Source organism: Cricetulus griseus, chromosome 4, assembly GCF_003668045.3.
Source record: "Cricetulus griseus strain 17A/GY chromosome 4, alternate assembly CriGri-PICRH-1.0, whole genome shotgun sequence".
Taxonomy (NCBI): domain Eukaryota; kingdom Metazoa; phylum Chordata; class Mammalia; order Rodentia; family Cricetidae; genus Cricetulus; species Cricetulus griseus.
In genome coordinates, this window is record NC_048597.1 from 170,021,536 (window position 1) to 170,143,431 (window position 121,896).

Here is a 121,896-nt window from a genome sequence, read left to right on the forward strand (position 1 = left end):
ATACTTGGTGAGTTCTAGGCCAATGAAGTGACCATGTCTCCAAAACTAAGGTTGATGGCACCTGAAGAATGATACTCAAGATTGGCCTCTGGCTTATGACCCTGTCCCCATCACCACACACACACTAAAGATGAAGTTCAATCCAACATCCTTACCACCACCTGGTGCTCTTTATTATCCTGCCAATGTTCCTTCTCGGGCTTCCTTTTCACTCATCTCCTTGAACTTAAACTTTGACCACGCTGTACTTCATTCAGGTTCTCAATATGCCAGGTTCTCTTTTATATGTGAACCTTTCCAGGTGCCCTTTCTGCCTGCCCCAAATAGTCTCATGTCCCCTGGCTTTTCTCATCGCTCCCCCTGCTCCTATACTTGCCTGGCTACCCACATCTCTTACTGATGTCATTTCCAATGGAAAGCCTGTCATGATGCCCTGGCTCATGTCCCTCCTTTCCTTGGGATTTCATTGCTCCCTGCACTTAGTGTCACAGTATCCAGCCATTGGCCTCTTTACCTATTTACTCCCCTCTCTCCAACATGCACACTTTTGGACTTCTCAAGTATTGAGGTAAATCACAAAAACTTTCCAATATTTGACAATGTTTGATCTATGAAATGGCCAATTTTATATGATTCAACTGAATACAAGGGCCATGAATACTTTGTTGCCTGTTAGAGTCCAGAATTCCCTGCAAAGTCCAAAGCACAGGGGTGGGCAGTAAGCATATATCATTTTTGGTGTGATGCCAACTTGAGGACTTTATACCTGGTGGCCAGAATCCACAGGAAACTCTTGAGTGCTAGAACTGGGGTATTCTGAGCAAGTGTCTCCCATGTCATCACACAAAGCTGCATCTACTTGGTGCTGACCACAAACACCAGAAGCCCTACTGTCTTCCTAGGCTGACTTAGTCTCCAGCTTTCATAAGCCAAAGATATACTCTAGGTCTGAGGCATGTTCCTAAACTGGGGGACTTAGGGTCAAACCTGAAGACCCCCTCTATGCAGGTAGGCCATCCGTGTGTCACCTCCTTTTTGCACCTACCCTTGCTAGAGCAACCCAACAGAGGAAGGGCACATAAGCAGAAAGAGGGGTGGTTTGCAGTGACAGCCCCAGGGAGAGAAAGAAAGAAGTGGTGTTTGAAAAAATATTTTTAGCAGGGCTGGAGAGATGGCTCAGAGATTAAGAGCACCGACTGCTCTTCCAGAGGTCCTGAGTTCAATTCCCAGCAACCACATAGTGGCTCACAACCATCCGTTATAAGATCTGGTGCCCTCTTCTGGTGTGCAGATATACATGGAAGCAGAATGTTGTATGCATAATAAATAAATAAAATCTTTAAAAAAATATTTTTGGCAGTATTGTCAAGTAAGAGAACAGAGCCACTTAGAAAGTTCTGTAGCAGCTTAAGACCAAGGTTGCTAGAAGTCTGGACTTGGTGACAGCCTTGACAGTGAACCAAAGAGAGAGTTTACTCAGACAGATGTATCAGATGATGGAGCTCAATTGGCTAAGACAGTCAGAGTTGGGGTGGGGAGGAGAGCCAAAATAGAACCTGGGAAAAGGGAGAAGTTGATGGCAGAATGGCAGGGATTTCATCAGTCCAGGAGGAAGATAAGAAAAAAGAAGAAGAAAGCTCATACCCAGAGATAAGAGGCAAATGGAGAAACGAGAGGCAGAGAAGCACAGACATGTAGCTGAGACCGTATATGAACCTGTTCTGTGGAGCATCTACTGGGCAGAAAACAGCCAGGACCCAGAAACCAAGCTGGTACTATGAGGATTTCTATTCCTGCTAGGTTTTTGGGAGAGCCTGGAGCCCTGAGGCATCTAATTTATTCCCAATGCTTATTCCTAGGTGGCTTGAGCCAGCCCCCAACCTGGGACTCATGACTTCAACCCTGATACTTTCTGGCCCCTTGCCAGCAGCATTCACCTGGATCCTCTCCATCGTCTAAAGAGGCTGGAGTCTGAACCTCAGATCGAATCTTCTAGAGGGACACTGCAGCCACAGGAAGTGAGCCAGGATGCAGCCCTGGGAGAGAAGCAAAATGCCCTCTCTCCACCAGCTATGGAAGGCCCTGGGGAGACTCCACTACCCCTCAGAGACAAAAATCTCTGCTCTTGGTCAACCACCCGATGTCCTGCAACACACGCTTCCCTTTCCCCTGTGCTGCCAGGGCAGGACAACCCTTCTTGTTGCTTTCCTTTGAGTGAAAAGCCTAGTAGCATGAACCACAAGCAGGTGGTACAGTTTTCAAACATAAAGGGAATATCTTTCCCTTCAAAACAAAGTACTTGAGACTGACTCCTGGCCCCTGCCACACACACACACACACACACACACACACACACACACACACACACACACACACGGACTGTTCATGAGCTGATAGAAAGGTGAGCCAGGAGAAGAGGGTCCTGGAGAGGGCTATAACCAAAAGAAAAGGGCCCTCTAAAGAGCCATCATCGTGGCATACCCCAGCCTCCCTGGGGAGAGGAGGCACCTGGCATACAATGCTCAGAGCAGCCTATGGCCTCCTGTTCCAGGTCTCACAGGCAACCTGGCTCCCACTCCAATGTCTACTAGAGGGATTCAACTCTTATCTTTTACATTGCCTGTCATGTGGATGGTGAAATCTAGGGAAACAGGAGATCCCATTAGAGCTCCATCTGAGGACCTACTATGGGGCAAGAGGGGGCTCCAAAAGGCTAGGAAAGTCCTGCCAAGCAGTCACACAGTCCTAGAGCCCCCACCCTCAGTTCACAGCCCCATAGCACAGGGCTCCCTATCTCTGCCCCATCTTATTAGTTCAGTTCCTTTTTAAAGCTCATAGTACACATGCGCTCAGAAGCAAACATGAGGCCAAAGACTCACACGCATAACCATGTTCATGTGTGTCTGCATACAGAGGCACACATGCAGGAGGCTTGAGCCAGGACTAAGTGGCCAGGAAGAGCTATTCATAATTTGTCAGTGGCCTTCTGGGTTAAACTTTAAGTCCAAAAACTAAGTGAATCATGTTGCTACAATGTTCTCTCTTGGAACTCCACTGTGGCTGTTAAATAAGGCCTGGATCCCTAGCATGAAATGCAGCATGGCAGGAAGTCATGTACCTTCTTCCTTCCATTGCCTGCCACTGGCTCTCTCCCTCCATGGGTCTCCCTTGCCACCCCGTGTTGTTGGGTTGCTGAATGAGAAGGGTGCCCCTTCTCAGTGAATAATCTATGATTCAGGAAGCATTTTTCAAACAGAGAAAAGTTGTTGTTCAAAGGTAAAGGAGGGTCAGGTGTAGCCACTGACCATCTGGGCTCAAGCATCAAATCCTGAAAGACCACTGACTGGGGTCAGGGGACACATAATACACCATGAGAAATCAGCCAGACATCAGAGCAGAGTGGGGTGCGTGTTTTTTACATTCCAAAGAATGGTCTACAGTGGCCATGTTTTGGGTTTTGAATGTGTGGATTTATTTAGTATATAGCAAGCAAAAGTGAAAGAATAACGAATAGCAGACAGAAGCAGCAAATACCAAAACATCATCAAACCAGCTACTAAAACATCCACAGAGACCAACTGAAGAAGTTGAGGCAGTCAATTCCCAGTTGAGCTTTCTTCCATGGATGAGCTTCCCGTTCCCCCTGTAGGCAGTTTAATACCATGGGATAAATAGTAAGCTCTGATGGAAATGTCTTATCTTCTAGCCCTTTTTAAGGACACAATGATTTTGCTCTTGGACTATTTTTCTGTTCTCTTCCTCCCTGTCCCAGAGTTAGTAGAACCAGCCCATCTCTAGATAAGGAGTCTTGGAGAACACTGAGGCTAACACACTTGGCTCTAAAATGGGGGACCCATCCTACTTCCAGAGCTACCTTCTCAGCGAACCTATACAATACACCACAGTTTAGCAACATAGTGTATATTACAGTGTGAGATCCAGAGAGGAAAAGGAAGACACAGCTGAACCACTGGTCCCTTATCTTAGAGCAGGCAGTTGCCAGCATCAGCATTGATATCTGGGCTACAGTCACCAGAGGAAACCTCAGGAGACAACTTAGGAGGGACAGCTCCAGGGAAAGGTAGATCAGTTATGACCCTTTGGGGCTGAAGGCTTGCTGTACTGCCAGTGATTTTTCCATCTTGGGCCTGAACTGCCAAGAAATGGTATTTGCTGTGCCTGAGTCCGGCTGGCCTGGCCACTAAGACGGAACAGACTCTTTCACAAGGTGGGGACAGGCACAAGCTCTAACAAGCAGGACCCCATGTCATGGTGTCCAGTCTATGGATGTGTCTCCCTTATCAGGGCCTGGACTTCCTCGTCCATCGTTAGTCCCAGGCGTTCCAGATCAGAGTTGGACATAGAGTGTCCCAGGAGCCCCCTAACCAGGGGCAGCTGAGTGGATGCTTCTCAGGGGCCTCTCTGCTCTACACTCACTTCACTAGATGCTCCCAAGGGTCCTGTTTCCTCCAGGATTTGGAAGGCATTGCCTTTTATGGTTCTTGTCCTGGAAAGTTATGGAAACCCAATTTGAATCAATTAGGTCCCCAAGGAATGTCAGTAGATCACAAAGCCAAATAGTGGAGAAGGCCAGGGGTAGTAAGTGAGATCAGAAGTGAGACTGTTAAGTCCCAAACCTCCCTTGATTTTTCTTGCTGAGTCCTTGAAGCTATTGGCTCCTTTATTCCTTATAGCTTCCTTACAGGTCAGCATGGAGGCTCCTGGCTACCACTGGACAACTTTTGTTCTGGATTGCCTGCACAGAAGGGGATGTTTCCTAGGTTCTCAAAGTTTCAGTCTCAGAAAGGATGTTAGCTGTGCAGGTTTGCAACACAACTAGCCTTCAAAAGGAAACTCCATTGCCAAAATGACAGAAGGGCTGGGCAAGTTCCTCATGCCACCTTCAGCACTCCCTCCCCGCAACCTGGCATGTGCACCTCTGGTCGTACAGGAGCTGAAGGTTGTAGCTGTATTGGTGAGGAAAGGGTCCAAGTGACATCCTGAAGCTGTCACTACTCCTGTTGTATCAGATCTACTCTCAGAGTTTCTCTGGCATTTAAGTCCTTCACAATTCCTTCCCCATACTGTTGCCACTCCAGCCACCTGCACCAAATCCTGGTTCCAGACAGGTAACTTCATGCAGAGCAGTAACAAGTGTGGTCTCCGGAGCTAGCTCACCTTGGGTTCAGATCCTAACCTCACCATTTATTCTGTGGGCTGGATGACCCTAGACTTTGGTTGTTTGACTTCCCTGAGCCTTGGTTGTTTTAAACAAATTCAGCTGTGTACATGCCCTGGATCAAAGCCTGGCTCCCCATTAAGTCCTCAGGAAATGTAAGCAGTTTTCCTGGCCTATACATTTGGATTGGCAGACTCTCATAGATATAATGCCGCCTTCTTGTCCAAATACTCCTCCTTCCCAGCTTTCCCCTTTCGATACTCCTCACCACCACACAGACTATCCTCTAGGCCCTGAAAATAGCCATCTAATTGCCCAATACCCCATAAGAGGAAATGTGCCCACCCATCTGGTCCAGAGCCCTGGTACTGACTTTCCATTGGCAAGTCCTGTCTCCGGAGCACTATGGCTAGGGTCTAGGCACACGGGGACATGCCTGACTCCTTTCTCAGCAAGTTAGGCAGGCCAGTGGCAGGAGGACACTGTCTCTGACACTGAAAAATAAGCACAGTCTGTCCCATGAGATGACAGGTGATGAGTGCTAGTCAGTATCTGCTGGCTGATTGACACCCGCCTTCTGACCTTGAGCAGGGGACATGCTCACCCATCTGCAGGAGTTTGAGGCTGGGAGGGACAGGAAAAGCAGAATGACAGACATAGGCAGAGTGCAGATTTCCCAGATTTAATTCTAGACATGTGTGTCTAATATATCATCTCCCTCTGGCCTTGGGACCGAGTCTCTAGGCCTGTCCCTGCTTTCCATCCTCCCTTCTTGAATCTGTCTTAGCTGAGGTAGTGCCCAAGGCTGCAGGTGGCTGAGCAGGCAGGAGTGAGAGTTATAGGAGTTTGAATAAGACAAACACAGATTAGTCAAGGTCTGCCAGACCCAATTACATCTCCATGGAGCCCATTGAGGCATTACTCAGTCCACAGGCCCCTCTGATTGAAGCATGCCAGGCTCTACTGTCTCCTGGCTTCTGGCCACAGAGGGAATTAAGAGTGTCCCTCCTAGTCATTGAGTAAACCTAGGGTCAGAGGTGGTACCCACAGTTCTTTGGGTTCAGCAAATAAGCATGGATAAAGGGGCTATCACTTTTCCCTCCTAACCTAGGATGGAGGAATAAAAAGGGACAAAGAGTAGACTGGGGTCATTCATGGTCCTTGGTCTAACTTTTTCCAGGAACTGGAAGGTTAGGAGAAGAGAGAAATCATCTGGGAAAACATCAGAACTGGTGTGGTGTGGTGTGGTGTGGTGTGGTGTGTGTGTGTGTGTGTGTGTGTGTGTGTGTGTGTGTGTGTGTGTGTGTGTGTGTGTACAGTGGAGAAGATTCCTGTAGGGGATACAGTGAAGGAGCCTCCTTGCTTACACATTCCTAAGCTAACCCTCCTCATCCTTCTATCTTGAGAATTCCTGACTATCCTAGCAAAGAATGAGGCCAGATAATTCCAAACATCAAGTCTATTTAACTTGGGGCCACATTACAGAATTATTTTTTCCATCAGGAAATTTGCTGAGGCAAAATGGTGTTTGGTGTTAGCAAATATTGAGCCAGTCAGCTTCCCCCGGGTTCCCACTGGTGGGAGGGTGCTGGGGAACTATGGCCTTGCATTGACAGGAAGAGCTCTGTTGTGACTGCCAATCTGAGAAGATCCTATACCTCTGCTTTGGCCTCGGCTAAGCCCTCTGCCTGGAATGTTCTAGAACCTGGTGAAGAACCACACCTGCCACTTTTGGCTTCATCACTCCTGGAATCTCTGTGCAGCAATGGTCCTGTTCCTTCCATACAATGCAGGTGTTTTCTACACAGAGGTTTGCTCAATCCTCCAGCCCCAGGATCTATGCCCCATTATTGTTGTTGCCTGTTTAATTAATGTACTTTTACCACCTACTGTGTGCCAGGCCACTTATGAGGAGTCCTTTTCACTCCTTAAATGGCTTACAGGATCAAACCCAAATTAAACTTCTGGTTTTTGAGATAATGCCTCCTGTAATCCCAGGCTGTCCTCAAACTTATTTAGCCAAAATTGACCTTGAACTTCCTTCCCATCCTCTGGCTTTTGCTTCCTGAGTGATGGGATTACAAGCAATGCCACCACTCCCAGTTTGTGCAGTGCTGGGTACCCAACTCAGGGCCTTGTGAATGCTAGGGAGGCACTCTACAGGGTGAGCTGCATTCTCGAGTGGCTTTTTGAACTTACAGAAATTATAACTCACACTGCTCAGGAAGGGAGGTAGACAATAGACTCTTGGCTGACACCAGAGCCCAAGGTGAAGTTATCTACGCAATGCAGGAAATGGGCAGGAGAACCATAATGTAAGCCACACCCTGGATGCTGGCTGCCTGAGTGCCCAGCTGTGCCCACACCACCCCCAGACACTCCCAGACAAGCTTGACTACACCATCCAGACTCAGGACAAAACAGCCCTGTAAGAATGAATCAATAGCCCTGAGCCACTACAGCTTGAATGCTGTCTCCCCACCCTCTTCCCTCCCCTGGGTTCCTAGCTCCTCTCCTTGATGCTGCTTCTTTTCTCTCCCTCCCTCACTCGCTCTTCTCTCTCCTTTTCTCTCTCTCCCACACAGCTGCCTCTTAAGAATGCCAGATGATGGTGCCTTGCTGCTCTGTAGTCCCAAAGCTCCAGAAGGCCATAGGGCTGCAGTTTTACTGCTCTTTTTCCATTAGTGAAAAAAAATCTTACTGGAAGTGGACAACCCTATTCAGGGTCCCCCAACCTCCAACTACAAGGACTGTGCCCTTCTCTTCAGCCGTTCACCTTCCCTGAAGGTTTAAATGCATAAGCATATATACAGGCATGCATACATGAATGCCCACATCCCTCTACTTCCTACCTGATTAGAACAGATAGATGGGCTTGCGGATGTGTGCAAGAGATGGGAAGGTGGGAGGCCCATTAGCAGACAAGGAGGGTAGCTCAGCAAATGAAGGATGGCAAGCTGGAGATGAATGGGAAGGAAAGATGGAAGCAAGTATTTACATTGTTGGTGTATAGAGATACCATTTGTGTGCCAGCTGCAGGTTGAGCCGATGATATCCTTAAGTGGTGGTTACGTTGCACAAGAGGTGTGTATAAATCTAGAGGTCTCCTAAATCTCTGGTTAAATTTGGGCAGCACCCATGGTCTGGGTGATCGGTGGACAGCCTCAAAGCTGGGGGGTGGCAGCCGTTCCCTAAAGGCATAAAGGGCACAGAAGATGAGGCACTGGCCTGAACCAGGGTCAGCAAAATCCTATAAAGGTCGGGGAAGTAAGAATTTTAGGTGTCCCAAGCTAAGGAGTCTGTGGCAATGACTCAGTTCTGCAATTGATTCATCAGTCTGCCAGAGATGATATATGATTGGGAGGATGTGCCTGCATACCATAAAACTTTATTTGGGGGCACTAGAATTTGAATGCCATAAAATTACCTTATGTCATGAAATATTATTCTTCTTTTGACTTTTCCTTCAATCATTTAAAACTGTAAAAACCATTCTTCATTCACAGGCTGTATAAAAATGGGCAGTGGGGACCATTGCTTGCTAATCCCTGAGCCAATGATGTTAGGAAGAACTGGGCCTCCACATGATATATAAGCTGTCAGATAGATAGCAAACTCCCTAGCCTCAACTCCTGCAAGGTGCCTTTTCTCTCTAGAGAGAGAAGCCAAAACTAGGAGTATACCAGCATCCAGGGCCCTCGGAAGTTCTAGTTCTTGCAAATCACTAACCCAGCATTTTGATGGTAATTCACTTCCCATGTAGCCTGCCTACTGGGAGAGATGCTGTTCTGCCAAGACAAACATCCGCTGCACTTGAGTAGCATCTTATTATAAATTAATAAATTGGCATCGGGTGCGTATATAAATATCAGTCCCCGTGAGCTCGGTACATGCGTCTGCCACAGGAAGATGAATCTGCTTAGCACCCAGCTCACACAGCAGCTTCCCAAGTCTTCCGAGTCTAGCAGTCAGGACTTCTGTATTTTCTCTCGGTAGATGCCGTCTTTAAAGGCCTCCAGGCTGCTTGCTGACTGCTGGCGAATCTCTCACTACCCCCACTGCCCAACTTGCTGTTATGTAGGGGTGGACTTGGTGCCTGGGTGTGGATGGAGGTATCAGGGGTGGTAGATAAATGAAGGCGTAGATCCATCAAAGGGAGATGGCAGGTATCAGGGATGGGTGAATATAATCAGTATGCCTGTGCCCATCAGAAAGAGTACCTTGCTGGACACAGCAGGTGACAAGAAAGCCACTATGCCCTGAGGAGGAAAGGAAGAGTTAAGAGCTAGCACGTTGGTAACTGCCCACTACATGCCAGCTGTAAGACATAGTGCCAGCTCTGACTAACCGTCCCCCTTTCTTCCTGCCCTCATGACCTTATGCTCATGAGCCTGACCCTCACAGGCCTGACTCAGGCCTCCCTGACTCAGTTATTAGTTAAAAGACAATCATCTATTCCCCAACCTTTCAGGAGCATCGGGGCACCCCTCCTCAAGTAAGGAAGTCCCCAGTCTTTATTTAGGACCAGTGCTGAGTGTTCTGCCCCGAATCCCACTTGCAGGGCCAGAGCTCTTCACAGCAGAGATTTCCTTCTAGTTTAGGCTTCCAGAATGGAGTCCCAGCCTATCTCTAACCTTCACCCCTCCCTTCTACTCTCCTAACAGTGCAGTATCCATCCCAGCCTTTCACCTAGTACAAGTCAGGCTGTCTGCTCCTGAAGCCCTCCCTGATGGCCAACAACCGAGACCACTTACCTATGGGATGTTATGGGTCTGCATGTACGGTTCATCATTTCATACAGAGATGTAGAAGTGTGTGTGTGTACTGTGTGTGTGTGTGTGTGTGTGTGTGTGTGTGTGTGTGTGTGTGTGTGTGTGTGTGTGTTGGGGGCTGTTCTGAGGCATCCCTACCTCCCTTCCCTCTCCTCTTGGAGCTGAGCCAAACTGAGCCTCTTATAGGTGCTGAGCAGAGACTAGCGGGGCTGATTGCTCCATCTTAAATGAGGATTCGCTTAATTTTCCCAGCACAGCTTCCACGGGCGGATGCGCTGAGGGAACGCGGCAGGCCCGTTGGAGGAGGCAAACCGCTAGAAAATAAACACCCAGCCCAGCTATTATTACTTTTTGTTGTTGTTCATTTATCCCCTGCTTGGCTTCTGATAGGCTCCGGGATGGCTAAATAAAGACAGGAATTGACTCTCCTCTCTTCAGCACGCCATCTTCAGCGAGGGAGAGCTCGGTCTGCGGCATAAATTAGCGGAAGCCGGAGTGTAAAAATATGATTCTGCGAACAAACAAAAGCCTCCAGTCATGAGACCCGCGGTGGCTGAGCCGTTCCCACTGCCGTCAGCTCTGTTTCCAAGCAATTAAAAGGCAGAGGGAGGAGAGAGATCCGCAGGCCTCTGGTAGGCAGGAGGGAGGTGGGTAGCAGCCCGCACATCCCCTTGGGTCCCACTGCCACCCTTCAGCCCCTCTAAGCTAGTGCCAGTAAGCTGACATGAGAGAGCTCTCTGTCTGCTCCCAAGGTGCTAGGGCACCTCCAGGCCTGGTTCTGTTCTTTTTGCCTCAGTTTCTTCATTTTTGGAATAAGCACAGTAACAGGATGCAGCAGCTCATGCCTGTCACTGCAGTTCAGGGAGAAGCAGAGGTGAGAGGGTTGCTTCATGATTAAGAACAGCCTGGTCTACATAGTGAGTACCAGGCTAGCTGGGACAGCACAGAGAGACCCTGTTTCAAAAAAAAAAACAAAACAAAGTACAATAACTCCTGGTGATTTCTTTCATGAATCTATCAAAAAGTTTAAAGTGGGGCAGGGAGAGATATGTTAAGGGAGATTCTCAGACTTATGATAAGGCAGGGCTAGCTAGAAAGTGTGTCCTAATTGAGACTCACCACTTTTTATGTCCAAATCTCTACACACACCTATTCTGCAGGTGTCAAAACTGAGGCTCAGGGCCCAAAGAGAGGGATGGCTCAATAGCTAAGAACAATTGCTGCTCTTGCAGAGGATTGATTCCCAGCACCCACATGGCAGCTCACAACTATCCTGGTTTCCCTCTGGTTTAGGCTTCCAGAATGGAGTCCCAGCCTATCTCTAACCTTCACCCCTCCCTTCTACTCTCCTAACAGTGCAGTCTCCATCCCAGCCTCTCACCTAGTACAAGTCAGGCTGCCTGCTCCTGAAGCCCTCCCTGATGGCCAACAACGGAGATCCTGGGGATCTGGTCTCTCTTCTGACTTACAAAAGCATCAGGCACAACATACACACATGCAGGTAAACACTCATATACATAAAATAAAAATAGCTAGCCCCAGTCCAAGACCATGGCAACAATTAAGCCCATATACAGACTAAGAAGTACAGCTACCCTGAACCACCTTCTATTCAGAAAGCTACTCAGTGAATGGGACCAGATGACTGAGACCCACTGAGCCATGGGCTGAGCAAGTACGTGGGCCAGTGTACTGCTGACCAGGGCCTGCTTTGGCCAGCCGATCTCCGTGACAGAGGCTCCTAGTCAAGCACCTGCCAGCATGGTTTGGGTTAACACGGCTCTCATCAGCTCTCTGGCTTTTTAAACAAAAGATTTAGGGTACACGGCGAATGCCCCTTGCCGGACACTGGAGACCCTGGCGGTGGATGGCAAGACATGACTCCAAAGGGTTGCAACCTGATGCTGGCAACACACTTATAGACAACCTTCAGGATTAGGTTTGGCTGACGGTATTTCTTTAGCCTGGAATCCCAGATGAGAAAGAACAGAGCTGGCCCTGACCATGCACCAGCCTGGCGGGCCATGCCCATTCTGTGCTACTGGTCCAGCTGGCTCTGAAGAGCCACATAACTGTGCCAGCAGACTGCAACAGAAGAAACTGGCTCCAGGTCCTCCTGCAGTGCACCAAGCCAGATGCAGTGTAACACGGTGCCTGTTGGGAAAAGCTCTGGAGAAGAAAGCTTAGGGGCACAGGGGTGATGGGGTGATGCGGGTGTTAAATCGAATAGTCTAGTTTTATGTTCAAATGCCCTTTGTGTGACAGTCAGGGACACTGAGATTCAAAAAGATTAAGCAACTTGTCCAGGGTCACACAATAAGGAAAGGAGGAGCTAAAATTTGAGCCAAGTTATTTTCGTGGGGGTGAGAGTGACTGCCATATCCACCAGGCAACTATTACTCCATGTTCAAGAGACAAAAATCAATCCAGGCAGGAGTCCCACAGGGAGGGCCAACAGACCACCTTTACCAGGGCAGTTAGGAAGGCTTTGTGTAGGAGGCAGCCATCCTGGGGGCTGCTAAGGGCAATGAGATTGACCCTGCCTCCTGCTTCCTCTCCACAGCCTGGAGGGAACATGCCATGTTCTCTGAGCCAATCCTTGCCTTCCAGCTGACAGATTGGAAGCCATAAAGGAATCAGGAGGCCCTTCCTATGTGCCAGACCCTCAGCCAGACCCACAGCCAGCCTGAATCTGGGGCCATTCCCACCTACCTGAGGAGCCTCTGGCTCCAAGTTTTGAGTATCAGCCTTTTGGCCCAGATGAAAGACTCCAGGGGTCAGGGAAAGAGTTTGGCTGAAGAAAATGGAGAGAGAGAGGATTGATTTTTTTTTCCAGTTACACAGTTGTAAACATAAACTGAAAGATGTGTTTCTTCCTTTATGGGAGACAACCAAAAACACAATGCAAGTTTATGGAGGGAATGTGTCTTTCTAGAGCAGGGTATTTCCCTCAAACACTAGACAGTCTGCAACAGCTTCATTCTGGAGATAAGTAAATGATTAAGTGGAAGAGACCCCAGGTGTCACCAGCTAGAGATCTTGCTCAGCCAGGAGACCTAGAGCTGTCTGAGGCTAGCCCAGAGCCCCACATTCAACCTTGGACTGCCAAGATCTGGGCTGGGTGGTCATCACATGCTAAGTGTTGCAGTGCAGTTTCCCTGGGTATGTGTGCCAGCTTCTGTGTTAGAGCCAAGGATACAGATGGATGGCACCTGATTGGCGGCCTTGAGGTGCCAGTCAGCCAGCAGAGAAGGAAGATGTCTGAGCATGTGGTACTACCCATGAGCCAAATGATGAGAGTGTAGGGATGCCTTCTCCTTCCTCTGCTGTGTCTTCTCTCTCAACTGGACTCCAGAGGACCCTGCCAGGATTGGTCCATGATGCTTGCCCACCAGGTCACTGAAGCAGGGCCTTCCATGGCATCAGCATGCCCAGAATTGGGCTGTGGGAACTGCATTTGGTGCTTGTCATGGTGGTGTGCCCCTGTAATCCCAGTACAAGGGAGGCTGAAGCAGAAGTTCCAGGACAACCTGGAGGCCACATCTCACTTGAGGAAGACAGGGAGAGAGGTTGTTGGGCTCCCTCTCCTAGGAACTGTCATTGCTGCTGTCTCCTCCCTGAACTGATTGAAGAAAAACACAGTGAGGCTTTGTGTCCTGATGGCCTTGGGGTAGAGCTCAGCCCACTACCACAGACATGACCCTGGATGAGTCAATCTCTCAGAACCCGTTTTCTTCACTCACATGGAGGAGCTGTGAGAATTAAATGAGGTCGTGTCTGGAAGGAGATCCAAGAAGAGAAACAGGAACCACTATTTCATATGAGTTTTTTTTCTTCTCTGTCTCTAAACAGACTGACGATTCCTTGAAGGCAAGGACCTTCTTTATTTTTTCCTGCTTCCCCCACAACACCAGCATGAATCTGGGGCCAGAGGAAGCTCTCCCTGGCAACTCCTTGGATGATGCCCTGGAGATTGGCCTGGGCTTAAATCAAAAAAGCTTTGAGTGGCTTGGTGATGGGAGTTTTCTCTGAATATACCATAGGCTGCAGAGAGCTGACCTGGTACCATGCGTCCTGGCCACACAAGCTTCCCAAGCCTGGGGGGTGGAGGGCAGGCCAGAACCCAGGAGATGGAGAGCATTATCTAAGAAGCTATTCCCACCTTCCTGAAAAATGTAGGGATGACAGTGTTAGGGGCGTCCACTAGCCCAGGGCTCTGTTTAAATAACGGGAAAATTTGGCTTCCTCTCTGAGCCCAACTGCATCTGGCATCTGGCAGCTCAAAGTGGAGTGACTCACGAGATCCTTAGATTCAAGGAAGTGGGGAAGAGGGAGAAGTCTTACAGAGGAAGGAGGGGGAGCAAGCGGGGGATGCAGCCACGTTGCTCAGACAAAGAGTCACAGCCAGAGCTGGGAGCTGGAGTAAGCCTGTGTCCAGGGACCAGGGTCAGTGAGTTACCCAGGCTTTGGCCTCAGTGACAAGACTCAGCCTAGAGAGAGTTGGGTTCTAGCAGCCCAGGCAGGAGCTGAGGTGAGCACCTTTGTCTCTTAGCAGTATCTCACCAACCCGCTCAAAGCTGTTCTGGACCGGATTGGAATCCAGACCTCTGGGGCTACCATAGAGCTGGCTGGTGATAGTTAGGGAGCCTTCCAGAGAGGAGCCAGGCAAGGAGGGGAACAGTCATTGTCCCTGGAGTGACAGCAACATCTAGGGAAGAAAGGGGTGTTCAACTGTGCTTCATTCCTAAAAGCCCTCTACGCCCAGAATGGTGACTGTGCCTGGCAGCCTACTAAATTCTGTTTAATACCCCAACTCTGGCTTCTGTTCACTCATTTGTTCAACAAAGGTTTAGCCAGGGAGTGCTCCCCCGGAAAGCTCATCCTCCCCAAGTTCTCCTGCTTCTCCAGTCCCTGACCCTGGCAGGCCCCTCTCCTGACTGCTCAGCAGCCACAGCCTCTGCCTCACCCTGACCCCAGTTCCTCCACCTGCCCTGCAACCCCAGCAGACTTTAAAGCTGTCCTGACCAGGCTTCTATTGTCACTAGCTGTCAGGCCTCACGTACTAGCGCCTATGGTGAGCCAGCTGTCTTAACCAAAAGTTTGCAAACGCATGTCTGGAGGAGGTAGGCAGACAGGGAGATACAGCAGGCTTTGCTCCCAGAAATTTGTATGGAGGCCTCACCCTAGCCAGTGGCTGGGCTAGGCTCTTACCACCTCTGCACAAGCTAACTATCCCTTCTTGATTCAAGTAATTGTTTGTCCTAGCCACATCTATATGTGACCCAGGCTAGCACTGGGCTAGTGGAAGGGGAAACTGAGGCCCAGATCAAGCCTTGTACCATGTGGGATCCTGCACAACTGGAAGTAGAATTCATGTTTAATGCAAGTAAGTGACATATGGAGGGCAAGGCTGAGCACAGCAAGTCTAGTTGAGGAAACCAGGACTGGGGGCAGTGTGGGCAAGAACAGTGACCTCTCCTGTGGTCTGATGGCTAACCAGGCTGCAGAGCCTCAGAGCAGTGCAGTTCCTCATTGCCCAAAACAGATGACGAGTTGGGAGGGGGGCAGCTGATCCAACCTAGGTTAGACAGCTTGGTTTCATTGGAGCTCTCCTAGACTTAGCATCACAAGCCCCGTGTCTCAGGAAATTCTTCAGTCCCTAGAAGACTGAACAGTTGCTCATCCTTCTTCCAACCATGCCATCGCCTCAGAGCTTCTCCAGGAGTCCAGGCCTCCTGAATAGGACTGAGGCTTTGTGGGAACTGCTTTGATCTCCTATAAGGGCTCCCAAGTGGCTCCTGGGGCCACTCTGGCCCCAATTCTAGGCAAAGGTTCTAATTGACCAAGGAGAACTTGAGGCACTGTTTTGTCAGGACCCTCTACTACTGTAATAAGACACTGACAGATGGTGCTGCTGCAGCCTTCCTGCCCAGGGAATAGGCTAGAGCCTGGGCCTCTGCCCCCTGGAAAGCAGAGGTACAACTCTAGGGGCTCCTAGGATCACTGACCAGGCTGCCTTCTGGTTCTCCCCTACTGGCTCAGCACCTCTAACTGGGTCACCCCCACCCTACCCCTACCCCAGGTCTCCATCAGAGATAGTGTTTCTGCTGCAATTAAGAATTTCAAGTGGCAATTAAAAATTAATTGGAAACTGTGGGTTGTTTATGTCTCCCTGACCTCTGTCACTGTGGGAGGAGAGGGGAGGGAAGGAGGACAGGTGACAAGAGAAAGAGGAGGAGTTTCAGAGTGATTGGCCATGGGAGGAGGGGCCCTTGGCAGCATCAGAGCAATTTCTCCTTGAGGCAAGAAGAAACTGTAGCAAGCCTCAGACTTCTGAAGCCTCAATTTCTGATACCCCTAATAGCCACAGCACCTGGGGATCTGACTAGGGGGTTAGGGAGGGTGGTAGAAGGCACACAGCCTTCAGAGAGGCAGGGCAGCATGGACAACTTCCACAGCCCCACAGACACACACTCATAAAGAGGCATGTGTGCAAACCACTTGTATCCAGGCCCCAGGAGTGGCCCTGAGCGCTCTGGTCTCAGATCCTATTGGGTAAGAGAAGATGGGGTTCTTCTGCTGTTCACAAGGGGAAAAGATTTTGAATTCATACTGTATCTCCTATTAGGGTTTAGTATGCTATGATCCCTATGTCTTCAGATGAGGCTGTACTCCTGTTCAGCCCCCTATGGGAGGCAAAGTCCCCTTGTCTCATCACCAACCCAGCCTCCAGATGCCCTTCCGGTCCATGCCTTCTCTCAAAGCTAGCTGTGCTAAGTGGGCACCTCTGGACTTATGACTCCTCCCACCTCCAGGGAGGCCCTTCCGTCCTACTGTCCATTTTCTCTCCGTGTCCATCTTCTTCTCTCTTCTCATCTGGACTCTGCCCAGCCCTTCCTAAAACCCAGAGAGGTGTCATCCATATTGATGACAAGCCAGTCTGTGGGAATCCAGTGTCCCCCAGGACTTGGCAAGGACACAGTCTGCTATCTTTTCTATTATGCAATGCAGAATTTTAATTTAACAGTAATAAAAGCAAAAGGCTGTCAATAAAACAGACACCACCTGTCAAGTCATGGGTTTGCTCCCAGAGGCCCCAAAGCAGTAAGCAACAGTGACCTAGGCCATGGGCTGCAGACTAAGGCAATGGTGTAATCTTGCTCAGAGATGGCTAGCCTTCTGCATACTAAATCACATGTAAAATAGTGTGCATGTGCAGTGTGTACATAGGGGTTCCAGACCCATACATTGGTTCCAGACCAATCTTTCACACCCTCAAAAGGTCAGGACACTTGCTAGGATTTGAGTACATTGGCTAGTGACAGAACCCAGCTGCAGTGACTTAATCATATAAAAATATTATTCTCTAAAAATAAAACAATCTCTACCAGACATAGTAGCTCATACCTTTAATCCCAGCACTTGGAAGGCAGAAGCAGTAAGATCTCTGAGTTCTGGGCTAGCCTGGTCTATATAGAGTGAGTTCCAAGACAGCTAGAACTTTAACAGAGAACCCCTGTTTCAAAAACAAAAACAAACAAAACAGATCTAGGGATCAGTAGTCCATTCTGCTTATCAGGAATTTAAGTTTCTTCTAAAGAGATATCTAGAATGATACCCCCATTTCTAGTAGACAACTTGCAACCTCACAGCTCCAAGATGTTTAAGTTCCAACCATCTTAATCATATTCAGGACAAGACACAGAAATAAAGCCATGAAAAGTAGTAATGTCATCTGCATATATTTCACTTGAGAGGAATCTCCCCGCCGCCCCCCACCCCAACACTCCCTCCAACATCTGTTTAAAAATCCACCTTACAATATCACTGGTGACATTTAGCTGGAAGGGACCCTGGGAAATGTACTCTTTTAACTGGCCGTTTTGCAATCTGAAAAACTAAGGGGGAATGCGGATATGGACATGGGGAGTGTAGTGTGAATTCCGCCAAGATGCCCAGTAAACCCTAAGACCTTGAGTTTGGGTGCATGAACCAACATAATCTCTTCCAGGAAGAAGAGGAGGGCCTCTTGCTATCTGTGGACAGGAGGAACAGCCCTGTGTGGAGCCCTCTCCTTCCTGGATGAGGTCATCTCCCATCAGCAGTTTCATTGTGCAACTAAATTGCAGGTCTCCAAATAACACTTCTAGGAGGCAGTCGGCACTGTGACCACCTCCTCCCTGAAATTCTCTTCTAATGAAACACCTTTGCCTGCCTCTGGCTCCTGCCAGGAGAGGCAAAGGATGCTTGCCTAGAGCCTGCAATCCACCCTGCTGTTTCAATTAGGAGAGATGCATCTTCGGAGAATGTCCATGGTGAAGCTGGTAATTAGGGAGCAAATTAACTGTCTGCTCCTTCCACGTGGTCTTGGGTATCATGGAAGGTGCTGCCTGACCAGCTACCAGGCCCTCCTGCTTCCCTCTTCACCAGCCCCATTTGGATCCTTCATTCTGCAGACTTGCTTCGAGGTCAGGCAAGGTCGTGGACAGGAAGGCAGGCTCCCTCCCAAGAAGTCATTATAAGGCCAGGTGGCAGGGACCAGCCTTTAAATTGGTAAAGATGGAAGAGGAAGGGGATGAGGGAGAAAAGGGGATGAAAAGGGGGAAGAGGAAAGGGGTGCAAGGAGGTGGAAAAGCAGAGGGGAGGAGAGGATGAAGAAGAGGAAGAAAAGGAGGGAGGGGAGGAGGGGGAGTGGAGAAGGGAATGGAGGAGAGAGACGAGGAGAAAGAGGGAGGAAAGGAGGATGAGGAGGAGGGAGGTGGGGGAGAATAGGGGCCCTAACCTCTCACCTATGGCCTAGATCAGGATGCAATGGGGCTCAGCCTCATGGACCAGAATGGAAGCCCATTCACTGAACCAACAATTACTGACCACATATGAGTCAGGCTGGGTCCTAAACTCTGAAGAGGCACCGTAGACACGGCAGAGGCCTGCCTGTGGGGGTGTTCTAGTTAGCTGGCTGTGTATGGTATCAGGAGGAGCAGTTAAAGCAGTCATTCTCAACCGTGGGTCACCACCCCTTTGGGGTCAAATGACCCTTTCATAGGGCTTTCATATCAGATATCCTGTATACCAGATATTCTTATTTTGCGATTCATAACAGTAGCAAAATCACAGTTATGAAGTAGCAACAAAAATAATTTTATGGTTGGGGAATCACAGAATTTGGAAGGTTGAGGACCTCCAAGTTAAAGCCAAGTGCTAAACTGCAGGAGTGAAGTGATGTGGGTATTGAAGGTGCCTTCCATGGGCCAGTAGTCAAATTTGTTTACAGAGGTGATAGAGCCATGATGGAGGGAGCCTTGAAAATGTGTTAGGCTTAGGGGCTGGATGAGCAGAAAGGACGGTGAGGCAAAGGCTTGGTGGCAGGAGTGTCATCAAGAAGCAGCGAGGAGGCTGGTGTGGCTGGCAGAGGATGAGGGAAGTGGAGAGTAACAAGAAGGGGGTCAGGTCATAGGGCCCTAAGAGGCCACATTGTCAAGGTCCTATTGATGTTTACAAAGTGGAGTCAGAGACAGGCTGATAAACGGTAGTTTATTGGGGAAAAGTACTCATGCAAGGGAGCCAGTGACCAGGTTTGCACCTGAGCAGGAAGGACCCTGAAATGCTTCCCAGTCAGCTCAGACAGGAGAAAGAGAGCCGCGTGTGTGCCTTTCTCCTTCTTAAATTCTTGTTATGTAACTCTGACTAGGCCCAAGCAGGTGTGGTCAGTTGTACCTGTAAACAGGGTTTCTCCCTACAAGGGCCCTGTGTCAAACAGGGGACTCACTGGCTGAGACAGTGTGAGGAAGTGAGGGTAGCAGTAGAGAGCTCAGAGGGAAGAACATTACAGTCACAGGAGGATGAGGCGGTTTAGGCCAAAACAGGTGCATTTGGTTAAAGAAAAACAACTAAACATCTAAGAACTGGGTGGGGAAACTGAACATGTTTCACAATCAGGACTGAGTCTCAGTGTAGCTGAATCAAGTGTTCAACTGGTATTGTCAGGATCCCTGTGCTTCCTTCTGGGCCCACTTGTCTGGGTCCACAGCAGCCCTCAGCACACATTCCCAGGCTTAGCAGGCCAGCAAAAGTCCCAGAGTGGGCTCTCATTGGCCTGGTTTGTAACATGTGAAAACCACTACAACTCTGGTTCAGTCTGGGTGATGTGCCCATTCTTGCAGCCATAAGGTGAGAACTATGACACCCAGACCTCTTGGGTTGACAAGAGAGACTAAGACAGATGTGGCTTCCAAAAGACAGAGAGAGAGAGAGAGAGAGAGAGAGAGAGAGAGAGAGAGAGAGAGAGAGACAGACAGAGAGACAGACAGAGAGACAGACAGAGAGACAGACAGAGAACTGATCCCAGAAAGGAAAACACAGAAGGCATGTTTTAGCAGGCATAGACAGAAGGGAACAGGCTAGTGCACAGCCATTGACCGCTCAGAGGAACAAAGGGAAAAGGGAGAAAGAGGAGTAGGGGTCAAACCTGCAAGAACTGAGGCCAGTGTAATGACTCAGCAGGTGAAGGCCCTTGCTGCTCAACCTGAAAACCTGAGTCCAATCCCAGGTACATGGTACAGGGAAAGACCTGACTTCTGAAAACTACTCTCTGAGCTCCACACATGCACTTTACACATGTATATACCCCCTCCCCACACACTAATAAATAAAGGTAAAAAGAGAAATTAAAAAAAAAAGATTTCAAGAACTTGTTCCTGGGGGACATGAAGAAGAAAAGAGCCATTGGCAAGAGCTTCCTGGAAGAAGGGAAACTGACTCAGAGACACATGGCCCTGGAAGGAGCAACTCTCATCATTGTGCTGAGTGCTGTAGGGCCTGGTGGGTCACTTGGGCAGGAAGAAGCAATTAAGGTGCCCACCCCATGCCCTTGGAATATGTGCTTCCAGCTGCCTCCCTGGCCACCTTTCTATTTGTGGAACCGTCATCACGCCCTGTGTTAGATACCGCTGCTGTTCCAAATGGATTACCGCAAATGATTTAATCACCTACATTAGCACTCCCTGGCTCCCATGTGTCTCTTCGCCCACCTCCACTCCACCATGGCCCCCAGCTTCTCCTCCCCCATCCACCCTGGCAGAATTTCTACAATTTATCCATGGAGAAAGAGGAACCCCTTGGGGTGGGGGAATACTAGAATTTTTGTTTGTATTTTATTCTTTTTCTTATCCGTACAATAATGCTTTTGTAGACATGGTTTCATGTATACAGTTTGCAAATTCATATCAACATGCTGATGTGCTTACATTTGAAATTGTATTAAATCATTATCTTATTAATGGGAATGAGAAATCAGAAATCTTTGGTGCACACTCCCAGAGATAAGAATAGTTAATAATTATGCACCTTCTCCCCTCCACCACCCCCATGCACACAACAGCCTATTTTTGCAGAGAAACAAACTGAGGCACAGACAGGTTAAAGAACTTGTCTGAGGCCACTCAGCTGGGATGTGCCTTCCATGACTTGGCTTGGAATCGTGATGCCTCTCTGCTATGACTGGCTCTGCTGCAATCACTGAGCTCATCCTTTGTTACTGACAGAATGACCTCTATGCCACCCAAGATTAGTGGCCTTGTCCTATCCCTGACACCCACGGCCCTTCTTTGGCAATCAGACCCTCCCCATTCTCATCTGTAGAGAACAGGTGCTCACCTTGTTGGATGGGGCAGGAAGGCCAGGTTGGCGCTTGGAATTCCATGCTCTTGAAAAAGCATGCAAATTATGAAGAGCTGCTGGCTAGAGGGTGCCAAAATCAATTACAGAATCCCAAAGCCTAGGACTTGAAGGGACCTCTGGGATAGCCTGACACCTGCCTCTGTAGAGTCAGGGCCTTAGAGCTGCAAAAGACAGTTAAATCTGAGTATGCTCCTCTTCTCCTAGCCTTCCTGCTTCCAGCTCAAGTCTCCTGAACACCAGCTAGGTACACCTCAGAGCTGGGGTTGAAGCCCAGCTTTTCACCTTTATATGCCTTTCCAACCTCCAGGCCTGCTGTGGTTTACACATGCATCTCCACAACCCGTGTTGGAAACTTAATCCTCAAGCAGCAATGCAGGGAGTGAGGCCTAATGGGGAATGGTAGGGAGATGGAAAGCTCTGCATACATGTAGGAATTAACCTCTGTCACCACAGCAGGGCTCCCAAGGGGAGAGATTCTTTTTAATTACTCTTTTCTTCTTTTTCCATTTTCCTCTGTGTGTGTGTGTGTGGGGGGTAATGTGTGTGCATGCGTGTGTGTATGTTTGTGTGTGTGTGTTTATATGTGTTTAAGTATGCATGTATGTGAGTACATGTGTAGGCCCAAAGTTGATGTTGGCAATCAATTTTTCATCGCTCTCCCATTTTATTCACTGAGGCAGGGTCTCTCAACCTAGAGCTCACCAATATGGCTAGTATCCAGCTTGCTCTGGGCTTTCTCTGTCTGCCTTCCAAAGCTGGAATTACAGGCAGCTGAGCCCCCATACCCACAAGGTGTGTTTATGTGTGTTTCAGGGGAACTCAGTTCCTCACTAACATACTCAGCGCTTTAAATGCTGAGCTGTCTTTCCAGCTCCTAGTATGTTCCTTTTGAAGAGACAAAACGGGGCCTAGAGTGATGGCTAAGGAGTTAAAAGCACTGGATACTCTTATAAAGGACCTGTGTTCTATTCCCAGCACCCATACAGTAGCTTTTAACAGTCTGTAACTAAAAACAGAGGATCCAACAGCTTCTTCTGGTCTCTTGGGGGTTCCAGAAATGCATAAGCACAGACATGTATGCAAGTAAAACACCCATATACATAAGATAATAATAAAGGAACAAAATGTGTCTCTGTCCTCTTCCTCTCTCCCTCTCACTTACTGAAATGGGGTATCAATGTAGCTGGAAAAGCCTTAGATACTAGACTCTCATATTTGGATATCACAGGCTCCCAAACTGTTCAGAATTTATCTTAGAGCAGCACAAAGCAGATCAAGTAAATACAAAACATTATCTTCACTTTCTGGTAAGCAACTCAAGGTGTGGACTAAGGCTCAGGACACTGCTTATGGTGAAAGCTGGCAAGTGTGAGCCAAGGTCAGTACCCTTTAATACAGTTCTTCATGTTGTGGTGACCCCCAACCATAAATTATTTCATTGCTACTTCATAACTGTAATTCTGCTGTTGTTATGAATTGTAATGTAAGTATCTGATATGTAGGATATCTGGCATATGACCTCAAAGGGGACACGACCCATAGGTTGAGAACCACCATTCTTGAGGATTATCTTTGCCATGCTCCAGCAGGCAGTGCTCAGAACCCTGTAAGCTGGCTTTAAGGAAAGTCAGTTCCCTGAAAATGTTGGCTGCTGGTGACAGCTGCGGACTGAACTATGATCACAGCGCCTGACTGCCTATCCTTGGTGCACACAGCCTTGACAATGGTCTCATAGCAATCTTTGAACCTGATCACACTCTAAGCCCTGATACAAGTCGCACACACTGAGTCCTGATCCTAGTCATAAACTGAGCTCTGGTTTCTTACTGAGCCCTAGTCATCCACTGAACCTGATCCTAGCCACATGTTCAACAAACTTGGTCACACCCTGAACTTGATCCTGCTCAGACACTTAGCCCTGACCCTAGTCACACACTGAGCCCTAATCTTGGCCATATCCTAAGCCCTGGCACTGGTCACAGTGAGTCCCAACTCCATCTATAGTCTGAACCCTGATAAAGTCTACATTCAAAATCAAGGCATTTCAATACTGCCGTTTGTTGACCAAACAGTTGTTGGCTTTCTGAGACAGGCTTAGACCATGACTTCTCCAGCAAAGACTTGGAAAGTTTAGGTCATTGAGAGATGCTGAGCAGGGGCCATTCAGAATTTGGATGGAGGCCCAGAATCCATAGGTGCCTCTTCTAGCAGCCAAGCTGGTACTGAGAATACAGGCCCTGGGACCCAAGAAGGCATAGCCAGGTTGAGGCTTTCAGTGAGGCTTTTGGCACAACACAGGAATAGGCAGGGAAAGCTGTATCTACCTGCCATTCTGCAGCCCACAAACTGGACACCCTATTGGATTAGCAGAAAGGCAGAGCTAACCCCAAGGATTCTTATCCTGGGAGTACAGGGCATAGGTGAGGAGTAGGAGGACTGTTCTACTAAATGCAGGGCTAAGCCCCTTTCCCAGGAGACTCTCAGTCACCTTCAGGAGGTGCTTGTTTTCTTCAGCCATGGCCTTCTTTGTCATCCCAAAGTAGGGGTTCTTGATGTGCATAGGTGACATCTTGGTTGTAGAGAGGGCAAGAGGCCCAGCCAAGGGTCCCTACATGCTTTTCCAGGAAGCATTCCTTGTTCCTTTGAGTCTCTGAGAGCCCTGTCTTCTTCCCCTGGCAGACAGGACTCTGTACTTCTCCATGAACCAGGCTGCATTCAGTCAGGGAAATAGAAGTGAGGAAGTGATGGTACAATGAATTAGCCAAAACAGTCACTCCTGGGTGGCTGGCTGGCTGCATGGATGGAGCTTACATCAGTGTATCAGGTCTATCTAAATGGCTTCTTCATGCTCCCCAGTGGCCTGGCCTCAATTGTCCTTTCCATATTCACTGAGGTAGTCAGGCTCAACTTACTGGACTATGTGGAGTTGTCCAACTACTGTGTGTCCTTAGGAAAGGCATGCCCATTTCTGTACAGGTCTCTCATGGGAAACTGGGGTATCTATAGTGTCTACCTCAACAGTTTGCCTCAAGGGTTCCAATGAAAAAATATCACATAAGTGAGGAGGTCCAGCGGAGGGCCTGTCACAATGCTTTACACTTAATAGACTGTCAACTCTGCAGAGACCTAGTTCTTGCATTCTACCTACCACCTTCTCTAGGCCCAGCTGGCAAGAGTTGGCTGCAGGAGCTGGCTCAGTAGGTAAAGTGCTTGTCGTACAAACTTGGCTACTTGAGTTCTAATCCCTGCATTCATGTAAATGCTGGGCAGGAACATTAACCCATCTATTTAAACCCGGTCCTCTGTGGGGTATTGGGAAGCAGACAGAGGCTCCCTGGAGCAAGATGGAAAGCTAGACTAGCCAAATCCGTAAGTTCTGGTTACAAATGAGAGACTTTGCCTCAATGTATGAGGTAGAAAATAATCAAGATACCTAACATCAACCTCTAGCTTCAACACACCTGCACCTGAACACACACTCACACACACACACACACACACACACACACACACACCAAACATACATACACACACACACGCACATGCACACCACATACACATGCAAAAATAAAATTTAAATATAAAAGAGTTGGGTGGAGCCATCCTTGCCTGGCCCAGAGGTCATCCTTAAAGCCCAATCCCTCATCCCAAATGAGTCTGGGACACGTCCCCTCCCCAGCTCTTCCCTTGCAAACTACTTCCATCGCTTTTCTGCTCTGCCTTCACTCTTAGTTTCTGGTTTAATGTGCACAATACAATTAAGGCAAAATGAGCTTCCCATCAAACCTCAATGACTTTCTTCTCCTCATCCTACCCCAGCATCACCAGCCAGGCAGTGTTCCCTCCTTCTCTTGGACTATGGAGACGAATTTCAGGACATGACTCCCTGAATAAGTCTCCTCCCTAGAACCTCTCACATAACCTAGAGACCCCTCAGAAGCCAGGATACACTTTTATGGGACAGGAGTCAGGTCAGAGCCCAGCAAGAAAGGAATTCTCCAGACAGGAGCCTACTTACCAGCTCAATGTCTTAACAAGGCTTTTCTTAGTCTAGACCAGGATGGAGTGGAAAATTCAAGAAGGAGCTGAGATGTCTGCAGCCTAGCAATTGGCCAAGGTGGGGTGGGAAATCCATTCAGAAGTCCTCTGAGGAGTTTTAGTTTTTAGGCAGGAAGAGAAGAAAAGGAGAAAGGGAGATGCACGTGACAGTGGGGGACAGGGTCTGAAGAAGAATTCCAGTCCCATCAGCCAAGCAACATGATTCCTTTTAAATGTTTCTGAGGGTATGGAAGGTCTCAAGGAAGCAAGCTTAGTTAATGTCTGTGCTATATGACAGAGGTAGGGGAGCAGGGTGTTTGTGACTGAGGCTACGCAAAGAGAGTCACTTTTTCTCTGGAGAGAGGCATGATGCTTGGGTAATGTGTGACTCATGTGGAGTTACAATAGTCAGGCTGCCACAGGGATGCTGGATGTGCCTCTGCTTGGAGTCAGACTGTCTACAGGGCTGGAGCTCTCTAACAGGAAGTGCACATGCTCTCTCCAATCCCGCCCACACACCCAAACACAGGAGGCTGTAGTGATGGCCCACAGTCATATCCTCCACCCAGACCCTACCTTCTTGGGGAGGGGGGCTGTCAAATGCAATGCTGGTGCCCTGCATAGCCAGGCTGCAATTATTTTTGAGTCAATGATTCCCTGACCCTGGACAAGGCCCTGAGGACTGAAGTCACCTGTCTTAAGGTGTGCTTGAGGAGATACTGCCAGCACAGATGCGGGAGTGAAGTCAGGTATGGAGGAGCTTTATGAAGCTGAGAGCTCAGGACACATATACTTCAGTGCTTCCCCCCTCCCCCTTGTTGGAGTGAAGACCACAGCCATTGGGACCACCCTTCTCAGTCAGCTGCTCATCCTTCAAACAGTTCTTGAAACATGCCGAGTGCCAGGCCCTATGCTGGGCATTGGCATTGTGAACCAGACGGGGACTGTCCCTCAAGCACTTTCCAGCCTAGGGAAGGAGGCAGGGCCACACCTGAGGGACACCATAGAGATTTGGACAGTGAGAACAGAGTGGAGTTTGGGGGCTTGGGGCCAACTTTATGTAGCAGACCTGATAGAAGCAATGTAAGCCCTGAAGGGTGAGTAGGAGTTCATTGAACTAAAACAGGGGTTGTTCAGATCAGGCATTAATACACCAGATATGAAATGGGTCTTCAGTAGGGGGTTTTTACAAGCCCAGAAATCCCAAACTCATGGTCACAGGGTGATGTAACCTGGTAGCCCCGAGTTTCAAGGCCTATGAGGTACAGCTGTAGCCCTGAGTACACACGTCTGAATTTGGAGCCTGGCAAGGCCTGGGGCAATTTGCTGTCCTTTCTGGCTCTTGTTTCTGCAGGCTGAACGATGGGGGTTGCAGGAAATAGCTATGGTGCTCAGTGCACACTCCAAACACTAGGACTGGGGAGGGGGCATGTTAATAGCAGCTATCACTGTCAAGTGAATTACCACTTCGATTCAGAAGGGACTGTCCAGTTCCACAGATCCCGAACAATGGAGGTCACTCAGCCAGGGGACCTGAAGAACTACAGGGGATCTGAGGTTGAGCTGGTGCTGGGTACGAGGAGGCTATGCTGCAAATTACCCTGGAGGTCTTAGCTCTGGCAAAAGGAGAAGCGGGGCAGGCTGGGCTGGGTTCCTATGTTGGCAATTTCCCCTTCAAAACCTCCCGAACTCGGTCTCCTTTCATTAGCATGAGAATAGCGCGCCGGCTGGGATCTGAGGGTCCAAAGGTATTTGTATTCGATAGAGCTTCCTTCGTTCTTGGCTCAAAGTCACTGCTTCCAGAGCTGGGAGGCTGGGCGGAGATCCAACAGACACTGCGGGCAGCCGGGGAGAGGGGAGCCCACTCCAAGTGGCCGCCCCGTGCCGAGGGGACCACACTCAGAAATGCAGCCTAGAATACCTTCCCCGACCCAGCCCACTGTGAGCCATGGTTATATGGGTGGGAGGCTTTCTCCAGTAAATTCTTGGATTTTTTTTCTCAACCCTTTATTTCTTTGACATTTTCAATCCTGTGCGGTAGAAGACAGGAGTTTGAGGCTTGTGTGCTTCTCGCGAAGGAACCTGAAATTTTCAAAGGTGGAGAAACACTGCCCAACGGGATTAATAATAATCACCATCATTATAACGAGCAGTTGGGAGTTCAGCCCCTTGCCAGGCACTATGATAGGCATTTTACATTCATTATCTTTCTCTCTGTCTCTCTTTTTAAAATTCATGCCACCATCCTGAGATAACTGTTTCAAGCCCCACTTTACCAATCAAGAAACTGTGACTTAGAAGATAAGAGTTAACTTGCCTAAGAATAAAAAAAAGAAAAAAATTCCTGGCTGGAAGCATGTGCTGCAGTGTTAAGTGTTCCACCACCTTTGCCCTTCCAGCTGCCCCTTTGGAAAAGAGCAGTATTCAGAGTGGGAAATTGTGATGAGGGCCAGGAAGAAGAACCATGCATCAGGCCCTTCTCCAGGGCCCTCAGAAAGATCCCCTGTGCCACCCTCAAGGAAGAACCCAGAATCCAGGATGGCTCCACAAAAATGTTCTTCAGTTGTCTTCCAACTTCTCCCCAGCCTCATCATTGTCAGGCATTTCCGTCTGTCCCCCGAATTCTCCTCATCCTTGCCAATAAGAATCCAAGTGGTTAACCCCAATGCTTAACCACTCCGTGAAATTCCCAAATCTGGCCATAATGTTGCTGGAAACTTTGGGGAGCCTCAGTTGGGTTACCAGGGAAATTGGAGTCCTCTCTCAGGATTCCTAATCTCATTAATAAAAGAATTTAGGAGCAGACTCAGGAGGAAGCTCCAGGGCAGTTTTATAAGAGCTTAAAAGAAAACACCAGGTCAAGCAAGCTGTGACTCTGCAACTGTGGAAGAAGCAAAGATGCCCTAACCCCAGTGATAAGCTTTGTTCCACCCCCTGCAGGAGCTCCTTTACAACCTCTCTTCTTAACTTCAGTTTCCAGGTCTCATACAATCCAGAAGCCCTGTTGTCTGCCTCTGTCTCCTCTCTTCCTGTCTCAGGACTCCAAGCTGCTGCAGAAGACCGACCATCCCTCTACACGAGGTGGGAGTACTTTGTGTAACCCAGACAGAGAGTGCCGACTCAGTCTCAGGCTTAGTGGCATCACTAAAGGGCCACAACTGCCTGGGAGTCCCTAAATTTGTTCACCCTAAATCCCCAGAGGGGTGGGCAGGCCAAATGCTTAGGGCTACAGGACGAGCTGCCTTGCCAAGCTTTCCATTGGCTCCTCATTATCCTCGCCCTCTGCCTGAGAAGGTAATTAAATCTGTCTCCCATCAAAAGCTGGGGCTGGCTTTACCCCAAGGCCTGGCTGGCATAGCAGAGAGATAATGAGCACTCTCACCGGGCCTGGAGGGGGTCGGGGCCTCTCTGGCTCCACCCTCACCCATCACACAAATCTGGGAGCTAACATTCATCTCTCCTAGGGCAGAGGACTCTGAGCCTTCCAGAGTATGCGGATGGTATCCTGGCTTGGGGGCTCAGGGGTTCAGAACCTGCAACAGGGAAGCTCAAAGGAAGAGTATTGCCATGAGCTCCTCTTTCAATTAATGGAACACAGGACTGGGGCCAGGTTCCTTCTCATCTTTATCTCACCAAAAGGGGGTGAAGATGGGGATGGAGGTTAAGGAGCTGACCCAGCTCTTGGTGACATGCCCCAGTTACAAATGAACACAAGGCTTCCTGGAAGGATGGCAGGAAGTCATAGGAGAGAGGAAACAGAAATAGAGTGGGAAACAGGGAGGGTGATATAGGAGGACGCAGCAGGGAGGCCTGCAGTGGGTCCTTGAGGTAGTGGGGGCTACTGAAAGCCCAAAGGTATCTGGAGCCCATGCTGTGGGGCTGGAGAGATGGCTCAGTGGTGCTTGTTGTTGCTACAGAGGACCAATATTATCAGTCCCCACACTGGGCAGCTCACAACCTCCTGAAACTCCAGCTCAAGATCCAATGCCCTCTTCAGACCCCTGCAGGAACTTGCAAGAATGGTAGAACAGAATGGAGAAAAGGGGGCTAGTATGCAGCCTGGCCTGATGCCCAGACCCCAAAGCCCTCATCCCTGGCTCTGCCTGACTCAATAAAGAAGGTGGTAACTGGAGCCTAGAAGAGGGACTCTGCCCAGAGTCACTTTGGCTATGGCACCTGACCTCAATAGGGTGCCCTGGCAGGGATTCAGGAATACCTCTGCGGGTGTCACTTTCTTCACCCGTGAGATGGCAATGATGAGGTTAGTGATGGTGACTTGTCCCTCACAGACCGGTGAGCATCAAGTGTCATGTCTGTGTCAGAAGAGACCTTCTCTTCTAGTCTCCACAGGTCTCCTCGAGCCACAGGATGCCTGGATGCTGTCCTGCCTTTTGATGGGAGCTCTCACGTCCCTGGCATGGTTGCATTTTAGTGGGCAGGTTTTGGGCCAACCTCCAACTTTCAAGTAGCCTGTGAGAGCCGCTACTCAATTACCCTTAATCTTCTTGATGAGGTGGATCTCAGCCAGCCATTGCAGGCCCAAACCAAGTCCCCAAGCCCTGGTCGCAGATTACTCTGCCCCAGCCTTCCCTGTGGTCATCTATCTCCAGATGGCTGGGTAGTGGTGTGGACATCCCAGGACAATGTGTCCTTCCTTCTCCACTGCCTCCTGGGGTAGGATTGGTGATCAGGTAGGGTGGAAGAGATATTCTGAATCTCAGAGACCTAGCTTGAAATTCCACCATTAACATTTGGCTGGAGGCCTGGAAGGCCCTTCTTAATCTGCACATCTTTTCTAGGTGCCCCTGTGAGTCAAGAGCACTTTCTGGAAGAGGGGTTTCTTTAGATCCAAAGGAGCCAGCAGATCTCTGGAAGGAGCAGATCTGCACAGAGGGATTGGAAGGCAGAAGGCACAGAGTGCTGCTAACTAAGCGGGTCGGGCAGTCATCCCAAAGCCAGTGGAGGGTGCTCTTCCCAGCTGGAGTTCAAGTTGAAACTTGAACTTGAGGTTCACTGTAGGAACATCAAGCAGAGGGTCCCTACGACAAGCCACACATGCATGGGCACACAGCATGGCACACACTGAAGCAAACAGGGGACCCTTCCTGGGTGCCACAATGCTACAGTCATCAAAAATAGAGAGACCAGGACAGACCTTGCCTGAATGTAGACTTTCTCCAGGTTTTCTTATGCCACATGATCACATATGTCCTCTTATCAGCTCCTGGAGCTGATAAGAGGACCAAGTGGGACTGAGCCCTAAGACTGGAAGGCAGATGTACAATCCCAGCCTTGGGATGATCTCTTACCACCTACACCAGTGCTGGAAAGCCAGCAGACAGGAAGGGTGCCTGAAGGCTGCCCTCTGTTGCAGGGAGATAGGTGTGGGCATGGTGGGAGGGAAGCAGTGTGTGTGTGTGTGTGTGTGTGTGTGTGTGTGTGTGTGTGTGTGTGTGTGTGTGTGTGTGTGTTTAATCCAAGCATTTTGGTTTCAAGCAGTTACTGCCACAAGGTGTCACTAAAGGCCCAGAAAGGTTGACTGACTTGCCCAAGGTCACACAGGTTTTCTGAAGTCCCATTCTTGAGCATTTCATACTGGACACAGAATGAATCTGCTGTGCTTCTGAAACTGGATGGGAGAGTCACAGGCAAGCTCAGCAGAACCTTGACAGCCTTGTTCAATGACAGGGTGGGAAGATAACCACAGGGGCCCAAGCCTGGAAGAGGAAGGGTGTGTCCAATGACATCAGTGAAGACAAAGAGGAAAGCTGAGTGGGGACAAGAGAGACAGTCATAGTTCCCAGACACTGTCCGGTTAACATTGCCCAGAAAGCAGCAGTTCACCCCACGTGCCCAAGGCCTTCCCAAGTGGCTGTGGGGTAACCCCTCTGCCCACAATTATCTGCACCCCTCCCTCCATCCCCTAGAGGCTGCTTCAGACATTGGTGTGACAAACTGGCCAGATCCTCCACTGACCCCAGTAACAGTCCTTTTCCACAAAGGCAAGCACAGCACTTGACACAGCCAGGCCTCACTGCCATATCCACCCAAGGGTCTCTCTCTCTGCTCTGCTCTCACTTTCCTCTGCTGGTCTCCAAGGCCCAGTCCAATAATATCTGTTCAATGTCAGTTGGAGAGAGGTGTTGGCAGCCTGGTAGCCCAACACTGCCCAGTCCTGAAGCAAGAGTTACACCGTTTACACATGAGTGGTGGGGGACTTCTCTAACACAGACAGAACTCAGAAATCATGTGGCCCTCTCCTCCCCTTCAGCCGTGCCTAACCTTCTGCCTAGCTCTGTGTACCATTCAAGACTCAACCCAGGAAGTCACTTCTACCTCTCACCCCATGCCCAGAATGGGTAGATATTTTCCCCTTGTGTGCCACATTACCCTTGACCATTTATACCATTGCTGATGACCAAAGATGTAGTGCCACCTATGTGTCCACCTCTGCCACAAGATGAGCTGGATATGATGGAGGGCTAGCATGTCATGATTGGTCCCCATGCCTTGCTCTGGGGGGTGTGAGGGATTCCCCAGACTTCCCAATTTGATGTAGAGTGGTGGGCCTACCTTGACTACCTTGACTAGTAGATCTTTAGAAACAGTCCCCAAAGAGCTGATCTTAGGGATGAGTTCTCTAGCCACATGTCTAGCACTACGCACCTTCACAGAGCAGGGGAAACAATGTGAGCCCGGAGGCAAGAAAGCTATGCAAGTTCTCATCCTTACAGTCTGTCTCCTTCCCACACCGGGTTTGGCCAATGGCCTGTGTCCAGATGGAGTTGGTGAAGGCTCCATGTTGCCTAGGCTTAGCAGCTGCAGAAGTAGTCATAAAGTTCATAGAGACCTCCTCCATGACTCAGATACGGGATCTGGAGACTAAGGGTGCAGCAAGAGTAGTATCTCTGGTTGTATCTGGTCAGAGGGCTTATCAACCAAGCTACCAACTCGTCTGGATGTGAAATTACTTAAGAGACACACCTCTGAGTGTGTCTGTGAAGGAATTTCCAGAGAGGTTTCATTGATGTAAGAAGACCTACCCTGAATGGGGTGGCACACTCCCATAGGTGGGGGTCCCAGACTGAATAAAGGCAGAAGAAAGAGAAAGCAAATAGAGTGCCAGTATCCATCCCTTTTCCCGCTGCTGCCTGTGGGTGCCCTGTGACCTGTGCCTCGAGTTCCTGTGACCCAACAAGAACACTTGCAGCACTCCTGCCCCTCAAATAATGAAACAGACAAGCTCTTTCTTCCTGAAGTTGATTCTGTCAGAGATGCTGAGCTCAGGAATGTGATTTGGCTGGCCTTGCCTACATACTGGCTGTCCGGGGTTGTCCAAACATGCCCCCACCACATTGTCCCAACATTGTCTATGTTGGGACCTGTAGACTTCATTCAAATCTCTTAGGCACTTTAGAAAGTTCAGGCCTTAAATTCAAAAGAATTTTAGTGAGCCCAGGCTTATATAGCAAAAATGCCATGGATCAAGTTTCCTAAACAAAGACAATAGGTATCTCCCAGTTTGGGAGCAGGGGAAGGGGGTCTGTTCTGCTATTCCTTGTTCATATAATGGATGTCTTTTCACCTGTGCTCACATTGCAAAAGGGTTGCAAAAGGGTCAAGAGAATTCTCTAAGAGTTTTGGTTATTTTTCACATTCAGTGTGTGTGTGTGTGTGTGTGTGTGTGTGTGTGTGTGTGTGTGTGTTCAGGTATTTGAACACATGCATGATACAGTACATGAGGTCAGAAGACAAATGGCAGGAGTTGGTTCTTACTTTCCACAATGTGGGACCCAGGAGGAATCAGGTCATCAGGCTCTGTGACAAGTACCTTCACCTACTGAGCCATCTTGCCAGCTCTGGGATTTCAAGTAGGAGTAGATCATATTCATTAAGACCCACGTGTAGAGCCAAGACCCAATCACCTTCCAAAGGCCCCACCTTCTGACACAATCACACTAGGGCTTAGCAAGTTTTAAATTTTTATTTTAATCATGTGTATGTGTATGTCTGCCTACAGGTTTATGCATGTGACTGTATGTGTTCTTTCAGAGGCCAGCAGAGAGCACAGGCTCTCCTGGAGCTGGAATTATAGGCAGTTGTGAACTACCTGATGAGGTAGAACTTGGGTCCTCTGGAAGAACAGTTCAGCTCTTAACCAGTAAGCTATATCTCCTAGGATTAGCATTTTAAAATATGAATTTTGTAAGGGACACAACTTCTAGTCTACAACAAATGAGGCACTGGCTTGCATCCTGGTCCTCTTCAACTCTAACAGCTAGAAGTGGCACTAGGTTCCCAAAAGCAGTGTGGGAGACCTGCTGTGTTCCAGGCACAGAGCAGCTGATTTGTCAACACTCAAAGTACAAATTACAAACCCAGGGTCTCCTCCCATGACCCTGCCAGGTAGGAACTGTTATTACTTTCCTAAGAGAAGGTAACTTACCAAACAGAAAGAAGAAATAGAAAACAGGAATTACCCCCCAAACTTGTAAACAGATTGAATTTGTGTTTTCCATTTATTTATTTATTACTATTATTATTGGTGGGGGTTTTTGGGGGGTTTTGTTGTTGTTGTTGTTGTTGTTGTTTTGAGACAGGGTTTCTCTGTGTAGACCTGACTGTCCTGGAACTCACACTGTAGACCAGGCTGGCCCCAAACTCAGAGAATCCTATGCTTCTGCCTCCAGAGCACTGTGATTAAAAGTATGTACCACCACACCCAGCTTCAGATTGAACTAATAAAAAGTTTGCTCTTAGAAAATACTCTAGGCCTAGAAGCTTTATCTGGCCAATTTTAGTTTACAAAAAAAAAGAAAGAAAGAAAGAAAGAAAGAAAGAAAGAAAGAAAGAAAGAAGAAAGAAAGGGATGAAAGAAATGTATGCTAGGAAGGGGGAAATTGTTCTAAGTCATTTTGTGAAGCCAGTAAAGTCTTAATCTTCACCTCTCACATCTTCACAGTGGGAAAAATAATAGGTTGGTTGGCAGGGTGGAGTTGGGGCCTTGTGTGAATGGCATTCAACATGACTCCTGTGTGTTCCACATGTGACAGTTGTTTCTACGGGGCCAAGCCAGGATTCAGGCTGAAGCCTCTGTCTCACTGAACCAGGCATCTAGAATGGCATTCCTAGGGCAAGGAAGAGGAAGAAAAAGTGAACTATGGTGCTTGAGTAGAGTCCCCAACTCCCACTGGCCACCTGGCAAACTGGATCTCATTGGACCCTCACAAAGCCCCTTCAAGGCAGCTGTACCCATGCAGTTTTGCAGACAGGAAAACCAAAGCTATGAGAACCTGGGACTGACTGTGTTAGGTCACAACCAGGACCATCAGAAAACAAAGCTCAAGGTTCTCTGCATTTTCTCATTAGGCAGGAACAAGAGCCAGCCAAGCCACAGCTATGGAATGCTTGACCTCAGACCAGGCTGTCTTTATTTTTTGTTTTCTTTTAAAAAATAATTCATGTATTTATTTTATAACCATAGCCTCCTCTCCCTCCCCTCCTCTCACTTCCTCCCCATTCCCTCCTCTCCCCCCAATCCACGCCTCCTCTGTATTAGCTCAGAAAGAGGCAGGCCTCCCATGGGCATCAGCAAAGCATGGCATATCCAGGTGCCATAAGACCAAGCACCTCCCCCTGTATCCAGGCTGGACAAGGTAATGCAACATGAGGAATAGGTTCCCAAGAGCCAGACAAAGCACCAGGGACAGCTCTGCTCCCATTGATATTAGTCCCACAAATAGATCAAGCTGCACAGCCGTCACATATATGCAGAGGGCCTAGATTGGTCCTGTGCAGGTTCCCTGGTTGTTGATTCAGACTCTGTGAGTTCCCATGAGCCAGGGTAGTAGTTTCTGTGGGGTTTCCTCTGATGTCTCTCACCCCACCTAGAGGGCTGCCCCTGCTAGAGGCAGAATTAGAACTCCAGGTGTCTCTCACTCATCTACCCCCAGACTCAACACTGCATCTCCTACCAGTGTGACCCCCAACCTGGTGGACCCCACCCTCCAGGCATACACCATGGGCTTCGGGCCCCTAGGATGTCTCTCTCTTATGCCCACTGCTCTATTCTGCTCTGATCTCCAGGAGTCTCAAGCATCATTCAAGGAACTGTCTTGTCTTCAAGTCCCAAGGAGGAAGGATCCAATTGATTGATCTGATTCATCACTGGGAGCTCACACCCAGCACAGGATCAGACACAAACACAGTTCAGTGTGGATGAGAACATTTGTGGAGGAATAGATGGAACGGGTAAGATGGAACGGGTAAGGGAGGAAAGAGAAAGAGGAAGGATTAGAAGCCCATACTCTCTTCCATTACTTCTCTCAACAGAGAAACAAGGCCCCAAGTATTTACCCCACACTGATTAACCTCAACCCCCACCACCACCGCTCTACCCGCTCCCCAGCTCCCCTGCCATATTTCCCACAGCATTCATGAACTGCCCTGCCACCCTCCATTCCACTAGGGTACAGAGCACTTGCCTTAGGCAAGTGACCAGGCCTTGACCACAAACCAGCAGAAAAGGGACTTGGAAGTCTGGCCTGGCCCTTCAAAGCTCTAGAGCAATTGTCACACTGCTTCATCAGTACCATCCCTTACTTGTTGGGAACTGGTGATGTCCGTGCTCCTTCCCTGAGGTGGGGAGGGGGCTGGGGGGACTCCCAGTGTTTGTCAGCAGAGTATGGTATTGGGGAGGACTGTGTTTCCATGGTTACTAGCCATGGGAGCTGCAGGGAGATGGGGCCATGGTGTACACAGACACAGATCCACACGGACCTGCAAGAAAAATAGCAACAGATTTGCTGAGTCATTGGCCCCACATATTTATAGTCTCTGGCGAAGGCAGACCTGCCTATCAGAGGCTAATAATACTGCAGCAGTGTGTTAATTGCAAAGACGGAGTCTTCAAGCATCCATTCAGACACCCGAGACTGCTCCTTGAATAAAGAGTGAGGCCTCACAATGAGCCAGGCTTCCTTCCTGCTTGGTGGTGTGTATAGTTAGGAGTGTGTGTGTGTGTGTGTGTGTGTGTGTGTGTGTGTGTGTGTGTGTGTATGTGTGTGCAGGTATAAGAAACCTGGCTCTAGCTTGGCAAAAAAGCAAGTGTTACATCAAGCAGACTGAAACCAGCCCACGGCATGGTGTGACAGCATACTCTTCAACCCCCCCACCCCCACAAGGGTGTCTAGGATTCACCCACTCTACAGATGGCCAGGGCATGGAAGGGTCCAAAACACAGGAGATGAGGCTGCCTGGCTACATCCCAGGGATGAGAGGACATGAAGCAGGATGTTAACAGCAACCCTGTCCCTGGGGACAGCTATTGTCCTCTATCTCTACACAGCCAGGTAATTCAGAGGAGAAAGTAAAGGATGTTTATCTTCCGGTAGGACAACCATGGGCCAGCTGACATAGCCAAGATCACACTAGAGCTGGAATATGAAAGGCTATGAGTCAAGTTCAATACATACTGAGAGCTGGGATGTCACCTTAAAGGAGTATGGGCCAAGTTCAGCCTTGGGGAAGAATCTCTGCTTCACCCTCATGTCTATCCAGACCCAGTGACTCTGCCCCAACACTGTCCTGTGGTGGCAGCAACTCTGTTTTGTCACTCAGGAGCTCCACATGTTCCCAGCACCTGGACAATAAGGCCTGAGTGGAGCTGTAAGTGAAATGGACGGACCTCCCACTCTCTGATGCCATTATTCTTGCCCACCCCCCCCCCGGAATCTTGTGACTGCTGGGCCAAGTATTTTCCTGGTTTGGGGTCAGTTCTCTTCAAAGGCCCTGTCCCACTCTGGACACATGCCTTCTTACACTAGGCCACACAGGAGAGTTTGGGAACTTACTTGGAGTGTGAGTTCTCTAAAGAACCCAGGCCCCTTTGATCCTCTGTCTGCCTGTGGCCCCTGAGCATACATCAGCTTTCTGGTTCAGGAGAGCAAGGATGGCTGACAACAGCCTTCTCTCAGCTTCAGTTGCAACATCACTTCCAGATCAGACCGTGACCTTCCTGCTCAACCTACAAAACAGACATGCTCCCCTCAGCTACAGATCTGACAACAGAAAGGAGGTGGCCTCCAAAGAAACCAGGGGAAAGCAACAGAGCAAACTCTACAGAAGGATGGTAGCCGGGCTGGCTGTCTCAGCTGGGCCTCCATCTCGCCCACACCAATCCCCCAAACAGCTCATGCTCTCGTGACTGAGTCCACAGTATACTGTGAAAAGAAGGGAGGAGGCATGGGAAGCGAGGGACATCTCTCAAGTTCTCACATCTTAAGAGAAGGTTGACTGGAGAGCTGTTATTAATAGTAAATTAAATAGTGTGGTTATTCTGAATAATAAAGAGCTCTTCTGTTCCGAGTTTCCACAGTCCTCTCTCCAGGGAAACACTTGTGATGGCCTGAGATGTGGCCTCCGTGATTGGCATTTGTAGGGCGAAGCAGGGATAAAAATGTAGCCCAGTAGAGTGTTTTCTTAATACATTGAAGCCCTAGGTTTGATCCACAGCACCATATAAACCAGGACAGTGAGTCATGCCTGTCACCCCAGCAATTGGAATGTGGAGGCATGAGGATCAGAAGTTCAAGGCCATCCTCAGCTATCAGTAAGTTTGAGGGCAGCCTGGGCAACACAAGATCCTTACAAAAATGAAGTTGATGTCCCACTCTACCCAGTCATAGGCTGCCAAGCACACCCCAAGAATGTCTCCTGTGACCCCGTTACCATTAGAAGGCTTGGGTGCTTGGCACTTGCTATGATCACATCACAGAGCCTGATCTGGGTATACCCAATGTTGGGAACCTTATCAGTGAGGCCCCTACCCACAATGGCCCTCACACTCGCTCATTGTGTGACCTTGGGAAAGCTATGGAGCTGCTCTAGTTCCTCATCTCTGAGACGGAATAATGAATGCATCTCCCTATGAGCTTGTCAGAAGAGTTAACATTAATACGGACTGAATGCTATTGATCATAAAAGTTCTTATATGTGAAGGGCATGTAACTGTGACTGGCACTGGACACAATGTAAAGGTTTGTTAGACAAATTAGCCATGGTTTGAATGTGCAGAAGATGAAGCTGGAGACCCAAAGTCATACATAGTAGGGGATTTGGGTCCAATGTTCTTATTCCAGTGGATTCCCTCTCTGACTTAGGGCCTCATCGGTGGAGGAAAGAACACGGCAGTTTCATCTCCTGCCTTTCTTCAGTGGCAAAGGAGGATGTGTGAGAAAATCAGCCTCCCTTGACCTTTATTATAAAAAATAACTAAAGTTTACTGAGCTCCTATCACACGTGAGGCCCATGTGTCACCCTGTCACTTCATGAAACCCTCACAACTCTAAAGGTGGGCTCTCTGTTCCACAGATGAAGAGACAAACTCAGGAAGGTGGAAAGAGAAACAAAAGTCCTGCCCTACATCACACAGCTAACGAGGGGTGAAGCTAGAATTTGAACTAAAGTCTGTCCACAACCAAAGCTGATGCCCTTGAAGCCGTCAAAGTAGGGGATGGAGTCAGCAAAGAAGAGGGTGATAGCCTGAGCTGTTAGCCACCAAACAGTCCTCCACTGGGGATCAGCTTGGCCCAAGAACTGAGAGAGCTCCAGCTCTCTGCTGAGTGATGGCAAAGACCAAAAAGTGATTGTGGAGGTAAGAAGACCCTGGAAGGACGTGGCAGGACACTAGCCTGAGACTGGATGGAGATAAAGACAAGAAACAGAGTGGATCAGACACCAGTCTCTAGAATGTACTGCAAACCTAAAGACTCAGACACAGCCACTCTACCCCCCTCCTTCTCCTCCTGACATGATCCAGAATCATCTGGTTCTTCCTGGGCCCACTTGCCCCCCTCTCCCTGCATCTCCAATGGCAGCAGCTTTGGGGGAACAGTCTCCCCTGGGGCCTGATGCTGTGCTCAGTTGCTGTTTATGAGGAGGAAACAAGGCCGGCTGCGTTTTCTAAAGAGGCTCCAGGGAGCTGCAGCTGCGTGCCAGGGTTTCAGGCCTCCCAGGATCCTCTGCTACTGGAGCTGAGACAGAGTGTGGCCAGTCACTGCCCTGTGTAGGGATACAAGCAATATGCGAACACTATTGGAAACAATGTGTTCCACTTGGGACTGGTTGAGCATTTGTCTTGGAGATGGCTCTGAGCTCACACACAGGACAGAGGGATCAGGCTGATCCTCTGTACCCTGGGATTCCTAAAATACAGGGCCCACCCTACCCAGGGAAGCAACAAAGAGGCCTGTGGCACAGGGACTTAGAGCCTCTAGGCTGGGGAGCCCCCTCCTTGCAGTGATAGTGAGGGGTGTGACCTGGGGAGGAAGGTGGGAGGGAGGGCATTCCAGCAGGGAAATATCTCTGTAAGAGGGTTAGAGCCTCTGGAGGAGGTTCAGGTTTGCCACCTGCCCAGAGTTCTGAACACTTAAGCCAGTAGACGATAGGGGTGAAAGGAGAAAAAAAGGCTAGCTATAAAGGGCTTAGTCAATGACCAAGAGACTGGGTTTTCAGCTAAAGGCAGCAAAGAGCCACTGAAGGAAGTTGCTTTGGCCTGGTAGGACTTTAGAAAGATCTCTGGGACTAACTCTCCCATGCAGCTCCCACTCCCTGAGCCCCAATTCAACCCCTTGGGCATCGAAGCATGCTTTTCTGAGTTTCCACTCCAGAACCAGGGAACAGTGCAGCCCCAGGGACTCAAGTATAGTACAGAGTCCACGTGAACTCCCTGCCCTGACCCTGGATCGATGTGCCTCCTCTCCATTCTACAGATATTGTGCCAGAAATGATGAGAAAGACATATCAGAAAACAGATCCCTATAATCAGTCTCATCAATTACCAGAAAGGGAAAGATTATGTGATCATCTTAACAGACACCAGAAATGAATGTAATAGAACTGGCCATCCACTCTGCTAAAACTCGATAAAATACAAATAAAAATTCCTTGACACAATGAAAAAAAATACCTCTGCAGCCAACATCAGCGTCATTTTTAGTAATAAAACACTATTGGGGGGCTTCATATTTAAGTCACAGTGGGACAAGGAAGCCTGCTATTACCATAATTATGTTATATTGTTCTGGAAGTTTAAGCCAATACATTATTACATTAAAAGAGAAAAAGAAGCGTAACATTTGAAAAGGAAGAGAAATTGCTATCATTATTTGTACATGATAGGATTGTTTATTCAGAAAACTCAAGAGAATCAACTGAAAAACTAATAACAGAGTAGGGACGAGGTCAGGAAGATGGCCAGTGTCAAAATAATACACTAGCAAAACCCAGTTGGAAAACGTTAAGACAAAGGGAAAAAAGAAGTTTCAGAATGAATGGAGAAGTGACTAAAGGACATTTAAGGCTCAAGAATAAGCCCTCTGGGCTGGGGTACAGCTCGGTGCTAGAGGCTGGTTATGGCCCAGTGGTGGAGGCTGGGGTATGGCCCAGTGGTGGAGGCAGGGGTATGGCCCATTGGTAGAGGCTGGGATATGACTCAGTGGTGGAGGCTGGAGTATGGCCCAGTGGTAGAGGCTGGGTACAAGCAAGGTCTTGTGTTCATCCCAGCACCAAAAGAGAAACAAAAAGAATGAAGACATGGCTCAGTTGGTAAGGTACTTGCCTAGCATCATGAAGCATCAAAAACCCACCACCCCATTAAACTGGCATGTTGACTGAGGAGATAGCTTAATCAATGAGGTGCTTGCCTTTTAAGTATGAGGACATGAATTTGATCCCTAGACCCAATGCTATGAGAGAGGGGGCTATGGTGCTCCATGTGCTTATAATCCCAGCAGTAGAGAACAGGCAGGTCCCTGGGAGTCACTGGTCAGCTGACCTAGCCTAGTTAGTAAGTTCCATTTAATGAAGAGACTCTGTTTCAAAAGAGAAAAAGGCAGATATCACCTGGGGAACACCACCAAAGATTGTCTTCTGACCTTCACGTGTAGGTGCGCACATAAACACATAGACACACAATGGGCATGGTGACACAAACTTGTAATCCCACTGCTCAGATGACAGAAGCAAGAGGAGCAAAAATTCATCCTTAGTTATATTGTGAGTTCAAGGTCAGCCTGGGCTATATATTACTTTGTCTAAAATCCAAAAAGGAATAAAAGAAAGGAGGGGAGGGCTGACTGAGGATGGGAAGGAAGAGGGTGTCTTGGACCATCTTCCCTGGCCTGGCCTGGTGCTGCCCTGAGGAGAGGACCCAGACCTGGTTCCTAGCAGCCCTGACAAACAACAAACAAACAACAAGAGTCATGGGCAGCAGTTCCAGATGGTCACCTGAGCCTGGAGTCACTGAGGGACAGTTTGTGCCTACCAGGGGCTCTGGGCTGTAGGTTTCAATGGTGACCTGTCATCCTTTGCACATCTCAGACCCCCTGGTAACTGAGGTTCCAGCTAAAAGAGCTGCGGATTTTCCCAAGAGGCCTTTTCCTCTGTAAAGAGACATTCAGCCAGCATCCAGGCTTCTCTGAGGGCAGACGCTCACTGCTTGCCTCCAGGTCTTGGCAGAGGACCCTGATTGGGCAGCATGCCTCTCCTGCCATCAGGGCTGCGAAGGAGCGGCTGCCCAATCCTCAGGGCCCAACTTAGAAAGTGAAGTTTACAGCGTGCAGAGCGTGGCCTGACATGAGCACACGGCTCCTCTCACAAGTCGATTAATCCTGGTTTCCATCCCTTACCCTCAGAGAGTCCACAGCCTAAGGCATTTCAGTATGAAAGCTAGAAATCACTGGGGAGCAGTAGAGGGCTTCAGACGGCTTCAGGAGGTCATGGCCACTGAGTGGTGTGGAGAAGGGGGAAGGAAAGAAGAGAGGGATATACCACATTGAGCACTGCCCAGAGGTTGCTTATCATGTCTCAGGTAACCCACAACCTCAGGCTGCAGGCAGTGTGCACATCTGGATCAAACCTTGTCCCAGGGATTCCACTGCTCATGTTCCCAAGCTGTTCTTTAGAAATCCCAGCCTGTGACAGCCAGTCCCAGCCCGACCAGACGCCAGCCTCCTTGTCTTTCACACTCCTTCTCTGCTGTCTCCTGCTAGCCTTTTTCTCATCTAAGATCCAGCCACTCACCTTTCTTCCTCTAGGAAACTGCCCTCTGTAGGTGTCCTGTGGCAGTCAGCTCTCCCTAGAAGGTGCCACACTCAGCTCCACGACACCACCACTAGGAGCCTTCTGAGAGCGTCAGATGGGCACAGTCACAGAAGTGGGCACAGGACTCTTCTGCAGGCCCTTCTTTGAGCCCCAGCCTAGCATGCTCCCAGGCCTATCCTTTTCCCTCAGGCTCCATGATTAGAGTCCTCCCCAATCCCAGTGTGTAGGATAACACTCTGAGGGCGGTAATTTGACCTATTTCACCAAGTCCCCCTGGATTCCTGGTCTTGTCACCATGGAAACTTTCTGAGGTCACTAGCACCATTAAAATGGGAGGGGGAAAAGTCTCTCCCCATCCCAAAATGAACCCCCACTTGGCTTCTGCATAGGAGCAGAGGGCAGACTGAGAGGGGAGGCTGAGTGCCATCTCTGGGCATGGAGTAGCCCCTTGATGCCTAGGATGGTGGCCACTCAGACACATGCCTTCCATATCCTGAACTTTTCCAGATGCCCTTGTCTGAGCAGAGAGTCCAATGGCTTTATGCACACGCACAGCAGGCTTCATGCTGTACCTGGGGATTCAGAGAAAGGGCTCTTCCCGGGCAATGCTATTAAGTGAAGAGATTTGGGGAACTGCTGAGAGGCAGGAGCAGGGGAAGAGAGAGGAAGCCAGAGTCTGGACCATTCATAAGCTCTGGTTCATAGCCACTTTTGTACTTCCACAGTATTCCAACACTACCCATGGGAAGTCTCCTGAACACCACTGTGTGATACCTATTTCCCCACCCCTTCCTCACTGCCATGGTGACCAGGCAGGCACCATACTTTCTACATCTTGTTTCTCAACTGTAGCTCATACCATGGCCAACAGTCCACTGCTGTGTCAACACCTCCATCTCTATTGCCACCACTGCCACCACTAGCAACTTCAACATCTCCATAATTAACCCTCACCAACATGGCTACACCATAACTGCTATCCTAACAGGACCAATACCTCCTCTCCTTTAGCAATGCCACATTCACTGTTACTATGACACCACTCAACCTCCATGACCACGATCATGCTCAACACCACTGCTACAATGACAATGTACTTGTGATTTCCATGGCTACCTTTTCCCATCTGCCACATAGGTGCCACCACTCTCACCGTTATGAATGCCACAACATCAAGATCACATGTCACCATCATCACTACCCCTGACTCACCCTGCCCCCAACATGGACACCATGCAAGAACCTAGTCTGGGAAGAGCAGCTGGGTCTTACGGCTCCCATTCCTGCTCCCTGAGATAAAGCTAGAGCACGCATGATAGAAACTGATGATAAGGGTATGAGTTGCCATGGACTTTCTGAAAAACTAACAATATGGCAAAGCCTCCAGAAAGTGTATTCTCAGAAACTGTACTTCTAAGAACCTACCCTGAGGAAATAATTAGATTAATGTGCAAAGATGATATGTGGGTGTTATAATAGCAATAATTGGAAACAGCCTAAGTGCATAGCAACAAACATTTAAAGATACCATATGGATTAATATGCAGCCATTAAAACAGAAAACATAGATCTATCTATTGACACAGAAATAGGCTAACTCTATAGTGCTAATGAACAAAGGTACATTTCCTTGTAGAACATCTATTCCTAAAAATACAGATACACTCACAAAACAAGGTTAAATATTTTATCTTAAGAGCTGGCATTAAAATTTCTGCTTCAACAGGAAACTCTTTGTGGAAAAAATAATTCTTGGGTCAACTGTTTAGAGATATGTCAGTATCAGAACTCGAAGCACAAGACAAGAGGGACTTCTCTTTGCTCCTGAGGAAGGTGGCAGAGAGGGGCAACACCATCAGAGAAGAGAGAAGAGGAGAAACCAAGATGGGGACAGATGCCAGGAAACTCCCAGTGGGATCTGGAAAAGCTCCAATCACTGGAATAGCTGCTGTTTCTCGAAAGCTGATTGTGGCCCAGCAGTGGTGGCTCACACCTTTAATCCCAGCACTCGGGAGGCAGAGGCAGAGGCAGGCAGATCTCTGTGAGTTCAAGATCAGCCTGATCTACATACCAAGCTCCATCAAGGCCAGTGTGGGCTACATAGTGAGACTCTGTCTTAAAAAAAGAAAAAGTTAGCCGGGCAGTGGTGGCGGCGCACGCCTTTAATCCCAGCACTCGGGAGGCAGAGGCAGAGGCAGGTGGATCTCAGTGAGTTCGAGACCAGCCTGGACTATAAGAGCTAGTTCCAGGACAGCCTCCAAAGCCACAGAGAAACACTGTCTCAAAAAACCAAAAAAAAAAAAAAAAAAAAAAGAAAAGAAAAAAAGAAAAAAGAAAAAGTTAATTGTGTAGCTGAGTATAGTCTAGCTCTTCCTCCAAACCAAATTCTAGGGCTATCAAATGCTGAGGTTTTTGTTTTTTTTTTTTGTTTTTTTTGTTTTTCTTTCCCTTTTTTGAGACAGGGTATAGCTAGCCTTCTCTTTCTGTAGCTAAGAATGATCTTGAATTTCTGGTCCTCCTGCTTTCATTCCATCAGTACCAGGGTCACAAGCATGTACCATCAGGCTCTGAGCTTCATGCATGCTAAGCAAGCAACTCTACCAACTAAGCTAAATCCCCAGCCCCAAGTTCATGAATAAATGATTCTCCTGTGGGAACTGAGGCATGGGTAGAGTTTCAGGTTTAATCCACCCTAAAGTTGGCTTTCCAATGGAGAAAATTATGGGTGGTTTAGATATATTTTGCATGATATATTAGTTTTATATATTTATTACATATATTAGTTTTACTTGTATTTTCTTATTTTCTAATCATAACACAAGAGGTAAAACCCAGGGCTACTACGTGGACCTTGGTCACAGCATCAGAATACAGAATCTGGGTTACAAAGCATGTCTTTCCCTCCTCCACAGACCCTGAAGTCTGCATATTGTAGGCACTTGCTTTGTTCCAACCACCCAGAAGTACCCAGATAGGTGTCTCAGTACCCTGAGAGGAATGTTCTGGAAAGACACAGGGAATGTCCCCACTCTGATACTTAACCATAGATCGGCCTCTGGCTTCTCTTCTTGGCATGGCAGCCCCAGGCCTCTCAGTGTGGATGAGTCCAGGAACAATATTCCCTTGAGACCTTTCACTCAGGACTTCCACATGCAAGTTCCCACTAGAGAATCATAAGCCAACACTGAAGGGATTGGATTCTCATCCATAGAAAAGAGGCATGAATGTCATAGTGGTGGTCATTGATGGGACACATTAGAACTAGTCATCACCCCAGGACCTCCACAATGAGTTACCTTGAGATGTTCCCAAAAGAATACAAAGAATAGGAAAGCAGGAAGGGACTGTTTGGTTCCATCTCCTGTCACATCCCCCATCCCACAACCCCTGCTTGGTTCATTCACTTGATGTTCAATGGAATAATGTAGTCAGTAATGAATTTGTTTTGCATTCAGTTGGATAACACTGTTAGTTATGAATTTATAATTTGCAGAGGGATAAGCTTTTTTTCTTCGAGGCGTCAGAGAAGCTGTTGCTTACAAACTCGTAATTCACCGCTGCAAATCCATCTGTAAATGACACTATTGCAAGCTAGAAAATCTCCCAGGCACAAGGACTACAGCCTCAGAATTAAATTGTGTGTTTGACAAGAACCTGATGTTCCATCCGGCAGCTCCTGCCCTTCCTCCCAGAGTTCATCTTCAGTCTCACACTTCCCCCCTTTCAATTCAACCACCGAAACCCTGGCTCCCTAGCAAGCTAGCCTGGAGCCCCTGTTCTTTCCCTTCTCAACCAGAAGGTACAAATGACCAGGCGGCCAAGCTCTCTGGGGAAGTACAGTCAGGCTCCGCCAGCACTGGAATAATTCAGACCTCGGTTATCACTTTGAACTCCTACTTGCCCTTTGTTTCCCCATCACAGCCTAGACTTCAACCCACTTGGGACCATTTCCTAGCTATGCAACTATGGTTTGAGTGGGAAATCTCTTTTTGTTAAGACAGAGTCTCATGTAGCCCAACTTGGCCTAAAGCTGGATATGTAGCAAAGGATGATCTTGAGCTTTTAATCCCCAGCCTCTACCTTTTCAGAGCTGGGATTAGGCCTGTTTGCCACACACACGGTTTATGCAGTGCTGGGGATCCGTCCCCAGCTTCTCCCACACCGGGAAAGCACTCTACCAACTGAGGTACTTCTCCACCTCTCTAAAGGAGGTGTTCTAAAGAGTGGGGTGGGGGTGCCCCTAACCAGGGTCCTGAAATAGGAAAGTAGCCAGAGCAAGAGTGGCTGAAGGACCAAAAGGCAGAACTGGGTAGGAAGGAGTAGTGACCATGATGGCAGAGCCAATCATCTTTGCCTCAATCATTTCTAGCCTCTCATATCTTTGTGTGTTTTTGTTTGTTTGTTTTGTTTTTATTTTTGTTTGTTTGTTTGTTTTGTTTTTGGCTTTTCAAGACAAGATTTCTCTGTGTAGCCCTGGCTGTCCTAGAACTCTATCTGTAGACCAGGCTGGACTTGAACTCAGAGAGCCGCCTGCTTCTGCCTCCCAAGTACTAGTAGTATTAACAGTGTGTGCCACCACCACCCAGCTTATTAGTATGATTCTTCCTAAGACTTTTGGTGGAATTAAAATTAAAAGGAGGCATAAACCATAGCTGACCTAAGGGATTTTATTGGTGTTTGGTAGGAAATTAGATTTGGAAAAGAAGTTGGTAGCCTCATTAACCAAAAGTTAATCAACACACACCCATAGACCTCCATCTCCATCCAATGAAGAACTCCAAAGTGGGACCAAAATAACGTATAAGACAGTATGGTCCTTGTCTTAACAGATTATGGCTTAGCAGGGAAGATGCATCATTGAACAGCCAGCTACAATAAGGTGTAATTACTGTTAATAAAGACACATGTATGTGTGTTTGGAGTGGCACCAAAATTAAAGGTATTTGAAATGAGCCTGCTACAGATGAACTGTGTGACCTCAAACAAAGTGCTTAATCATCCTGAACTTTATCAGTCAGTATCTGTGGGTTCATCAGGGAAGGCAATGTCCTTCATCACAACTAAGCCACATAAAGCTAAGAAGTGTCAAGACTGGGGATTTGGATTTGGAAGGAGCCACACTGGTGGGATCTGCTATCACCAAAGAAGAGGGTGGGGAGGGGAAAGAGAAAGATGAAGAGAAAAAAGATGCAGAGCTGGACCCTAAGCAACCCTAGAGTTCAAAGATGAGCAGGCAGAGAGCCAATTAGCTGTGGGCCTGGAGCCAGCAGAAACCCAGTAGGTCCAGGTGTCCTCCAGCAGTGGGAAAGGTGATGGATGACAAGAGCTGTATGGCTGAGTGTCCAAATGCAGCAGGAAGAAAAGTCATATGTTGGCTAAAAGGTGTCCTGTGGATGGAACATCTTGGAGGTCAATGTGACCTTCACTTTGAAGGTTTTTCAGGCAAGTGGTGGAGGTGAGTGGGGACTGCGGAAGGAAGAAAATGAGTATAGCAGGGACAGGAGAGGCAGAGATGTGATGACTCCTGGGCAATTCTGACTACACAGGAAACCAACAACCCTGAAGAGGCAGTGAGGCCTTAGCTCTAAGATGGAAGTGTCTGGAGAGCAGGCTCAAATGCAGATGGAAAAGAGCCAGGGCTGAGAGACAGACAGACAGAGGGGAAGATGTAATTGGTAGAAGAGTGAAGATGGTAAATAAAGCAGGGGTGATGGCCCAGAAAGCAGCGGGATGACAACTGCCCAGCTCACAGGGCTGCTGGAAGACTGATGGGGCAATGTGTGTGGCTGTGATCCACCAATACCGTCTTCCTGGAGTATCTGAAACATCCCATTCTCAGAGGAAGCTGAGGCACAGCAATGTGGAAGGGCTCAGAGCAGGGGTCCCCTGGGAAAGGATCAGAATTACAGACAGGGAAGAGGAGTTCCTCTGAACTATGTACCATGCTTCTGTCTCCTGGCTTTTCCCAACTTAGTTCATCTAAAAAAATATATTGTTTAATAAAGATTTAAAACAAACAAATGGGTTAGCGGTTCATTCAATATTCACAAAACATACCTTGAAACTGACAATAGCCAACTCAGATCAATTGAGCAACTTGTCTCTCAAATATATTGGGTGGAGGAGAAAGTTGTCTCTAGATATCTGTACGAAAACATATTAAAATCAAAAGCCAAAATGTTGTCACAGTTAACAGGAAATTGTTGTGAAATACTCAGTGAAGAGAATGATAGCATAGACTTCCCAGGTCCTCATGCCACCTAATTCAGCCAAATGTGAATCTAACACATGATGGTGAATTCTGAGAAAAAGTCCTCTAGGAGCATCTGAGGCGTGGGCACAAACACCAAGGGGTGACTTGAAAAGAAGTTGGGATCACCATGGCTAATCTGTGTGTTTTGGAGAAAGTGGTTGAACTATTCTTAACAGCATGAAGCAAAGCTGGGGTGGAACACTTACCAGCTCACTAACTGGTTGATGGATGACAATACCCAAACCCTGTATTTCCCTCTCTGGCACACAATGGCTAAAACAAGACTCACATATTGGCAATAGCCTGAGCCTACTTGACCAAGAAACAGTGGGTTGTGCACACCTTTAACCCAGCACTCAGGAGGCAGAAGCAGACTGATCTCTAAGAGATTGAGGTCAACCTGATCTATCTATCAAGTTCTAGATCAGGCAGAGCTACATAGTATCCTGTCTCAAACAAACAAAAAAGAAAAAAGAAAAAAAAAAAAAAGATCACGACATATTGGGTCACCACCACACACCTAGGAGAAGCCAAATTTCTAGGCATAGCAGCAGCCACATTCTCTGTGACTTTTTATAAACCAGAGGATAAAGCCACATTTCCAGGAAGTTTCTGATTTTTTTTTTCTAACAAAGATTTAACTTACAGCAACAGAATGTTCAATCAAAGACTGAACTGAAGGCCTTGGCTCATGGGGCAAATTGTTCAATGCACCTGCCAACTCTGCTGGCCTTTGGGGAACGGGCAAGTACAGTCCAGTACCTGCTCTCAGCAGCTTATGGTCTTGTGGACAAAGTGGATTCGCCATGCCAGTATGTGTCAAACACTGTACTTGTAGTTCCAGGAGGGCCTGTCATATGACCTGGAGAAGAGGATAGTATTTCAGGCAGAAAGTGAACAGAGAAGCTGCAGGTAGCTTAGTCCTCAGGAGCATGGAACAAAGGGTGACAAAGGGCAACAAGACTGGAGTGCCAGCCGCAGGGAAGCTCCTGCAGGCACAGTAGCATACACCTTAATCTCAACACTCAGGCGGAAGAAGCAGGCAGATCTCTGTGAGTTTGATGTCAGCCTGTTCCATATAGTAAGTTCCAGGCCAGGGGTACACATGCAGTCTTGTCTTTAAAAAAAATCAAATTCCTAGGCGGGTGTTGGTGGCACACACCTTTAATCCCAGCACTCGGGAGGCATAGGCAGGTGGATCTCTGTGAGTGCGAGGCCAGCCTGGTCTCCAGAGCAAGTGCCAGGATAGGCTCCAAAGCTACACAGAGAAACCCTGTCTCAAAAAACAAAGACAAAACAAAACAAAAAAAAATCAAACTCCTAAAAAGACATTGATGCCACACTAAAGAGATAAACTTACCTTGTATGGACAGGAAATGCCTGAGGTAATTACAATGAGCAGGCCAGGAAGCTGTTACTAGGAGACTGTAACTCAGCTAGTTCATTGCTTGCCTAACACGAATGAGCCCTGGATCCAACCCCTTATATTGCAGAAACCAGGGATGGTGGCACACACCTATGATCCCAGGACTAAGAAGGATAATACATTTAAGGTCATTGTTGGCTATATGGGGAGTTTGAGGATAGCCTGGAATATATGAGACTCTCAAGGGAGGGAAGGAAAAAGGGAAAGGAAAGTAATTACGAAAGAAAGATGGCTGACTCCAGCATGAGAGTTAGGGGTCTTTATGAGAGATAGTGAGGTTCCTCAGGGTAAATCTGAAAGTGAGAAGATCCAGTAGGAAGCCATGGGCTCACATAGGAGCTAATGGACTCAAGACCTGGTCTGCCATCCACACAGAGAAAATGAAAGTAATTTCCAATGGTAAGCAGTTGTAGTAACCACAATTACTAGAGTAGAAGTAACAGGATTGAGTGACTGTATGATAGGAGAAATTGAAGACTAGAAACATCCTAAGTTTGTGGCCTTCATGGAGAGGTAGCCATTCTCTTGGATGGTAAGACAGAAAGGGGCACATCTAGAAGAAAGATAATGGGTTCAGACATGGGCACATTGTGTTGCAAGTAGTGCAAGTCATTACCATGGAAATGACCAGTGGGAAGAGACAGCCTCGTTGAGAGATTGAAAATACAGTCTAAGTCCTAGCTTGGTAGTGCCCATCTTTAATACCAACACTTGGGAAGCAGAAGCAGGTGGATCTGTGAGTTCTAGGCCAGCTGGTCTATATAAAGAGTTCCAGGACAGTCAGGGCTACATAGAGAAACTAGGTCTCAAACAAACAAAAGGCAGTTAAGGGATTAGGAGGCATGGATGATGAAGCCTTGAGAAAGATGAGTGGCATGAGAAGAGGACTCAGTGAGAATCCAAAGACCGCCGACCTTTGGGCACTGGAGAAATAGAATGTATGCAGAAGTAGAGAGGCAGGATGGAAATCAAGAAGGTAGACTTGTGCCTCTTCCACCATAGACAGGGCTCAGGGAGCAATCAGAGTCCCCAGGCTCAGAAAACACAATGCCATCACCTTGGACAAAGAACGAAAACACCTGCTGGTCTTGGCAAGAGCAAGATTCTGCTGGGTGAGGTTGATTCCAATTCTGCAGTGCTGCAGATGGGTCAGAAGGGTCAGGAGTGAGTGGGAGGTACAGAGCCAGGGAAGTGGGGTAGGAACTCTTGAGAAGTTTCTTGGGGAGATTTTGAAGGGCAGAAAAATGGTGGGTATGTCCTGGGATGTGCATTTCCCCAGATGAGCCTCATAGTTGTCTAGCCAGAGGGCCAGATGGGATCCTGTCAGTCTGAAGGCTTTTTCTGAAGACTTAGATGTGCCCCTCTCTAAACCCTTTCTTTATTGGGAGACATTTCCTAGTAAGTTCGGTATATCCTTTCATTCCAACCATTGTTTTTCAGAAAATACAACTAATATTTATTGAATGCCTGCTTAGTGCAGTGCTGCATACTATACATGGATTGCTTTACTTAGTTCTCAAGTCATATCACCAAACTGTTGACAAAGAGGGAAACTGGGGCTTGGGAACTATGATTTGATCACATGGTTAATGGACACATGAACATTTGGAATGCCATCCACCTCATTAGGACTGGCCTGGCAATCACCAATTACATTAGGCTAGCTACCCAGGGGGCCTATCTCCACCACCCCAGCACTGGGATTACAAACACGAACCACCATGCCTTGCTTTCAGGTCCTCATGCTCACATGACAAGCATTTTCAGTACATTGAGCAATCTCCCCAACTCCACTTTGCCCATTTTATTGACAAAGAAACTCAAACAACCCAGATCACACAGCTAGCAAATGGAATACCTGGACCCAAACCCAAGGTGGCCTGATAAAAGAACTTCCCAAGCTCTCATGCTCCCCTCCATGGCCATAGGCAGCTGCTCTTAGCTCTTTGACCTCAGGAACTTTGGGCAATCCACTATGAGGAATTAATGGTAGGAGAAATTTTGTGGGAGGGTAAAATGTTGCAGTTTTCAGGAATTAATGAAAAGGGACAGGAGCCAAGGTCATGAGGACCATAGCTGGGACTGGATGCTGCCAATACCCTCTCTCTTGTTCTGCTTGGCTTCCTACACAAGGTAGGAAAGCTGCTCACAACATCTATCAGGCATCTAAACAAGAAGAAACATTCTTCCTCCCATCATTAACCCATACATCACAAGAAGGAGTCTGGCTAGTACTATGCCCACACCTTGGACCAATCACAGTGGCTGGAGGATGGGGGTCTATGGCTGGTGCCAGCTGAGTCACATGTCTACCTGATGGCAGTAGAGTAGGGGTGGATGAAAGGAATTGGTATTTTAACTGGCAACCCACCACGAATATGTGACAATAGACAGACATTTCCCAAAGGGGATGTCAGAAGTGAGATGATGGAAATCAGGGAAGAGAGTAAGAGTCACTAGCTGTCACTATCCACTACACCAGTCAATGTGAGAGACAGGGAGGACATACACAGACATCACTATATGGAGTTCGCAGCCTCCAAGAGAAATACATTTGCAGACATTAAGACATTAATAAGATCTGATAGCGTGTACCACCTATGAACACCTACAGGGGCCAAGCGCCATCCTGAAAAGTGGGTACTGTGGTCATCCCACTTTTTTTCTGAGTCTAAGAAACAATAATTTTAAAAAGTAGCAACAGTCTCCACTCTGTCCCTATAGCCAATTCATAAAAATATAAAAATGTTTATGGGTCCCTTATACCCACTCGCAGAGGTTAAATAACTTGTTCGAGGTCACACAAATAGTCAATACTTTCTGTAGACTAAAGGATTAGGGAACACTACCTGGGAATGGAGGAGGTAGTGGGCAGAGCAAAGTGAGCCTGGAGGATGGAACATCTGGGTGCATATACAGGACACTGAGGGCAGTGACCCCCAAACTCAGGGAAGTAAGTCTGAACACTCCCATATCTGTCTGATCTCTCCATTCTATGGCAGACCTTTCAAGATTTCCAATCAGAAACACCTCTAAGTCTGCTCTTCTCCAGTCTACCCCAGCAGACCCAACCATTCTCCACACGGTTTGTACACTGACCGCAACCCCCTCATCTTCTATCTTGTTGCCCTCCTGGATAGTCCAGCTATGGACAGGTCCTAGGCATAGTTTGAGCCACACAGAAGAGCAAAGAAATGTCACCTCCCCTTCCTAAACACTGAATTTCCTAATGGGCCCCAAGATCAGTTAGTATTAATCTGAAACCTCACAGGCTCCCAACACTCCCAGTTCAACTGAGTCACCCCGACTGTGTCTGATAGTAGATAGTTCCAGACCCAAGGTGATACATTCATTTACTGTTTCAGACTTAGTCCATGCTTGGTGCTGGCTGTCCCCCAGCATCATAGCTTCTGCAGAAGCAAGGCTGAGACTGTGTGTGTCTTCCACAAAATGTACCTAATGCCATAGACCTATGGACTCCAGATAAAATGGTATATGTGCTACTATGTGTATTTTATCACAAATTTAAGCCAAGTTATTGGTGGGATCTCTAGAGCCATCTCCTCAGATGAACCAGACCCCAAGCCCAGATAGCTAGATACCATCAAAAGGCAGCAGAGGAGAAACTTCCTGGTGGTGCTAGAAGACCCTGGGAACATAACCTCTGAGAGGACTCAGAGGCCAAGTTAACCTATTGATACCTACACCACCATTACTGTCCTGAATCCAATTCCACCCAGCTCCAAGTCCCCGGCCCTCCCTGCCTCTGTAGTTCAGGAGCTCGACTTTCTGTCTACCCAGCTTTTGAAATGTCTTCCTCACCAGCCATTCAGTCTTAAATCCCAACAATTTGGCTCTAGTCATTCCCTACTCATCCACCTACACACATAGCAAATTGTCCCTGCCAGTCACCAGTCACCTCCTGAGTGTGAAGGCCAGTGAGTGAGCACTTCACTTTCCCTCCCTCATGAGCAGCCTTTGACACCATTGGGTTGAGCCTCTCCATGCTGGGCCCACAACTCCACTCCCCGGACTCTGTTCCTAGCTCCCTGACTGCTACTTCCCATACCTCACTCCTGGACTCTTCCAAGCCACCAGCCTGGTTATTTCTGCACAGCTAACCTGCTTAATAACTCATCTTCTCTAAGGATAAGCCAAAATAACCACCACAAGCCAAGCACTGTCAAACCCTAGCCCTTCTATGAACAGAGATCTATTTCCTTTCTCTGCCAGTCCTAAACATCTGCTTTTCACCCCAGACCACTCAAATACCCACAAACATTTACTCAGCCTCACCTTAAACTGGGAGTACAGGACTCCCTGCTACTTCTCCAGGTTCGGAGTCTAAAAAATCACTAAATGATTTCACCAAGCAGAGCCCCTCCCCCCACACCTCTGCTGCTACTCTGACTGGCCTCCCACAGCTTAAGCGCAGCAAGAACCTTCTAATTGGGCAGCTAGCTGGCTGTGGCCTCCTCAAACCCACCACTGACTGTTGGGAGTGTGTGTGTGTGTGTGTGTGTAGTGGTGGGGAATTTCCTAAGAAAGCACCCCTCCCTGAGCCCACAGACCCCCGCCCCCCGCCACAGGAACAATTCCAAGCTTCTAACCATGGTCTCCTGTCTTCCTGATTCAGTCTTCCTCTGCCCCACTTCATACAGTCTTCCAATGGTATCAACCGGGGCCACTTTGACTGAAACTTGCTCTCCCTTAGGTTTGCTCCTGAGCCTTCTTCCCACCCACCTTCCCTCTTGGGGTGCTGATCTCCCCTCCCCCAGGCCACAGTCACCCCACCCAGTCTCCTACCTTTGTTAAGATTCAGCTCAAGGATTGCTTTCCTGGGAAGACCCTTCAGGGGTGGGGGCGCGGGTGCCTAACCTGCGCTTCCTCCTTGGCACCCCATACCTGCCACGTTACCAAAGCTTCTACAACTTGCCTGTGTTCTGCATGCACCACCCTTCGGTTTGCTCAAGAATGTCTTCGTAGGTTACTTTTCTTCCTCAACAGAACTAGCAGGGATCAAGGCCTTCTGGAGGCCCTGAAAGAAAAAACCAAACAAAACAAAATCAACGGAACAAAACAAACAAAAAACTGTTGAGAACTTGGATGATGAACAAGGAGAACCGAACCATCTGAAACACCCCAACTCACCAACCTCTCCCTCTCAACCAGAGCTTAGCACACACAATAGGCGTTCAGTAAAGGTTGCTTGGATTCTATTTACTGAACTGACACAAGATTTGGGGCAGTTTGAGGTATGATGGCAGAGGAGGGAAAGAGCCAGGAGGGGAAGCCCCGGGAGCACCGCAGTGGGGGAAGGAGGGCCAAGGGGTTGTGTGAAAGGAAGGTGAGGGAACTTGGAATCAAGTCCCGGTCTCTGTGCGCCCGGGACAGCGGCTGGCAGTCGAGCTAACCCTCCTTCAGCTCCACCAGCGCCCAGTCCTTCCGGCTCCCTAGGGTGGCGAGACCCCCCGGCTCGCTCGCTCGGCTCCGGGCGCTGGGAGGCGTGTGTGTCGCTTTAAAAGCTCCCTCCCGGCGCGCGGGGCCGGCCCCTTCCCTGCCAGCGCCGAGGCGAGCTGAGCCGCGCGAGCCCGGCGGCCTTTGAGGGAGCCAGCGCCCGCCCGGGCGGCCAGTCCGGCGGGGCGCGGCGGCGCTCGGGGGAAGCCGGCCAGGCCCGCGGAGCCGGGCGGGCAGCGCAGGGCAGGGTGAAGGCGAAGCAACCAGGGAGAGAGGCCCGAGCCGCCCCGGTGCCTCCTTTGCCCCATCGATAGCCACCCGGCGCCGGGCCGCGAGGCGCGGAGCCGTGAGCGAGCGCGCAGGAGGCGGTGGAGCCTAGCGGAGGCTGCGCGCCCCGTGTGCCCGGCCGGGCCCGCCGCGCCTCCTCCATCGCCTCCCTGGCGCCTCGCTGGCCCCCTCTGCCCTCTTTTGCTTCTTCTGCTCAGCCCCGCCGTGCCGAGGCCCCCAGACCTCGTGCGCTCTTCTCCGCTGTACTAGAAACCCGGTCCCCCAGGCCACCGTCGCCGCCCCTCCCCCGGGACTCGAAGGAATCCGGACTTTTCCCCACCGCGGATCGAGCCGATTGCCGAGCTGGGCTAAGCGGAATTTTCGGCCGCTCCGGACGCCGCCCGAGCCGGAGCGCGGACATTCTGGGTCCCGGCTGAGTGCACTCCGGACGCCTGGCAGTGCCAGCTCGGGAAGGGCAAGGCAAGCCAGGGGCAGGACAAGACTCCGGTGGGGCCCAGACCCGCCGAACTGGACTGGACGGAGAGGATCGCGAACCCTGCGGAGCCCGGGGAATGCCGGGCGTGGGCTGAGGGGATCCCGGTGCCCTCCCCAGCCCTCCGACTTTGGCTCAGTCGCCCGGACCGGACCGTCGTCGCCTCGGCCCGGGTCACCTGTGGCCTCAGGGGCCCCCGAGCCCTCCGGACCCTTGCGACCCGGAGCCTGGCAAACGTGGTGGGAGATTTTTCCTGCCCCCTTCCCCGGAGCGCGGAGGCCCCGCCCCCTCCCACCGCCCAGATGTCTCCGGTCACCGCACGGAGGACCTTCCTGAGGCCAGGAGCCGAAGGGTCCAGAGAGAGAAGCCCTCCCTAGGGGAGCCTTGGGGGCTCCCCCAACCTCGTCTTGGGGCTCGGCCCCCGACGCTGCTTGGAGGAAAGGCCGGTGCTCCCACCTTCTGTGAGTAGGGGAGTCCAGCTTTGGAGGGAAGGCGGGGCTGGGGAAGGAAGGGTCCGCTGGGGAAGAGGGCACCCTGTGGGCATTGGAGGAAGGATGGAGGACTGGAGAGGCCCTGTACTGAACCAGTCTGTCCAAGCTTGGGGGTGGGGGTGGGGGGGAAGCACGACCACAGCTAGAGTGCCCCAGAGGAGGCTGAGGACTTATGCCCCTAAACCAGGGGCTCCTCCACTATTCCTATAGAAGAGGGGTGTGCTGAAAACCATCTGCCTCCACCACCCCTCCCCAAAAACAAAAATAAATAAATAAATCTCCAGCGATGAAGGAGGGTGCAGGCAGGGAGAAGAGGGAGGCATCAGCAGCAGGCTGGTGCAGCAGCCTGGGAGGGCTGACGCCAGGCTCGCTCTTTCTGCAGGGGGCTGCCCTCCTCCAATCCAGGTCCCTCTACAGCGCTGTTCACATCTGGAGCCCCCTCCACATCCGGAAGACCCTGACCACCGTCCCTCTGCAGGTTCGGCTGCATCTAGAGACCTCTGCCTTTGTAACTGCCTAGGAGTTGAGAGGGGATTGCTGCCTTCCCCCATCCCAAGGGCATCTCTTACCCTTAGTCCTTGCAGAATCATCCCCCTGCCTCCACACCCAGATTCAGGCAAAGATCAGCTCTGTACACCACAGGCACTTCAAGTCCTGGAAGCTGTTCTTGGCCCTAAGGCCCCTCCCCTTGCCCTCCTGTGTCCTCACCTTGACCCCCCCCAAGACTCTGTCTCCCTCTGGGTGCTCCATCCCCCACCCAGAGGCAAAGTAGGTCGAGTAGCAGGCTGAAGGGACTGGGTGAGGGCCGCCCAAGGCCAGGGTAGGCTGGGGGGCTGTTAAAATGTGGAGCTCTGCCCGGCCGAGGGGGGCTCCGTGGAGGCAGGCAAAGCGTGTGCCCCGCTGGGGCGAGTATGGGCAAGCTTGCGGCCACGTGGTGAAGGATGAACATTCGGGGTGCCCCGGACCTCGGGCAGCCCAGTGACGACCCCAACAGTGGTGGAGAGAGAGAGCGGATTCGACAGCGCATGAAGATGGTCATCGGGCAACTTGAAGGCATCCTGAGGGAACTCAAAGAAGTGGCTAAGGAGCTGAGGGAGGTGAGTGAGAGGCGAGCAAGGGCCACACAGACCCAAAACCCTGCCTGACTGAGCTCAGCATCAAAACATTTATATGTGTTTGAGTGTGCACATGGCCCATTCCACAGAGGACCACCCTTCCCGTTCTCCTTTCCTCATGTCTGTTTTGCTTTAAAAAAAAAAAAAAAAAAAAAAAAAGTCACCATCCCCAGAGCTGGTGGGGCCTTGGTGTGGCAGTGACTGCTTGAGCAGGTGCCAGTGGGACCAGCTCTATAGTTAGTACTCAGGGTACCCAATGAGAACTAAATCTGCCCCAGTCCATTCTTCATGGGACACTTTCTTCTGAAATCCAAGCTGTCCCTAGACCCTACTATTTACCTCTCAGACTGTGAGCAAGGACTCTAGGAGAGTGGATGGCTCTACTTAGTCAATCTCCACAGCTTGAGGTCCAGCTCAAAAAGTATTACTTAAGGGATCACACAGATACTCCAAACCCTTAATTTCCAAAAGGGGAGAGGAGTTAAAACCAGTTGTGGCCTCCCTATCCTAGAGTAAGAATGTGGCTGGGAGCTGTTGGTGGGGATCGGAGGCTCTTCTGTACACCAAAGAGGAGATAGGTCTTTTTATGGATATGTGCCCCCCCCCACACACACAGGGCATGCTTCGGGATGGTTTTTGCAAAGACCAAAAAGTCACCGAGAAACCCTCTCTGGCTTTCTAATCAGAGCCCAGTTTAATTACTGCTTCCCACATTGCTGGAGTAATGAGGTACACATGTCTTCCACCCTGCCCCCTGGGCTGTGTTCAAGTCCAAAATGCATGACCAGCGTTCTGAGCCGCTGGCCTGAATTTGCCCACTGGGTCCCATTTCACCAGTCAGGTGGGCTTTAGGAAACTTTCAACTCTTTGTAACCAGGGCCCCTGCAGGAATAGAGAGAGAATGGATCATTCTGAGTTATGAATTCAAGCTCCCCTACCAGCTGTGTATGGGGGGAGGGAGCTGTAGGAGACTGAGGACATGGGGCAGGCTGTGAGCAATGTGGCTTTCCAACATGGCCTGAATTCAAGGCAGGGAGAGGGGTTGTTTGAAGGGAACTGTGAGTAGGAGGGTGACAGAGATGTTTGGTCTGTTAGGGTAGTGCAGCTGGGGTTCCAAGGTTCCTGGCAGGCTTCATGAAACCTGCCAGGAGATCCTGTCTCCAGAGGTAGGCAGGCAGAGGCGACGGTGTGCCTGCCCACATCCCTGCCTGCTGTGGTCTGGACTCCATAATACAGTTCAGAAGTCAAAGACCACAAGTCCCTGGACAACCCTTCCTCTGACCTTATGAATCCAAAGGATTAGAGCATCCTCTCCTACCCTGTCTTATTTTGGATGGTTTTATCAGAGCCATGGGAACTGTCCAAAGTTTCAGTCTCAGGCAAGGTCATGGGACCCCCAACCAGAGCTGGTATTATCTATAATCCTGAGTCAGCCTTGGTACAACTCCCAGTGGGGCAGACTCCTGCCTCTTCTCCCTCAGCATAATCATCCAGAAATTTAAGGGATCTCACAGGTAGTCCAGGCAAGCTCTGTCCACTTACTATTGAAGAAACTGGGGTCCAGAGAGGAATAGGGGCTGGCCCAAGGCTACACATCCCACTCATGACAGAATTGAGCCTAGAATTCAAGATTCCCAATGCCAATTTGAAGCTTCAGCAGGTGGGCTATTGTATAACCTCAGCATTTTGACAGGAGCTTCCAAGAGATGTTTGATGCTTGTGATGTGGTGCCCAAGTGCTAGGGTTAATTTGTGGAGCTTTTCAATGTCCCCACCTTCCCTTTCATGCTCACTGACTCCCAGGCCCCTCACTCCAGAGCTCCAGGTGATAGTCTGTACACACCAGAGGTCTGAAGCAGGATAGAGTGATGAGTCCCATCCCCCACATCTGTAGGCCATGTGTCTCCACCCAAGACTTTGGCAGGTTGCTATGGAAACCAGAGTCTACCCCGTATGCCACTGCTTGTCCGCTGCCAATGGTACCCAGCTGGGTGGGGGTTGAGCCTCAGAGCTCCCTAGTCCCCCAGAAAGGGGAGGTATACATAGGGTAATGGGCAGAGAGGAAGGGAGACTCAAGCAGAAGAGCTATCATAACCACCTTCCAGTAGGCTGGGGTTTGTTGGGGACAGGAGTGTCTGTGGGTCTCAGATCCTGGTTTCAAACTTGTGATGTAGCTCTAGGTCCTTTGGAAGGACATAAAGCCGATCTGTCTGGCTCCATTCAGGCCCTCTGTGGTGTTTCTCTATCAGGGCTATGGGTGGGCCCATGGTTAAGTGAACAAGCCCCTATCCCCTCTTTATACCAGACTTCCTGGGCAGTACCTACTCATTGCCACCAGCTCAGACAGAATACTTGAGTATGAAGACAAGAGTTATGTGCAGGGTTGGCAGGGGTACTGCACAGGAACCTTGTTGAAAGAGCCAGGCAGCTAAGAGCAGGCAGGCTCTGCCATTCTCTTTGTCCTCCCTTCACCATCCTGCTGTCTGTACCTCCTCTTCCCTGCCTGACACCTCTGACCCCAGAAGACAGCCCCAAACACATACACACACCTACCTGAGCACAAAGCCTGAAACTAACCAAAAGATGAAAGCCACCAAAGCCTTCTCCCTGAGCCTCTGTTTGCTCTCTCTGAATAGGGCTACTGATGACTTGTGCCTCCCAGTGATGCTGCAAGGTTGTTGGAGGCTTAGCATACCTGCTCACACTTCCAGAGGATGTGGAGTTCCCTCTCCCCTTCCTCCCATCCCCCAGCACTTTGAAAGCCAAAACCGACCTGCTCAGGGATGTGACATGACAGACATTAATTAGCCCTCTTTTCTCCCAGGTTCTCCAATATACCAGGTTCCAGGCGAATCCCAGAAGGCTCCCTAAACTCCCCAGATTCCCTGGATCTCAGTCAGAGACATAGGCCATCTCAAGGGACAAGGAGCACATGCCAGGCAGCCAGAGATTCCTGGTTCAGTTCTTAGTACAGCTGCCTCCTGAACTGTGTGAACTTAGGAAAATTACTTTACTTCTCTGTGCTTCTGTTGGCTCCTCTGTAAGAGGAAGATACCATTTCATTCTATGCTCCCTCGTATATGAAAGCCAGCTACATATCCTTTTTTGTTTTGTTTTTGCTTTGCAGTATTAGGTATCAAACCTAGGTCCTAATACATGGGAAGCAAATGTTCTCCCATAGAGCTAGGGCTCGGCCACCCATGAGGTTACTGACTGAGTCTTGCACTTCCCTACACAGTCTTGTTTTTTAGAGTTACATGAGCTTTTTAGCCAAAAGCAGGGAGGTCAGGGCCAGGGCCTGGCTGCCTGGTAGAGACCTCTAATAGGTTGTCACCTGCAGAAAGTAGTCCCATCCCCTACCCAGTGAGGAAAGGAGAGAGATGGTGACAGGGATGGAGATACTACAGGGCTTCTATAAAGTGGTTTTTTAGCAGAGATGCATAGAAATGAGGGACAAGGTTGGCAGACATCTATGGGGAAGAGTATGGCAGGTGGTGGGAGCTGTGACACCAGGGTCCTGAGGAGGAAGTGTGCCCAGTCATCAGGAAGCCAGTGGAAAGTGGAGCAGTGAGAGGCAGGGGTCTGGGGGTGGGGCAAGGGAGGGTATCCCATGGAGCCTGTGCATCAGAGAATGGAATTCAAGTTTGCTGTCAGTGAGAAGCCCACACACTTTTAATATATCTTGGTATGTTCCTGGACGAGACTCTTGCCTTCCTGCTGTTCCCCTGCTGCCCATAGACTCAGCTCCACAGGCATGGTGAGGGGGGTCCTCATCCTTGACCCATCAGATTTTGAGTTCACCCTGAACTGTTACTTGTTTCTTCCTGGCCCATGGGGGTTCAGGTTTATTGATCACCTGTACCCCCACATCATCAGTGAATCTTGAGTAGGATCTAACTTAAGGGTGCTGTCACATCTGTGTCCCAAGAACCTCAGGACAATGGGGTAGGCACAGCCTCTCCTCGGCCTGAGGTGGCAGTGGAGGGTCCCACCACCTGGTTTACATAGGAAGCAGGCTCTGTGGCAGCCTGTTTGCCAGCTGTCCATGGGCCAGGTGCCATGTGTAAAAGTGGCAGGGAAAGCCACAGACCTCGCTAGTTAGAAATAAATAAATGTGGCCTACCAGAAAGCAGCTGGAGCAGGAAAAACCAGGGACCACAGGGCTGCACCAAAGTGGGTCATCTCAGTACCCACAGCTCAGTACAACCTGTGTGGATTTTTTTCTTATTATTTTTTTCATGCCTTCCTTTCCTCCCTTTTTCTTTTGCCTTTTCCTCCTCCGGACAGATTCACAGAGGCTCCCTAGCCAATTAGGCCAAATTGCAGGATGAGAGCCATGAATCATGGTCAGCTCACTCCCCATCTCCCCAATGCCACAGCCCCCCAGGAAGATAATAAACAATGTAATCACAGAATTAAAAAATAATCAGTGGTCATAAATAATGCAGGATCCCCAGTTATGTAACCGGCTGCCCAGGGAGCTGGGAAAGAGGGAAGGAGTGGGGACACTGGGTCTGGGACACATGGTCCCTCAGCACTGGCTTTTGGGCCTCAGGGGATGTGCACCCATGAATTCACACACACATAATAATATGCACACATGCATGCATGTATACACCCACACAAGCATGCATGCGTGCATTCTTCTGAGAGGGAGTTTAGCCAGGTGTACTGGTGGTCCAGGTCTGTAACAAAGAGACCTCCCAGCCTTCTTTCAGATGGCCTACAGCTGTGTTTGTAGAGTGGGCCAGTGTCTGTGGCACAATGGTGGGTGAAACAGACCCAACTTTGCCCTCTCTTAGGCTTACTGTCTAGTAGGGAGGCAGACATCAACCACATCACAACATACATGCATAAAAGTATAGCTGTGACCAATATCGCCCTCAGCTGGGGACCAGCAGGCTTCTTCCAGGAAGTGAGAATGGATGGTAGGAGGGAGGGCATGCCAGGTGAGCCCAGTGGCAGCTGGAGCTCCAGCTCTATAAAATGTGCAGAGATGAGGGGGAGGCCATTTGCTGGAGGGGAAAGGGGGTGGTGTTTGGAAGGCTCAGAAGTTTGGAGAACAGGGAAGGGTTGGAGGCAGAGGGGTGATATGGTCCTAATGCTGATCAGGAAATCTATTGCAGAGCATGGAGCAGAAACTGGCAGTTGGTGAGCAAGGCTGAGATCAAGACAGACTGGGGACACCCTTGGGACAGGGACTAGGTTCTATCTCAGCCCTGTCCCCCCAAGCCCTCATTATTGGCCCCTCTGGGACAGAGTAGTCTTGTTTGTAAGACGCCAGACCCAGGAGTCACGACTCCACTTCTGGCTTTAACTCAGCTCTTTCCAGGTGCTAGGCCTCAGTTTCCCTGTCAGCAAGCGCAGTAGCACGAGTAAATTCAGCAGTCTCTCTCTAGTACCCCCAGCTTAGAGATTTTTCTGGTTCTTTCTCCTTTCTCCCCCTTTTTCCTTCTGTGTATATAATTATTTCTCTGCACTCCAAGACAATCCCAAATTACATGTAGGCAAAATGATTATTAAATCTCGGAGAGAAATCACGTATTTCAAGACAGCCAGAGTGGAGAGGCAGGTAGCACGGGCTTGTTCCATACTAGCTTTCCACGTTGACCTGTGAAACTAGACACCAGGGAAGGGTTAGTGGGTTTATGAGCTGTGCAACCTTAATCATGACTGATCATGACCCTACACAGAAGCTGGGTACTGTGGGCATGTAGCTTCCCTTTCTCATCCTCACTTCTGTCACTTATCAAGTCATTGGGAAATCAGATAGGCCTCATGGACCTCTCAGCCCCTTTGTGTTCTGAATGGACACACCCACACTTTAGGCAAAAATGGGCAATCTTGGTACATGGGCCGTGGAAGGCAAACCTACCATACTCCAGCATTCTGAACAGGCACTGAAAGCTGCCTGTCAGCATGGCATTTCTTAGGTGAAAACCTGACTCCAATCTGCTCTTGGGTCTGGGTGTAAGCTCATGCTCACTGGTGCGAGGTAGATGTTGCTGTTCTACACTGCTCTGCATGCGTTCCCAGGGGCATTGGGTTAGGTCTTCAAAGTGACTCTCAGGCAGAGAAAATTCTGTTGGAATTCTTTTGTTGAAGAAACAGGCTGAAAGCTGAATAACTTGATTAAGGTTGCACAGCTCGTAAGTAGTGAAGTCAGGGTTGGAGTCCAGTATTGGCTACAGAGCCCAGGTATGGACAGGTTTGGTTGTTCTGACACTGTAGTTTAAAATATGGTGATATATTGTCCATCTTCATCTCCCTGATCAAGGAGAGGAGTATAAGAGTCAGAGACCACAATTCCAAACTGGATTATCACCTGCCTTCAATTCCACTGCCAAGAGAGGGCAGACGTGAGACCTAAAGACCACCTCCCTCTCTCCCACTGTATTCATGCAGAACCAGAAGAGGATGCTAATGAAAGGAAGGGATCCAAATGAGAACAGCTGGCCAGCCAGGGGTTCCTCAGTGAAAGGACGTGCCTGGGTTCCCAGGCTTCTAGGTTCCTGTTGGGCACACCTGGGATATCCCTACTATCTGTCCCTCAGGCCTGGGACCTGACGGTGCTCATTCCTGCTGAGCTCCAAGAAGCCGGACTTCTCTGCTCAGCCTGGCTTCAGCTGAGTCTTTTGGATCTCAGCCAAGCCATTCAACTCCAGCTTCCTCCTGGCACCCCCAGCCTCGGGCTGCAACAGCTGGTGACAGTCACCGATCAGGGAGTCCCATCTGAGCGTGTAGCTGCCTTAATGGCAGATCCACTCCTGAGGCTGCCCCAGCACCCAAGCCACCAGGTCAGTGCCTTTCAAAACAAGAGGCAACAACTGGTAGCATGATGATCTCGTGGATGTAGAGTGGAAAGTCTGGCACGTAGTAGGTGATCCAAGGCATGAAATGTTGTCACATTGATCCCAGGGCTCCTCCCGCTGTCCTCAATGCTCCCTGAGAAGCTCTTCTGCTGCCTTTGGCCAGGTGGTAAATGATTTTGAGTTCCAGCAAGCTTAGATGACTTGCCCAAAGTCTGTCCCCCAGGTGTGCTGACTCCTCCAGTTTGCTGCAGGCCATAGCAGAGAAGTTCTATCCCTGGCTTAGGGCATCCACTACCTGAACACCTTCTCATACTGACTCTTACAGACCCAGATGCCTAGAATCTCCCTCAGAAGTAAACTGGCTCACCCACTTAGAGATTGAGAAACAGACCTTAAGAGAAATAGGGACAGTCAGCTCACTTGCGGATAGAGCCCATCTCCTACTGACCCAGGTGCTGCAGGCAGTGTTTTTATGCTTTTCCTCGGAGCACTTGCCACCCATCCCTCACCGTGCATGAAACAGCATCTCATGCTAGCAGTTCCCAGTAATGAGTATTGGGTTAGGGCTTGCTTAGTTAACTTATTAACTGACCACCCTGAGCCCAGGCAGAGAATGCCAGCCAGATGCTGGGAGCTGGATGCCGTTCCTGATATCTTTGTCCCTGAGTCTCTGTGGCTCGGGCACTTGTTCCCTCCACTGCTTTTTTATTGCTTTATGTTTGAGTCTTGGCCCGACTCTGCTCTCTTCACCCTCATGCTCTATCCTCTCTCTAGGCCTTTGCCTAACCTGCCTCCCTCCCTTGCTGTGTTCTACCCTGATATATGTGCTGACAACAGCACAAGCAGGTGTATATCTGCAGGCAGGGCTGCCTGCCCAGAGGCCAGGCAGGCAGAGCAGGGTACAGTGACCTCCACAGATGAGCTGCCCCATGAGTGGCTTTAACAATCATCCCTGGGCCAGGGTGGATGGTCTCTTTATTGCTTCCCAAAGAATGCTGGCTTTGTTCCTTTTCCCAACAAGCTGAGATTGATCTCCATTCATCAGTGGGCAGGGAAGGCAAGGAGGGAGGAGGTTCCAGAGCACGAAGGTAGAAGGGGAGGGTGACTCAGCCAGTGCCACACACCTGTTGTTCCAGTCCCCAGGATTGGAAAGAGATCCCTTAGTGAGTCACTAACTAATGGGTCCAGGATGCTTTAGTAAGACTGGGTAGTGTCTTCTGCCATTTCTATCCACTGACTTCAAGTCCAGCTACCACAGTACAGCCAGCAGCTGGGAGACCTCCAGGTTTGCTGGAGTCCCTCAATCCCTTCTATCTGACCCTCTCTCAATCAGTATAAGCTTAAGCCCTGTTCACTACAGCATCTTCATTCCAAAGAACAGCTGTATTTGAGAGAGGAGGATGTGTGAATGAATAGGTGCCTGGTGGAGAGCAATAACCCTCCCTCCAGTGGACAGCACAGGCTTGGCTTGTCCAACTTGGCTTTGTGTTTGTTTGAGACTGAGTCTCTCACTGGCCTGGAACTTGCCAAGTAGGCTTGGCTAGCTGGTCAGCAAGCCTCAGGGATCCTCCTGTCTCCAATTCCCTGGAGCTAGATTATAAGCATAACCATGTCCAGCTTTTCTTTTTCTAAAGATGGGTTCTAGGAATCAAACCCAAGTCCTCATGTTTGTAAGGCAAGCTCTTTACCAGCTGAGCTATTTTCTCAATCCCAATTTGGGCCCTTAACAGTGCAAACAGACCTGTGACTTCCGTTCAGCCACCATCTTTCAGAGTCACCTGCCAGGAGGTCTTCAGGGCAGGACAGAGGCACACACACACCTAGCCCCTCTCACCTCCTCTCCCTTCCCTGGCCAGGTGGTGAGTCAGATCGACAAGCTAACTTCTGACTTTGACTTTGAACTGGAGCCAGACGACTGGACCACGGCCACTGTGAGCAGCACCTCCAGCAGTGACAAGGCAGGTGTGGGCGGCCCCTTTGACCTGGGCCACCTGGACTTCATGACAGCCGATATCCTCTCAGACAGCTGGGAGTTCTGTTCCTTCCTGGATGTCTCTACACCATCAGACTCTGTGGATGGCCCTGAGGCACCACGGCCAGGCACAGGCCCTGACTACCAGCTCATGAATGGTGGGATGCCTATCCCCAATGGGCCACGAGTAGAGACACCAGACTCTTCCAGTGAAGAGGCCTTCAGCGCTGGCCCTGCAAAGGGTCAGGTACCCCAGCGGACCCCAGGGACAAGGGAGAGGGTACGGTTCAGTGACAAAGTGCTCTACCACGCTCTGTGCTGTGATGATGAAGAAGGGGATGGTGAGGAGGAAGGAGAGGAGGAAGCAGGCCTGGCCCCAGAGCTGCCCCATGTGGAGCCACACACAGGCCCCCTCAAGCCCTCCCCAGCCCCATACAAGACCAGGCGCTCTCCGTTGACCACCCGACGCTTGGGCCCCACGTTGGCCCCAGAACAGACCCGGAGGGTCACAAGGAACAGCAGCACCCAGACAGTATCAGACAAGAGCACGCAGACAGTGCTGCCCTATACGTCCACCAAACAGAAAGCCAAGGGCAAGAACTAGGGGCTGGGGAGGGGGGATGCATAGAGCTATAAATATATATATATATTTAAACAAACACAGTCATAATAAAATTCATAAATACTAAGGATCCGGGCCCATAGGCCCTAAAGCCTTCAAGAAAGATCATCCTAACACAATCAGATGCTCAGAGTTTACCGTCCCCTCCATATGGCAGGGTTCCTGAAGGGAACTGAACCTTACCTTGCCCAGTGTAAGTCCCCATAGAGGTCTGTGGCTGCTGGCCTGGGCCGTGTCCTAGAGGGAACTCAGCAGCTGGAGGCAAGCTAAGGGAAGAGTATATCCCAGGACTCACCTGAAAGACTAAGAACTTAGGACCCAGGATTGGCATCACTGTGGCTAGACCCGTCCTCCTGGGCAGAGCTACATGGACAGACAGCCCCATCTCACACACCGCCCCACCCTGCATTTCAGGGTTGCCCCAAACACTGAGAAGGACACTGTGCTCTGGGGCAGGCCACACTGCCAGGAGGCTGGCAGTCACAGAGCCTATAGGACCCAGCTGGCCAGTCCGGAGAACCCAATCTGCTCTGATTCTTTCAGCTCCCATTCTTAGCTCCAGAGCTCAGAATTCTCAGAGCTTGGCCCTGAACAGATCCAAGTGTGTGGATAGTGATAGCAGCCATCACAGTGCTGGGAACTGAGACGTAGATGGACTTGACTGTCCACACTAGGCAGACGGGGGTCCAGTGTCTCCTACTTCTTCACACCCAAACCCTTAGCTCACCTTACTAAGTTCTGAATAGCAGTAGCAGAACTTCATCTGCAGCATGATCTCCCAGAAAGAGCATCCAAATGACCTGAGGGTGATGTTAGTCACTGTTCACATTTATTGAGCAGGCCACTCTGCTGAATGTACCATATAACATTATCTTATTGCCCCACTTTTCAGATAAGAAGACTGAGGTTCAGATACATGAAGTAACTGGCCCAAGGTCACAGAGCCTCAGATTTCCTGTCCCTGAGAACAAATAGCTTACAGGCTATGCCTGGCCCTGTTAGACAGCAGCTGCATCACCTTGGGCAAATCCATTTGCCTCCTTGAACCTTTCTACTTCCACTGTAAAATGGATCTGTTAATCTTCACCACGTCAGTAGCCGTCACAGGGATCCAGCAAGTGGTGAGTGTACACACTCAAGATAAACTGGAGGTACTAAATACCTAGTGTGGTCAGTGTGGGCCAGCCCACATCTCCAGAGACTTCCAGGGTAGAGGATCTGGATAGAAGCCATTCCCACAGTTCAGAAGCCATCCTGAGTCAGAAGTATCACATGCCTTTGCCCCTGCAAACAGCTTGAGGCCAGAAGATGGCCACAGTGTGACTCATTACCCTGCCTGGAGCAGAGTGGTAAGTTCTGAACTGCTGAGAGCATCAGTCCCGAGGCCTTGCTGGGACACATTCCTATTAATGCAGAACCACAGCCCACCAGGAAGGGCCTTGGGATCTGCTAGCACCTGCTGCCCCTGCTGGAGGGGTGCTGTGTAATCCCAGAGTGAAGACTAGCAGGTTAGTCTAGAGGGAATACAAGGACATGACTGGGAAATTTGGCAGACCTACAGTACCACAGGACGAGAGCCGTCCCAACTGTGATGAAATCAGAGCCCTATAAAGCCAGTGTGGTGTGGCCACCAGAGTAGAAATCCAGTGATGGCCAGCTCAGGCTAGCTCAGACCAGTGGGCCATTATGGTCCTATTCTTCCTGAGCTAAACAGTTCCCATTCTTCCCATTCTCCCTCTGAGACTGGTTTTTCCCTCATAAGAGGTAAGATTGTTTTTCTTATCTTTTCAACCATTATGGAGATGAAACCTAGAGAGCAATTCTCATTTCATGGGGGGTGGAGGGCTGAGACCCAGGGTCAGGGTCTCTGAGAGCCCTGAGTGAGGGATTTTTTCCCTTCTTAAATCCCTCCTCTGACCCAGGTTCATATGACTGTTAGGTCACAGATAACCTCAACCACTTGTGCCCAGGTGGGACATAGAGTGAGTGTGTCCTGGTTTTGAAGTAGATATAGGTCCACCATGGTAAAGGCCCAGAAAGCTCTTAGCCTACTCACCAGATCTGGATCTCACTGATAGTGAGATAGGATTGCAAGGACTTCTTAAGACTTGAAACACAGACCATATCCACCCAGGGAGAAAAGGCATCCTAACCATCAGAACAGATGGTCCCACCCTTAGAGGACACAAAGCCATCCTGGACCCCTCCTCTACCAGGTCAGCTATCCTCCAACTCCTCCTCCCTGCCTCCAGGCCTCTGCTGGTGTCTGACTTTTCTCCTGGGGAGCATATCTGCTTCTGGGAAGTTAAGATTTCACCTCCACCTGATGTGTGAACTCTGTTGTGCTATAGGTGCTCTGGAGGAAGTAGGAGGGATCCAAGCCAGCCCTTGTAACAGAGAGGAGGCTGAGCATAATAAATAGTTCCATTTAATGAGCACATACTAGGCACTGGAATTGTGGCAGCATGTGCCTTATCACATTCATTTCTTACAGAAATTACAAGATATGTCATTTTAACGTGCCTGTTTTCCATATGGGGAAACTGAGGTTCTGAGAATTCAAGTCACTTGCTAAAGGGCATACAATATGAGTTAGGGAATGAGTATTCAACCTCAAACTCAGCTTCTTAACACTCAAATATGTGCTAGCATAAGTGTAGACATTAGGTGGCCCAAGAATCAGATGAGCCTTGGAGGGTAAGAAATGTGTTTCAAGGAGAAAGCTGGTGAACCTTCTGTTTGGGGAGAACTTGGATACTGTCAACCTGTATGTCAGAGGGCCCTGTCTCAGCCTGAAACTGAATGGATCAGATTTGACAAATATTTGTCAAATATATCAATGAGCGCCCCCTGGCAGCAAGGACATCCACTGTGCATTCATTCATTGAGCCAACACTGAAGACCTCCGGTATGGCAGATCTCACGTTGCTGGTATGTGCATGCATGCACAGGCATGTACATGCATACACTTCCACATGCACATACACACACTCTCTCTCCCCTGTGAGAGTCTGGGTTAGGATGACTAGAAGCTGGACAGGAGAGAAGAACATTGTTTCAGCCTTGACAAGTCAGAGGTGTTTAGTGAGTCCAGCCTTGCCAGGATGCCTAGGGAGAAATGTCAGAAGGCAGGGGGCCAGTTTGGTGAGGAAGTCACTCAGAAACACGTCTCAGGGCTGCAGGCTCCTGGGCTGACACCGCTTTGGTAGGATAGGCACACTGCAGTGTCCTTGAGTGCCCAAGAATAAGGAAGATCCTTGCCCCTGTTTTCTAGATGTGGGGACAAGGGGCCAACTCTGTAGTTGACAAGAGGTGGTTTGATGAAACCAGGGCAGAAAGCAGGGCACACCATTCAAAGACAAGAACAGAGCCAGGCCATGTTAGCAGGGGAAAGGGTTAGGGGTGGGAATTAAAGAAGTAGCAGACCCAGCCCCCCAAACCCCCCTCTTGAGTCCCCTTTCTCTGTCACCACCTCTCCCACCTCCACCTGTCACCCACTTCTCCTTCCAAAACCAAGACTTGTGTAAGAAAACCAGCATTTATTGACAACCTGGTGCGTGCCAGGCACCCGGCCATGTCTTTTAACCAACACTAAATAACAGATTCAGCTGGGCCCTGTACAGAACAGGTTGTTCAATACTTATTTATTGAGCAAATGGATTAACCACAACCGTCATTTTACAGGTCAGGCAGGGAAACCAATGAACAAAGGAGGGCTTTTCAGAGTTACAAAGCAGGAATTTGTGTTACTACAGTTTGTGAAACCTATGAGAACAATGTTCATGGCCCTTCCTTTGGAATGGCGTATCCCTGGATACCTAGAAGGGGGAACGAGGATCATTTGGGGAAGCTAGGACTTTAAAACAAAGATGGCTGGAGTGATCATGTGCTAGGTATTGGAGTAAGGTCTTATTAAAGCTGAGAGTAGATATTGGAGCAAAAATGGGGCAAAATGGAAAACTTCAGACCCCACTAGCTCTCATCAATTCACCCCATCCTCTTGACAAGGGAGGGAGGCAGAGAATTGCCTAAGCTGAGATGAGAGCCTATCTTTAAGACAAGTCAATAATGTGCTATTCAGCAGACTATCATGATAGGGATGCCCTCAACGCATAAATGAAAATGGCACAGTTAACACCTTGGTCATGTGGATAAACTAAAGCCCTTGAAAACCACTGCATCTCTCATTCTGTCCTCCACAGTCCAGCTAGGCAGGATGCTGGGGCTGTGTCCTTCTGATACACATGAGCCAGCTGGGATCTCCATGTGACCTGACTCTGCCCACCTGCCTGCCTGCCCTGCACCCCAGCCACCATTATCATTTACCTCTCCTCCTTCGGTGGTCCCCAGCAAACAATCTGAGGTGATGGAGGGGTCTTGATTGACCTCAGACCAACATTGCTTAAGGTCTGGGCCCCAAGCTGATCAGATCTGACTCCCTGCCAGGAATACTTAAACTCACACACCTGCCCGAGGCTCCGTTGTCACTCCTGCTTCTGCTGGGACAAGCAAGGGTCAGGAGCTCTGTGAAGCAGGCTCACCATGTAACAGGGACTCACCATCAGGCCTCTCTGCCTCCACCTCAGAAGTGCCATAGAAACCCAGTCTCAAGGGCTGCCCCACCTGTCTGTTCCCCAGAAGACAAAGTAGAGTGGGCTGACTCCAGGGTACAATCCATGGAAGATTTTGGAAAGAGGTCTGAGGCCCTGATGCCTTTTGGTTCTTTTTCATTTCATTTTTTGAAAAGTTCTTATTAACATATGTTAATTAAACATAATAATGTGTTTCATTATGACATTTTATGCATATATAATGTATTTTGATTAATATATAATATATTAAGCCCTCATCACCCTCTCTTGGCCCCTCCTCCTGCTGATTCCCCATACTCATCTCAACTAATATTCCTTCTACTCTCATGCCTTTTTCTTTCTTCTGTGTGTGTGTGAGAGAGCGAGAGAGAGAGAGAGAGAGAGAGAGAGACAGAGACAGAGACAGAGACAGAGACAGAGAGACAGAGACAGAGAGACTCAGTTTAATTAGGTCTATTTACAGGAGCATGATAAATTTACCAATGGCTACATCACTGAAAAAAGATGTTTCTTCTTCACCAACCATTAGCTGCTTTTGGATCCTAAGGAACGGTTGGGGCTCCATGAACCCCTCTGAGAGCCCCAAACTTTGTGGGGTTTTCCATACTCATCCTAGAATGGGCACGCCCCTGTGAGAATGGAGAAATTTCCCAGTCAGATGGTGGTCTCAAAGACTTAACCCACTGTGAAGAAGTTTTTTTTTTTTTTCAGTACACCTGAAAAAAAACACCCAAGGGAGGGAGGGTTTACTTTGGCTTGTGGTTTCACAGGATTCAGTCCATAGTTTCCACCTGAGGCAGAAAGACAGGGAGAGTGTCATGGAGCAGGGCTGCTCACCTCATGGCAGCTGGGGAGCAGAAACAGGAAGGGACCATATACAAGACACACCCTTGAAAAGCAACACACACACACACACACACACACACACACACACACACACACACACACACACATAGCAGCAGCAGCAGCAGCAGCAGCAGCAGCAGCAGCCTACTGCCTTCAATCAGGCCTCACTTCCAAGTTTCCAGCAGCTTCCAATAATGTCATCAGATAATGAGTCTGTCAGTGACTTGATCCGCTGGTTTAGTCACAGCCCTCATGCTTCAGTCACTTCTCAGTGATTGGAACCATCAGGTGTGGACCAAGCCTTCTTCTACACAGGAACCTTTTTTAGTACATTTGTTGTGGAAGCAAGCACAACACATGAACCTTTTGAGGGGACACATTGTATCCAAACTGTAATAAGCTAATAAGTGACCCAGGAGCTTGGGAAGAGTTACCAAACCCTGGTGAATGTCCTCCCAGAGTTATCAATCTAAGTTCAATCTCTGTTTCTTGTACGCTAAAATCTAGTGATGCCTGGCATCATGGCTAGGAAGAGGCCCATTTGCCCCAAGCCTCGGGGGTGTCAGGGGAAGTCACTGGTGAGGACAAGTGAGTCTGCTGAGTGTCATAAAGTGGGCCTGAGTGCCATAAAGGAGGCGATGGTTGTCATTGACCTGAAGTCCCAGAGGCACCTGAGGGAACATGGTCAGGAGGAACAAGGCAGACGATCAGCTTGGGAACTCCCACATGGCTCCAAGACTGTCCTCAGGGGTGCTCGGCCTGTGACACTGTAACAAGGGGGCCAGCTGAATTGTTTCCAAAGACTGAGAGTAGGACAACAGCCCCTGTCAATAGAGACTTTCCCTCCAGGCCTGGTATGAGCAAGAGTAGACCCCCAGACATGAAGTCTTAAGTGCCGACTCCACACATGCCCAAGGGGTTTAGCTTTGTCAGGAGGCCCGTCCCTCAGGCTTCCTGAAACACTTAAGAGCACCTGGTGCTCCCTGGAGCCTGGAAGCAGCATGAGGGTGGTGGTCTTCCTCTGCCTCATGGCAAGAGGACCCAAGAATTCCTGGAACCTAGACGCTCCTTGGTCAAGCTAACCATGCTAACTCTTCTTGCTCTCTGAGTATATCTCTGTCCCTCAGTCAGAGTTCACACACTAGAAGCCTGCATACCTGTTTTGCATCCTGCTGGTTTGTTTGTTTTTACAGACAGTTTTATACAAAAATTTAGATTTCCTGGGTGTGGGGGGGAATCAGTAGATGTGGCAACACTGGTGTGCCATTCTCACCCAAAATCAGTCAGCAGGAGTAGGTCATCAAGTCCCCTCTGGGTGAAGCAGACACTCACCAGTGTCCCTGCCCTGCCTGGAAACCCATTCACCGATGCTGGCACCCGTGGCCATGTGATTGTGATTCTCCTCCAAACGTTACCTTCACTGTGTGCTTCCTTTCTGCCCCTGCCATGTCTGAGCATCCCAGACACCCATGCTCCTCACTGTCCTGAAGTTTGTTTCCCATACCACAGCTGTCTTCCATGCTGGGTCACAGCCTCTGAGGGCAGGAAAAGTCAGTGAGCTTTTGGGAGCTTGACAGGTTCCCAGTGAACCCACATTAAATAAGCTCTCCTCTTGCCTTGACTCCAGCCCTCCATGCAGGATCATAAGGGTTTTCTGATTCTGGGAGACTTCCTGAAAAGAAAAAAATGTGATGCTGAGGCTTGAGGGGAATGGAGCACATGAGCCGTGTTGCCTGAATCGCCTGCCCTTTGAAGTAGGAATTTCAGAAGCCCACATCCAGTTTGGAGTTTTGATTGATTTTTTTCACTTTTTCCTTATTTGGCTTTTAAATTTTTTCTTTTAATTTCAGAGCATCATCTCAGGGCTGAGAAATGGTTTTTAATAATAATAATAATGTTGTTGTTGTTGTTGTTATTCCAATAATAACAAAAACTTCACTTCAAACCCTTGTAACTGCCATCCACTAGAATACCAGTCATGTAGATGACTCATTCCCCAAGCAATTGCCAGTCATCAGGGATTGGATGGGATGCAGTGAAGTGAATGGGAGCTGAATCAGTGTTTTGCCCCACGAGATGTCCGTTCTGAAGCTCCAGACAAGCAAAGGCTACTTAAATACACCCACATGGCATCCTTCTGCTAGTTAGACAGCATCCTTCTGCTAGTTAGATATGTTCACATAGCATCCTTCCACTAGTCTGATATGTCTACATGGCATCCTTCCACTATTAGATACACCCATACAGCAGCATCTTACCTCTCGTTAAATATGATCACATAGCATCCTTTCACTCTCATAATGCTGGTGGCCTGGGAGGCTTTTACCAAAGCTCTCTGAGTCACTTCACTGACCCTTTCCCCTTATGCCTTTGCCCCAACCCTATCAGAACTTCCTTTACTGGAAGTGTTAAGGGTCCTGTATGAATGACCATCAGCACAGTGCCCAGACGGGTGTCACCTAATGATGTCTCCAGGAGTTGGGAAGTTTAGGGATTCTAATGCCTGTAAAGATCCTTAGTCCCAACTCTAAGCTGATACTACTAGAACACCCCGGATGTGAGATCATTGTCCTCATACCAAATCTTTCTGCAGTCCTGGTGCCTTTGGCATCCTTGCACTACACATGGTGGTTGGGAGACTTCTAACAAGAAATAGAGAGGGAAGAGAGTTGTTTCTCTTGGCAAGTCTGTTGCTGTGATAAAATATTCTGGCAAAACAACTGAGAGGTGAAAGGGTGTATTTCAGCTTATGGTCACAGACCATTACTGTAGGGCAGATAGAGCAGGAACTCAAAACATCGAATCCACAGTCAGAGGAAGTATCCTTGCTCCTTTTTTTCTTGCTATGCACTCAACTAGCCCAACCTAGGAAATGGTGCCACCCACATTCAGGGTGGGTCTTCTTGCCTCAGTAAACAATAAAGACAATCCCCACACTGACATATAGGCCAACCTGATTGGGATAATTCCTCACTGAGACATCCCAGGAAAGTGTCACAAGTTGTGGCAACTTGGCAGCCTAAGTAACAATCACAGAGGGGTCTGTTGAAAAGGGCAGTACTCAACCTCAGACTGGTCCCAAGAGGACCATAATTACATCTTCCATCCCTAGACTTTGGATAAACTCATCCCAATTTTTCAGATGCAGAGAGCAAGTACTATGACAATTCAGGTCCAGCAGCCTCTACCCCAGATCATGTAGCTCACAATCACTGATTCCCCATGGCCAGAGTCAGAAGCTGCCTGTGGCCTGGACCATGAAGTAAGAAAGCTATAGACTCCATGTGACCCACTGCTAGACAGAGTCCCAGACCCTGGATCCAGACAGACCCTGAGTCTGAACCAAGCATCTGACTCTTGCTAACTCTGAGCCTGGCACTGGTTACTTAACCTCTTGGAGCTTTGATTTCTTAATGTCACAAGATCTATCTATCAGTAGCCCTGTGGAGTTACATACAAAGACCCTTGGAGGGACTTTCACCTCAAGAGCTCACACCTCCCTGCCATATTGGCCTTAGGAAATGTCCTGAGCTCAGGGCCCAGCAGAACATTCCTGTGGCTGCTGTCAGGGTCTGTAAGCTAAGCCCAGAGGGGGACAGTCGTCCCAGTACAGTGAAGGAAGGTTAGGCTGTGGCAGTCTCTCAGGACAGCTGAGCTTTGCTGATGATGGACTCCAGGGACTGTAACTAACTGTCTGTTGGAAAGGGTTCATTCTTCTGTAGGGGATCACACCTAGTATTGGATGGAACCTTTTCTTATCCCTGGAGGCTTTAGGAACTGGACAGAAACCTACTAGACTTGTTAGACAGGAGTCTGCATAGAGGTGGGTAGCCATAGCCCAAGTGATCCAAGCTGGAAGGGAAAGTAGGAACAATGGGACCCAGGATGCCAGGGATATCTCAAGCATCCACAACTCCAAACACTTTTGCTGACCCAGCTTTGTGAACATCTTACCCAACTCTCATAGTCACAAGGTCTAACTCTACCTGCAGCTTCCTCTGACATGAAAAATCCTACTGCCTCCGCCATGTGTCCCAGGGCCTGGCCAGTAGATGCCAGCACAGGCTTGGTTTACCCTACTGAGCAGGCACCCTTAGCCCCACCCACATTCACACCCCATTAGCCTGGGGCTGAGGTCCTGGAGGCCCTGAGGGTAAAAGGTCAGAGTGCATATCACCCAGGCTGCAAGTACGTCCTCTCCAATACTCATCCGGTTATTGGGGAGCTCTAACGCCCCATCCCAGTGGAAAGAGAAGCTGACTATTCTAGGAACTAACTTTCATTCCCTACCCTTCCTCACCCATGCTCCTCCTGCTTCTATTCCACCTTCATTTATCAAATGCTAAGCAAGTGTTGCCCAGTCATCCTTCACCTCCTAGAAGCTGACACTGTTTAAACTGTTGAAAGATGTGAGCTCGGGGCTGCAGACACAGCAATAGCAAAGGCAGCACTACATGAATCATTCTTTTGCCTGACAGTATCCCTCATCTGGGGTCATCAGGGGCCTTCTGGGATGGTGCCAAGGGTGGGATTCAGTGGAGGGTAAAGGCCAGGCTCAGTGTGGGACAGTCAGGACGAAGTGTATGGGAAGTTCAAGCTTAGTGTTTGGTGGGGTTAGAGCTTAGTGTATGACTAGGATCAGAAACTCAATGTGTGACCACATCAGTGCCAGAGTGAGAGGAGGATTGGGGGTCAGTGTGTGACCTGGATCAGGGCTCAGTGTGTGACTAGTGTCAGGGTCAGAGTGCGATCAGAATCAGAGCTCACTGCATAACTGCAGAGAGTTTAGTGTGTGGCAAAGGTCAGGGCTAAATCTTCTATCAGACTCAGCTCTCCCATTTCTATTTTAAATCATTTTTCACATACAAAATGCAAAACAGCTTGTTTCTGCCCTCCCTTCAAAAAAAATCCTATGGAAGAAAAGAATGAATGAATGTTCAATGGTCCCTTGTGGTCTTCGTTCTAGCATCTTGTGGATCACCATTACCTTCCATAACCTGGTCTCTGCTGGTCTCTGTTCTTCTCGCCACCTACATCATGTCGCCTTTTGTGCACAGCCTCTGAGCGGCTGACTGTTCCCAAAGTGACCAGCTGTTCTCGTGGGACTGCCCCTTGCCCCTCTGCTGTGATCTGTGGCAGTGTTAGAAGCTGAAACTAGAACAGTAACCAAAATGGGATCCTAACTCTGTCCCCATTAATCTCTTGCTAAGGGACTTTGGATAAACAGTTTAACCTGTCTTTACACAGGGGACTTGTTCAGCTGTGACTGGGTTGCTACAGGTCTCCACACTGGGCCCCTAGAGCAGTGTTTCTCAATCTTCCTAATGCTGTGCCCCTTTAGTACAGTTCCTCATGTTGTGGTGATACCCCAACCATAAAATTATTTTCATTGCAACCTCATAACTGTACTTTTGCTATGGTTATGAATCATAACATAAATATTTGATAGTAAGATATCTGATATGTGACCCTTGTGAAAGGGTCATTCAATCCCCAAAAGGAGTCTCTACCGACAGGATGAGAACCACTGCCCTAGATGGTCAAATGGTGTGGCTGGAAAGCTAAACATGAAAGCTCCCTTGCAGCTGAAATTCTGTGTGTGAATTGGGTTCAAGCAACTAGATGCAAAACAATGAAGTTTGAAAGGTGGAGCTGGAGACTATCCATGGCTACTTTGGGCTCCTTTCAGCCAGCAAACCTGACCTTGGAAATGAAGTAGTGTTTCTCTGTTGAGTCTTCAAATACCTGAGTGTGGGAAAGCAGGAGCAGCAGATCTCTGATGTTTGATCGGGCTTAAACTCTCTGTCTTCAGTCTTCCCAAGGCTGGGGATTGAGGTAGGTGCTACTATCCCTGGTTGGAAACATGTTCTGAGCATCTCACCTCCACCTTCCAAGTGCTGGGGTTGCATGTTTGACCATGCCTGGTGTGATGTGGTATTGGGGGACTGGCCCCAGAGCTTCGTGCACAGTAGGTACTCTACCAGCTGAGCTCCATCCCTACCCTGGAAGCATGTTCTTAAATGCAATGGTTCCAGTGATTCCTCCCACATATGCACACTCTTTTGGCTGCTATAACTACTCACCATGAACCCTCACAGCTCTGCAGACCAGAAGTTCAGAATACTTCTGCTGGGATAATGTCAAGATCTGATCAGAGGTATGTTCCTTCTGCATTTTTTTTTAAGTTTCTTTCACTTTAATGTTGAAGTGATTTTTAAAAAAAATCCATGTTCACACCTTTTCCAGGCTCTGGATGCTGCCTACATTCCTTGGCTAATGGCTTTTTCCTCCATCTTCAGCCCAGCTCTACTTTTAGTGCCTGCCTTCCTGCCTCCCTCTTCTAGGAATACTTAAGATGCTATTGGGCCCACACTGGATAATCCAGGCAATGTCTTAAGACTTTTCATCTACCCAGGCAGGCACCTCCAACCTTCTGACATCACAATATTGGCAATATTGCCATCTCATGAAGTTTGCATTCAAGAACCATATAACCGACTTACAAAAAATATTTCAAAACTACCTCGTAATGTTTTAAGAAAGTCTGTGATTCTTGGGTTGGCCACATTCATAGCCATTTGGGGGTACAATAAAATTGTGTTGCAGGATGGATAAACTTTATTTTCTTTTTCCCTATAAAGTGGCTCCACAGGCTTTAAGACTTCCACCATGGATGCCTTTGGGGGCTGGTATGCAACATACTACATCACCAAGGTAGCAGTCTTCTAACTGGTCTGTTCTGTGGTATTCTGTGCTCTGAAAGGTGTTGCTGGAGACCCAGCATCAAACTCCTTAAGATCTAAAACTCTTGGCTGGAGAGATGGCTCAGAGGCTAAGAGCACTGGCTACTCTTCCTGAGGTCCTGAGTTCAAATCCCAGAAACCACAACCATCTATAATGAGATCTGGTTCCCTCTTTAAGTGTGCAGACATACATGCAGTTGAAACACTGTACATAAATAAATAAATAAATAAATAAATAAATAAATAAATATTTTAAAAATCTAACAATCTTCCTTTCCTTTCTTAGTTCCTCCTCCTCTTCCTCTTCCACCTTCTTCTTTGGGGAGAACAGGGTCTCATTTAGCCCAGGCTGGCCTCAAACCTGCTATGTAGCCAAAAGTGAGCATAAGCTTCTGATCCTCCTGTCTTCACCTGCCAAGTGCTGGAGCCACCTTCTCAGAATTTGAACCCAGAGCTTTGTGCATGGCAGACAAGCCCTCTACCAGCCAAGCTATATATTTAATCTCCTCCTAGACTTTTGAAAGCATCCAATACCCTAAAGTCCATTTTATTTTAAATCCAATAGCTTCTATTCACTTCACCCAACTATGACTGACACGACAAGAGGCCTTCAACACTCAAATAAAATATTGCCATGTCCAGAAAGTCTCCCTTAATTCTTTGTTCCTACCTGCAGGGCCCATCCTTGATCAAATTAGTATAACTATTTAGTTAATCTACTGGTTCATGGCTTATCCTCTACAATAGCTTAGAACCTGACATAAAGGAAGGCTGTGTGGAGAAATTAGATGGGAGAGGCAATAGTGTAGAGCAAGTTATCTTTGGCTGAGTATGAAGCTCTTGGTGAAGTAGAAGCAGGGGATTAGCCTGGAATAGGAAAGCCATCTCAGCCTCACCAACTACCCCCAAGGCTGGACACATGCCAAATCATGTGTTCTTCAGCTTCTAGGCTTTACCCAAAATGTAGAAACAGCATATGACAGACCCTAATACACAGAAGATTGTCAGAGGTTAAATCAAGTAAATAACCAATCTGCAGAAGGTTGACTTTCTTCTTTAATGTGTGTATGTGTGCATGTGCGGTGTGTGTGTGTGTGTGTGTGTGTGTGTGTGTGTGTATGAACATGTGAAGGCCAGAGGACAACTTCAGGTTTCATCTTCAGAAATGCTGTCTACCTCCATTGAAATAGGGTCACTAAGTGGCCTGGAAGTCACCAATTAGATTAGGCTAGCTAATCAGAGAGCCCCAGGGATCCACCTGTCTCTGCTTCTCCAGCACTGAGATTACAACTATAAACCAACACACCTCATGTAAGTCCTCATACTTGGAAGGCAAGAACATTACCAAATAAGCTGTCTCCCTAGCCCCAGGATAAACATCTTTTGATTGAGGGCAGGAGAAGAAACTGATAAGAAGATATTCTTAGTCTCTTACATCACAGTATGCCCTGAATGTAAGTCAATTGAAACAAGCTAAGTGTGTAACCCCAGAACCCAGAAGGACACCCTCAAGTCTGGGTATAAACAGAACAAAACTGCTCCCAAAGTATATTGGATGGAGCTGGGGAGACAGTTCAATAGGTGAAATGCTTGTCTTGCAAGCATAAGGACTTGAGTTAAGATTTCCCTGAACCCATGGACTCTCTGCTGAGGAAGTTGAGGCAGGAGGATTCCTGGGCTTCACTGGCCAGCCAGCATAGTCCTCTAGGTGAACCCAGGCTATTGAGAGACACTGTGTCAGAAAAGGTGGGCAACACTCAAGGAATAACAGCCTCCCCATGCGCACATGCGGACACACACACACACACACACACACACACACACACACACGGACACACACACGGACACGGACACGGACACGGACACGGACACGGACACACATATACACATGGACACCCACAACCACACATCTAAGTGTACACTCACAGAACTGTCAGATGTACTCAGGAAAGTGAAGAAACTTTGTCACTTTAGATAATATGGGTAACTAGATGGCAGCCAAACCTCTCTCAAAGGTCACCTCCTCTGACAGTCAAGCACTGACAGAAAACCCCAAATCAGAAAACCTGAAGGTCTTGCTCATGTACACTGTGACATCAGGCAGACCTCTGCCTTCCTTAGGCCTCAGTATTCCTCTATCCATCTAACGGGACTAGGAAGATCTGTCCTTGTGAGCTTTGGAAAGTGGGGAAAGAATGGTGCATGGTGACAGATGAAGGTCAAGGGAGTGGGTGATAGAACCAGAGTCGGGGACAGAAAAGGGGCTCTGGCTGGGGAGGGAGAGGGGAGGTGTGAGGTGTCAGTAACTAGGTCCCAGCAGATGGGCCTGGGCATGAGCTTGGAAGACCCACCCTCCTCCTTCCCAATGCTCAGTACACTTCAAATTAATAATTAAAATGCTTCCTGTCGGATTCCAGCCTGACACGTAATTAGAGCAGCTCTGGGCTTCAGGCGACAGGGTTGAAAACAGCTCTCATCAGAAAGGGACTTTCCTGAGGACCAGGAAGGTGAGGCTGGAGCCCTCATCCCCAGACTCCTCATCAGGGCCTCCATTCTGTCTACATAGGGATGAACTTTTCCCTCTGGCTGGGGAGAGGCGATGCACCTTGATGTTTCTACCTGTCCCTGGAGGTCGGATGAGATGCCATCCTAGATGGATCTGAAAGTGAAGTTTCAGGGCACCTAGGAACTGCACAGAGCTTCCAAAGGCCAGAGAGTCACATTTGTGAGCATGTGCAGACCCCAGCCAACACCACAACCCATACACAGGAGTTGCTATTTTGACTCTTCTGGCCAGGGCTACTGGAGGTAGCTGAGTCCAGCTACCAACTCTTCAGGATTAAGACCACCCCGGGCCCCTCCCCACCAAGCCACAGCACCCACTACTTCCTTCTAGAATACAGTCTTTCTCTAGTCCTACCCACCAAAGCTGTGGGTTCCAACCTCTCTCAACCCCCAAGGATCATAGCCAGGACTTGCTGTCCATGGTTCTAAAATCCAGTCTTCAGTTCTTGCAGAAGTCTGGTGTGTCTCCCCACTCCCTCAACTGCTTGCTCCAGAGTCTAGTTCTTGAGTCACACTGTCACACTCCAGGCCTGGACTCCTGTCCCCACTGCCTGGCTGGGTAATGGAGAGACCTGAGTGCCGACCACACAGGACTTTACGAAATGGGGCCACCTTCTAGAGCTGAATTATGGAAGGGAGTCCGTGCTCAAACTACCTATTAGAAGGAAATCATTTTAAAGCAATGTTGTGTTACTTCATTGAAGTTGCCTTCATAAATATTTCAGAGGTGTTTATTAAGAAAACCACAGGAGCGGAGAGGAGGTTGGTGAGGCTGGGAGGAGAAGTAGCTGATGGGATTTCAACTGTTGCTTGTCACCACCACCAAATGACATGTTTACTCCCTTAGAGGAACTGGCCCTGGGGGCTGCCAAGAGAGAAAAACCCTATTTTCAGGGGGCATTGGCAGCTCAGACATCCCTGTTCTCATTCTTTGGAAGCATAGAGCAGAGTCCCAAGGACACAGTATTGAGCTGGGGCAGGCACCTCCTGTGTCATTCTCTCACTCTTGTCTCCAGTGACAGGACAATTCTACCCTTCCTCAGAGCTGAACCACACAGTAGAGAAGAGCCTGGGGTGGTCCTTCCACAGCAGGATGATGTTCCCAGAATTTTTAATGCTGCCCTTTGTCCTTCTCTCTCACATTCCTACCCAGTGCACACATCTATCCAAGACCATCACATGAACCAGGAGCAGCAGAGTAGCCTCATAGGCCAGAGCCATCCCTAGAAGGCCCTCAACCCAGGGCCTGCCTCATTCCATACACAGGCACGGAGGATCCTGCCTGGGGTCTGGAGAGGTCAGTAGCCTGCAGCCCATCTTTCTCCTTGGAGGGGTGACAGGAATGGAGAGGTCCAAAGGCCATCTTTGACATGCTCCTCTCCTCAGGAAAGCTGACTCTTCCCCAAGGCAGAGCCAACAAGGCAATTACACTCTGAGTGTGTAGAATCGATCTGTAGGTCAAGAAATGACATTGATTCCTGGCACTGATTCTCACGGGGTCATGGCCATTTCTCTCAGGTGCTAAGACCTCTGTCTCCTTTGGCTGAGCAGTGGGCTTTCTGCTCTACCCCGCTACTCTTCAACTCTCTCTATATGACCACGCATGTTACCTCTATCAAGTTCTGGTAAACCACCTTCTTGTCCTGGCTTTGCTTGACACTATCAGGGCAGACCTGCCCATTCATACTGTAATGTCCAGGTCATGTGGCCCCATGAAGGCTCTGCCCATTTCAGTCATTTGGGAAGAGGGGTGCTGTTGACCCCATTTTCCAGCTGCAGGCTACAAGGACACAGAACAATCAGTACTCAGCTCCCCAGGAATAGCACCGGTAGCTGATCCCATCACAGGTAGTGGGAGTGGGCCATTAGCCTTTGGGTTCCTTCTTTAGTAAACAATAATAATAATAATAAAAAGAATTACTTGCAATTACCATATCAATTATTTCTGGGTAAATAGGGGCTTCTAAAAGATTTCTCAAGTAGCTTATTCCTTTAAGTAGGTTAAGGGCCCTTCGGTAGTCTCATTTGCATTATTCATTTGCTGGGAAATCTTTTTTTTTTTTTCATGGAGATTGCAGAAGTAAACTCCAGCCACAGTCAATCGGTTCAGAGAACTGAATTAATTCGGTCTGGGTCCATCTGGAGAATGGTGGAACTGGGGGGGTGGTACACAGTCTAGACCAGCTGCTGGGAAAACAATAGGCAGCCCTTTGTGTGGCTGGGAAACCCTAGTGCAGAGATGGGGTGGGAAGGATGAAAGGAGAGTATAGGATAAGAACAAGCTGAGAAGGGAGTGCAGGTGCTGGAGGAGGGGGAGCCTGGGTGAATGCTGAGAGACACAATTCTATGAATAAGAGACTTATGAATATGAGTCAGGCTGCTTCAGCCACTCTATCCTCTTGTCCTTCATGGTCCACCCCTCCATTCTCTCAGTATTGTCCCCCAAATGGAATGGAATGTGATCTCTCTATATATACTCCTCCAATGTCTGATGTGCTTAACCCAGGCCACTAGCACACTCTCCTGCTAGGCTGACCCAGATCTTCCTGGACAGAGCCCACAGGACATGCAAGAACAGAAAGCAGACACTAAGGAAATCCGCACTCTGCATGCCTCCCAGGTCACTAAGGAGGCTGAAGCACTTCTACAACCTGTCAGCAGTGACAAGGACCTTGAGGCTGTTGCAAAAACCATAGGATCATGGGACTAGAGAGATATCTGAGCCATTAAGAGCACAGGCTGCTCTTTCAGAAGACTGAGTTCAATTCCCACCACCATCTCTCTTCTGGACTATGTGGGCATCAGGCACAAAAGTGGTACACAGACATACATGCCAGAAGAACAAGAAATAGTACATCCACCAGGCTGGGGAGATGGTTCAATGGGTAAAGTACTTGTTGTATGCCTATAACCCCAGCACTGGGAGAGGCAGAAACAAGCAGCTCCCAGAAGCTTGCAGTCTACCTCAAAAGAGCAAGCTCCAGGTTCAATGAGAGATCCTGCCTCAAAAATAAGGTGGAGAAACAATTAACAAAAATATCCTGAAACCAATCTTTGCCACTTGTGCATGCATGGCTAAACACACCTACATGCACATAAGTACATACATACATACATACACACACACACACACACACACACACACACACACACACACACAAGTGCATTATTTCATTTGCAGCAATTCCACTGCATTATCTTAGCAAATAAGGCTTTTCAAACATGTAGGCCTCTCCTTCTTACCTCCAACACAAGACTTTCATGGGGGGGGGGGGAATATAACAACACAAGGCCCTGATGTAAACAGGCCACACACCTGGCCCTGGGAGCATGCTGACTTTGAACCATGAGCCTTGGTGGCAAGTCTGGAGCCTGAGGAGGAACTAGAAGCCAGAGGCCTGCAGGAGGTTGAAGGGATACAGGCCAATTGCAGGAGTGAGGGACAAGGAAGAAGAGACGCTAAGCTCAGTCACTCTGGCTAGTGTGGGTTTATAGTATAGTGGGAACCCCAGGATACTCTGGATAGGAGCACCTCTGAGATAAGGGCCAGGAGGAGAGAGAAGGTTATTTCCCTAATAGTGTGACCCAGGCTCACAGACTGACGGTTGCTTGCAAGAGGAAGACAGATGGTTCCTCCCCACACTGAGTACACAGTGCTGGAGGGAGGAGGGAGCCAGAATCAGCCATGTGACTGTGCACATCTGGAGACCCAGAGGGGGTGACAAGAGAGACACAAAGGGAGAAAGTGGAACTGGGAAGGAGACCCCCATTTGCTGTCAGAAAGCTGAAGAGACTTTGGCCACCACACATGGCACCACATCCTCTTCTCTCTAGGGCCTGGATGTGTGATCAGACTGGTGACAGGAACATGGGGTCTCTGCTAACTTCCTGGATCCCACAACGCATTTGACCACTTCCTCTGGCCTTCCTTACTTCCGTTTCCTGAGCTTCTGGCTACTGGAAAACAAGGATCCCTTGGTCAGCTACAGTGACAACAGAGCAGCTAGCTTGCCTTGGTGCCTCCTCTCAAAGCTCTCTACTCAGAATTCTGTTTTGCATTAACTTGAAAAGTCTGGTTAGAGCCTCTGGAGAACATGCATCAGATATTCAATAATGACCTCAACCAATTGCATCAGAACTTCTGGGGAAGGAGCCCAAACACCAGTATTATTTTAAAAACTCCCTAAGTGATCTTAATGTGCAGCCAGAATCTACAGGACTAAATGGAGCCTGGGGCTTTGTCACTGGGAGCATAGTGTACAGCAGGATCAAGGAGGTTAATCTATTATGAGTGGACACTGTATGATCTCAGCCAGGGCCTTAATCTGGAAAGGACAACAATGAAAAATGTTCTGAGGAGGGCAAAGGGAAGTGGGGGGATGGGGATGGTTTGCAGCACAGATGCTTGGGGAAGGCAGGAGGCAAAGGTCATAGACCTTCAATCTAAGGGTTGGGGTCTGTCTACCCCACAGAGACCTAGATGTTTCCCTGCTCCAAAAAAAGGCCCTGTCTCATTAGTAATGAAATAATGTCATCATAATAACCTGGAGCAGGTGAAGCCAAATGGCAGGTTATAAATGCCCTGGGATTTGGTATAGGCAGAAGATTGCACTGCCCCAAGGCACCTGAATTCAAGATGCTGATGGGCCTTCCATCAACTATGGCCACCAGTTCAGCATCAAATCTCAGTATGACATACCTAGACCACAGGTCTGCATCCACAGAGCCAGTGGGTGGGTAGATATATTTGCCCAGGTTCAAGAGCCCAAAAATGTACACAGCTCCCAGGGAAATGCTGAAGAATCCAGAGGGATAAGACATAGAGGTGGCCACAAGTCCTGGCCACTGCTGATTGGGGCTCCATCCCTTAGAGTCCTTGAGAGCCCAGCTGGAGCAAGGATTCTCAGCACCGTTCTTTCCCTTTCTAGGATCTATTTTGCTATTGACCCTGAAATCTCCTCTTGCATGGGCTCAGCTAAAAAGACAGCTCAAACAGCTGGCAACTCCACCCGCATTCCACATGAATTCAGAGAGCTAGGGATGTAGCTTAATTGACAGAATGTTTGTGTAGCATGCATGGAGCCCTGGGTTCTAGTCCCAGCACTGTATGGAGTAGGCACAATGGTGCATGCTATACTGCCAGCACTTGGAGAGTAGAGGCAAGATCAGATGTTTGAGGTCATCCTTGGCTATATAGTGAACTTGAGGCCAATCTGGGATACAAATTGTTCTGCCCCTGTAATACTAATAAAAAAAGGTGCCTTGAAATCCCACTTGCAGAACCTCATAGTACGGAAGCCTGTATTAGTTGTGTCCAAAGTAAGGAACTGACAAGACACTTCTAGAACAGGCACTATGAGCTACCACCTCTCCACTTACAAGGAATGAAGGAAGTCTTTGCTAGAAGCTAGATATAAAATAGCATCACTTAGTATTCAGCTACTAAGTTCAAGAAGCAGGGCTAATCTACCCAGAAAGTAGCCAGATGGTACTCCTGGGTGGGGCTGTTGCCTGCGGAAGGACATAAGGAAACTTTGTGGGGATCCAACATTGTTCTAGATCTTGATCAAAGTAACAGTGACACTTGTGTAAAAATTCATGAACCCACATACTGAGTAGTAGCAAGAGTTAGATGCTAGATGTGTCCAATATCAGTGGAAAGAGTAAAGAGGAAGAAAAGACTTGAGAAATGGTAAAGAGAGTCAGACAATGTTGCAGAGTAATGTTCTCAGATGTATGCCATCATTCTTACAACTGCATCACCTGGAGAAAAGTCTGGAAGAAAAGCAAACCATTTGTCCAGGTGGAGGACAATGGGAAAACAGTCCAGTCTCTACCTCTGCGTTTGCATGTGTGCCTACCAGCACTCTAGTGCTCCTACCAGGTACCCCCAGCCTGGCTCCTGCTTCTCTAGAGTCCCTTGAGGAGTTTTGGCTTCTCAGGACAACATTGGCTTCATGGTGTAGCTTAAGATTTGGCTTCACTGGCTGGAGACATGGCTCAGTGGGTAGAGTGCCATACAAGAGTAAAGTCCCCAAAACCCTTGCAAAAGGTGGCTTGCCTATAATCTCCCTGGGGCAAAAGTCCTAGAAAGACTAGCTGAAAAGTTGAGTCTTTTCCAGCATGACCCTGCCTCAGTATATGAGGTGGAGAGTGATGAAGAAAGATGTCAACCTCAGGCCTCCACATGTAAGTGCACACAGGTGTGAACATGCATACACACCCATGAGACGAGCTTTGGCATCTGGAGCTCTAGAAATTGCTTAGCTCTTAATGGCCTAGTGTCTCTGCTCATGGGTTCCCAGGTTCCCATTCAGTATCCACACCCTGGAACTAAACAAGGCCAGTTGCTGCTCTGGGAAAAGCCCACCCCCACCCCAAGCCATCATTCAACTCTACATGCAGGCAGAACCATCTGTAACAAGCCATCAGGAGAGACAGGGGCCCTAGCCACACCATTCTGACTCTTCTTGTTCCCTCCCCATGAGTGACTGAGTGGCTAGATTCACTAATTGGTCTTCATAGGCCAGGTTACAAATGGTGCTAGGGGCGAATTCCGGTCACACCTCCAACCAGGCAAATGAACCCTTGCTCTGTCCTCTCTTTAATATGAATGTGACACCTGCAGGCTACAGCTTGTCGCACTGTGAGAATTATTTCTCCATTAAAATGCAGGAATTGGAGCTTTGCCCAGGAAGGGCAGCTAAAAATACTGCTCTCCAAGGCACTTGTCATTAGGGGACTCGGTGGCCACTTTTCTCACCCTTCAGCTTCCAGGCCAGTCCCACACCCGCTGGGTCACTTCTCAAGCACTGGATATTGTCATGTCTGATCCTCACCTCAGCCTGACAGGAAGAACAGACACTAGTTATCTCTCTTATGCAGGTGGGAAAACAGGTGCAGACTGATGGCCCAGGGTCACTGCACATCCCACAAAGTCAGCCATAGTGTGTCACTGACTGCAGGGCAGGAAAACCTCAGGATGTTTTCTCTATCCATGTCACCTGAACCTCAAAACAGACCTCCGAAGCTGTTGTCCAGCCCTGGGTGGGGACTGAGGTCCAGGGAGGGGAACATAATGTACAAGGGCACTGAGGGTCGGGGGAGACAGAGCTTTTAGATTCCAAAACCCACCTAGAGCACCAAGTGTAAGACATCACGCAAGGCAAATCTTTTTGTTACTGGAACCTTCAATTTTATAACCCCCCAGTTTGGGTTGTTACTGTCTTGAGGCAGGATCGCACATAGCCCAGGCTGGTCTCAAACTCAGTATGTAGGTCAGATGACCTTGAACTCTGGTCTTCCTGCCTCCAACTTCTGAGTGCTAAGAATATAAATGTGCACCATCATGTCCCATTTACACAGTGCAAAGGATCAAGACCCGAGCTTTGTACCTGTTAGACAAAGCACTCTACCAACTGAGCTACATCCCCAGCTCCAAATCATCCAGTTTGTAAAGCATGTCACATGCTTTTCATAGAGGACTTTTCACCCCTATTCAATAAGGAAACCATCAGTGATCTGAGGTATGAGGGATATGGTCATATTAGTTGCAGAGCCAGAGTAAAAGCTCGGTAGCTGGAGCCCCACTGCAGTCCAGCCTCCTGTCCACAGCTTGGGATGCTGTGACAGGGTTTAGTGCTGAAGCCATTTCCCAAGGAAACAGGATGCAGGAATTTTGCATGATCCCCTATCCTGGTTCTCTGGAAATCTGTTTGTTCTCCGAGTTCACTATCCTCTCCGGCTTCCTAAGTGGAAGGTCTCCAGAAGTGCACCAAAGGTCAATGTCCTGCTCAGCGTCACAAAGCAGAGCCAGGTCCTGGTCTATTCCCCCATTCTACTGGGTCATCCAGGAATAGCGTGCACGTTAATTCCTCTAGTATCTGCTTCCTTCTGCCTCTCTGCCTGTTTGGGTTTGTTTGTTTGTTTTTCTCCTCATCTTGACAGAAACTTGAGAAGAGGGAACCACAGTGGAGAAAATGCCTTCACGGTGAAGCAGGTAGCCCTACCCCAGCCTGAAATGCCCAGGACAGATTCTTTCCTTCTAGCACCAAGTCATCCCACTGTTTCACAGACATCACAAGCAGGAAACTATTGAAAGACAAAGGCATTTATTTCTCCCCAAATATACCCAGTTTACAGAGTCCCATGTTTCGTTTTTGTTTTGCCTTTTAAGATGGTTTTTCTGTGTCGCCCCAGTTGTACTGGGACTCACTCTGTCCTGCCTTTGCCTCCCAAGTGCTGGGAAATAAAGGTATGCACCACCACACCTGGCCAGAGTCCATGTTTAAATTATCCTCACATTCTCTAGCACTGGGGTGGGGGAGATGCCTTCAGGGGGACATCAGAAGTTCTGCTCTGCCAGCATCCGGGCTGTCAGAGACAAGCCAGGTACAAGCCCCAGCTCCAGAATAGCACCATGGTAAGAAGCAGTCCTTTCTTGTCCTCAGGCCCTCTTGGCCTGCCCCAGGCTCCAACTGTTGAGATCCCAATATGTCATAGGTTGCTGCCCCTATCCAGGTCTGCATGGCTGTGGCCACCTGCCTTCCAGTCCACATCTAGAAAGATTCTAGAAAACACCCAGTTCTCCATGTATGGTAAAGGACTGTGCTTTCTCTAGGTTTCTTCCCCTACCCCAGGTCAGGGCTAGTGTGGGCTGAGGATGAGGTATCCAGAAACTGTGAGCACAGATGGCTACAGTAGGAAGCAAGGCCATTTCCCAGCTGGAAAGTGAGTTCTAGAGGGAAGGGACTCTGGTTTTCCTGCAGGACCTTGGCACCCAGCACAGTGCTGACTCCTGTGGTTGCTCTACAGACTACAGATGTTAGTTTACTAAGAAAGTAAAAGTAACAAAGATTCCAAACATGGGAAAGCACAGGGATGAAGGCTGACCCCCTGAGGGCCCTGAGAACCAGGGAAACTAGTACCTGCTTCCTGTGGGGGGAATGGGCACAGCCCAGGGCAGCCAGAGGAGATCATGCAATACAAGTCTGCACGCGTTCCAGCACGTGCAGCTGCCGGTATCAATGTACATGTGTGTGTGTGTGGATGGGGAGTGTGCCCCATCACACTTAGCCAGGGAGGGAGACAACCAAAGCCAAGCCAAAGGTAGGGGAGTCGGGATGAAGACTTGGGAGATGCTGAAGAGACGGGATCCACACTCGTCAGAACAAAGGTTGAGAAGTGGTAACATAGATGTATCAGGGCCATGAGAAAAGCCAAGAGGCGATTGTGCAGCTAGCTTCAGATACATAAGGCAGGGTTCTTCTGAATAGTTATGTGTCTTGGTGAACAACAGTTACATGGTCTGCGTGGCTTTGGAGAAGCAAGAAGGTGGGGCAATTTGCATATGCCCATAAGAAATAAGGCTGAAGGAAGAAGGTTCATGTGTAATGTCACTGGAGAAACAAGGCTACTGGATGACTCTGGAGGAACACTGAGGTGGATCGGTCTGTGTGTCATGTCCATATAAGGCCGCAGGATGGTTCCTGTATCGTGTCAGTGGAAAAATAAGGCTGCAGGATGATGGGAATTAAGTCCATCAGAGAAATAAGGCTGAGGGTGGCCTATGTACCACTTCCTTTGAAGAATGGGTAGACCAGCATAGCAGAACCCATTTGTTGGGGGTAGGGCTCACATTGAGGCTCAACACAGGTGGGGTGTGGGCCCCCCCACCTGGGAAAGGCAGCAGCTCCCAGTCAGGCTATTTCTTGTCCATCATCTGCATTTCATGGTAGGATGAAAGGAAAAGGGGGGAAATGCATTAGAAGCTGGAAATTCTACTCCTGGGGAAACATCCATCCAAAGTCACATATCCAGGTTGGGAGTATGCACCCCTAGCCACTACCCTGTAGGCTAGTATGTGCACGGGACAGATAGAATACAGAGTGTGTCTTCTTACACTGCTACACTGGAGGCCAGTGCGTACACAGGAGCCAGGTGGACGAGTCACCCCACACACTCCTACTGGCCTGCTTGGTCCATCTGACTCACCCTTCAAGGCCTGGCCCAATTCCCTCCTCTGGCCGGATGCCTCTTCCCATCCTAATGACCTGGAGAGTCATGTTGCAGGGAACCTTCTCCCTCTGACTTTGCCTCCCTATTGAAGAACATCCAAATGTGACACCCCTGGCCCTGCTCCACATCTCAGCTTGCACCAGCAGTTTAAAAGGCCTTGGACAGTATGGTCCTGCTCTTCTCCCTTCCTTTGGGTACTGCTTGTGTTCTTGGGAAAGGAGCTGTCATACCTCTGTAGGCATCCAACTTGGACACAGACTAGGGCCAGGGTGCCTTCCTGGGGAGCAGGGAAGCCCATTGCTTCACCTACGGGGGCTACTCTGGAAAGCAACTCTCTTCAGACTCAACTGACATTCTCATCAGCAGGGCTTCACTCTTCTGTGCTCGCTGCTTCCTGACGACAGGGAGGAGACCTCTCTCACTTTCTATGCTTCCTGATAAGCCTGCGGATGTGAGTAATAACGACTGCTGTACTGACTAGCTGCCTCCTATGCACCAGAGACGTGGCTGCCCAGATGAAAGCTACATTTCTAGCCTCACCTGAGAAACAGGTCACATGACTAGGTTCTGCCCAATGGGATGTATCTAAAGTGACAGGAGCTATTTTTGGCCAAGCCCTAGAAAGATGTTCCCTGCCCTCCTTCTCATCCCTTGCCTCTGGAGGGGCATGGCAGCCACAGCAACCCCTTGGACCCAGGGATGGAAGCTTCATATTGCAGGGGGACAGAATCCAGGCCCCAGGCTACCTGCAGCTTTCAGACTATCAGACAGGAGAGACAGAAATGACCGGTGCAGGTAACCCTGTGTCGGACATCTGAGTCCTATTGGAGCAGCTGAGACCTGGGTTGCTCCACCCTCCACCATCTCACCAGGAGGTGAGCGGATGCTGCTCTTCTGGGAAGGAAGCACAGGTCAGTAGCAGAAGGGTGATGATGGCCACCACAGTCTCCTACACAGACATGAAAACACATACACATTCCATTTCGGGCAATACATCTTTACCTTCTTTGTTTTCAGAGTGTTTCAGAGGCCGCAGAGCTGAAAAAAAGGAAGGAGCACGTGATAAGAGAAGAACCTTAGGGAGGCAAACAGAGGAAGAAGGAAGGGTGAGGATGCAGAAGGAATGGGCAGGGATGGGCAGGCCGGGGGCGCCATCACCGTGTCAGGGGAGGAACCCTGGAGAGTTATCCCAAGCCTCAGTTCACAAGTCCCACCTCTACCATCTCTGAATAAGCCCTCCCTCTCTGAATCTCGGTTTCCTACTACTACAGAATGGGGACAGGCACCTGTCCCCAGACAATCTGGGAGTGGCAGCACACAGAGCCCAGACCATAGGTGAAACGAGGATCAAGGGAGGCTGGCATGGTTGCAGGTGCCTCCAGAGGCCCAGGATCATGTGACCTAGAGACCTAGAGAGCTGTTCTCATGCCTGATTGTTTACCATATGGAGGAAACAGGCCAAAGAGACAGTCTCTAGGCCATCTTCTCCCCGCTCTGCCCCACCCTGCCAACATCTGCCTCTGAACATAAGAAATGAGCCCTGATCCCAGGCCCATCTCCATGCCTGCCACACAGGCACCAACAGGTAGAGAATTAATTGGCATGATTTATAGCAGTCCCCAGGCATCACTCCTGCCCTTCCTTCTATGGGGGCAGAGAGGGAACTGGTGTCAACCGGAATAGTCTAAGATGGCTCATGGGAAACCTGCCTTTCTCAGCCTCATCACTCCTGACCCTGCAGCTTTGGGGCACCAGGACCTCAGCACCACCCTAAGACCAGATCTTAGCCCTAGACCCTCTGCTAAGCACAAGTTGGCTCTTCTAGGCTCTGAAGAATACTTCAGAACAGCTCTCAGGTGCTATTAGAACAGGGCCAAGATGGTATTTTACAGGTGAGACATGGAAGCCCAGAGGAGCAAAGCACCTCACCCATCTTGCACAGCCTCTAAGAACAGCACTGTCCACAGTTCTTTGCTTCATCACCATAGGGCACCACTGTAAGCTCCTAGCCAGACACTCTAGCCATGGTACTGTCTTCTCTATAGACTATCTCATTTAAGCCAACCCAGAAAAGCCTAGAGACCTGTTCTCATGCCTGTTTGTTTGTTTGTTTGTTTTACATATGGAGGAAACAGGCCAAAGAGACAGTTATTTGTTGAAGGCTCCTTTGTTTATGAGACTGCCTCCTCTCTCCTGAAGCCCTCCTCCCACCCCCTGGGAAGCTCTCAGTTGGTGCAGTCCTGATGGATGGGTTAGGGTAGATAGGAGACTCCTGTGGTAGTCCAGTGTTCTGCCTCCACACTTCCCTGGGTTGGGGGCTCCATCAGAAGGTACTCCATTCAAACCTCAGAGCATGAAGTCCTGTCTCCTGTCCCTGATGCCTCCCCAGTTAGGAGGGCCAGACTCACCTGTCTTGGATCCTTCTCCATCCCCATCCTGGTCCTCAGCGCCTAGAAGGGTGAATAACAAACTTTCTCAGTGCTCTCATTCCCACACTTCCACACTTGACTGAGCAAATTTGACTTCTGGTCTGAATTCTGAATTAAGGATTGCAGCTTGAGACCAGAGCAGAGCCAAGCCTGGGATAGAATGGGAGGCCCCAGCGGGAAGCCAGCATTCATCTGGCCAGGGACTACTTATCTAGCTTTTTACCCATGCAGCCTATCAGCACTTCACCCACAACCCACATCTGCACCCCACTTCTTTTATTTCTCTATGTGTGTGCGTATAGTGTGTGTGTGTGTGTGTGCGTATAGTGTGTGTGTGTGTGTGTGTGTGTGTGGTGTGAGTATGTGCATGTGTGTGTATGGTGTGGGTATGTGCACGTGTGTGTGTGCATGTGTGTGTGTGTGGTGTGGGTATGTGCATGTATGTGTGGTATGGGTATGTGCATGTGGGTGTGGTGTGGGTATGTGCGTGTGTGTGTGTGGTGTGGGTATGTGCATGTGTGTGTATGGTGTGGGTATGTGCACGTGTGTGTGGTGTGGGTATGTGCGTGTGTGTGTGTGGTGTGGGTATGTGCATGTGTGTGTGGTGTGGGTATGTGCGTGTGTGTGTGTGTGTGTGTGTGCATACACATAAGTCATAAGTTGGCAACAGTTACCTTCCTCAATCACTCTCCACATTATTTTTTGAGTCGGGGTTCCTCACTGAACATGGAGCTCACTGATTCAGCTGGACTGGCTGCCCAGTGAACGTCAGGGACCTTCCTGTTCCTCTAACCCATGTTACAGAAGCAAGCTGCCATGCCAGACTTATGTGGGTGCTGGGAACCCAAACTCTCGTCCTCATGCTTGCACAGCAGGCACAAAGCAGACAGCCTTACATACCACCACCTTTGTGACACATCACTCTTGTTTACAGTCATCTGCCATGCTCATGTACCGACAGGCATGTTTACACTGATTCACAGAGGACAGTCAGCCACGAGGTATCAGGCTAGGACCCTCTGTGTACCTCCTTCCCATTCATTCTGTCTCAGACACAGCAACTACTATGTTTGAATGTCTGCTCCCTCCCTTGATACAAATGGTATCAAGGGATGGGGCTTCTGGGCCGGAGAGATGGCTCAGTAGTTAAGACCACTGTCTGCTCTTGCAGAAACAAGATTTTTGTTCTTAGCACCCACATGGCAACTATCAGTCAGTAATCTATAACCCCAGTTCCAGGCATATATGCAGGCAAAGCACCCATACACAAAAACTTTAACTTTACATTTTAGTTTTAAATTAATTTTTTTCTAAAGAGGTGACACTTCTAAAGGATGATTAGGCTCTGACAGCTCTGCCCTTGCAGATGGCACTGGCACTGTGACCTTTGTCCTCTCACTTTCCACCATCTAAAGATCAGCAAGGCTTCACCAGATGCCAGTGCCCAGATATGATATTGACTTATTTACTTTGTGCCTGTCTGAATGTGTGGTATTCACACATGCCTGTTTACATGTGTGCGGGCACACATGTGGGCATACATGTATGTGGAGGCCCAAGGCTGATATCAGGAGTCTTCCTTGATCACTCTCCATGTTATTTATTAAGGCGGGGTCTCTCAATGAAATCCAGAGCTCACTGATATGGCTAGTCTAGCTGATCAGTTTGACCTGGGAAAGCCCTGTCTCCTCCTCCTCCTCCTAAGAGCTGGAATTACAGACAAACTGCCATGCATGTCCACTAGACATTTATGCAGGTGCTGGGGTTCCAAATTCCAGCCTTCATTCTTCTGTGGCAAATGATTTCTCTGTTCTCCCTGCTGCCTGGATATGGTACTCCCAGCTTGAGAAACACAAGCCAGTACATTTCTGTTCTTTACTCCACCCTGTCTTAGGTATTCTCTTACAGCTTCACCCAATCAACTAAAACAGTGATATGCCCCCAAGACACGTGCACGCACACGCAGACACACACGTACACTCACCTGCATTCTCCTCCTCACAGCTCTGCTTGATTTTCCTCCAGCACACAAAGGCCAAGGCCACCAGCAGTACCACAAGACAGACAGAGAGCCCCACGGTCACCCATAGAGCCTCAGGGGGGAATGCCATAGGCTGCCCTGGAAGAAGACAGAAAAATGAGACTATCTGGTTCCCAGGTGTAAACAGGGCCTCCTAGTCTCACTGTGCCCCTGCAGGATTAATGAAGCTCACTCAGGCTCCCACGGCCATAGCGAGATTCATCCTACCAAACCCTGCCACTGTGGCTATGAGTGATGGAAACAGGCCTCAGAAGGGGGGCGGGTGGAGCTAAGAACCCTGAGGATGGCTAACAACCATGGATAGGGCCCCACTGCCCAAGGGTATCTTTCTGTTTTCTAAGACTGATTCAAGGATCTCTCAGGAGACCCGGCTTCCAGTTGCCCCACTTTTCTGTCTAAAATCACCCCAGGAAGCTCCATGTAATCGATTCTCTACAGAGACCCTGACTCCTTCCAGCCTCTACCCAGTCCCTGTCATTTTCCCTTCCTAGTAGGGGCTCCCAAATTCTCCACCTGGCTTACCAGCCACTTCTCCAGAGGCCTCCCTAATGATTGCAGTCCTCCCTGCTTTACATCATCCTCAGGGTCAGACCCCAGCCAGCTACAGCTCATGAGCCAGATTGTGGCCTGTTTTTGACAATCCGTGGGCTAGTATTAGCTTTTATTTTTGTAAAGAGCTACAAAAAGCAAGGAAAAAGAAAAGCTACAGTGCTCTGGAGATGTTAACTTGGTAGATTGCTTGCCTAGAATACATGAAGCCTGGGTTCAATTCCCAGCAGGATATGAACTGGGCATGGTTTCCCATGCTACATGTGATCCCAGAACTAAGGAGGTAGAGGTGGGAGAATAAGAAACTCCAGGTCATCCTCATTACATATTGAGTTCAAGGTCAACTGAGGCAATGAGATCCCGCCAATAACAAATAGACTAATACATAAATAAAATCGGCAGCACATGGCCCACAAAGTATGCATTCTCTAGCTCTTTACAGAAAGTGTGCCTCTTTCTAAACAGAGGAGGGCTTGGAGTGAGAGTCTAAGTCACTCAAGGATTGTGCAGATCTGGGGGAGCCTCACCAAGGGAATATTCTCATGCAGCCCTGAGGCTGCCCATTACAATACCTTGTGTCAAGAGAATGAGTGGAGGTTGAGGAGTTTGAGGTAGGGTTGAGGCCAGCAGCTGTTTTGAGCACATCCCCACACGACTCCAGCATAGATACCACCCTAGTGGTATCTCAGTGGCACTGGGTACTCTGGGTGCTGGGCAGAGCCTTGGAGGGAAAAAAATCTAACAAAGGCAGCTGGTTCCTTTTGTTCTCTGGAGACAGCATGCAGCCAGGGCACCAGTGGCCTCTGTGGAGTACACAGGCAACAGGACCCTGCACCCTGCACCTGTAGAGGCCCAGGCCCACAGGAACTGTGGTAAGTCCTTGCAGCAGACATGCTTTCCATGGGTATGGGGTCGTGGTGGGGCACGCTGCTGCTCTGAACAGGAGAGCAGAAGGCCACAGCTAAGGCAGATGGCTAGAAGGCAGGCCACCCTGGAGCACTTGTGAGACATCTCTGGAAATCTCAAGATAGGGTTCCTGCAGCAGTGGACAGGACAGAGCAGCAGAACTACTCGAGGGACTTCACCCCTCCCTGAAGAGCTACAGGCAGCTAATGGCTGCTAGGGGAGGAAGAGACATTTTCTTCAGTGATACAGCCACTTGATAGAGTGCCCAAGCTCCTATAATGGACCCCTCACTTGTGCTCCTAATGAAAGTCACTGTGTCACAAAAAAGGACATTAAAATGGGCGGGGGGACACCAAGATGGCTCAGCTGGTGAAAGAGTCTGCTGTGAAAGCATGATGACCTGAATTCCTTTACACACACACACACACACACACACACACACACACACACACACACACACGTGAACACAATAAATAAGATTTTAAAATAATGAAAATAGGAGGAAACTTGTTGGGAAGAGGGAGGGAATCAGCAGGATTAAATGGGGAACATGAAATGGTATTAGAGGTGAATAACATCAAAATGCATTATATACATGTATGAAATATCACAACGAATCTCTTCAATATGCAATTAGGATAAGCTAATCACTCAAAGGGAGACTCTCCCTGTGATCATCCCTAAAGTGCCTGAAACTTGGTCAGACTTCCTTCATTCCTCTAGCAAAGGACACAGTCAGCTGGGGCTCAGACCTATATCTCCAGTTTTTGCTCCAGAAAGCCCTCTCCAGAGAGGCCTGGCACAGCACATCAATGTGGAGAGAGAGCAGCTAAAGGACTGAGCATCGAAATCCCAAAATGCTGTACAAGGCAGAGCTGCCCGAAGCAAAATGCAGGCCAAGGGCTCCAAGGTAAGCCAGCTCTGCTCTAATGGAAACTGGAGGCTAGCCGTGGGGAGGAGGGAAAAGTGGGCTAACAGGCCAATGCTGGATTCAGATCCTGGGTCATCTACTTGCTACAGAAGGTGGGAACCAGGATCCCAAGTGGTCCTCGTATAGAGTTTAGAGAGGCTGGGAAGCCCCAGAGCTATGGGAAAACCACTGCCTTTATCATTTGTCCAATTTTCAAAGTGGCATCTGTCCCCAAAAATATTTGAAGCCACTGTGTCAGTCTGTAGTCTTGGGAGAGTCCTTTTTCACTGGGCCTCAGTGTCTTCCATGAATTGTGCTTGGTAATACTAGCCCAAATGGAATCCTTTCAGTGCCAGCTACTGAGGTATAAAGAATGTTCTCTGAAGTGGGGCAAATGTTCTTTCCACATACAAGCCCTTGTTACACAGCACTAGACCACAGATAGCCCAGCCCTCCTGGTGCAAGTTGGCCATGAATCCTCTGTCCTTCCTGACAAAACCTTCATATGTCTGTCCAGCTTATTCCATATTTCTTGGTCTTTTGTGAAAAAAAAAAAACTGCTTTGTCTTTTCTTAAAGGATGTAGTGTGTGTGTGTGTGTGTGTGTGTGTGTGTTCAGACATGTATATGAAGATACTCACAGAGGCCAGAAAATGGCATCTGATCACTTGGAGATCTAGGCATTTGAGCGCTACCTAGGTGCTGGGTGGGTAGAGAACTAGTTGGGCAGAAGAAGGGAATGCTAGGATGTGAACTCTGATCTTCATGATAGAGCAGCAAGTGTTCTTGATCACCGACCCATCTCTCCAGCCCCAGTGAGACATATTTTTTCCTATGGTGTTCTTGACAAGATCAAGGTGTTACTCAGAACAGAAGAGAGTGCAGGAAGTGACTCCCTTGACTGATGTACAGACCAGTTCTCTATTTACACAGGTTTACACAAACACCAGCAACCATTGATAGTAAAGAGCTGGGTGGGCTGGGGATGTCAGGCAGAAGTTGTGGGAAGAGAAGAGACAAGGACCAGTGATGGACAACCAACTTTCCTGATCTCAGAGATGTAGGAGGTCCCTGGGAAAGCTTATAGGGTCCAGAGGTAGGGCTTAGGGAGATAGACCTAGCACACAGGGCTACCAAAGGACTGAACTGAGACATGTCAGGGACAAACATAAAGGGTGACTGTCTACCCTGGCGTGAAGGTGAGCCTGAACCCTCTTTACACCCTTAAGCTCTGAGGGTGGCTACTTGGATTGGTGCTGACCTGGAAACAAGAGATTGACTTCCCCAATATTAGAGGCTTAGTCTAGCATTTGGCCACATGGGGGCAGTAGAGACAACTCTTGCTATCCAACTGTAGGGCTCTAGTCTGCAAGAACCCTTGACCCAGGTGAGCGGGGCTTCATAGTTGCAATTCCTTCACACCAAAAGAAGTGCGCACTAGAAAGCATACCCTCAGTCACTATGTCTCTAAGCAAGCCTTGTGGCTGCCCCAGAATTGTACCCTCCCCTGTAGATTCCAGGCAGGTACTTTGTGGTCCATATCAAGAAGAGGCAGGCATAAGTGCTGTGGAAAGCATGTTCAGGACAACAAACATTACAAATGATTTCATCAGTTCAAGAAAACAAGTGACTACTCACTGGGGAGGTTTTGGGGCAATTGAAGTCTACATGAAAATGAGTATTTTTATATTGATATTCCAGTTTAGGGCCTAGAGAAGAGGTAGCTGTTCCCTCCTCAGCTAACCTGATCGATCCCCTTACCTGTGATGGTGACTGAGCCATGAGCATCTTGCTGCAACACCGGGTTGCGTACCAGGCAGCTATAGATGCCATTAGCACCCAGCACCACCCTCAGCACGCTGTGAACATCAAACAAGCCCCGCTCATTGGCCATCTGGGATGTGGTCACATTGCCAGTCAAGGGCAGTCCCTGCCCATCCTTCCAAAGCACCTCAGCCTCGGGATAGCCCTGGTAGCTGGAGCACGTGATGGTCACTATGTTCCCAGGACGAAGGTCTTTGTTGGGCTCCAGAGTCATGCTGGGCTTCGAGTAGGGAGCTGGAGGGTAGCAGAAGGTAGAAATCAATGACAGTCAGCTCAAGAGAGCCAGTGGAGAAAAGGACACATGGGGCTGTTAGTTAGGAATCAGCTCTGGGGCTCTCTTGGATGGTGGCATCAGCAGTGGGCAGTGGGTGGGCTGCATGCAGACTGGGTAAGGAGTGGAAAATGCTTCCTTCTAAGTGAACTGCCACCTGCCAAAGTCCCGTTGCTCACAAAGCTGGTGAAGGTGCCCTCATCAGCTACACACCAAGAACACATTGCCTTATGCCAGCAGCTCAGGGAAGAGTTCTGTACTGCTAGGGTAGGCCCTGCCCTGCATACCAGTTATTTGCTGTCTATCAGTTGCCAGGTACGGTTAAACTATGCCAGGCTGGAGCCAGCCTCAGGGGGAAGAGGAACAGTGTAGGGTGGCACCCAGGCCACCATGGGATCTGCAGAGACCTGGACATCCATGTCTCCTGGGTCAGAATCATGGAGACAAAGCAGTAAGGAAGGACAGAAGGACAGGGCCTCTCCAGCTGCTCCACAGCCTCTTCTACCATCAACACCCAGGCCTTGTTCCTTCTAATTCTTTCTAGACAGATAGAGTCTCATATTTGATTTTCACTGCAGACTGGCTTTGTCTGACAAGAGCCATCTGTGGGATTCAGACTTGGGGCGATGGGGTTGTCAAGAGCTCCAGCAAAGGCAAACCCCTTCCCCAGGAGAGCTCCTTTGGCTCTCCTTTCCTGTGACTTTCTGCTGACCCAGATGCATCTCCATCCTTCCTAGAAATTTCTTCAGCCTTGGGGTCTGGAGGGTCAAGAAGGTCTTCAATCAGTGACTCCTGACAACTTGGAGTCCCCTACCCCATCATTCTCCTATCATTATCAGGTATCTCCATTGTCTGGGAGATTGAAGATATGAAACTAACTTCCTTTATCTTCAAATGCAACTGAACTATAACCTCCCTTTAAAGTGCCATTTAAGACCAAAAAATTAAAACCCATGGGGCTTCTGTGGGTTGTCATGATTGATGAGCAATGTACATCCTACTGCAACACCAGGCTGGATACCAGGCATCTGTAGGTGCCATTAGCACCCTGGACCACCCTAAGCATGCTGTGTCTATTAAACAAGCCCTGCTCCTTGGCCATCTAAGATGTGGTCCCATAGCCAGTCAAGGGTGATCCCTGCCAGAACACTGCAGCCTCAGGGAAGCCCTGGGAGCTGGAGCATGTAATTGTCACCTTGTCCCCAGGTTGTTGTTGGGCTCCAGAGTCATGCTGGACTTTGAGTAGAGGCTGGAGGGTAGCAGAGGGCAGGAGTTACCAATATCATCAGTTCAGGAGATACCATGGAAGAAAGGACACATGAGGCTCTTAGGAGCAGGATCTGCGGTGAGCAGTGTGTAAGGGGCCCCATGCAGAAGAGTGAAAGCGAAGGATGCCCCCCTCTCCATGCTCACCTGCCACCTGAAGGCTAACAGCAGCACTGTCAAAGTCCTGGATGCTCACAAAGCACGTGTAGCTGCCCTCATCGGTTACTCGGACGCGCTGCAGCCGCAAGGATGCATTGCCCTGCTCCAACAACTCAGGGAAGAGTGCTGTGCGGTTGGCATAGGCACTGCCTTGGTCCCGCCCCTCAGTAAAGCTGTGCACCAGCTGTTTGGTGTCTGTCAGCTGCCAGATGAGGTTGAGCTGTGCCAGACTGAAGCCAGGCTCCAGAGAAAAGGAGCAGCGGAGGGTGGCATCAGCATCCACCAACGCCACCACAGGGTCTTCAGAGACTTGGACCTCCACAGCTCCTGGGGGTGAGTAGAAGGGGCAGGGCAGTTAGGAAAGGTGGGCCTTTCGGGTCTCTCTCCTTTCCCCAGCTATCTCTAGGCTTCGCACACTCTTCCTTTTAGGTCTGAGTCTCAAAGTAAGTTCCATATCTATGCTCCTCGTTGTGAGCGTCAACATGAATTAGGAATGTAATAAGGACCAAGACCCAGGTCACACCCTAGAGCTTATTTACATCCTAATGGAATAGAGAGGCAGTTTGTGATGAACACAGGTATTTATCAGTCTGTGATTAGACTTGGGGGAGGGCCTGTAGATATGCCTCAGTGTTACAGCACTTGTCCAGCTTTGGATCCATTCTGTGCCAAAAAGGGGCGGGGGGGGAGGACAAAATCGAGGGAATACCAAGAGAAAGAAAGAAACGAAAGAAGTCAGGGACTCAACACAGACAGCTTCCAAGCCTGCAGGTACTCTCCACCTGCCAGGTCATTTGCATTTTCCCACAAATACACACTATTTGTATAATTAGGCAGGGGTACCTACAAAAAAGTATACATACAATGTTCTTTGGGTGAGAGAACTTTATTTCTTTGCTTCACTTCCTAAATAAACAGACTTAACTTCAATACAGGAAAGAACACCCATGTCTTTAAATGAAGTGTGAAGCATGATCTCTGGGAAACACAGAGCCTATGCTAGTGGGTGCCAGGGATCAGCAGAGAGAAAGGCCCTGAGGCAGGGGGCCAGTGAGAGTGTATGGGAAAATAACACAATGAGAAAGCCCACTGGAGGAAGGCCAGGCAGGGCTGTGAGAGATGCTGGAAGAAACCTGGGGTTTCCCACCTTTGAGGGCATAGATCTAAGGAGGGCACTAGTTATTAGATGTGACGTGGGTGGCAAAGCCTGAAGTTCTCCCTGGCTTTTCTACAAGGGGAAACTATACTATAGAAGGGTAAGAGGGAGAGTGACCAGGGGGCCACCTCAGGGGTCCTTGTAAGAAGTGATAGTGTTACAGTGGAGGAAAGCATGTGTGAGGGAGTTAGCACCGGAGTCAGCTACAGGTTTTAATCCCAGCACTCAGAAAGCAGAGGCAGGTGGATCTCTGTAAATCCAAAGCCAGCCTGGACTACATAGCAAATTCTAGGCCAGCCAGGGCTACATAGTGAGACCCTGTCCACAAACAAACAAACAAATTGCAGAGTGGTCATAGAACTAGCCAGATCTAAGATGCAGTCAGAAATAGCAATGTTTGCTGATGGATGAAGGGTGAGAAGAAAGGACCATATGGGGGTTTGAATGAGAATGGCTCCCATAGGGCGCATATGTTTGAATGTTTGGTCCCCAGTTGGTGGAACTATTTGGGAAGGATTGGGAGGTGTGGCCTTGTTAGAGGAGGTGTGTCACTGGAAGTGGGCTTTGAGGTTTCAAAAGCCCATGCCATCCTTCACTCTGCTTTGTGTTGGTGGATTAAATGTTAGCTCTCAGCTAATGCTCCAGTGCTATGCCTGCCTTCCTACTGACACATTCCTCGCCACGATGGCCATGGACTCAGCCTCTGACACTTTAAGCAAGCCCCCAGATGAAATGCTTTTTTCTAAGTTGTCTTGGTCCTGGTGGTTTGTCACAGCAATAGAAAAGTAACTATGTAGCAGAATGTAAATCACAAAAGCACAAGATGACTCCATCCTGAGGAGAACCCTGAGCTCCCAGAGAAAAGAGCCCTGGGGCAGGCTCCTCTATGGCCAACTGTGCCCCTATCCAACCGACTTCCCAGCAGTTTTGCTCCCAGGAGCCTCTGTCTGCACTTCATCTCTCCTTCAGAGAAGTCAGGAAGGGTCTGGGGAGTCTGCTGGGCTTGGTCACAGTGAGGTGAGAGGTCCAGGCACCCACAGGAAACAGGCACACTCAAAATATGTGAAGCAAGGCCTCCAAATGAAACTAACTGAATACAGCACCCATAAAAGGCTTAGAAAATTGTATTTGCTCTGTGGTTAGTGTTTTACTGGGAATTCCACACTTTCTTAGTGTGTGATGCATAGAGGTTGAAGCTGAGCCTGCATATCTTTCAGTAATCCAGTGAAAGAAAGCTTAGGCCACTTCTCATCCTTGCCAAATAGACCTAAGTTATCACTTGCAGGGAACATCTGGGACATGGAACTTGAGTCACCCAAAGTCCTTTCTTTCTAAAGAAGTGAGAGCCAGGCTGGGTGTGGTGGTGGCGCACGCCTTTAATCCCAGCATTCAAGAGGCAGAGGCAAGTGGATTTCTGTGAGTTCCAGGCCAGCCTGTCTACACAGTGAGTTCCCGGATGGCCAGAGATACATAGTGAGACTTTGTTTCAAACAAAAATAACAAACTAAGAAGTCAACACCTAGGGGTAGAGATGGGTGCTGCCTATGATGACCACTAGATGGCACCAGACTCTCGGCTTTGTTTTCTCCATGGGTTGAATGACTACCCAAACAGTGCATTTACATAGCCAAGCACTATATGGGAGGTACCTTCATTTATTCATCATGATGATTGAGCACCATTCCACCCCTTAGGATAGACAGACACTGTCTTCTGAACAGGGTGACAACAGGCAAAAATCAAAGGAACCATATGTCAAGGGGAGGTATATGCTAGGAAGGATGTGCTATGTCGTTTTACACAAAGTACCCAAGTAAGCATGCTGAGGACCTGCCATTTGAGAAAAGGCTTGCGACAAAATAAAGAGTGGAATCATGCCTCTGTCTGAGGGCAGAAAGTTCTGGGCAGAGGAAAACCTATGTGCAAGGGTCCTGAAGAGAGTTTACAGTGTCTTCGGGAATCTGCATTACCCTAGTAGACAGTGTTCAAGCCCCATTTCACAGATGAAAAAGTAGAGGCTAAGGTGAAGATGGTTGCTGTGGATCCCAGAGATGGTGACAGAGCCAGCCTGGCAGGAGCCCAGGAAGGAGTAGGCATCCCCACACACCCCCATGACCACAATTCCTCCCCTCACCTGTGAGGCAGAAGTACAGCACTCCCAGTGCTGTGCGCATACACACACCCACACTGGGGCCACCCCATCCACACAGCATCTTCCTGTGAGGCAGCTGACAGCTGGGCTCTCCTTGGCAGATGGCTGCTCCTGCCTGTGGAAGAGGAAGAGAGGCCTTTGTCTCCCAAGGTCCTTCCCAACACCTTCCTAATTCCTCGGGACCATCCAAATGTAAGAGGCAAGATGCCAGGCAGCCAGCAAGACAAAGATGATGAGCTTGGGGTCCAGGCTGTGCCCAGGTCACTTTGGCTGATGGGAGAGTAAAAGAGCAGGTTTTACAGAAACTCAGGATTCAGTTTGACAAGTATACTCTACTGTACTCTAAAAGCAGCCCGGAGCCACTGAGGGTTCTGGAATAGAGAAACAGCATTGTGAGGGCTAATTTGATAGCATCTGCAGAATAAATGAGAGAAGCCAGCCAAGTGGAGAAGCAGGTGTAGGTAAAACTGACAGCATTTAGGAGTATAGGAAACGAGGGAGGCAACAGTCAGGACAGTTGCTTTTGGGCCCGGATCACTAGGACAGGAAATGTGGAACATTTGGTCTAGGGTGTGTTAGGTTAAGATCATGTGTGAAGAAACCCCAGGGCAGAGTTCTAGGAGCAGCTGGATGTACTGATGTGGAGTCTGGGAGGGGAATTTGCTAGTTTAATACATGTGTACCAAGCAACCAAGACCCAGCAGAAATGAAAGAGGCCAGGGGCAGAGCTGGTGTCAGTGTCGTCAGTGTCAAACCTGAGCAAGAACTGGATCTATTGCAATAGATCAGGCCTGGGCCAGAGAGGTCCCAGACTTCCCTGGGTTTGGCTAGTACTCAGGGTTCCCCCAGGTCCCTGACTCAGGCAGGCTGTATGCAACACTTCTTATGTCCCTCACTGTTTGTCTGCTCAAGCCATGTGACCCAGGTCCATCTGTCCCACCTAACAATGATTAGCAAGAATACAAACATTTCACACCCTCCTGGTCACCCCCAGTGACAGATTGGTTGCATTTTTGCAGGAGAAACAAACAAATAAATACATAAACAAATACAAACACATGAGTTTCATAATTCTATATCATCTGTCATTGAGCAGAGCTGAAAATAGCCCGACCCTGCAGCAATCCCTTTCTACCCTTCATAGAGCAAATCCTACCTACAGCCGAGCATCTTATCTAGCCTTGGGTACCTGGGGACAGCCGTTTCATCCTATCATACACCTCTTCTCCCATTCCCAATGCCAGGAAGCTGCACAGAGGGGGTCCCTTAGTCAAACCCAGCATCCTGAATAACCACCCTCTTCCCTGGCTATCCCACAGTCCAATGTGGAAAAGCCCTGGGCAGCCACTTCCTGTCCAGATGCTTCCGGTCCAAAGTCTGATGGCCTCAAAGCCTCCAGTCTGGGTGCTGAGTCAGCAGCTCTGATTCATAACGGCATCCTTGGGGATGCCATTTCCTGCCTGACAAGGGCCACCGTAAGCCTGCAGGAAAACCTAGCAGCCAGCTGCCTGGACTACTGGCTATGTGCCACAGGAAGCTAAAGCCTACAGAGTTGCCAGCTTAAGTCTTATGTCCTCTTTTACCCCCTAGACAGACACAGAGTCTGGGAGCTGGGATGTGGCTCAGGTGGTTGAGGGCTTATCTAGCTGGCAGAATGACCTAGAAGCTCCGGATTCATCCTCCAGGACCTCATAAGTCAGGTGTGGTGGCACATGCCTGTAATCTTAGAGGGATCAGGAAGATCAGGAGTTCAGGGTCATCCTTAGCTACAGAGTGAATGCAAGGCCAGCCTGGGCAACAAGACACCCTGTCTTAAAACAAATGAACTCTGAGTCTGACAGTGCTTCTTGGAGTCCATATATTTCAGTCTTCTTACTGCTGCTTGTGCCTGTCATCTAGGGTCACCTGGACCCTCTTCACTGACCCCATAAGTCCCACATATCACCCCCTCCCAATCTCATTCTCTCAGGTGCCTTCTGAGACCTAAGACAGGAATCAGGTTCGTGTACCACCACCACCCCGAAAAATCCCCCACAGCTCCCCAGTAGTTACAAGAGAAGACCTACATTATTCTTCTACCTGATGTTCAAGGCTCTCCCTAGGATGTCTTCCCATGCTTCAAGCTACTTCCCGTTACTGAGGTTTACCCCCAGGATCACTTATGAGTGTCTCTGAAGGTGTGGGAATCCAAGTGTTCTCTCCTGATCAGACTAACTATGTTTCCCCAAAACATAGCTGACACCTCACTCTAGAGGGTCCATGAGAGGCTTCCAGAGTGGAAGCTTGCACTCTTTGATTCCTTTTCTCCATTCTGGACCCAGGAAGTCCAGCATTGTAATTTCAGCCTAGAAACTCCATGGAGCCCCTCCAAGAAAGACTGCCAAGTGCCTCCGGGAAAGACACTGTAGTAAGGGCCAGCCACCCTCACCTTGAAGCTACTGCAAGCTTATCCAAACCCAGCAGAATTAGGATGCAAGGACACTCTCAAGACATCATCCAAGACTTATTACGGCACATATTCAGAACAGCAAACCTGACTGCCAATGAACTCTGGGCCACCATAACCACTGGCATCACGCCAGTCTTTTATTTTTTTTTTAAGATTTTTATTATTATTTTAAAAAAGTGCTGGATCCCCTGAAACTGATGGTTGTGAGCCACCATTTGGGTGCTAGAAACTGAACTCAGGTCCTCTGCAAGAGCAGCGAGTGCCCTTAGCTGCAGAACCATCTCTCCAGCTTGATTGGTTTTTGAGTACGGGTGCCTAGCTGCATGTGGGTTTGTACATGTGAATGCCGGTGCCCACAAAGTCTAGAAGAGGATTCGGATCCCCTGAAGTAGGAGTTACAGACAGCTGTGAGCCACCATGTGAGTGCTGGGAACCAAACTAGGTTACCTACGAGAGCAATACATGCTCTTAACCACAGAACCACCTCTCTAACCCCACCCCATGGTCCATCCACCCCACACTCCCCAACCTCCCACAGAAAGGATAAAAGCGAGAGTCGTAGAACTCTAAAAATATAAGCAAAGTTTCTGGATCCAAATATGCCTGAAGCAAGCTGCAGACCTAGATGGGCTGATCTTTCTCCCCTTAATCCAGTTCCAGGTAAGTGGATGACATGTGCAACTGATGGAGTCCTTGTGTACAGCAGGTTCATCTGGATACTGGACAATTCCTTTAATGATGCACGGACCACCGCTGGGGAGGCCGAGGGGACAAAGGGGACTCATCTGTGTGGTGTATGCTCTCAAGTAGCAGACCCCAATGCAGAAGGCGGATGTGCCTCTCAGCAGAGCCCACTTTAAGATGCCATGAGGGCTGCTTGGTGGCACCTGAGAGCCATCACAGCCTCCAAGTGCATGCTGAGGGCCTGGAGCAGCTCTCAGGTAAGGCTGGGAAAGGTGAGACTCATCTTAGCCCCATCTGCTGCCTCTCAAGCAGATCTCCTTGATATGGCAAATGAAGACCAAGGCTTTGAAAGTGGGAGGAACTGAGTCTGACCATCAGAACTCCAGGGGGAAATGCCAGGCATGGTGGTACGTGCTTGTAATCCCAGGACTAGGGAGATGAAGACAGGGAGATCCCTGGCTTACTAGTGAACCAACCCAGCCTACTTAGTGAGTTGTGGGCCAGTGAGAGAGCCTGTCTCAAAAACAAACAATAAATGAAAACCAAAGTGGATGACAACTGAGGAACAACAGCCAAGGCTTGTCCTCTGGCTTCCACAGCTAGTTACTACACAGCATATAAATCTGCACACACACATATACACAATGGGAGAAAATGATCCCAAAGTTTGGAGTTCTGATCCTAGCTCTGACACTTCACTGTATAGTCTTAATAAGGTCTCCCACTGTGGTGGTTTGAAGGAAGATGGGCCCCATAGACTCATATATTTGAATACATGGTCTCCGGTTGGTAGTTATTTGGGAAGGATTAGAGGTGTGCCCCCCATGGGGGCTATAGATATGGCTCAGTGGGTAAGAGTTCTTCCAGAGAATCAGGGTTCAATTCCCAGCACCCATATGGCAGCTCACACCTGTCTGTAACTCCTGTTTCAGGGCTCTGATATCCTCACACAGTCATACATGCAGGCAAAAAACACACACATACACACACACACACACACACACACACACACACACACACACAAGAGGTGTGGCCATGTTGGAGGAGGGGTTTTACTAGGGACAGGCTTAAGGCTTCAAAAGATTGGCACCATTCCCAATGTGCTCTCTTCTGCCTGCTTGTAGCTCAAGATGTAAGCTCTCAGCTGTCCCTGCCACCATACCTTCACTCTGCCATCATGGACTTTAAACTCCTGGAATTGTAAGCCCAAGTAAGCCCTTCCTTCCTCCCTCCCTCCTAACCTTTCATTTATTTATTTATTTATTTATTTATTTATTTATTTTGTTTTTTCCGAGACAGGGTTTCTCTGGGTAACAGCCCTGTAACAGCCTGGTCACTTGTAGACCAGGCTGGTCTCAAACTCACAGAGATCCATCTACCTCTGCTTCCCAAGCACTGGGATCAAAGGCATGCGCCACCACATCCAGCTTATAACCCCCCCTTTTTTGTAGGTTGCTTTAGTATTGTGTTTTATCACAATAGCAAAACAATGACTACACTCACCTTTCTTTAAAAAAAAAAAAAATCACAGGGCTGGAGAGAAGGCTCAGTGGTTAAAAGCACTTGCTGCTCTTGCAGAGGACCCAGGTTCAGTTCCTAGCACCCACCATAATTCCATCCATAATTCCAGTTCCAGGAGATCTGACCTCCTCTTTTGACCTTCTCTGGTATCAGTCACTCTCTGAGTTCAATATTTCTAAAAGAAAAATTTGTCCAAGTCTAATGGACCTTCTTTGCTATCGTGAAACTCACATTGAAATTCATATAGCCATGTTACCACAGAAGCCACCAATTATTTCCTTAGTTCTGTTCTCCCCTTCGGTAGCATTTAGTCAGGCATAGAGCCACTCAGCTAAAGACTACAGATCCCAGACTCCCTTTCAGCTGGGTGTGGCCACATGATCATTTTCTGGCTAATAAGATTTCAGAGGAACTAATAGGTACAGTTCTGGGTCATGTCCTTAAAAATGGAGGGCGTCCTCTTTTTTCTCCTCCCCCTTCCAAAGCATGGAACAGAAATGTCTAAAGCCTTGTAGGACCACACTGCCAGGGCAACACCCCAAGCATTACAAAGCAGCAAAACAGAGGGTCCCTGGGGCTATGGCTTCAGCCCTGGATATAGCCAGATGGTCACATGGGTGAGAAGTAAGCATCTGTTCTAGCATAAGTCACTGTTATTTTGGTCTTTCTTACGGCATCTGAATGAACTAATTTAAGGAGCCATCCCTCTGTTTGTCTCTTCCTTCTCTCTCCACCCTAGGAAAATTGCTAGCGCTCAGAGCCACAAAAGAAACCATCTAAAATAGGTGTCTCAAAAATTGAGCCACAGACAGTCTCAACAATCACCAATGGATGTCAGAGCTCAGCTAAGAGATATTTCAAAGATGGAAGGGACCCAGGGATTGTCGAGAAGGAGAAAAGGGTAATGCTTACAAGAATCGGGTGAATTCGGGCCCAGGGTAGGTTGTAGAGAAGAGAGAGAAGCATGCTTCAGGGGAAGAAAAAAAATCACATTAAAATTAAGCTAGGTTCACCCATGGCAGAGCGAGAAACAGGAGAAGTCATTCACACACTGGTGACCACAGAAACCAAAACTGGGATCCCTGGGGGAGACCAATAGAATGAGAAGAGACCCCAGAGCAAAATCTGGAGCAACTACAGAAGTGCATGGCTAGGTGTCCTAACAGGGGACCTTTCCCTGGCCACCCTTGCCAGCTTGTATGCTCTCTCCGGGGATGGGAACCAGCTACTCTCAACCCCAAGCAATCTGCTTGCTTTGAGGCAGCTCTCATTGGTGGAAAATGCTTACTTATTCTGAGCCAAACTCTGTCTCCCAGGACAGCCTATATCAGTTCTCAAGCAGTCCCTACAACTGCACAGAACAAGCATGTGTCCTTTCTCATGGCCATGCAAGTATTTGTTCTTCCTTAACAAGGTCACCACTGGGCAGCTGTGCCACACAATTCACTAAAACAATAGATTATCAAATGTGTGACTCAAAACCATAAGTTCTTGAACTCGGGGCCACCTTCCCATGTCCAGTCACCCGTTTTGGTGAAGCTGGAGAGGACCGGAGCTTTTAGTTTCTCTGTGTTTCTCTGACAGTTCACTGGGTCCATCCAAGTTCATCCCTGGTTGGCTGGCTAGCCAGCAAGCCCCTGGAATCTACCTGTCTCCACCTCCCCCAGTGCTGGGACTGTAGGGGTATCCCTGCACCCGACTTTTACTTGGGTTCTCAGGATCCATACTCAGGTCCTCATGTTTGTAAGGCAAGCACTTAATTAACTGAGCCTTCCCCTCAGCCCCTAAAATACCACATTTTCATAATGAATATAGGGCAAATGTTTGGGAAACCAATGTACAATGCAAGTATAATATGGCCAGTCCTCTGGTACAGGTGCATATAGGTAATGTGGGCATGGTGGATTAGCAATTCCTTGACAGCTTTCAGGGAAGCTTAGGAAGGACTGCTCAGAGAAGGGGACATTCCTCCGTCTGGGAGAGGAGGTGGCAGAGAAGGTGACGGAGGAGTGAAGGAGTGAACGTCACAGCATATTCTGGGAAGATGGTGCTCTGGGAGAGGCTGTGGGAAGATGAGGCAGAGGTCACTTAAGGATTCCAGGTTGTTTCTGTGCAGTGGGGAGCTGTGGCCCACACCTCCACTCCTTCTTCCTATGCTCTACCCCAGACTGTCCTGAAATATCCCTGACAGTTTCTTGGAGATAGTGACTCTTAAGTTCGCTTAGCATAGGGACAGCCAATCCCAGGGGCCAGATACAATTAAAACAGACCACCCCTTCCTCACCTGAGTTGCTCAGCTCCTCCTGGACACCTGTGCTTTCCCTCCTTGGCAATGGAGTACACACACACACACACACACACACACACACACACACACACACACACACACACACACACACGTAGTCACCATGTGGGCGCTTATTTTCTCCATGGTCCTTAATGGGTTCCTCTTTTATTCTCGTTGGCTTCTTCTGATACCAGGGATCAACCTCCTTGTAGGGAATCCAGCCCGTATGATACTGGGAGGCTGTGGCCCCAACCTCAAGCCTGGGCTTGTGACCAGATATGACTCAGGGAAGAACCCTGGCCCCACCCCCAGTTCAGGGATGGGCAGTGAGCCAAGCCATAACCAATCAGTCTTTTCTCAGCTCTTCTGGAGAAACCCTCAGCAAAAAGTTGCTAGGAAGGATACGGTCTAGATTGTTAGCAATCAATTTGTCAGCTATCAACAATCTAAAGGAATTGATCCAGGGGCTGGGGAGATGGCTCAGTGGATAAAGTGACTGCCACATAAGCGTGAGGATCTCAGCTTAGCACCTACATAAAAGAAGGCATGTGATGGCATGCCTATAATCCCAGTACAGGGAAAGGGCTACCAGGTGGATCCCTGGGGCTCCCTGGCCGGCCAGGCTTACTAAATCAGTGTGCTCCAGATTAAGAGACCTTGTCTCAGGAAGCAAGGTAGATAACAATTGAGGAAGACATCCAGGTTGACTTCTGGCTTCCACTTACTCACACACATGCATGCATGTGCCCACACACACTTGCACCTACAAGAACACACTCACAGACACGGACACGGACTCATTAAATATGTGCTGCATCCAATCACCCCCTTCCACAGGGAACCCAGGCTTGCTCATCCGTTTGAAATAACAGTTCAGCTCCAAGGGAGCCCTATCTGACCTGGCTCTGCTCCCATCCCCACATTCACTTCCTCCCACGTGCTCTCATTTCAGTGGCTGCTTCCAGCATCTACAGCACAAGACCCTCTTTCCTAGCTCATAAGGGATTGTTTTTGCCACTGTAGTCCCTTCCTCTGGGATGACATGAGTCATACCTCTTTGCCCTGAAGGTACCCTTGACAGCAAAGCCAGAACAAAGTCTGCCACTCAAAGAGGCCCTTGCTATGCTCTGCACCTTGCCTGATCAGCACCTCAGAACCTCCCTGAACGGCAACCCCATGTGTTTCCTTTAACTCTTACATCCTTAATCCTAGCAAAGGCTTGGCCCATAGGGAGCTCAGTGCTCTCTGCTCAAATGGTGGATGAATGCATGAGTGCACCTGTGCTTAGATGGACAGATGGATGAACAGAGAGATGCTTACAAAAGAAGAAAGGATCTAGAGCCTGATGATGAACCCATCCCTGGAATATGGGAATGAGGGTCAGGTCCACTTTTGTTTTCTACTTAACTACATTCTGTTTTTCATTTGTTTGTTTTCCAATGAATGTATAAGTCTTCTGCAATAAACAAAAGGAAAAGAGAAAACAGTAGTATCAAAGGTGCGAACTAGAGAGATGGCTCAGTGGTTAACAGCACTGACTGCTCTTCCAGAGGACCTGAGTTCAATTCCCAGTACCCACATGGCAGCTCACACCTGTCTGTAACTCCAGTTTCAGGAGACACTGACACCCATGGCAAAAATACAAATGCACATAAAAATAAAAAAGTGAAATGTATTTTTAAAAAAAGATACATAAGGCTTTAAGTCCCGGTTCAACTGCTTACTTGCTAGGCTCTCAATCTCATTCCCCAAGAAAGGTCCATGTCACTGACCCCTGCTGAGATTGCAATCATATGCTGGGCTGGCAGCATCACTGAAGGTGTGATGAAAGTGGGCCTTAGTGTCTAAGAAGGTGGCTTTGGATTTATAGGCTCAAATCCATACTCTGCCATTCCCAAAGTCATGTGACTTTGGGGATATATACTAGCCGTCAGTTTGCAGGAATAATAAACCCTGTCCTCACAGGGCTTGGCTGAGTAAAACAATTAAACTGACCTACCACACAGTAGATTCTGTAAGTGGGCAAAGGGACCTGGACAAGGGAAGAAGGGTCTCTAGAATTCCCTGAGGAGGTTCCTCCGGGATGGCTTTCTTTTCCTGACAATGAGTCAGCTCAAGCTTTTTGTGTCCAAGGCTACCCACTGGATACCATACCCCAGCTCTGTGATTCTACCCAACAGAACAACCCAACTTCCTCTCAAAATGTCTGTGAGTCAAGACTGTGGTAAGTCATCAGAACCATCCGCAGAGCAGCCCAAAGCCTTTCCAGCATCCTCTACCTGTTTCCCCTGTGCCTGCAGGAAGCACACAGAAAAGGGAGACAGAACACAGGACAGGGTGACTGGCCTCCCCAACCACATGATTATAACCACCCAGAGGTCAAGGTTGCAAGCCCAAAGAAGGCAAACCACAGGCCTTGGTAGGTAGCGCATGCATGGTGAGGCGTGCTGGCCCACTGTTCTCACTGCCTTCTGCTCCGGGAGAGGCCCTCAAGTGAATGAACATCCTCTAGGACCTGACAGTCATTTAAAGCAGCATGATGCCATCTTGAACTCAGAGCCACCTGCAGAGGTGAGACTCTCTCTCTCTCTCTCTCTCTCTCTCTCTCTCTCTCTCACAACACATACCACCAGAGCTCTCTCTCTCTCTCTCTCTCTCTCTCTCTCTCTCTCTCAGGGAAGGACCAGCCAGAACTCTCTCTCTCTCTCTCTCTCTCTCTCTCTCTCTCTCTGAAAGAAAGAAAGAAAGGAACTCTCTCTCTCTCTCTCTCTCTCTCTCTCTCTCTCTCTAAGGAAGAAAGGAAGGGAGACTCTCTCTCTCTCTCTCTCTCTCTCTCTCTCTCTCTCTGCCAGATGCTGGCAGACCATCTCTCTCTCTCTCTCTCTCTCTCTCTCTCTCTCTCTCTCTGGCAGATGTACATCTAAACTCTCTCTCTCTCTCTCTCTCTCTCTCTCTCTCTCTCTGACTCCCGTAAGGGTCCACTCTCTCTCTCTCTCTCTCTCTCTCTCTCTCTCTCTCTCTCTGTTTCTGCCCTGAAAGAGCTCTCTCTCTCTCTCTCTCTCTCTCTCTCTCTCTGTCTGTCTGTCGCTGTCTGCTCTCGCTCTCTCTCTCTCTCTCTCTCTCTTCTCTCCTCTCTCTCTCTCTCTGTGTGTGTGTGTGTGTGTGTGTGTGTGGTGTGTGTGTGTGTGTGTGTGTCCCCTACTATCTCTGTCTCCCTCTATCTCTGTCTCTTCTCTGGAGCATGCCCCACTGCCTCTACCAGGGACAGGTCTCAGCAGAATTACAGGCTCTGCCAGTCCTTAGAGCTGGGAGGCCTTTTGAAATACACCTGGCCCGGGGCCCACAGCCAGGTTCATATGAGAATGTGAGCCCAAAAGATAGGGTGCTGCCCTAGGGCCTATAGTCACCCATTGCCAGCAAGTGTGACTAATGAGTGTTAGAACTAGCTCATGAATGCCCCCAGGCTTGGATTCCTCACCTATTAGCTGGAATTGTCAGGCCTCTGTAACTGCCCAGGGCACAGCATAGGTTCAGGAGTAGCCCTGGGTTTAAGCCCTGACACAGAAGCCCTGCTGGAGTCACAACCAAATGTCAATGACAATGACTACCTATTGAGACTCATCTATAAAACAGAACTAACAATCCCTAACCCAGAAAACTTCTATGAGAATAAAGACAACAGAGAAAGATCACTTAAGTGTTTAATACCAAATCAGTGGTATATTTTATTGTTGTGTGTGAGTCCTGTGTGTTCATGTGTGATGCAGACACACTAGTGTCATGGCATATGTGTGTCGATCAGAAGACAACCTTGGGTGCCAGTCCTTGCCTTTCTCCTTTAAGACAAGGCTAGCTTCTGGGAACTATTCTGCCTCCACCTCCCATCTCACCACAGCAACTCCGGAATTGCAAACACAGCCAGCTTTAGTGGCTTGTGGGAATGTAAACTCAGGTGGGTCCTCAAGCTTCTGGGGCAAGCACTTCCCACTGAGCCATCCCCTCAGCCTGTCTTATTGTTTTTTGAGTCAGGGTCTCCTATAGCCAGGTCTGGCCTCAAATTCATTATGTAGCTGAGGCTGGCCTTGAACTCCTGATGTTCCTCTGCTTCCCAAGTACTGGGATCATAGGTACACATCATATGCCCAGATTCACTGAGGTAATTATTGTCGCTACTGTTATTACAGCCACAGGCAAGAAGGACTAGGCCTTCTGGGTTCTTCTTCATGTATTTCCCACCAAGACCTCTTCTGTAGGGCTACACATCTAGGTCCTGAAGGCTGTTAGTGTTATTGTTTTGTTTAAAAAGAAGAAAAGAGAAATTGCTGAGACAGACATAAGACTATAAGTTTATTATAAGGCCCGGCAGAATGGGGAGACTAAGAAGAGGAACAGAGTAAATGGCTGACCGCCATGGCCGGTCGCCATAGAGAGACAGAGCGGGGAAACAGAAAGCACACACAGAGAGAGAGAAACAGGGGGAGAGAGCGTAAAGGGGCAGGGACTTATCTTTTAAAGGGGTCCTCTGCACCTGCGTGCAGACTTCTTTCCCATGGAACCTTGGGCTGACCAGGGTACTGCCTGTTTCACCATGTAACAGGGGCAGGCCAGCATAATGCCTGAACCTTTCAGTTAGTCCTTCTGACTGTATTCCCTTCCCACCTAAACCCTACCATCACTGGACTCCAGAGCAGCAAACATACAGTGCAAATTCACCTCTGGGTCTGGCTCATTCTTTTCTCCTTTCCCTGTGTTTGCCCCAGAACTGGGTCGTAGCTCTGCGCATCAAGAGTTCCAATCCCTGTTGCCCCACTGCTGTCACCCCCAGGTCAGGGCCTCTTCATAAGCAAATATTCCAGTTTTTCCCCAGGGAGGGCTAATGCCAAAGTTATGAAAGGTATGGAGGCATCTTTCCCAGGACCACAGAGAAACTGAAAGGGGGAAGAGGGGCTGCCAGCTGAAAGAACTAGGCAGAACTGGAGGGCATGGGCAGGTCTCTTCTCCTGGAGTTGAGAGCACCAGTATGACAAAGAATAGGCCTCTGACAGTACAAAAATATTCTATCAGGGTCCACAAGCCTCTGTGGTCAGGCCTGTCCTCTTCCTGGCTCACCAGATGAGTGTTCTCTGCCCAAGGGGACCCTTGGCACATCTGCCAGGGTCCAGAATGAATCACACCAAAAGCCACCTCTGGAGTGGCAGAAAGAGCCAGTTTTGAAGGTAGGTAGTAGATTGCCCTCACCATTTGCCCATTGTGTGTCTGTGTATATGTGGCTCGCCCTTGCCAGGCTTGGGTTTCTCCTTCTCTTTAATGATGGTCAGACAACCATATGATGTTCACTCAGCATAGCCCACCCCTAAGTCCTGAAAATCCAATGCTCCTACCCTGAACACTGCAGAAAATGGCTTGGCTGACCTACAGGTGGTAGCAAGGGCTGTCTATCAGTATTGTGGTCCTCTCCCATTGTGTGGTCATGCTGACTCCCTCTCCCCAACTAAGGCCTTCTCCCTTTTGCTGGTAGATTTCCCTGCCACTCCTGCCCCAGGGTGTGCAGAAAAGGACAGCAATCAAAACTCCCCACCCACTCAGAGGGTAAGCTTCTGGGCAGTGACATCATCCTCCCTGCCTTCTTCCTTCTTTCCCAGCCCTATGACTCAGAGTCACAGCTCAATAGCCCCCATGTGGTCACAATCTCAGAGGATTTGGGTTGTTTTCTGCACATAGCCCAACCCAGAAGCATCCTGCTACAGGTCAGACACTCGCTCCACACTTTCTAGGATTCTCTCTGCAGATGTGGAATGCTAACTCACAGCTCTGGGATCACAGTCCATCCCAAAGCTGGATGTCTCATCTTGGTATCCAACCCAAATTCAATGGAAAAGTGTGAAGGTGTCTTCCTAGAGGACAGCACTGGAGGAGGGTGACCCCTGCAGAAAGCATCAGGTGTGGCCTCCAGAATAAGGATGCAGGCTCCCCGGAGGACTGCTGTGAAAGGCCACCATTTCTATAACTGTTCTGAAGATAAACATTAAAGCATCCAGCCCAGCTGCCAGGCACCCAGCTGCCAGGCATCTGAGCATTTGGACATTCAGGGACCCTATTCCTATCAGGTTCTTGGACAGAGCTTAAGGGGGACAGGGATGGAAAAGAAAACTGGGTCAAAAATCCCAGCTCCCCTCTGACACTGAGGCTGGCATGAAACCAGGCTTCTTCCTTCACAAGATGCAGTGATTACCCTCTTGTAGCACAAGTCTGGAGTGCATGAGAAACACTCTGCAAACAGGAAGAAGCTACCACGGATGCCAGAACTGCACAGAACTCTGTAGACCAGCCATGGGACCAATGGAATCATCACTGAGGCTACTCCATGCAAGAACAAACACTCTCTCTCTCTCTCTTCACTGTCCCTTTGCCTCATGACACTTGGTGGCAAAACCAATGTTCACAGGACTAAGCTAAAGTGATGGTGTAATGAAAAATCTTTCCTTTTGACACAAGTCTCAGGTATCCCAGAAGAGCTTCGAACTATGTAGCCTAGGATGACTTCTGAGCCTCCTGCTTCTACCCCATGCACTGACATTACAGGCATGAACCACAACAACCAGTTTATACATTGCTGGTTGCTGGGGATCTAACTCAGGCTTCATGCATGCTAGCCAACTGTTCTATACACTGAGTTATATCCCCAGCCACGTGATGAAAATGTCAGTGACATCAAGACATTCTATGTCAGCTAATTGTGATGTATTTATAACACACGGGGAGGGGAGGGGCACACATCCATGGGCCACAATTAGCCAAGAGTTAGTGCTGAAGCTTCAGAACTCCAGCTACCAGGAAAATGCATGCATCTGAAATATTCTCATTCCCAAGCAAGTTGTAAATATAGGTCACCACTCTATATTGCTTAGCTCCCCAGCCCTCCACCCTTGTCTACCATTCAGTCAGACCAGCCCATAAGGCAGGTTTAGGTTTCAAGTACATATTTCAAATTCACCTATTTGCAGGTTCCCAAACTACAAGGAACACTGTTGCTCAGCAGCAGCCCTGGGGATTTCTGGGCAGTCTGATGGGATGAGAAAGGAGGCTCAACTAAATAAATAACTCTCATACCAGTTCAAACAACTTCATTAGTTTCTCAAACTGAAAAGTAGCCACTATACACACTTAAAAGAAAAGGACTTGAGCCTGGCGTGGTGGTGCACGCCTTTATCCCAGCACTTGTGAGGCAGAGGCAGGTGGATTTCTGTGAGTCAAGGTCAGCCAGGTGAGACCCTATCTTTAAAAAACTTTTTTTTAAGGACTTGGGCTTTAATTTAATCAATACTCGTTTACAAATCGTCCACAGTCAAATTGAAAGGAAATAGCTTTTCACAATTAAGTCACTGCCCCCCAACACATACACAAAAACCCCAGCTTTATATATACAAACTTTTAATTTAATATGTGCTTAATATGTCTCTTCAATGATAAGCTCTCAGGTCTGAGTCATCCATCAGGTACTTCTCATTAGGGCAGGTTTGGCTTAAAAATAAAGACCCCTTTCTGCCAGTACATTGCCTTAAGTTCCCAAATCTGCTATCGGTTGTTGGCTTGGCCCTAGTGCAGAAAAGGCCCGGGGGAGCCTGATTCAATCTTCTATCCTCTGTGTCCTACCCTAGGCTTCAGCTTCTCTCCACTTTCCTTGGATCTCCTCTCCATCCATCTCCATTTAGCTAATACATCCCCAACTGCCCCATTCCATTTTGGGGTCACCTTTAAAGCTGTTCCCAGAACCTGTTCCCTCGTGCTCTTCTGCAGCTTGTAGAAGTGCTCCAGTCATCTACACCTTCACCCTTTAGAACAAGCACAGGGGTCTACCTAACCTCGTGCTCCCCTCCCCCGCAGCTTCCCTGCTCAGAGCTGGCTTTCCTGATGTTTTCCTCCTCAAAGTCCGAGGAATGCTTCCCTCCCAGCCTTGGCTAGCAGCTTCCTTAAGCTCCCAGACCATCAACCAACCCAGTGACCTACCTGCCTTCATGCCCACTCCACACCCAGGGCCTGAACAGTCACCCACCCAGTCTTGGACCCCACAAGCCCCAGACTCGGGGAGTCTTCAGTTCCCACAAATCCCAGCGGGTCTCAACCCCAAGGAGGGAGCGGCCAGGAAGGGGTGCTCTTAGCTCCTCCGGGCCCTAGAGCCCGAGCGTTGTCCTCAGATCAGGGTGCTGGTGTCTTGTGGGAAAGGGCCGCGGGCTCCCAGCTCCATGCACCCGGCGCCGGAGAGCGCGGTCCAGGCGCGGCTGCACACAAAGGCAGCCCCAGCCCGCGCCGCCCCGCACCACGCCACGCAAGCACTCACCGCACGGCGCCGACTCCCTGGACTCGGGGACTCGGCTGAACGCAGCCCAATCGTCAGTATTGGAGTCGTTGCCGCCGCGAGGCCCGGCCAGACTAGGGCCGGGGGACAGGAGTGCGAGGGGCGGGACGGTCGGAGGAAGCTGCGGGCCCGGAAAGGCCACCCGGGTGCGCCCCAGAGGCTGAATTGGCCCTGCGGCGGAGATCCGACGACGAGGCCTGAGCCCGCCTGCTGGGCAGGGCCCGGGGCCTGGACCCGCCCCCGACCCAGACCCCAGCTCGACCCTGGCGTGGGGAAGACCCGGGTGCTCCAAGAAGGGGGTTGTTGAAATACTCGCCGCCCATCCCCCACACAGATCCTCACACTTTCAAGAGCCAAAGTTTCTTTTTCGGTGAGAGAGGACAGGTGACTGGCCATTGACCACGCCCATCCTCCAAGCTGCTGGCTACAAGCCCTGTTGCAACCCAGCTGTCCCATCTCAGTCCTGGATTTCTCCCCAGGCTGGCACTGAGGCTGG

At 49.1% G+C, this 121,896-nt stretch overlaps 2 protein-coding genes across 6 annotated transcripts; one reads left to right on the forward strand and one right to left on the reverse strand.

Annotated features, from left to right (window-relative positions):
• Nucleotides 1-55,444: 55,444 nt before the first annotated feature.
• Nucleotides 55,445-121,516, reverse strand: Cd276 (CD276 molecule). 5 transcript variants are annotated; one of them, XM_027414910.2, is made up of 8 exons: nt 121,383-121,516; nt 106,086-106,218; nt 102,784-103,122; nt 101,037-101,333; nt 96,855-96,989; nt 94,850-94,891; nt 93,444-93,479; nt 55,445-55,488 (listed from the first exon to the last, which is right to left on the reverse strand). In XM_027414910.2, the coding sequence occupies exons 2-8, from the start codon at nt 106,162-106,164 to the stop codon at nt 55,460-55,462; spliced, it is 957 nt and encodes a 318-aa protein (XP_027270711.1). In that variant the 5' UTR covers nt 106,165-106,218; nt 121,383-121,516; the 3' UTR covers nt 55,445-55,459. The 5 variants fall into 5 exon arrangements, with proteins under 5 accessions (XP_027270711.1, XP_027270713.1, XP_027270710.1 ...); XM_027414912.2 differs by lacking the exon at nt 55,445-55,488 and adding an exon at nt 72,692-72,899; XM_027414909.2 differs by lacking the exon at nt 55,445-55,488 and adding an exon at nt 72,965-74,788.
• Nucleotides 58,100-67,660, forward strand: Insyn1 (inhibitory synaptic factor 1). Its single transcript, XM_035443741.1, has 2 exons — nt 58,100-58,255; nt 66,941-67,660. Exons 1-2 carry the CDS (start codon nt 58,100-58,102, stop codon nt 67,658-67,660), a joined length of 876 nt encoding a protein of 291 aa, XP_035299632.1.
• Nucleotides 121,517-121,896: the final 380 nt, after the last annotated feature.

Excerpts from the sequence above, each read along its gene's own strand:
- Cd276 (XM_027414913.2), bottom strand. The coding sequence starts at position 113,188 with ATGGAGAAAATAAGCGCCCACATG. Across the intron at positions 106,219-113,164 it reads AGAAAATAAGCGCCCACATG|GCAGGAGCAGCCATCTGCCA; the intron begins GTGACTACGTGT and ends CCTCTTCCACAG. Across the intron at positions 93,480-94,849 it reads TGGAGAAGGATCCAAGACAG|CTCTGCGGCCTCTGAAACAC; the intron begins GTGAGTCTGGCC and ends CCTTTTTTTCAG.
- Insyn1 (XM_035443741.1), top strand. The coding sequence starts at position 58,100 with ATGAACATTCGGGGTGCCCCGGACCTCGGGCAGCCCAGTGACGACCCC. Across the intron at positions 58,256-66,940 it reads TGGCTAAGGAGCTGAGGGAG|GTGGTGAGTCAGATCGACAA; the intron begins GTGAGTGAGAGG and ends TTCCCTGGCCAG.